Source organism: Miscanthus floridulus, chromosome 3 (genome assembly GCF_019320115.1).
Source record: "Miscanthus floridulus cultivar M001 chromosome 3, ASM1932011v1, whole genome shotgun sequence".
In the NCBI taxonomy this organism is placed as follows: Eukaryota; Viridiplantae; Streptophyta; class Magnoliopsida; order Poales; family Poaceae; genus Miscanthus; species Miscanthus floridulus.
This window is the reverse complement of record NC_089582.1, coordinates 96913114-97057292: the sequence shown is the minus strand read 5'-3', so window position 1 is coordinate 97057292 and position 144179 is coordinate 96913114. Positions and strand designations below refer to the sequence as shown.

General features: G+C 45.1%; 5 protein-coding genes and 2 pseudogenes across 6 annotated transcripts; 3 read left to right on the top strand and 4 right to left on the bottom strand.

The window, feature by feature from the left end:
• LOC136544089 (uncharacterized) overlaps positions 1-5011 on the top strand; it is a 14571-nt pseudogene extending 9560 nt beyond the window's left edge.
• Positions 5012-10105: 5094 nt separating this feature from the next.
• LOC136546207 (transcription factor TB1-like) lies at positions 10106-11205 on the bottom strand. The gene has a single exon (XM_066538171.1). The coding sequence runs from the start codon at positions 10899-10901 to the stop codon at positions 10119-10121; it is 783 nt and encodes a 260-aa protein (XP_066394268.1). The 5' UTR covers positions 10902-11205; the 3' UTR covers positions 10106-10118.
• A 29952-nt stretch (positions 11206-41157) lies between these two features.
• On the bottom strand, positions 41158-65131 carry LOC136546206 (uncharacterized). 2 transcript variants are annotated; one of them, XM_066538168.1, is made up of 4 exons: positions 64894-65131; positions 63464-63533; positions 42544-42623; positions 41158-42439 (listed from the first exon to the last, which is right to left on the bottom strand). In XM_066538168.1, exons 1-4 carry the CDS (start codon positions 65091-65093, stop codon positions 42328-42330), a joined length of 462 nt encoding a protein of 153 aa, XP_066394265.1. In that variant the 5' UTR covers positions 65094-65131; the 3' UTR covers positions 41158-42327. The 2 variants fall into 2 exon arrangements, with proteins under 2 accessions (XP_066394265.1, XP_066394267.1); XM_066538170.1 differs by lacking the exon at positions 63464-63533.
• A 3581-nt stretch (positions 65132-68712) lies between these two features.
• On the bottom strand, positions 68713-90410 carry LOC136541941 (transcription initiation factor TFIID subunit 2-like). The gene is made up of 25 exons (XM_066534130.1): positions 89979-90410; positions 87855-88371; positions 87608-87759; positions 87442-87508; positions 87016-87215; positions 86752-86905; positions 80705-80789; positions 80523-80614; positions 77745-77870; positions 77616-77669; positions 77038-77094; positions 76467-76564; positions 76034-76369; positions 75873-75960; positions 74569-74694; positions 74434-74490; positions 73606-73685; positions 73447-73489; positions 72573-72659; positions 71904-71993; positions 71356-71414; positions 71176-71266; positions 70905-71070; positions 70651-70834; positions 68713-69955 (listed from the first exon to the last, which is right to left on the bottom strand). Exons 1-25 carry the CDS (start codon positions 90095-90097, stop codon positions 68917-68919), a joined length of 4167 nt encoding a protein of 1388 aa, XP_066390227.1. The 5' UTR covers positions 90098-90410; the 3' UTR covers positions 68713-68916.
• Positions 90411-90565: 155 nt separating this feature from the next.
• LOC136546205 (pentatricopeptide repeat-containing protein At2g37320-like) lies at positions 90566-93677 on the top strand (annotated as a pseudogene).
• Positions 93678-95753: 2076 nt separating this feature from the next.
• Positions 95754-96544, bottom strand: LOC136544088 (zinc finger BED domain-containing protein RICESLEEPER 2-like). Its single transcript, XM_066536358.1, has 2 exons — positions 95941-96544; positions 95754-95854 (listed from the first exon to the last, which is right to left on the bottom strand). The coding sequence occupies exons 1-2, from the start codon at positions 96542-96544 to the stop codon at positions 95754-95756; spliced, it is 705 nt and encodes a 234-aa protein (XP_066392455.1).
• Positions 96545-117185: 20641 nt separating this feature from the next.
• Positions 117186-129264, top strand: LOC136546204 (protein CHLORORESPIRATORY REDUCTION 6, chloroplastic-like). The gene is made up of 4 exons (XM_066538167.1): positions 117186-117532; positions 128131-128265; positions 128357-128565; positions 128651-129264. Exons 1-4 carry the CDS (start codon positions 117292-117294, stop codon positions 128855-128857), a joined length of 792 nt encoding a protein of 263 aa, XP_066394264.1. The 5' UTR covers positions 117186-117291; the 3' UTR covers positions 128858-129264.
• The last annotated feature ends 14915 nt before the right edge of the window (positions 129265-144179 follow it).

Genomic DNA, 144179 nt, shown 5'->3' with positions numbered 1-144179 from the left:
GTCTTCAAATTTGCATCTTCGGAGGTGAAGTCCACTAGATATAAGTTATTGTATCTAAATACATTGAATATCACTTGATTGTTATCTATCTTGGATACAACAACCTCCTTCTCGGTGAACAAGCATTGAAAGCCAAGATCACACAATTGTCCAACGGATAGCAAGTTGAAGCTCAATGAAGCAACACATAGCACATTGGAGATGGAATGGTCATTTGATATTGCCACTTTGCTCAATCCTTTAACCTTGCCCTTTGAATTATCTCCAAATGTTATTTTCTCTTGTCCATCTACCTCTTCATCTAGTGAGGTGAACATACGGGATCACTGGTCATATGTTGAGTGCAACCACTATCAATAACCCAATGACTTCCACCGGTCTTGTAGTTCACCTACACATATGAGATTCAAACTTTAGGAATCCAAACTTGTTGAGGGCCCTTCACCTTCTCAACAAGTGACTTAGCCACCCAAATCTTCTTAGGCCTATTCTTGTTAGGGGGACCTAAGAACATGACTTTCATCTTTCTACTAGAATCTTTTTTAAGCATGTAGTGAGCATTGAAAGCAAAGGGTCTAGCATGCTTGGACAAGGGTTGTGGCGGTGGAGTTTGACACTCATGAGCAAAGTGGCCTTCTTGTCCACACTCAAAACATCTTTTTGGCTTTGGCTTTGGCTTTGATTGTTGTTGTTGAGCTTGAGCCTTCTTCTTCTCTACACTTGCTACATATCCAATGCCACTTCTATCCATCTTCATGACGGTGTTCATAAGTAGCTCACTTTGGAGGTGCTTGCCTCTAGCAAACTTGCTCAACCCAATCTTGAGATGCTCTTTCTCCAACTTGAGCTTCTTATTTTCTTCTTTTAGAGTATCATCTTTCTTCTCTTCCTTGAGCTTCTTGTTTTCTTCTTTGAGCTTCTCATTCTCAAGGATCAACTCTTTGTCGTGATCAAGAGTTTCTAGCACAATGATGTTGTGGCTTTTCATCTCTTCAAGATCTTTCATGAGCTTCTCATTATCACTCTTGAGCTTGACATACTTATCAAAGTCATTGCACTCAACCACTTGCTTGCATTTGCTACTAGATCCATGCTCAATGCTCTCAACAATTAAATCATCACATGAAGTAGCTATATCAATCTTGACAACATGGTTAGTAGCATCATGTGGCTCATTTGATAAAAATTCTTGAGCAATGACAAGAGCATCATGATTAATCTTAAGAGTAGTGTATTCATCTTTTAGCTTGTTGTGACTAGTGATGAGCTCATTGTGCACCCACTCAAGTTTATCATGTTTATCCTTAAGCTCTTTCTTAGAAGATTTGAGCTCCTTGAGTTTGGATGATATAGCATCATTAGTTTCTCTAAGCTCATCATTAGCCTTTTCCAATGTATCACACTTAGCTAAGAGTGAATCATTTTTAGCATCAAGCTTTTCATTTGTAGCTCTACTCTTTCTAATGATCTTAGTGTATTTTCTTAGTATTTTGACAAGATCATCATAGGTAGGTGAATCATCATCATCGCTATCGCTATCATCATCACTAGCTTGCTCATCATCACTACTATCATCACTCTTAGTTACCTTGCGTTCACCCTTGGCCATAAGGCAAAGGTGTGTAGAGGATGATGGCGATGGTGGCGGTGAAGATGCAAGATCAATAGCAATGGCGGCCACCTTCTCATTGTCACTATCATCATCGGATGATCCACTTGATGAATCAATGTCTGTGAGCCAATCACCGACAATATAGGCCTTTCCACTCTTCTTCTTCTTGTGGAAGTCCCTCTTCTTGCCATCTCTCTTCTTGTATGGCTTGTTCTTTTTCTTCTCATCTTCATCTTCATTGCTTGAGTCATCTTTCTTGCCCTTGTTCTTGTTCTTGAACTTGTCTTTCTTGGGCTTCATGCATTGATGAGCCAGATGGCCAAGTTCGCCACAATTATAGCAATCCATCTCGGAGATTAGCTTTCTTCTTGAGCAAGTGAAGAACTTCTTCTTGCCGTCAAACTTGATGCCACTCTTGTTTAGCTTCTTTAGCATCTTGGCGGTCTTCTTCACCATGAGAGCAAGACTTTCTTCATCATCTTTTTCATCACTTGAGCTCTCATACTCAAGTATTGCTTTGCCCTTATCTTGGCTAGCTTTGAATGCTAAGTCTTTCTCTTTCTTCTTTGTAGAGGATGAGCCATCTTGTGGGGTGATGTGCATGTACATCTCATGAGCATTGATCTTTCCTAAGATTTGTATCGGTGTAGCGGCGGAAAGATCACTTTGATGTAGCACGGTCACGATGTGCCCATATTTATCAATGGAGAGGACACTCAAGATCTTTCTCACAACGTCGGATGGTGACATTTGAGTAAGTCCAAGCCCATTGACTTCCTCTACAAGAACATTTAAACGAGAATACATCTCATTAGCACTTTCTTTGGGAAGCATCTCAAAAGAATTTAGCTTTTTAATTACAAGATGATAGCGTTCCTCATGCTCACTCTTGGTTCCCTCATGGAGCGCACAAACGTCCGACCATAGTGTATGGGCGTCTTTGTGGTTCCTTACACGGTTAAACACATCTTTGCAAAGGCCTCTAAAGATGGTGTTTCGAGCCTTTGCATTCCATTTTTCATAGTTAACCTCATCGCCTTGTAGGTTAGTAGCATCCCAAGGTTTTGGAAAGCCTTGTGAGGCGGCTCTAAAAATACCAACATCTAGAGCTTCTAAGTACGCCTCCATGCGGATTTTCCAATATGGAAAGTCATCTCTCTCAAAGATAGAAGGAGGTCCATCCCCGTGAGACATCTTGCTCTAAGCGGTTAAGCTTAAAAACATGAGCACGAGGCTCCGATACCAATTGAAAGGATCAAGATGCCCAACAGGAGGGTGAATTGGGCTAATTCTAAATTTACTTGCAATAATCAAATCCTACGGATAGCCCAATTAACCCCTTGTGCCTAGGAAAGTGTTTCTATCAAACTAACGCACAAAGGACTTACAACCTATGTTCCAAACTTACTCTAGCATGGCAATTCTATGAATGTAAAGACAAGTATTGAATTGCTCAAAGTAAATACTCAAAGTAAATGCTCAAAGTAAAGAGAGAGAGGAACACGGCGATGTTTTGCCGAGGTATCGGAGAGTCGCCACTCCCCACTAGTCCTCGTTGGAGCACCCGCGCAAGGGTGTAGCTCCCCCTTAATCCGTGCAAGGATCAAGTGCTCTCTACGGGTTGATTCTTCGACACTCCGTCGCGGCGAATCACGCAAAGCCGCTCACAACTTGAGTTGGGTCACCCACAAGCTCTGCCGGGTGATCACCAAGCTCTCAATCACCACCAAGTCGTCTAGGTGATGGCGATCACTAAGGTAACAAGCACGAACTCTCACTTGACCACGCGAAGCCTAATGAGAAGATGGATGTACACTTGACTACTCTTGATTCACTAATGAGGCTACTCTCTTGGATTCTCAAATCTCAATCACCTCACTAGGACCTTGCTCTTCTTGGCACTCACAAACGTGTTTCTTAGCTGCTGGAATGAGCAAAAGTAACTCCACACATGAGTGGAGCTTCTATTTATAAGGCAGCCTAAAAATGAACCGTTATGAGCTTCTATGGGGTGACCGGACGCTCCGGTCATATTGACCGGACACTCCGGTCAGTTCAACCCATGAACCAGTGAAAATGAGTTGACCGGATGCTGGCAGGGTCCGGTCAGCACTGACCAGACGCGTCCGGTCGCATTAAACCCTTACTGGAACCTTACTGGACTTGACCGGACGCTGAACCCTCAGGGTCCGGTCAGTACTGACCAGACGCGTCCGGTCGCAGATTTCCTTCTCTGGAACCTTACTAGAGTCGACCGGACGCTGCCTTTCAACGCCCGGTCACTTGACCTCTCTAGCGTCCGGTCGCACCGAACGCAGTCTGTTGATCAAATGAACTGTCCGGACCCTGTGGCCAGCGTCCGGTCGCACCGGGGCCAGCGTCCGGTCAACATTTGACCCTCCATTCACTTCCAACTCTCGAACATATGTGAATGAAGTTTGCTCCAAAGGATCTTAGGCATTCATAGGAGCTACCTAGAGCTAGTTTTAACAAGTGTGCACCACACCTAACTCACTAGACTCACCTAGGTCAAGCTACCCGTCCATACCCCCTTAATAGTACGGCCAAAGAAAAAATAAAGTCCTAAACTACTCTAAGTGTCACTCCAACTCCAATCGACACTTAGAACTAGTCATCCTTAACCTTGTCGTTCATCCTTTGAAAACCAAAACGATTTTCATCGTAGGGGCTTGACAACCTTGATTGCTCAATTGATCTCCATTACCATGACCTAACTTACTTGTCTCTACAAAACACTCATTAGTCATAGTAATCTTGTATTGTCATTAATCACCGAAACCCAACTAGGGGCCTAGATGCTTTCAGCAACATCCATATAAAACAATTGCAATATAACTCTGAAACTTATTAAACAATTGAAACATACTCTTGCAACATAGAGTTTTAGTGCAACATCTTCTTGCTGCTTGCCGTATGGAGGGAGCGCAGCTACGTGCACCCCGGCTGTGCCAAGCCACCATGCCGATGTCGTCCAAGATCATCCACGAGCAGGCTGGCCATCAGCACGGGCGACGCGAAGGACGTCTACGCGAGGAGGGGGCCGGAGGCACATCAAGGCAGCTAGCACAACACCATGCCATAACAAACAGCAGTGCCGCGCGACTACATATGGCTGTGGCAGAGGAGTTCATCTACTATGCGCCGTCGGCCGGAGAGCTGTGCCATGGGGTGGAGGAGGAAGCAGCTGAAGAGGCATCCACATCAGGCACCAGAACAAGGCGAGGATGACACAAAGGCCAGGAGGAAGACGTGCGGCCGCGCCAGGTAGGAGGCGCGATGGAGAGGGAGGAAGGCAGATGGCTGCGTTCGGACGCGGTGGAGATGCAGACCGACGAGCGCCCGGACGCCAAGGCGGCACGAGAAGGAGCATGGTCATGACACTGTGGTGATTTTTTTGAGAAATTACGTGACCGGAGAGCCTTCTCAAGAGGGGGTCGTTGGGCTAGCGTTACGGCCACTAACATGCGCGTCCGGATGGACGGACACCTTACAAGAAGTATTACCGATGAATGGTATATTCATGGGAAGTGGGAAGTGCAAAACCTTCTTAGTTTGGTATGTGCGGCACCAACCAAGACCATACTATTTCTGATAAAAAGATATCCGTTAATGGGAAGTGTAAAACCTTGTTCACATGGCATGTGCGCCACAACCAAGAGTCCAAGACTATACTAATTCTGATAAAAGATGTCCATTGACTGGTCCGTTTGTTTCAAAGTACTCCTAGGGTGTTTTTTTTAATGCTTCAAAACCTCTGATCAGGCTCCCTGCTCCTGATGTTCCCTGGCGACCTTCCAGCCATGTGCTGCGAGAGGACAGCATGTTAGTGGCAAGGTAGCCTAGTTACCGCTGCGGACAGATAGCCATAGATAGGCTGGGTGAGCGAGCGAGCTCTCGATCAGGCGGTCTCAGCGACACGGCGGCGCGTGATGCCTGTGGAGGACCATCGGCGCACTGGCCTCCCTAGACCGTACGCCTGTGACCGGCCTCGCAGCACAGTCTACTGTGGGCGATACAGGTGGAGGTGCTGCAACAGTTTTCCGGTTGCATGTATGAACATGCGCATGTGAATGTAAACGGTCAAAAAGAGGTTAAAAAGTGTCACGTCACGCAAGCACCGTCAAGGAATATATATATATATATATATATATATATATATATATATATATATATATATATATATATATATTTATCTTATTACGTCCATGGGTGGTAGTTGCAGTCGAGCTTGAAGGAACGAGCGCTGGTGCGCCGCCGTTCAACGACAGGTAATCGCACCGCACGATAGCACGGGGGGATGAGATGATGCAGGGAAAAGGACGGGCGAATCAGCAGAGGCCGGTGGAGTGGATTTCCTCCCCTCCCATACGTGCGTGCGTGTCAAGATGGTTTCACGTCAGGGCATCCCGCTTTGCAGCGGCGCTGGATCCGGTGGGGCCCGTCGCCGGAGAATGTTTTGCTTGCTGCCTGCCGTGTGCCGTGACAAGGAAAGGTCACGCTCGGCTCGGCGTTCGCGGCCAGGTTGCGCGAGATTGAGGAGAAGTGATGTCCGGCCCATTGGGCGAGGGAGGGAAACCCCCGGCCTGGCTGCCCGCCGGCCACACCACACGCCCATCGCCACCATGGCCCAAGGCCCGCCTGGAGCTGGAGGAGTCAGAAGGCCAGGCAGGAGAGGACAACACGGGCCGCGCGCATTGCGGGCTTGCGGCAAGCCGTGGCCCGCGTGAGGCAGGACAGATTGGGCCTGTGAAAGGTGGGTCTCAGATTTTGTGACACTTGTTCGAAAAATGCTGACAGATTATGTGTCTTGCTTGTCGGGGACGGGGTCAACACACTTTGACCGCTCGCGATCGTCAGCTGCAGGAGAAGGGCAGAGACCGGTAGCTGGGTAGCTAGCTAGCTGCTGAAGACACGGGGCCGAGCCTACGCACGTCGCCATGTTGGATCGTCAGAGTGCCCTAGCTATGCTACGGTCGTTGCTCGATCCATCCCGCGGCTGTTATATAGCAAGGGCGTTCACACGATCCCTACCTAGCAGCGCGTCGTCGGCTGGAGACCGGGCTTTTTCCCTTACCCAAACCACGCACGCACTGCGCATCACGCGGCTCGATCACACGCCCAGGCCACAGCTGCCTAGCACTGCCCCCTCGCTCGCCACGAATCAAGCAAACTGCTAGCTGCTTTTCTCTAGCTCAGTGGTGATGATGTGCAAACAATATGCAACGACAGTTCAATTTCCCCGGCCGGTCGAGATCGCGATGGATATATCCAACTGTATCTGTATGCAGTATGCGGTATGCGTGCGTGTGCTATACGGGAAGAGCGCACTGCAACAGTACTTTGGCCGCAAACCGATCAAATCAATATCATGTAGAGCTAGCCGCCTCTACACCTATTGGGCTAGCTACCTGCTGCACACACCGGCCTACTAGGTGTCTAGTAGTGACCACATACAAAATCTCTTAGCTTGTTGTCGTACGTACGTACGTCGTAGTAATAGTAACAGGCTATATATATATATATATATTATATTATATGTTATATGGATAGCTGCTGCTGCGCGAGTGTCACTACTGTTGGCCGTTGTGTGACGTGCGTGCATCAATTTGGTGTGCTATACAACGTGCTGCCCGCGTGAGCCACCAAATTCATGTAAACTACTAATAATAAGGTGATCCTTTCGATGCCACAACCATCATATTACAAGTACCTATAGCTAGCTAGCTAGTAGCATTGACAGATTCTTATGTGGTGAATCAGACGATCGATGATGCATTGCTCTCCTCTCTCTCTCTCTCTCTCTCTCTCTCTACTATATATAGTACCATTCACCACTCACGGTAGCTATGTTTGATGCGCCCACTGAGATCAGTCACAATGTCACATATATATATATATTGTAAATAAATGAAAATCTGTGCTAGTTCATAAAAAAGTGCTACATGCATCATCTCTGTTACACTACATGAATTAATGACGGGAGAAAGTAGAACAAAACACTACATGCGTGCTGCACTCCTTTTACAGAAAATGCATATATATGCGGCTTCATTGCTTCAACAATATGCAGTATAGTAGTGTAGTTGATACTAATTTATTTACAACTGGTATACGAAAACATAAAAAAGGCAAAAACAAATACCAAGTGAAAATCATGCATGCATGCACGCGTGCCATAGATTCTTAATGAAAAGGGCACACACATCTTTACAGGTGTGCCTTTTGATTATTAGTGTATGTTCTTTTATCCAGATACTTGCATGATTGTGAATGAAACAAGTGTAAAATCTAAAGCTTTGTTTTCAAGAATTCAGAACAATTTAGACCTAGGGCAATAGTTCTTTTTGCCAAATTATATTTTACAGTTAACCAAGAGGTTGTCATGCAGATATATGAATTGTTCATTTGTGTGACTTTGATACTTTGCATATTTATATAAAAGTGAAAAAAATCTTTAGGAAAAAAAATGAGAATCAATTTATACCTAAAAAGATTAAAATCACAATCATTCTGTCTCATACTTGGAAAAATAGATCAGAAATCAACTACAGGGTAATTCTTTGAACCTTTAGTTTTATCAAGTGCATTGGACTTGTTAACAGAATCTGATGGACATTAGCCTAGTAGAGGTTAAATTTTTTCCCTAGGACTGATAGAATATCATTATTACTTGGCTAATTTCACATATTGCATACATAATACATGCATCTGCTAGAGATGCTCTTCATTGTCATCGATTGCATTACCCCCTAAACCCATATGAATATTCACTGTTTTTTTTTTACAATGATGTATAAAGAGCAGTATTGTTTTGTCACCAAGACTATCTCCAAAATGTAACTGAACCTGCTTCTTATGTCATATATTTATAATTTATTAAACCTACTAATAAACTTGTATAATATGCGACCCGATGGTATAAAAAAACCACTGTGATGTTTCGGCTTTTTGCATAATGGAAATGTTTCGGCTTTTTGCATCTTTCAGCGCAAAATATTTATATACAAGTACAAATATATGTATTATGAGAACTAGTCATCGAATCTAACTTCCCTTTTGCTATTCAACTAGTTTCTCATGCCATTAATTTGTATGGGTAATGTTGGAAAGGTTATATGTTACCATGTTATGCAACTTTCGATAATATAAATTTAATTACATCTATTATGAATCAAGAGCCTTTTACAAAAATTATAGTTTTTGATGACATAAAAGCCATCGTTAGCTAACTAAAGACCAGCTATATTTCATGAACTTTCAACCTCAAAACAACTTCAAACAAAGATGTTGCTCCAAAATAAAGATGAAATAACTAAGAAAATAAATTTTAGAATTTTTGTTATTTCACTTTTCAATAACAGCTAGTATTTTGAACAGGTATAGTGTGCATGGTTCAGGTGAAATACCTACAAAACAAAACCAAATTATTCCACCAACATCCTGAGCCTTTGGTTAAAGTTTGATCTATTTACGGAATCTTGATTCTAAATTGGAGAAGTAATTTGCTGGCTGCAATTTTGTTGCCATTGGTTTTTTAATTGTATTTAGGATGGAGCCTATAAGCATACATGACATTCTTTGGTGCCATGTTATGTAGCTGAAGTTTGATGTACTCCTCATTGCCTTTTCACCTAAGAATTGCCGTGTCAACCAATGAAATTAAAACCCAACAAGCTAGACCAGAACAGAAGTATTTTAATAATAACTTTATGAAATTAGAATTACTAAAAAAGATTGTAACATATTTTTCTTATCCGTTGAATTATCATGTGTTTTTATTTCAAAAATCTTATGGCCTTGCTTAACATTTTCTTTGAACCCATCATCCAAATCAACAAATGCACCCTGCTAACTATCGCAACTATACTAGAAAGATACATGAGATGAGTAAGTCAATGTTATCACTAATATAAGAAGGATACGAGATTTTATTTTTACACAAACAAATTAGGAAATGTTTTTGACACGCAACAGGGAAACACAATCTAAGTTAAGAAACTTTTAGTTTTCAAAATTTCCCTAATAACACCCATATGTTTGACCGTGAATGGCATCTTTCAACATCACCAATGGAGAAAGACATTTGGGTACGTAAGACCTTAAATAATTTAGAGTGTCTATATATGCATTGACACAACTCATGAAATTATCTAGTCAAACAAGCAACCTTCTTTCCTATCTAGTGTATCTTGACCCCCATAAAAAAAGCCCAAAAGAATGCCCAAGTTAAAAATCGAAAGCAAGCGGAGCACATTTATAATAACAGATAGCTAGTAACATCAAATTAAAGCACAAGAGTAACATCTGACACAGCATTTGCCAGTAGCATTAACTTAAAGGAGTTCACATGAATACTAGGAAGTAGGAACTAACGATAGTGAAGAAGTGCTTGCCAGATAAAGAAAGATCGCTAGCTAGCTAGGTAAGCTGCCAGCAGCTACTAGTACTACATACGTAGAAACCATGCAAGCTGCTAGTACATATACTAATATTGCATACCGTCCAGGAAATCACCACCGTCTTCCTCGTACTCACCATCGTCGTCGCCATCTCCTCCGTTGTCGTTGCTCATCACCTCGCTGAGGCCGTAGTAGTACTCACCAAGCACTGGTGCGGCCGACACGAGGCGGTCCATCTCCATGGACGCTGATCCCCCACTCCTGGAGCCCAACTTCTCGACAACTCCTCCCCTCTTACCTGATCCATCAGCCGCCCCTGACGTCGGGGATGACAAAGCTGCGTCGTCGCTGCCGCCCACGCTTCGCTGGGAGGGCTCGGTGGCGGCGAGCCGTTCGATGGCCGGCTTGGACTGGGTGAGCAGCCAGTCCACCGTCTTGCTGGCCTTATCGAAGCCGAGCTGGTCCTGCAGCGCGAAGAAGTCGCGCGCGACGTCGAGGGACAGCCGCATCCGGCGGTCGCGCACCCCCTGCGCCGTCCGGATCTTGCTGTGCCTGTCCGTCCGGAACGGCCGCTTCCGCGCCGGGGCGTGGCCCTGGCCCTGGCCGGCGGCGGCAGCAGGCACACCGTTTCTTCTTCCACCCTGCGCCGCCGCCACTACGGCCTGGCACTCTGGAGCAGCGCGCGTCGGCCTCAGCACCGCCTCCAGTGTCTCGGAGTTGAAGTGGCCGTGGCCGGGGAAGAAGTGATGGTCCACGTAGTGCTGCTGCTCCAGATGCGCGCCCGGCGGAAGCATGGGGAAGCCGGTAGGGTTTGGGTGTGGGGGTTCTTGGGAGACGCCGAAATGGTGAGGGTTAGAGTAAGGTAACATCTGTGGTGCACTGTTTGTACAAGCTTGTAGCTAGTAAGAGAGGAGATCTAGCTAGTTCTAGCGGTACTGCCACTGCTACTGCTTCTTGATCATCATCCTCTTCAATTCGCTTGCTCGATCCGTTCCTCTCACATGTGAGACTACACTGGAAATGAAACAGATCTTCACATCAACAGGTGGAGTGTGTCGATCTATTTCGACTGGCCGGTGTGGTGTGTGCATCAAAGCTTTAAAAAGGGGAAGGAAAGCCAAGGTCGAAAAAACAGATCGATGAAAAAGCTAGAGATGGTGAAAGGGGCCGGTGTGTCTGTGTGTGGACAGGAAGCAGAAAGATGTGAGAGTGAAGCTTTTAGGTGTTGTGTTTGCTAGGACATATCGTGTGTGTGTTGGTTTGTTTGTTTATGGCAGTGACTTCGCAGGGAGAGAGGCCGGGTGAGGGCATGAGCCACACAGCAGTCAGAGCAATGGCGTCGCTGACGACCGGCCACTGTTGCGTCACTGCAGAAGCTTTGGGCTAGGAGAGAGCCCTAGAGGTAGCTGCGTGGCGTTGGTGTGCGCGGTACGGAGAGGAGTTAGGAAGGGAATGATGAAGGCATTATTGGGGTCGATCGATGCAGATAGCTAGGGCGGCTACTGGGGGGTGCACTGTAGGGACACGTGGTCAGCCAGGCAATGCGTGTTGAAAAACATATGTATATCTGGGTGGTCTCCTGCATCGCGGAGCAGTACCTACGATGGTACGCGCGATTTCGTATGGCTCATCACGGACATGCCCGCTCAACTTCTCTACTGTGTACTTATATATGTGGTACTCTCCTGTCCCAAGGTTAAAAGGTGTCTGGCGGAAGGCAAACACCAGTATTTTGGTTAGGTACAAATAATCTAGCTAGGTGAATCCTTAATCTCGTGCGTAGAATTAAGCTGTGCAGGAATGCATGGACATAAAAAGAGGACAAAAAGGACGGAGACCTCACCTGCCGCTACCATCAGAAACGAAGGAGCTCGTGGGCATTAGGGTTTGGATTTTTTGGGCGGAGTTCCATGCTCCCCTGGCTTAGAACAAAGAGGTCACTAACCGGACTCACGGCGGTGGCAGTCGCCGCCCGCCGGACGGTGGGAGGTTGGGTGGCGCCGGCGTCGGAGACATTGACCAGAGAAGAAGAGGAGCCTAGAATTGGCATGGCGACGATGAAGGCGGTTATCATAGGATTTGCTGTCCAACTAGTAAATCAATATTTTGTGTGCAGAGAATCAGAAGAGTAGCACATAAGACATAAATAATATATACTGGTTTAGGGTTCCCTACATCTAGTGGAGAATGCTTCTCTTGCGTCGTATGCTCGGGTTTGTCAACGTGAAAATCTGACCGTGCAAGACACACGACAAGCCTGAGAGATTTGCTTTGGCTCCTGCAGGATAAGCTGGTTTTGAGTTAATTGGCATGCCAGTCAATTTGATCCTACAATTGACAAGGATAAAAATCATTAGTTATTTAAGGTGGAACATGTCGTTTTTGTTCCGGATAGTTCCAATGTTTGGCTAAAGAGCTGATGAGATGGGCTCCCCCTTATGCATAGTGCTGATGCTAGGGAGGAGTATTCTTTGCCAAGTCTAGTGATAATGTATTCCACCAGTTCTTCATCGTCCAAAGGCTTCCCTGCCACCATCATCTCGTCGCCAAGTGATTTTATCTTGGCAAAGTACTTGAAAGGATCAAGATGCCCAAGAGAGGGGTGAATTGGACTAATCTAAATGTTCTTGAAACAAACAAGTCCTACCGCTTAGCCCATTTCGCCCCTTATGCCTAAAGTGATTTCTATTCTACCACACAAAGAGTTTTGCACCCTAGGTTCCAATCCTACTCTATCATGGTAATTCTAGTAATGTAAATACATGAAAGTAATTGCACAAAAGTAATTGCTTAAAGTAAAGAGAGGAGAGGAAGCAAGCCAATTTTCCCGATGTATCGTAGCGTCAGCACTCCCCACTAGTCCTCGTTGGAGCACCCGCGCAAGGGTGTACCTTCCCCTCGATCCGCTCAAGGACCGAGTGCTCTCTACGAGCCGATTCTTCATCACTCCGACATGGTGAATCGCCCACAACCACTCACAAGATGAGTTGGGTCATCCACAAGCTCCACCAGATGATCACCATGCTCCCAATCACCACCAAGCCGTCTAGGTGATGCCGATCTCCAAGAGTAACAAGCACAAACTCTCGCTTAACTATGACAAGCCTAATGAGAAAGTTGGATGCATACTTGCCACTCCCTATGCACTATGAGGTCCTTTATCTTGGATTATCAAATCTCAATCACTCCACTAGGCACTTGCTCTCCCTTGCACTCCAAGTGGTTCCTTAGGCTAAACAAATGAGCAAGAGAGACTCCTTAGACGAGATGGAGAATTATAAATACCCGCCCCACTCAAGCAACTAGCCATTGGAGCCTTTTCTCAGCCGAAATGTGGCCATCGGACGATAATTCACAGAGGCATCAGACGATAAACCAGCGTTCGATGTGACTGTAACGGCTACGATGACGTCACCTGTCAGATAGCCGTTACCTTCAAATTAGCATCCAAGATGCCTACCCGTCGGACACTTCCAATGTGAAAAATACCTCTCTAGAACCTCTCTGGATGACATCGGACTATAACAGCACAACATCCAATGTGCCACAGTTCAGCGTCCGATGCATTCTAAGCAACGAACCCTCACGTGAACTATGTTCCTATTGCGTCCGATATATGTAGGAGTGCGCTAGCGTCCGATGGTTCTTCAAACCCTAGCTGCGCACCTCTGAGTCACATCGGATGATAAGCCATATCGTTCGATGTTGCATCAACAACGTCCGATGTACTCTACAACACTCTATTCACTTCCAATTCGAAATTCTTTGTGAATGAGCTTGACTTCAATTGATCTTTGGGCTAACTCTGAGCTACCTAGATCTAAGTTTGACAAGCACCACACCTAACACATTAGACTCACTTAGGTCAAGCTACTAGTTCATACCCTATTTATAGTACGACCAAAGGAAAAACAAAGTCCTAAACTACTATAAATGTCTCTCAATGCCAAATGATACTTAGAACTAGTCCATCCTTAACCTTGTCGTACATCCTTTGAAAACCGAAATGATTTCCATTGATAGGGGCATGAAAACCATTTATTGCCCAAACAATCACCATTGTTGTGACCTAACTCAAATTGCCTCTGTAAAACACACGTTAGTCACAATAATCTTGTGTGGTAATTAATCAACAAAACCCACTAGGGGCCTAGATGCTTTCAGTACTTAGCACAACTCCTTGTGTCGTTCTGGGTGGTAGAGAGAGCCAGACGAAGATTCACAGCCCTTGCATGGGTCTGTGAGGCGTACATCTCCTCGATTTCATGCCATGCATCTGCGCTGTAGTGCTGGTCGACTTAGATCAACAATTCCTTGGAAAGCGATGAGAGGATGTAGCTGAGGACCTACTGATCTATAGCTTCCCATGCTTCACATGTCGGGTTCGGCACCAACGATTCCTTGTCGTCTTTGCCATTAGGTTTGATAGTAATCTCATGTGGTGGTGCCTTAGCGTCACCGTTGAGGTGTCCCTGGAGACGAGCACCCACTACCTCAGATCTAGACATCACTGTCGGTTCAAAAAACCCCTTCACTGCCAGATTTTGAACCGACAGTGGCATACCGGCAGTGATGAGGGGTTGACATCACAATCGGTTCGTAAAAACCGACACTAATCTACAGGAAACAATGTTGGTTTCTGGCTTCACCCAATAGTGTCTAGTTGAACAACACTGCCGGTTTGTAGTCCCAACTGACAGTGATGGTTGCTTCAAGAGTGTCGGTTCTTGGCTCAAGCCAACAGTGTTGAGCAAGCCTACACTATCGGTTCATGGCTCAAGCCGGCAGTGTTGATCTAGACAACACTGTCGGTTGATGGCTCAAGCCAGCAGTGTTGAACAAGACAACACTGTCGGTTTATGACTCAAGCCGGCAGTGTTTTGCAAGACAACACTGTCGATTTGTTGATAACCGGTAGTGTTTTGCAAGACAACATTATCGGTTCATGGCTAACCGGCAGTGATGGCCTATTCGCATTTTATTGTTTTATAATTGATTTTAATTTATATTTTTTTGTAGAATCGGGTTTCGCTTTATATACGCTACGTAGATGACAGGTCCATCAATATTAAACATTACAAATGTTACGGTTACAGTTCAAATGTTCTTATCCAGATCTCGATCCCTCAAAAAAATTATTCTCGGACTTCACAGATTATGCAATGCTTCTCGGACTTCTTACAATAATCTGGTGAGCCGCTCTAGGCCATACTAGTCCTTGTACCTCATGGATTGTGCAATGGAAAATACTCCATCTTTTTCTAATACCTCGGCTAAGATGAATTTTGCGAGCTCCGATTACAGTGCGACGATCTCCATGTCTAACAACCTTTGGTGGTTATATTTCTTGCGCTGTCATTCAAAAAAGATGATATCCAAAGAGGAACATTAAATCATTTTGTTGAATTATTAACAGACATAAATGAAATGGGGATTATACACACCAACTTATCAGTTCTTCTGATTTCTTGCCGATGTAGCGAAGCATTGCCCACATTACATAAAACCCGCATTCATTATTTCCCGCCGGCTGTGACAGGTACTTCCCCTCCATTTCGACAACCTTGAATGGGACCGGCGTCCCACCGATATGTCTTCTTCGAACACTGAGCACCATTAAAGGGAGAAACATTAGAAAGCGGTATGTGTGATTAGAAAATAATATGTTATTAGGATCGCTTACTAATTCAGCACTGCCACCAGTGCATCCAGATGATGAAATGGTTTTTTCTTCGAGTCCCACACCTCGATTAGATTTTTGGCAAGATTGACACAAATGAAGATGAAATGGTTGCTACAATCACATAATCCTAATTATCAAATAATCTTAACGAAAAAAGAAGCATAAAATTAAAAGCCTAGAACACATACTCGCAGTTGTAGGCTAGAAGTATGTGGGTTTTCTTCTTCATTGTGAATTCGTCGAAAACAACAATCAATCTCTATTTTAGGTCTTCCACGTCACATCCATAGAGGCCTAGACATGTCCTCTCATTGACTCACAAGGGGTCCAAGAAGCCTATGTAATCCCATTTGCTTTTTAGAATGCAAAATTTTGCTATACACCTACATAAAATCATGGGAAGTGCTCAAAAGTTAACAATTTGTCTTGAGAGAGTAGTTAATTGTAATATCGTGCGTGTAGGGTACTTACATAGTCTACAACGTCAACATTTGAACATCGAGAGAGCGTTTCTGGTATAGCTGAAACAAGCACTCCCACTCGCCATCGAACTTCTCTTCTTCAGGATAATGGAAAACATGTGGCGAACGGATAATAACCTCAAAACCAAAGTCGTTCGTCTTTGTTGCTTGAGCCATATAATATTCATGCAACCGGCGCATATATGTTGTCAGTTTTTTATACTCCTCATCGGGAACCAAAAGATTGCCCCTTTCATACTTTATTGCCGGTGTTGCCGTCCCTTGTACATCATAATAGATGGTCGCGGCCTCTTCCATGGTTAATCCTAGGTTGTCTTTGATGTACTTATGTATGTTCCTTAAATCTTTATTTTGTATTTCTTTGTCTCTTGTTGTAGCATATTTATTCTGTGTTTGCCTTTCGAATTCAGACTTCAACAAATACGAAGGTAGTGAGGCACAGAGATTGAAGAATCTAACACAATCTTCCTTCGAGATGTGTGCTGTAAATTTTTCTTTCATCAAGGTGGTAACGCTGCCACTAAACGACCTTTTTCTTTTCTGTTGGTCCACTTTGGGAGCATTAGCGACCGAATCCAATGACCTTTTCTGTGACTGCGAGGATGTCCTTGATCTTGTTTTGGGCTGAGGTGGAGGAGGAGGAGGATGACGACGAGAATTCTATTTTCCCGGCGCCGATGAAGATGGAGGAGGAGGGGGAGGAGGAGGAGGAGGAGTCTCTTTTTCTCGGGGCTGATGAAGATGGAGTCAGACGAGGAGGAATAGGAGACCTCTGTCTTCTCAGGGGTGATGGCTTAGGATGAGGAGGTGAGTGATCTCTGTTGGGAGATGGTGAGTGATCATCACGGGTGGGCAAAGACTCGTAGTCGTCCTCATCATCAGAGGACAATTGATGGTCAAGCTTAATAAAGCGCTTGCACCAGGCCACTTGAGAGCTCTTGTTTTGACCAAGTTTCGGTATGTCTTTCGCTACGGGGTACTCAATGGGTATCTTGTTAAACTTCTTATCAAGTATTCCATCAATGGTGATGCGAGCGTACCCCAGTGAAATTGGGCGGCCATTAATTGTCCCGTCACCCATAGGTCAGGCCTGGCCGAGCGTCACCTTGTCCTTTGTCCATTCCTGATGGATGTACAACCTAACATTGACGGGTTCAGTGATGTCATCCATCGGATGAGGCACATTCGCCTCTTCTTTGTCGAGTGGGGTCAATCCGCAACTGCTGCGACCCCTAAACTGTGGGCTAAAGGCAGTAGGAGTAGGGTTTTGTGGTACTACTGACCCCTTAGACAACAAAATTTGCTCGACTCGTGCTTCAACGGTCGCCTCAATCCGTGCTTCCATTCTGTCTTCCATCTCTTTTAGTCTTCTCAAATACTCTGCCTCTTGTTCCGCTCTACCCCTCGAGCGGCTCCGGTAAGTGTTAGATTCTTGGGGGAATGCTAGTTTCCAAGGAACAACACCGGTTCCTCTAGTGTGACCAGGGTGCTCCTTGGTTCTGAGTGCTTGGGTGAGCATGTCTTTCTCCCTATTAGAAGTGTGAGTCCCTTGCCTCACCTCCTTAGTTACCTAGGTGATCCTCTGGATGAGTTCGCTCATGGGTTGATTTGAGGAGCTAAAGCTCCCATCCTTGGCGTGCCGTACATTTCTCCCCATACAGTATAATACCGATCTAGGCTCCTAATCGGCGGTCTCAACCTCAACGCCTTCCTCAGCAAGGCGATCCATCTTTTGAAGTTCTGCTTCAAATTCTAGCATCTTACGAGAGCCGAGATGATGAGGATTTGTCGCTTTCTGTGAATTCTCCTTATTCTTCCTGCTTAGTTCTAAGTACTCCTTGAATAACCTGTATTCCTTGAAATCCTGCCAGAAGTCCTCCTGCTTGCTAAACTGTCCACCATCAAAATCTGGTTCTTTATTTTGGAGGACAAAATTCTTGTACAATGTCCCCTTGAAATTCTTGAAGCATGTCCCCATGATTTCTTTTGTTTGACTAACTCTCTATCATACTCAGCTAGGAAAGTGAAATACTCTAGGATCTTGACATCCCATATGTAATCCTTCTCACTTTCGGGAACCCTCCACCGGTCATCATCTTTCCCAATCCACTTCCTGTACTTAATCGGGATGAAGTCCCTAACAAGTAACCCGAGGATAGTCTTGTATTTGGTCAAAGCTATAGGCGGTGAGAGTGGATCCCTGAATTCATCGAACTCAGTAATGTGCCAGTGTGCATTCCTACCAATAGGAATCTTTAACACGTCTCACTTGGATCTGGCCTTCCTGCTACCCGAACCCTCTGGCTCCTCGGCCGGCGAAGGCTCCTGCTAGAGACACCAAGTAAGCTATGATCCTCTCAATTGATTAGCGTGTGTGGCTACATAGTCACATGATACCAAAGTTACCTGGCCATCTTGGTCATTTTGACCTAGATCAAGCAGGCCAGACAGGGTCCATGGCTGCTCATTCTCACCGGCCTGATTGACACCGTCACCATTTGTCGGATCATGCGGCTCTCCCATCCCAGCGATATCAGTCGCTTCTTGTTGCCGATCTGTTCTTCGGTGATGGGGTAACAGACGACGATGAGTCATGGCTGTGACACGATCGTGGTTAGTTTTGGCCACGGACAACTACTAATAGCATATGTTCATATATATATATATAATATGTTTAATGCAAAGCCTAATAATAAGTCCACATACAACAAAGTCAAATAATGGCATATGTTCACCTAGAACAAATTCATTGTTTGATTGACCACATACAACAAAGTCCACCTACTGTTCTATGAAACTAAGCCTACATCAACTTCCAAATAAGAAAAGCAATGACCATAGCCATAAATAAAAGCATGACATCTTTCTAAGACCAAGGAGCAATTTTCCTAATCTTCACATCTCCGGCGGGTGGATTCTCTTCGATCTCTAGTGCCAGCGGATGGCCATGGTTTGCATTCATTGGACCATAGTAGGCCGGTTGCCCATGATTTGTAAGGTAGGCCGGATGACTATAGTAGGCCCTCAAAGCTTTAGCTTCTGTGTTGTATTTTTTGTGTAAATTACCAGGGTAGCGATTGACTTGAGCATAGCAATCTTCCCAGGTTCGATAAATCCCAGGCATGTGACCAACATGCACTACATACCATGCCATGGTTGCCTATACATTTAAGTAAATTAGGCATGTGGTAAGTGGTAATGGTAACTCACTGAACAAGAGTTATTATTCAAGTTATATGGCCAAACCAAATCTATTTAATGTTCTTTATCCTTGATATGATAAAAAATTACCTCAATAATTGGACTGTTTATTATTCAGAGATCAATGTGGTTTAGTAATCATACTTGCTGCTGCTGCCGAGCCAATTTTAAAAGTTGTTTTTAACTTTTTTTCTAGAACAAACATCTATAGATGCCTTTTTTTAAGCATGCTATACATTCCATCAAAATCAATTGACACTCTACCTATAGCGATTATACCTATACACATTTGACAAGAATCCATCATTGCTTAAGCAAGAGCAGAAATTCTTATCTAACTCTTACACAAACAGAACACTCCCTACCGTCACAAATAAGACATCCACAGTCATTAACGTGTACCTTTGACTGCTAGTTTCCATTGTTTGCAATAATTACAAAGTACAGAGATATCATAACATTATGCAACTACTATTCGAGACAGATATGCTCATATCATTGTCACATATTCAATCTAACTATGTCAAGAGGTGTTGATGATCAATGTTTAAATACTTCGACTCCACACAGAGCAAAAGGTCACTTAGCTGTGACTCGAGGAAATAACTTGTTGCGACAACATGCAAATAACACCAATGATTCTTAAACAGTTTAGGGCCATGATTACTAGGTCCTCAATAAATCATTAGGTAGCATAATCTATTCAGGAAAAAAACTAACTGGTTTATGTAACAGCATGTACATACAAGGATAGCTAAACCAAGGAATAACAGCATGTAACTCAATTGAATAGGAATCGGCTGCTATTGGCAAGACAACAACCGTAGGGTATTTCATCAAACACTTAGCTGGCAGTGAGCCATGCACTCACCGTGGGGGTGGGAAAGCAGCTGTCCGCGCGCTCCTGAAGGCCTCAGCGGTGCTCCAGCATGGGGCAGTGGACGGCATGGGGAGTGCTCCAGCGTGGGGCGGTGCACGGGCGTTGGTGTCGAAGAAGAGGAGCGTGGGGCTGGAAACGGTGGCGCGGGGGGCGGTGGATGGGTGCTCCGACATGGGGCAGTGCACGGGCATCGACGTCGAAAAAGAGGAGCGTAGGGCTAGGAACGGCGGCACGGGGGGCGGTGGACGGGTGCTCCGGCATGGGGCGGTGCACAGGCGTCGGCGTCGAAGAAGAGGAGCGCGGGGCTAGGAACTATTGGCGCGGGGTTGAAATTTGGATAATTTCAACCCGCGCCGGGCTTTTATACCAGACCTCATCACTGCCGGTTCTAATTATAAACCAACAATGATGGGGGTACATCACTGTCGGTTGTAAGTCTAAACCGACAGTGATGTAGAAATATCACTGTCGGGCCATTCTTTAAACCGGCAATGATTGCCGTGTAGCGGTTCCAGCATAAGTAAGTTATCTTTTCCACTTCTTTCGAATACCTCCTACTGGCTCAACGGTTAAGACCCCGCAACTTAGCCCCCGATACCCGTGTTCGAATCCCGGGCGACCCAATTTTTTTGGTTTAATTTTATAATTTATTAAGCGATCTAAAGGTCAAAAAGAAAAAATAAATAAACCTTGGCACACATCCTATACTAATGCAGTGATTAAGTCTTCGAACTCTACAGCCTAAGACCTGAGCTCAAACCCGAGGGTTGGCACAAATTTTTTAATTTTTTATATATCACTGCCGGTTTTCAAAATAAACCGATAGTGATAACCAGCATCACTGTCGGTTTCTTCTCATCACTGCCGGTTTTCTGAAACCGACAGTGACGTTTATATATATTAAAAAAAATCTTTTATATACTGAATAAATAGAAGCATATGTATTCCTATGTCGAAATGGCTTGAAATTTTTTGGCAAGCTTATACGCCCAAATTAAGATCTCACACAGGATCTTAGGTTTTTCTAATCATTTTTTATTTATTATATTTTTCTATGTGCTGAATGAGACAGAAGAGGGTGAATTTTATCTTGGACCCTATAGATTTTTTCATCCACTTCCACAAAATTCTTTTCCCTAGGGCACATTAGAGCCTATGTAAAAGTTTGGCATCATTGCGAATCTTTTCGTGGGTAGACTTAGTTCAACCTATAATTAATCGGTGTCGTCACGCGGAAATTCAATTAAACCTCATAAAGTAGCAAACCATCTATGAAAAATCCCAAACTAGGTGTTTCCTTCGCACATGGCACGTGCAAGCCTAAGAAAAAGTTTGAGACCAATACGACACCGGAATGCGTATGAACCACAAAAACCTTGATAACCTATGTGTATAGTCATGGTTCGATGAAAGGATAAATGTACCTCTGTGAAGCATGTATACTCCGCCTATTTCAAAATGGCTTGAATTTTTTTGATAAGCATGTACACCCAAATTAAGACCCCACACATGATCTGAGGTTTTTCTGATCATTTTTTTATTTATTATATTTTTCTCTGTGTCGAATGAGACAAAAGAGGGTGAATTTCATCTTGGACCCAATAGATTTTTTCATCCACCTCTATAAAATTCTTATCCCTAGGGCACATTAGAGCTTGTGTAAAAGTTTGGCACCATTCTGGATTTTTTTGTGGGTAGACTCAGTTCAACCTATAATTAAACGGTGTCGTCGCGAGAAAATTCAATTAAACCTCAGAAAGTAGCAAACCATCTCTGAAAATCCCAAACTTGGTGTTTCCTTCACACGTGGCACGTGCAAGCCTGAGAATAATTTTGAGACCAATACAACATCGGAATGCCTATGAACCACAAAAATCTTGATAACCTATGTGTATTGTCATGGTTCGATGAAAAGGCAAATGTACCTCTGTGAAGCATGTATACTCCGCCTATGTCGACATGGCTTGAAATTTTTTTGGCAAGCATGTACACCCAAATTAAGACCCCACATAGGATCTTAGGTTTTTCTGATTATTTTTTTATTTATTATATTTTTCTCTGTGCCAAATGAGACAAAAGAGGGTGAATTTCATCTTGGACCCATTAGATTTTTTCATCCACCTCCACAAAATTATTATCCCTAGGGCACATTAGAGCATATGTAAAAGTTTGGCATCATTCTGAATCTTTTTGTGGGTAGACTCAGTTTAACCTATAATTAATAGGTGTCGTCGCGCGAAAATTCAATTAAACCTCAGAAAGTAGCAAACCATCTCTGGAAAATCCCAAACTTGGTGTTTCCTTCACACGTGGCACATGCAAGCCTGAGAATAATTTTGAGACCAATATGACATCGGAATATATATTTCTAGTTGCCCAACAAATGTTACACGAATTACATGCATGACAATAATTAAACACACAAAGCCATACATATAAAATTAGAACCCAATTAAACTACGACCTTGAAAACCTAGCTAAATAAATATTAATTACTATCGGAATCACTGCCGGGATCGATCGAGCACGCACACTAACATGCCTCTATAGACATATATGGTAATTGATGTCACGGATTATGTAGCCGCTTGTATCGATGAAGTCCAATGCCCGTATGAGTGCACTCTCTCGTGTCTCATAATACTGAAAGAATGGTCGGCCATAGATGTAACCTAGTGAACGACCACTGCCCCTGTTAGTAATCCTTATGTAGTACTGGCGTCCTTTTATAGTGAGCTGGCCGAGGTTTCCATTGTAGAAGTCTCAATCATACCCGAGTTGCTCCGTAGCTTGGTCTAGAATGGCCCACAAGCCACATGCAGCATAGGTAAGGTCCTGTAGCGCAATCTACATGCAAGAAAAAGAAAAAAAATAGAGAATGTTATTACAATAATAAACAACAAATAACCATGACTCAGGTATATAAGTGACCATGTTACCACATCCGCATGGTTGTAGCTCGCAAACCATTCGCTTGCTTGCGGGACGGGGATATCACCATCATTCAAAGCAAGTGCCTTGAAGTGCGAGAAATCAGGCATATCATAGCAAATACGTCAAAGTGCCTCTAAACAGATGCGCACGGCACTTAATTGGGCGCTTATCACGTCTAGGCTCTGTATTCCCGTCTCGTGGATATGGTTCTGATGATTTGAACCCCTCACAGAGATGAAAAAACTGAGTTCACACGTCCATAGCCGACCACTTGCAGTAGATGCCATGTTCTTGATGATGTCCGAGATAAAGAACCAGCTAAGTGATGTTCACAGCCAATCTATTGGGGATATAGTCTGTGACATATATGCATGCAACAATGATATTAAACTAATTACACTTATTTGTTAGCATAAAAAACAAAAGATGTTGGAAAATATTTTATACAATAGCTGGAATAGGGAACCGTGGAATGGCCACATTAGGAGCGAATGGCTCATCGCCAGGGTGGAAACCTGGTTCTTGTGGTGGGGGAGGTCAGTTGTTCATACCACCAGATCGATAAAATGCAAAAAAATGAACATAAAATATATGCACAAAAAAATTATTCCAAGTAAAATGTGGCAACATAATTAAATATAGATCGAATGCAAGGAATAAGAATATATATAAATGTAGAATGCAAAGAAACATGAATATAAATATAGATCAAATGAATATAGATAGAATATTGGAGAAGACAACATATCAATACCATTGAAAAATGCAGGAGCCATGACCAAATCACATAGAGAGAGAGTGGATGTCTTGAGAAGTGAGAGTGAAACGTGAGAAATGAGACTGAGAGAGTTCGTGGGTGGGTGGGATCGATGTATGTGGCTGGCAGTTTGTTTTATATAGGGGGGCATGGACATCACTGCCGGTTTTTAAATAGAACTAACAGTGAAGGTGGCTATCACTGTCGGTTTCTAAATAGAATCGACAGTGAAGGTGCATATATGTAAAGGATATATTTATTTAGATACTACAGTGGGAATGTTTTAACAAGAATGATATATTTATTTAGATAGTAATGAAATACATCAAAAAATTACAAAAAAATAGAAATAAGTTGCATATACAATAACGATATATTTATTTAGACAGTGAAGGCGGCTATCACTGCTGTGTGAACCTCGTGGCATCTCCAATCTTCGGTGTTGCTCTATCTTCAGTAGCATTCTTCTAGTACCTCATGTGTGCACCATTTTGGTGGACTACGATGCATAACGATATCTGTGGTTTGTTGTGAGAGGAAAACATTGTATCATAGCTGATAGGGCCTAGCTGAAACCAACATGCATGGAGAGGCTAGCTCCTCGCCGAGGACCATTTTATAGGGGCTAGCGGTCGTGGTACATTTTTATTTCTGAACTAAAGTTATCAGGGTAGGTGGGAGCAGTGTTCCAACTGTTGTGGTCATAGGAGCACTATTGGCATGTGAGGAGCATCTACACATCACTGTCGGTTTTAGTTTAAAACCGACAGTGAATTGGGTCTTCTGTGTTAGTTTGAGCTACCGACTGTGATAGAAGCTATCACTGCCGGTTTTAAAACCAAAACCGACAGTAAAGGGCCCTGCCGTCAACTTTTAGTAAAAAAATATAAAAAAACACTGTCCGTTTGGAGTCTGCCATCGTAGCCTTTTTGTAAAAAATATTAAAAAGTTTGGCCCGCCTGAGATTTGAGCGCAGGTGGCGGGGTCGAGAGTGCGCGGCCTTAACCGCTGAGTTAGGATAGGGAGTTCGGTTAGAATGGTTTTATTTTTTTTCTTTTATTCCATCGTAATGCACTACTAAATAATAAATGCAAAATCAAAAAAGTTTGGCCTGCATGGGATTCGAGCGCGGGTCTCAGAGTACAGAGTGCGCGGCCTTAACCGCAAATCTAGGGTAGGGAATTCGCTTAGTTTGCTTTTCTTTATTTATTTATTAATAGAAATAATGCAATTAGTTTATATTCTAAAATAACACTAAAATTTGCATGTTGATTATTTAATTCTATGATAATTAATTAATGGTCTATAATTATCAAATAATAGTGTTTGTGAACATCATCTTAATATTTGATTACATAGTCAATAATTAAATTGCAGAGATGCGCATAAAATATAAATTAAATATTCAGTGCGAATTGCTGAAACAATGTCTGCATAATGATTACATAGTTAACAATAATATAACTATCTTTAGGTGCATCAACAATGAGGGCCTCATTGTGATCAATTCGTACGTGAGCAGGTTCGTCACCCTCTTGAAGGATAGGTAGGGGTACGTTCGTCCCGAATGGAGGCATTTTCCTGATAGCCCCTGTAGTCTTCTTCGTCCATCACTCCATCGACACCGATAATCTTTCTTTTCCCTCTAGGACTACTTTTAGCCTTCCTTCTGTCTTGTTGTCCCTTGCATAGAAGACTTGCATAACATCTCTTGCAAGGACGAAGGGGTCATCTCTGTATGCGGTCTTAGTGAGATCAACGGTAGTGAACCCTTCACTGTCAGTGTTGATTTCCTCGAGCCGGACGCACTGGCAGTGAAAAAGAGCTACCTTCAATGGACCGTAGGCTAGCTCCCATATCTCCTCTATGAAACCATAGTATGTCGCCTGCACATTACTGTTTTCGTCGTGAGCATCAAAACGAACACCACAATTTTGGTATGTGCTATTTCCATCTTGCTTTTTTGTGTAAAATATGAATCCATTGATCTCATACCCTTGGTACTTAAGATATGTACTCGAAGGTCCCTTGGCTAAGGCATCCGGTTGATTACTCAACTTTATTCCAAGCAAACGACATCACAACCAGCTGACAAATTCCTCCTTATGTTTTTTATCCAACCAAGCCTGTGACCTGCTCGGATACAGAGTTTGTAGCGATTGCCTGTGCTCATCAATGTATGGCATCACACCCTCGGCTTGCTAGAGAACAATGAACTATGCCTGTCTAAAAGAAATAGGGTAGTCTACTGTAACATATTTCTCCCCGATCGTTCCTTTGCCATGTAGTCTTCCCTCGTGATGAGATTCTGGAACTCTGACCCTTTTGATGTCCAGATAATATGTGCAGAACTCAATGGCCTCCTCCGGTGACCATCTTTCAACCATGCCCCCTTCTAGCCTGAATCTGTTCCTAACGTACCTCCTGAAAACTTTCATCAATCTTTCAAAAGGGAACATCTGATGCAGGTATATTGGGCCAAGGGCTCTAATTTGGTCAACAAGATGAATGCGCAGATGCAATGAGATATCAAAGTAAGTCGGTGGGAAATGCATCTCAAGCCTAACGAGAGTTTCAGCTATGTCCCGCTACAGCTGCTCTAGCGTGGACACATCAATGACCTTTTTTGAGATCGCGTTGAAGAACGAGCAAAGCTTTATGATTAGGGCGTAGACCTTTGGGGGGAGGATACCATGCAGGGCAATAGGGAGCAGCTGAGTCATAATGACATGACAGTCATGGGCCTTCATAGGGCCATAGTTGAACTTGAGTTCTCTCATGTTCACTAGCCTCTTTGGGTTCGCACACTAGTCCGTCGGGACTTTGAGTTTATTGAAGAAAGAAATAAGCGCACACTTTTCTTCCTTCTTCAATGTCCATGACGCAACCGGAAGTTCAAACTGGCCATTCTCTAACTCCACGGGATGCAGCTCCTTCCTGATTCCCAAGTGTTGCATGTCCAGGCGTGTAGCTAGTGAATCCTTCGATGTCCCCCCGTGTCCATCAAGGTGTTAAGAGTGTTAGCGCACATGTTTTTAGTGATGTGCATGGGATCAAGACAGTAGCGTACACTCAGAAATGGCTAGCAAGGTAGTTTCCAGAAAACCAATTTTTTCTTCCAAACGCTCCCATCAGGCGCTGCTACTGCATTGTCCCCCTTCCCAAGGACAACCTCTAGTTTGTTGAGTTCTCGAAGTATCATAGGCCCGTCTCAATATTTTGGAGCTAAGCGTTTCTCAATAGTATCGTTAAAATCTTTTTTGTTCCTACGGTAAGGCTGATCCTTAGGTAGGAACCTATGGTGTCCCATATAAACTATCTTTGAGTTATTTGGCAGATTTACCGCATCGGTGTCGTCTAAGCACTTGACACATCCAATATAGCCTTTTGTCTTCTCTCTGAACAACGAACCTCGACCTAGTAGGTCAGTGATTGTAGCGATAAGTACTCCCTTGATAGTGACATGTTCCTTTTTGTACTCGTCCCAAACATTGGCACACCCTTTTCAAACATCTCCACTAGTTCATCATCACTGGTTCTAGAAACACATCGATGTCATTCCCAGGTTGTCTTGGCCCTTGGATCAGTAGTGGCATCTGGATGTACGATCGCTTCATACAGACCCAAGGTGGAAGGTTGTATATACAGAGCGTCACTGGCCAGGTGCTATGATTGCTTCTAACCTGGTTGAAAGGATTCATCCCATCTGTGCTCAAAGCAAACCAAAGGTGCCTTACCTCTCCACCGATGTCCTTATAGAACATAGTATTGACAGTCCTCCAGTCATGCCCATCGACGGGGTGCCTCATCATTGTATCTTTCTTACGCTCTTTGCCATGCTAGCACAACAGCTTGGCTGACTTTGCACATGCAAACAACATATGCACCCGGAGAGCTATAGGAAAATACCAAACGACCTTTATGGGACCTCCTCTGGTCTTGGTACCCTCATCTGACGGCCCTTTCTTGTACCGTGGAGCTTCACACTTGGGGCACTTGTCCAAGTCTTTGTATTTTTCTCCATGGTACAATATGCAATCATTGAAACACGCGTGGATTTTTTCAACCTCGAGGCCGATGGGGAAGATCATTTGCTTGGCCAAGTATGTCTTTTCTGGCAACTCTTTTTTTCTGGAAGCTTTTTCCTTATTATACCTAACAACTGATCGAAGCCTTTATCACTCAATCCGTTTGTCGATTTGAACTCTAACAGCATGATGTTGGCTTCTAGTTTGCTCATTGGACAATTCCTATACAATGGTGTTTTGCCATCTTGTCTCATTTTCTCTAGCTTTCTCAGTTGTCTTTCACTAAGACATCCGGTCTCTACATTACGTAGCAGCTGAGAAATGCCATCATTATCCTTGGTGTCGTCAGCTAGCGTGTTCCTAAACACATTATTAACTATGGCCATAGGTTCCGTGTTGACACCGGGTTTCTCGTCAGCATCGTGGATGGCTACATCAGGCATGTCCACATCATCATTGTTTCCCTGTAGAATATTCACACCAACCTCGCCATGCATATTCCATATCATATAGTTTGGCATGAACCCCCTGGTAATCAAGTGCGATCGTATAGACTCAATTTGACGAAAGTTCCTATGATTCTTGCAATCTTTGCATGGACAGAAGACAGGGTTCCCATTCCCAGCATGGGCTTTTGCATTGGTGATAAATTGACTGACACCATGCATGTATCGCTTGTCCATTTGGGACAAATGCATCCACTCTCGATCCATCTCTGCACAAAAAAATACTGAGACAGTAATTACAAAGAATTAATAAGAAATCGAGCTTCATGAACAACAATTGTAGCTCGAAAGTACCCTTTTTGGAAAACATTATTGTACACTAATTATTGAAAAATTGAAATTGGTAGCCCCGGCCCTATAAATTGAAAATCATAGTAAAAACAATTATTACACAATATTGAAGAACAACTATTCTACTCTACTTCTAAGAACTAATTATAGCATCACATACTAACAATGATGATCTTGACCACCATGGAATAATTAGCTAGGAATTTAAATGTGTTCATATACACCAACCTTTTGGATGATGGATTCACCACAATTTGAGCCTTGCACAAATGTCCAATTGGAAAAGTGCTCTCTAGAATGGAGAAAGAACTAGAATGAGAATCAAGCAATGTAGCCATCAAAATGAAGCTAATTAAGCAACAAAATCAAAGGAGTGGGTGTTTGTTACTAACCTTAAAGCAAAAAGATCAAGCCATTCTTCAAAATCTAAGCACTAGCTTCATGGTGAAGAGCAGCCACAACAATGGAGGGAAGGGTCCAAACGCGTGCCTCTGTTCTTGGGATGGAAGAGAGGAGGAAGGAGAGGACGGTTGCAGCCTTTTTGTGTTGTAGGCTTATCACCGTCGATTCTTGGCTAGAACCGACAGTGATAGTGCCCAATCAATGTCAACTCTTGGCTTAAACCAGCAGTGATGAGTGCCCACCAAAACATTGCCGGTTCAAGCCAAAAACCGACAATGATTTGGTCCTTCACTGCCAATTTTAGCCCAGCACCAATCATTTTTCCATTTTCAAGCTCATAACCGGCAGTGAAGGTACATCACTGCCGGTTCTCACAAATCTGGCAGTGATGTGCAAATCTGGCGTAGTGACCGCAAACAACAACCTTCACTTGCACCTTCCAAACGACATGATTGGCCATGGTCAATTTATCAGAGACAACATGACTGATGAGGGGACTAGCCATATTGAGGGATGAACTAGCCATAAAGGAAAGCTCTAATGAGATGCAATCCTTGGAGAGGCTTTGAATACCATGAAAGAACTCAGAGGCATTTGGGGAGCATCGAGCCCTAGCTTGGGTTTGCAGTGTTGTACATGTTACTTGTGTGGAAGAGCCGCACACTTGGCCTTTGCACATATACTGACGCTCTACCTCTAGATCAGATCAGCCAAGGATGTTTATTACAAGAGATATACTCCATCCGTTCCAAAATAAATAACTTTCTAAGGTTTAAAATTTGTACCAAAACAAATACGCTCTACATAAACATGAAACATATCGTCTCCTAATGCGGAAGCTAATTATGGGTGCTTGCAAATGATAACTACCAAATTCAAGAGATGTCTTCCGGGAAAAGAAATGATATGAAGGTAATGTGCCTTTTTGCCAACATCATTAATCTATCTAAAAATTTTCAAAAACTTATTTATTATGGGACCGAGGGAGTAGATCTCTAAACAACGTCGTACAAGATTATAACAAGAACTATCTAGTTTACATCCTTGGCCGATACTCAACTACGGTGCCTATCCGGTTGTTACAACAGAAGATCACGTACACAACTATGTTTAACATCACCAAGCCATCTTAATGAGCTTTTTTCTAGCTCACAACCAAACACGGGCAGACAAACAGACATGAACCTTATTTGCTCCTATTTCAAAATGAAAAGATGATCATTGAGCTATTGATGATACTTAGTACTAGCTACTACTCATGTTCAAGTTTTTCTACTTGCTAGTATGTGGGCGTAGGCATGTGAATCTCTTGATTTCTTTCAGTGTCGCGCTACATATGCACCCAAGCTGCTTGTGGTTCATATAGCTACCGGCCGGTGGTTCCGCTGTTGAATGCGAGAAGGTTGGAAAGAGCAGTGGATATGGTCATGCATGTTTCTTCTAATCTTGGAGCACTCTAATTAACACGATTAGTAGTGTTAGGTAATGTGAATACATAGTGCAAGATCAAGCAAAGCTAATACGAGGGCGCTCGTACTACGTAAAAAATGATTTTTAGCAACGGTTCCATTTTTTTGTAGGGACGACTAGTGATGGAGCCGTCCCTATAGTGGCGTGCTCGGGTGCCCAGACACCAGCTGCCCCTACAAATGGAACAGTAGGGGCGGCTGGTGAAACGAGCCACCCCTACAAATGTGGTCTGATTTGTAGGGGCGGCTCAATTACCAGCCACCCCTGGAGTTGCTATTTGTAGGGGCGGCTGGTGATTGAGCCACCCCTACAAATGCCCCCATATATATAGCTCTGATTTGTAGGGGCAGGTCAATCACCAGCTGCCCCTACAAATGACCCACATATAAAATAGCTGCAGCACATTCTTTCTCCTTGGGTCACTCACTCCAACCCGTGAAAGAAAGGTGGGGAGGCCTTGGGCACCTCCCAAAAATTGCTCTAGTAAGGGGGAAGGTTTTGGTCTCAAATTCTTTGGTGGAGAGGGTGTAGAAGGTAAGAAAATACTATTCCACACTTTTTTTTGAAGTTTTAATGGTTGGTTAGTGAGTAATTAGAGTTTTGTTTTTCTCTCTCTTCTATGGTGCATGAGCTACTTATGAAGCAAATTAGACCCAAGTTTTAAATGTACTAGGATAAATTAGGGAGGGGAACAAGATCATACCCTTATTTGGTCCATGTTTCTTGATTTTAGTGAATAATTAGTTAGTTTTATGGATGTTTCATGTGCATGTGGATCTAGATCTAGGGTTTGGTTTTTTATTAATTTAGTTTTTGTAAATTTATGTTTGATGAAATTGGACTAGGGTTTGTATGAAAGATATTGGGTAAAGTATAATTGTTGCTAATTATTGTCTTTGAAATTGTTTATTGTAATCAATAAATATGTATTTTAATTATTTATGGATAAATGGGTCATTAATTAATTTTCCTTTACCATGGTGTGTTTGTATGCTTCATGTAATTATATTAGATTTATATTCATATATATCTGAAGTATATACAATTATTCTCAAGTAATTATTAATTTGTTTTATTTTATATATATCTAAATAAGTAGTCCTTTAATGTTTGTTTTGTTGTTGTTGTAAAAGATGGAGTACAAGAACTCTTGGATGTATGGTTCGTTAAGGTTCAAGGCAGGTTTCCGTGAAGAGGTGGATAAATTTATTGAAGCCGCAAAGAAGCATGCAACGATATTGAAAGAGAATAAGGATACAATTATTTGCCCATGTAAAGATTGCAAGACCCGTATGGCATGGACAGATGTGACTATCATCAGATCACATTTGATTATGCGAGGATTTGTTGAGGACTACAAAGTGTGGATTCATCATGGTGAAACGGTTATTGTTAACGACGAGGATGAGGACGAATACGACGACGAAACCATAGAATCCCTGTTCCAATATTCAGCACAGCTTGATGCACGAATGGATTTCGAGTTTGGCAATGAACAAGGTGGCGATGCTGGTGGTTGGGATGGTAACGACGAAGGTGGTGCCAATAATGATGGTGGAGCACGTATCGGGGATGAAGATGATTTGGAGGACATGATTCGAGCCCTTAGACCAGAGATTTTACTAAATAGCCCGAAAGGTCTAGAAAATTTGGAAAGGGTGACAAAAGCATCGAAGGAGACTGTGTATGGTGTTGAAAAGGGTTGTCCGACACATTGGACATTGCTACGTTTTGTGCTTGAGCTTATCATCCTAAAGCTAAGTATGGCTGGTCAGACTGTAGTTTCAATGATCTATTGCATCTCCTGTCATGGGTGCTGCCACAACCAAACTCAGTTCCCACCAACACATACCAAGCGAAGAAGGTCATAAGTCCATTGACAATGGGGGTTGAAAAAATCCATGCATGCCCCAACCACTGTATACTTTTTTGTGGTGAAACGTTCAAGTCACTGGATAAATGTCCCCGGTGTGGGGCCAGCCGATACAAGAACAATGATCTTTACGGTGGGGATGAAGCCTCCATAAGGAAAAAGAGGAATAAGAAGGGTACAAAAAAGATGGTACAAGAATCTCAGTCCCTAGAGGACACTCCATTAGGCAACGATGCAAAGCAGAGAAGAATTCCTGCCTTGGTAATGTGGTACCTGCCAGTGACTGACTGCTTGAGACGTATCTTCCTAAACCCTAAAGAAGTCACACTCATGACATGGTGGGATGATGAGCGCAAGGTGGATGATGATAAGATTGCACACCCGGCTGATTGTAGTCAGTGGTAAAGGTTTGATGAGAAGCACAAAGAATTTAGCGATGACCCAAGGAATGTATGGTTTGGCTTGAGCACCGATGGAATGAATCCCTTCAATGAGAGGATGAGCGACCACAGCATATGGCCAGTGATCTTGACCATGTACAACATCCCAACATGGTTGTGTCAGAAGAGAAAGTACCTTCTCCTCACTATTCTTATTTCTAGCCCTAAACAACCAGGCATTGATATAGATGTATTCCTCAAGCCTTTGATGCAAGAAATGGAGAGGCTATGGAAGCATGGGGAGCAGATGTACGATGCATTCCGAAAGGAGGACTTTATATGTAGAGCAATAATATTTGTTACTACCAATGATTATCCCACACTGTTTGCTTTGTCTGGATAGATCAAAGGAAAGATGGGATGCTTGGTTTGCTTGGATGATACTACATGGGTGTACCTGGATGCATCCAAGAAGATAGTTTACCTAAGGAATCGACGCTTCTTAAAGACAAGTCACAAGTACCACAGCAAATTGTTCTTTAGATTTTATGACAACGCCCCGGAGATTGAACCCTCTCCGGAGAGACGTCATAACAGAGAACACGTGTACAGAATGGTGAAAAACATATGCGTCGTCTATGGAAAAAAGAATCCGAATGGGACGAATAGAGATAGAAGCACACCTCCTGTCGAAGGAGTACCTTTCAAGAAATAATCAATCTTCTTTCAGTATCTGCCTTATTGGCCAGACTTGGAGGTCCCCCATGCCATTGATGCTATGCACGTGCAGAAGAATGTCTTTGAGAGTCTCATTGCTACCTTGATGGACACAGGCAAGTCAAAGGATGGTCTGAAAGCATAGAAAGACATGGTGTAGCTAAACGTGATGCCATAGCTTCACCCGGTACCTGAGGCTAATAGAAAATACACTCTACCCGCGGCATGCTTCAACCTAACACCGGACGAGAAGAGAGCTATATGCACTTTCCTGAGGGGGATCAAAGTCCCGACTGGGTTTTCAGCAAATGTGAAGAAGCTAGTGTCGATGAAGGACTTGTCAATAACACACTACAAGGCTCACGATTGCCATGTGATGCTGACAGTATTTCTACCTATTGCAATCAGGGCTATAAAGCCAGAGTTCTTGAAAATGGCCATCACCCGCATGTGCAAGTGGTTTTCCCATGACCAGTTCAAGCCTGAGAACAAAGTTAAAAAAGTCCCATCACGGGGTTCTGAGGAGGCCGTCACTAGCAAACTCCACCAAATTGCAAAGCAGTATCCAAATGTTGATGCCATCAAATGGTCAAAGGATTGCCCAAAAACATATGAAAGAGGCAAGGCCTTCCTACCAAACCAGGACATCCAACGCCTACCACTTGGAATGAGAAGGTTCCATGATTGGTACTTGCGTGTTCTCCCAACGAGCATAGATCTCATACAAGCATGCTTCCCCACCGGCACATTTGGAAGCCCAGCCGGAAAAATTGTCTTTGACTTCAATGACATGCACACATGCTTTCACCTAGGAGAAATGGAGATGAATCTAATTCGCACGTGGTGCCTGTAAGTCCTTGTCCTCCCGATATGATATGAATGTAATCTTTGAATTTTGTTGTAACTAACCCACGTCGTGATTTGTAGAATGCAAGTGCACATTGTCAAACAAATGTCAAGTGTGAAAGCCGGGTATCTAGACCCTCAAGCTATAGCCCAAACAAATTTTAATTACCCTAAACGGTGGACACTGGATGCCAAAGAGCTAGCTGCTGCAAAGACTCTTCGGGAGAAAGAGCACATCCGTATGGCGAAACTAAGGGAAAAGTCCTTTAAGGTTGCGGCATACATTGCCCTGGCTTTCAAAACTCTCCAACAACACTCTACTATATGGCTACCATACAACTTCGAGTAAGTTCAACTCTATACTTAAAGATTTGTTCGATATATTTTATTCGATGCAAAAGGGCTTATCTAGTTCTATGATTAAATCCATGCAGCAACCACTGGATTTGTATAGCCGTCGATGTCGGGAGGAGCATAGCATGGGTCTTTGATTCAATAGATAGGGACCCGGTGACATACAAAGACTTCATATCGATTCTCAAGACGTATACATATCGACAATCCTCATTAGCTTATATGTTTGTATACGTACTTGTAACGTTCACTTTTGGATTCTAACAAGTTGTATTTGCTAAAATAATCCGAACAGGGTATTTAGGTTCTATGTCACTAATCATCACGGAAGGCATGATCTAGCAAGGGAGGAAAAGCTGGCTATAAAAACACTATGTGCGGTAAGTGTAACTTCTTCAGTACTTTGTTACATGGCTGTTAAAAGCATTACTTAACATTTTCATATGCAAAACATACAGTGCCCCCAAGCAGAAGCCTGGGAGTGTACATTGTGGATACTATATATATTCGATGATGAGTAACACCGGTGCTTACAGGAGACACCCCTTAAGGGTAAGTTTGAACATCTTCACCCGTAGTATAAAAATTTCGTACATGGTATGAAATACTAAACCGAAACTTGTTCTCTTGTAGTGGAGAGAAGGGAAAGGAATGAAAAGAGACCCATACAAGGATGACCAACTCTTAGAGCTCGTCGGCGACCTTTGCAACTTCATATTGGACCAGATTATACACGTCAAAGGCGCCTACCATGACCGAGAGTCTGACTTAGGTACAAATCCTCAGTACCAACACCTTCGTAAAACTGAAAGGCTAGCTCTAGGACGTTGATAACAATATGTATGGAATTTGTATATTTAATGATGGGTTGTATATATTCTTTTGAATTGGACTTGTAATTGTAGTTTATATAATACTCTTATGCTTGTAGTCGGGGTCGCGGGGCGTTCGGCAACGCGAACGCGGTTCGGAACGTTGGTCGCGGGGCGTTCAGCAACGTAAACGCGGTTCGGAACGTTGGTCGCGGGGCGTTCGGCAACGTGATTTTGAATTGTAAATTTGAATTTTTTTACGGGAAAACGTACTGTAGGGGCGGTTCTAGATTGAACCGCCCCTACAAACAGGTATTTGTAGGGACGGCTGGTACTACATCCGCCCCTACAAATCGATTTGTAGGGGCGGCTAGTACTATAGCCGCCCCTACAAATTGATTTGTAGGTGTGGCCTGGGAACCGCCCCTACAAATACATGATTTGTAGAGACGGTTCGGTAGGAATGGCTGACCAAACCGCCCCTACAAAGAGTTACCAGCCGCCCCTGCAAATACTTTTTTTTAAGTAGTGTCGCACGTAGCATATAAGATTATGGCCGGCCGGGTTCTCGACCTCATCAGATCAGGTTCTTCGTAAATAAATAATTATAAAGTGAAGTCCTTGAAAGCAACAAGGCGCGTCAGGTTTGCAGGGCGCAGAGGTAGCCCGGCCGGCGAGACCGCCGCCGCCGCCGGTCCTGCACGCTGCTACGATGTAGGGGGCCACGCGCGCGCAGCCCCTGCAGGAGCTAGCAGGCGAGCACACACACACACTGATATCGATCGATCGATGGAGCCCTTCAGCCCTAGAGTTGCATGCATGCCTGCAGGCTGCTGTCACGCTGTGCAGCGGACGAGCGAGACTGCGAGAGAATGCATGGCAGCCGTACCCTGGCGATCTTGGTCATATCTCGACATGGCCCGTACCCTGAGGCCTGAGTCATTTGACGGCCGGGGCCGCCCCCGGAGAATCTCACCCCGTGTTCGTCTCTATGCGCAAGCATGCGGCCGGCTTACAACTCTCTGCTACCATCCCACCAGTTCGCCAGCCTTTGGAAAATATAATGTGTTTGTTTTTGCCCCTGCTGTCTCTCGTACTCATACGTTATGTTCTGCTCCATCCATGCATGCATGTCATCTCGTGCATGTATGCTTGCACTTTAAATGTCCAGGCTCCAAACCCAGAAAAGCCCAGCCCCCCTCTCTGTCTCTCAGCACGTAAGCTATCTAGTGTACCGTGTAGTCGTGTACTCTGTCATACTAACTACGTAGGAGCAGTGGCGGAGCCAGGAATTATCCCTAGGAGGCCGACCGTTAGGAATTATACTTAGGGGGGCTGACCAAAAGAGCCAACATGTAAAAACTAAGTGCAACTCAACTCGTTAGGTTCCTTGTGATGACTGTCGGAATTAATTCATTGACTTGAACGGGTGCTCGCAATTTCTTATATGTATTCTAGGATCTAAGACGCTATTTTTTCAGTGGTAAGTGACATGCCCGTTAACAGCAAGACGTATAGGGTGACTTTGTAAATCTTGAGTACCGACTCGGTCTTTTTCATTGCGATAATTTTATTATCTAGTTGTGTTTTGTATGATTATATTATCTAGAAGATATTAATAGGTATATATGATAAGAATTTTATATAATCTTCCTTTTAATATAAATAAAAAATATTAAGTCATACTACTATTTTTTTTTTGTGAAATATTGGGGGGAGCCATGGCCCCTGCCAGCGCCCCCTTGGCTCCGCCACTGCGTAGGAGTACATGGTACACGTACACATCACGCTAATAAAGTATAGGTACGACCTACGATGTGCAGTGCATCCATTCGGGCATTCCAGGCCATGGAATAATGGCGCGTACGTATATGTCGCACATGCAGTCCTGCACGATCGAACGACAGTGAAATAAAGCAACAAGGATGTGATAAGGTCGTCGTCCATACCATATAGGAGTAGTAGCTAGCTTCATTTGGTTGCTTCTCGCCGTTGCCCTTTCCATTTCTGCATGCCGCCATTGTTGGGTCCTCCACCCCCGGCCCCAGCTAGCCAAGTGCATGCCAACCAACAAGGCAAGAACCGGGACTAGACGTGCATGCGCAGTGGCGGATGCACGATGCGTGATAAGGGGGCTAAAACAATGGAGATTTTGATTTGCATGAAGATTTAATGGTGAAATCAAGCTTTTGCTACAGTGATTAGGCTTGAAATCAAGAAATTAGGGGGGACTGGAGCCCCCAGCCCCCCCTGTGGATCTGCCGCTGTGCATGCATAAATAAAAGCCTAGCCTACCAATATATATCAGGGTGTGTTTAGTTCGCGAAATTTGGAAATTTGGTTACTGTAATACTTTCATTTTTATTTGACAATTAGTGTTTAATCATAGACTAATTAGGCTCAAACGTTCGTCTCGCGATTTCCAACCAAACTGTGCAATTAGTTTTTTTTCGTCTACATTTAATGCTCCATGCACGTATCGCAAGATTCGATGTGATAGCTACTGTAGCACTTTTTGGAAAACTTTTTGGAAACTAAACACAGTGTCAGCATGCATTCAATTCAACAGTACAGTGTACCCACGTGGATTGGATCAGCCGATACGATAGAAAGAAAGGGCTATACCACCTACTAGCAGTCGTGCGCAGATGCACGCATACATGGTCGGACGGTCAAGCGGTGGCTGCAAGCCTGCTCGAACGCGCTTTGGCTAGCTCCTCGGCGGACCACACACCGGCGTACTAGCTAGTACTACGGCAGGTCCATCCATCGCCCGGGGATGATGACCGGCCGCGGTGCATGCATGCCGTACGTGCACGATGCTCCACACAGTTGTGTGGTGGCTGCTGGAGTGTCGTATATACGTGTCCCGGGACGAGCATGCGTACTCGGTCTCGTCGATCTCTTCCTTTGCCCCTGGCCCTTGTGGTCCCCAGATATAAGAATAAGTTGAAGCTAGAAAAAGATCACCCACAGCTGAGTGTGTGTGACTCTCTCCGTCTCTTTTCAATGTCGTTCTCACTTCTCAAAAAATCAAACGTACTCAACTCGGACTAAATATATATAAGAAATATTGATATTTATAGTACATAATTACTATAATCAGATAGATCGTTCAATCTATTTTCACAACACTACTAAAAAATGGTGGTTTTCAGAAATGGGAGGTCTTTTTGAGTAGGGGCCGCCTCTGCAGTGCACTATGAGCCAATAGCCACCCTCTATAGAGACATTTGTAGAGGTGGCAACTGATTCTTCAGAGACGGCTGACGCCACTGGCCATCTCATTTTCAGAGGCGGCTGGTGGCGTCAGCTGTCTCTGCAGAACCATTTGTAGAGGCGGCTAAATTTGGAGCCGTCTCTGGTAGAAATAAACGTATAACGACTGCCCCCTCATCGCTCACTCCACCCCTCCTCTCCCAAACCACATTACCTCTCCATCCCATCACCTCCATAGCACGCGCGGCCAATACCTAACCACGCAACGAGCGCGACCAGTTCACCTGCTCGGGCGGCGACGGAGGGGGCTGGATCCCGGTGCGAGGCAACCTCATTTACCTGAACGACTCTGATGAAGAGGTGAAGCCTCCGTCACGCGCCTCACATTGCAAAGCGCCGGGACCGCTGTGGGGCAGGGCAAAGGCGAGGCGTTGCCGACCACCTCCAATCACGATAAAGACACGGCGGGGTTGGCAAAGACGCCAACACAAAGGATTTGTTGTCGTCCATCAAGGAGACGGGTCCTTTGAGCTTCGTCGCGAAGGGTCAAAAGGCTACCAGCGGCGACACCGACAACGAAAGGCGGTGGACGGTGCTCGGGCAAGAAGAAGGTAAGCTTATTCCCCGCTTGTGGTAGGGTTAGGGTTGTTTTAGGGTTCATCAGATGTACATGTTCGCTTCGCTACTCTTAGTTTGTTAGGGTTTTAGGGTTAGGCTTATGCATCTGTGTTCGCTTCACTTCTCGTAGTTGTGTAGGACCTAAGTTGTGTGCTGCATAGCCTGAATTTGTCGGTAATTTGCTATAACTTAACTAAAATTTGTTGATAACTTAGCTGAAATTTGTTGATAACTTCACTGAAATTTATTGATAACTTGCTACAACTTAACTAAAATTTGTTGATAACCTGCTATAACTTAATTGATATTCTTTGATAACTTAATTCGCTAAGAGGGAAGAGAGCCCAGAGGCTGGCTAGGGCATGGGGGCAGAGGCTGGCGTTGGGGCCTCGGCCACATGCGGGTGGGGGGAGGGGGCGTAGGGGAGAGAAAGAGAGTGGGGGCTATGATAGAGAAGGGGGAAGAGTCTAGGGGATCCTTAGGGTTTTTTTTTTACTTGCTGCCATTTTCACCATCGATTCGTAATACAAACCAGTGGTAACCCTCTCCCTCGCTCCCCCCCTGGGCGATTATCACCACTAGTTCGTGGTACGATGATACTATCACAAACGTTTTCTTTAGCAAACTACTGGTGAAAATAATGTTGCAAAAATATATTATGTTGTACTTTTATTGAGCAACAATAGCATTGTATCTTGAGTGTCTCTAACAGGGCCCCATAAAAATTATAGATCGTTTTGGCTTTTCAAGACGAACTATAAATTGGAACGGTGGGAGTACACGTTTATATTTGTATTCCTCCTATATGATCTATTGGGTTCTATTGATGATTTTATACATAATCTATATAAGGATTAAAGTCTAATAATTCCAACAATAGGTGGGGACTAGAGCCGAACCCTTTATGGATGGCCAGCAAACTGAAACCAGCAATAAACATTCCGCCAATCGAAAATGGCTGCATCTCGTTTATTCCCTATCTACCCAAACAAGCCCTAGCAAAGACATGGACAACGATAACACTGTGCGTGGGACGACATTTCCCAACTGTGTGGACAAGCAATTCCTGAGAAGACATCATCACCTCCTGGCGACTCACATCACATGCGTTGTAGTGCAAGCCAATCCCATGCGGTGCACCTGAACCATTCCGCGACGCCGGCCGAAGCAAAAGTACTGCGCGCACGATCTCGTCTGGATCCTCCTCTCTGCATCTGCCACTGCCACGTACGGGTGCGTCCCATCTGACAAGCCCGTGCTCGATCATGGCCGCCGGTGTGGGCAAAAGAGGCAACAGCGACGCACGGCATGCGCGCCTGCAGCTCGCCATGCACTGCCCGGCTTTGCGTAGATAGAAACAGGGAAGAGGTGCCTGAACGTGACTTGATCTCCTGATCAAAGGATGCCTAGAGATCATCAACTTTAAAGTCGACACTAGTATCTACTGATTGTAGTGTACACACGCATGTGTATGTTTGCGTGCATGGTTGGTCATCTGAGTGTTAAGTGTCATGTCTTCAGTATTACACTCAGAAAAAAACCATCGCAGATTTCAGCTATGAAGCATATAGAATCAGCTACAATTACCCGGCCCATCTATCTTAAACCAGTTGCAAAAGAAAAAAGAAAGCCTTCAAAATAACCATTTATAATCAACATACAGTCAGTAGCAACCAGTACCAAACTTCTTGAAACATAGCTGAGACACCCTAGATACATCAAGGTGCAATATGACAGGATTGTATTAACCTACTGTGTCCCCAAATACATGATTCTCAGTTGACAATGAAAACATGTGCTTATCAGAATTGTCACCAGCATGTCCTCACATTCTGGATACATATATGTATCATCACATAGATGTAGCAAAAGCAGGACTATTTCAACAAAGGTGGCCTACACATGAAGCTATAACATGGATAAGGATGACAAAACTGGAATGACAAGTCCTCGCGAATCATGTGGAGCATGCACCTAGCAAGTTCTTGGCAAATACTGGCACTAGCACACAATCTTGGATGCCTTCCACGCTAGGCAGAGATCTCCAATCGAGTACCAGAGGATTGCAGGCCGCAAGATATGCGAAATCATAGCAATGTGACAAAAGTGCAAGGTTGTGGCTGGCCACAAATATTGACTTAGAGAGCCAATTCTCGTACTGCAAAGTGATGTTCTGGTATGTGGTGGAGACAAGGCACATGAGGTCGACAAGCGCATACAATAGATGCTCATGCTATCTCATAATTTGACATGACTAGGAGAAAGCTCAATGCTCTTATACCTTGGAGATAAAATTGATAGACATTATTGTCGAAACTGTACAGATGGTAAGCCGTTTACAGGTAGAGAACTCCACTGGAAAAGGTGGTGCCACTGTTGTGTGAATTCATGGATTCATCATAGTTGAACAGTGGGATATTGCCGCTTTGCTGAACTCCAAAGAACATCTAAAACAATCTGAAGCTCCAGTTACACATGTTTGCAAGGTTTCCCATCCAGCTGTTAACCAGAACTCGCTTCGGAACTAATCGAAACTGGCCAGATGTCATATATGGCTAGAGATCAAACTCAGTTATTTAAGTGGTTATTCGCGCTGGCCATATATATGAGCAAGAATCCATATACTTCATCTTCCTCTGTGTCATATCACTGCAGACGGATGTGCAACGTGGCTTTTGTTTTTCTTGTGCTGCAATCTGACAATAGGAGACTTTCCTAGCTTCCTTCCAAATTTCATACCAAGAATTTCACAACCGGCCCGTCACTGCCAGGAATCAGGTGTGGGCCATCTTTGCCAACACCAGAAGTAGGTACCCTACAACTACTGTCAACATGTGAACTTTTAAACTGCGTCACATAATGGATTGGGTGACATCACTGCATCATAAACAGATAACCTGCTCTCAACGGTCAATCGGCAAATTGGGCATGACTGACACTTGTTAGAGCAGGGCCTGCAAGGGAAACAAATGGAGAACTTTAGAATTATCGTGCATATATAGATGACAAGAATGTATCCAGAATGTACCAAAATATCAGGATGAACATTCAAGCTTACTCGCAGAGAACATGATGGCGGCAGGGAAGCATAACAATGCATATGTCTCTTTCAAAGCAAATTCGACACAAGATCCTTTCCTGCATTGATGCAAATATTCTGGTAGGATTAGTTCAGGCAAAGTTTGTAGTAAAAATTAGTCGGAAACATTTAGTGTGTATTAACCCTTTGATGATAATAGATGAACAATCTCTGTATGCTGTATGACAATGGTACAGCCTTTTGAATAAACTGTCGAAAACTCTAAAAGGCAAATAATGGCATACAGATGGAGATAGCTGTTTGGAGATCTGTAAGTGAATACATGAAAATTGTGAAGAATGTTTTGGTGTGATGAAAAAGGGGATAGCAGGTGACAGCTATAAGTCTTGTCCTTATCTACTTAGGATACTTATCTAGAGTAGTTGGTGGCTGTGTCAGCCCTTATCTTTATCCCTAGCATATACTTTAACATCTCTAGAATATGCTCTAGCTTTCTTAAGGCTCAAGCAAGCTATCTTATATGTATCCCCAACCTGCCATAGTTGTGGTATGGCTAATGAAATCTGAAATTCAGCCCCAAACCTGTGTTTGGGTTCTAACAAATGGTATCAGAGCCTAAGTTCATCTGGGTTCTACCCTTACCACATCCCAATCCGTCGCCAAGTCGCTCCACTCCTCATCCTCTTCCTCCAACCGTTCCACCACCTCCAGCATACGTGCTGCAGCGGCTACAGCAGCCAGGCGCGAGGAGGCGGCGGCTGAGCGTGTAGCAGCAGCGAAGCGGGCGGCTCGCATCGCCTAGGCGGACCTTGCTGCGGCGCGTGCGGCTGAAGCCGCCCACCAGGCAGCAGCGGCTGTGCTCCGTGCGGAGGTGGACGAGCAGGAGGACTACGGCGCCCGGGCGAGCGCGTCGGATGCAGGAGCGGCGGCGGCTGCGGCGGCGGCTTTGCGCCGCGGAGCGGACGCCGAGCGGGCCTGGCCCGACGCGGGCGGCCTGGGCGGACGTGGTGGACGAGAGGCTGGCGACCGCTTCGACGACCGACGCAGACGCGACGTGGGTTGCTTCGACGGACGATGCCACGACTTCGATCGGGACGAGGGGGCGGCATGCGACGCCAACGCCTGGCTAGAGCGGGAGGAGCGGCGCGAGGCGCGGGAACTGGGCAGACGGGAGGCTAGCACGCGGAGCCCTCACATGCAGCGCGCGGCCCGGCTCCCCTCCCGTCGTGCAGACCGTCGTCAAGGACGCTGGCGACGGATGGCCCATGCTCGCCAAGACCAACTACGCCGAGTGGTCCATGGTGATGAAGGTGAAGATGCAGGCGCGGGGCATGTGGGATGTGGTACGGTACGGCGACGCCGACTTCGACGAGGATCGACGGGCACTGGAGGCGCTTCTTGCTGCTGTTCCGACGGAGATGCACTCCTCCCCCGCGAACAAGCGGACCGCCAAGGACGCCTGGGACGGCATCGCCGCAGCATGCATCGACAGCACCCACGGCCGCAGGTCCACGCTTCAGAAGCTGCGTCAGGAGTGGGAGAACCTGGCTTTCAAGCCGGGTGAGGACGTCGACGACTTCGCTCTCCGCCTCAACACCCTGATGCAACAGTTGGCGTGGTACGGCGACAACAACATCAACATCGACGAGGAGAGAGCCGTCGAGAAGTTCCTCCGCGTCGTCCCCAAGAAGTACTCGCAAGTCGCCATCGCGATCGAGATATTGCTGGACTTCTCCGAGCTATCGATCGAGGAGGTGACGGGTCACCTCAAGGCCGTCGACAACCACGAGCAGCTACCTCCCGCAGAGCCGGTCACCATCGGTGGCAAGCTTCTCTTCACCGAGGAGCAGTGGCTCGCCCGCCGGTGGGAGCAGAAGAAGGGGGAGGCCTCGGGTTCTTCAGCTTCGGGTTCATCAAGCAGGCGCAAGCGTCGGCTGCTCAAGCGGGACAAGGCGCGTGGTGGCGCCGACGGCGAGCGCAAGGCTACCCGCGACAACACCTGCAACAACTGCGGGAGGTCCGGCCACTGGGCCAAGGACTGCCGGCAGGCGAAGCGCGGCGATCAGGCGCACGTCGCGCAAGCGCAAGAGGGTGACGAGTCGGCTCTGTTCTTCATACATGGGGGCATCGAGCCGCACTCCTCTCCCGCACCGGCCGCTGCCGCGCTCCTCCACCTCGACGAGCCGCGGGCTCACGTCTTCCTCGGCAACGGGTCCAGCGGCGACAAGATCGACGGGTGGTACCTCGACACCGGCGCCACCCACCACATGACTGGGCGGCGGGAGTTCTTCTCTGAGCTCGACTCTGGCGTTCGAGGCTCCGTCAAGTTCGGGGACGCCTCCACCGTGGAGATCAAGGGCGTCGGCTCCGTCGTCCTCACCGCCAAGACCGGCGAGCACCGACTGCTCACCGGTGTCTACTACGTCCCCGCGCTGAGGAACTCCATCAGCCTGGGATAACTGGATGAGAACGGCTCGCGCGTGGAGATCGAGAACGGGGTCTTACGTATCTAGGATCGCCATCGTCGTCTTCTCGTCAAGGTGAACAGAGGCCCCAACCGCCTTTACGTCCTCCACGTGCAGGTGGCGTAGCCTGTGTGTCTTGCAGCCCGTCGTGACGACAACTCCTGGCAGTGGCACGAGTGCTTTGGGCACCTCAACTTCGAGGCCCTGAAGCAGCTCGGCAACAAGGAGATGGTGCAGGGCATGCCGCGAGTCGAGCACGTGGAGCAGTTCTGTGACACCTGCGTCCTCACCAAGCAGCGGAGGCTCCCCTTTCCCCGCTAGGCGAGCTTCCGCGCTAAGGAGAAGCTAGAGCTCGTGCACGGTGACCTCTGCGGCCCCGTAACACCGGCCACACCTGGAGGCCGACGCTTCTTCTTGCTCCTCGTCGACGATGTGTCCCGCTTCATATGGGCGGCCCTACTCGACACCAAGGCGGCGGCTGCGGACACCATCAAGCGCCATCAAGCTGCTGCGGAGAAGGAGTACGGCCGTAAGCTTCGGGTGCTACGCACCGACAACGGCGGCTGAGTTCGCGGCGTACTGCGCCGACGAGGGGATACAGCGCCACTTCTCCGCGACGTACACCCCGTAGTAGAACGGCGTCGTTGAGCGCCGCAACCAAACGGTGTTGGCCACCGCCCGCGCCCTCCTCAAGCAGAGAGGGATGTCGGCAATCTACTAGGGGGAGGCGGTTGTAACACCCCGGTGTTATGCCTGCATTTAGGCATTGCTAATCATACATATTGTGCATCATCAAGCATCCTATTCATACATGCGCAATCTTGCATATAACAACTGAAACATTACTTCGAAACATACGAAACATGTTTGTGAAAAGTAAATGATGCATACACTTATTAGAGTTGTTTTGCCCTGATTCTTGCTTGCTAGTTGAGTAGAAACTGTTGGTTATGCTTGTAAATCATCTAGAATTGTTTAGCAAAATTTTTGGAGCAAGGTTTGTATTCAAATTAATTCAAAACTTTGCTTCCAAAGTAAATTCCCAAAATTAGGGTTTTTGAGTTAAAATTTAACTTTGATTCTATAATTTAAAAAATCTAGATAGAATTGGACTTTGGTCATAAAAGCAAAGTTGTAGGGAATTAAATTGTAAGCAACTTTCATTTTTGGTACATTTTCAAAAGAGGTCATTTTCTTGCTCAAAATAATGATTGAAAGATGGCATTTAAAAATTTCTTGAAAATATATTGAAAAATTCCATTTCTATTTGTCTGGGCCGCCGCCTCGCTTCTGGCCCGCCAGCCGAAGCCGGCCCAGCGAGCCCCCGCACGCCGCGCGCCTCGCCTCGGCCCAGCCCAGCGCCGTGCCAGCCCGGCCTGCCTCCGCGCGCCGCGCCTTCTTCTCCCGCGCGCCGTGCCCGTCGCCGCGCCACGTCCTGACCGCGTCAGGCGACGCCCGCCGCGTGTCCGCCACGCGCCCGGCTAGCTCTGACCACGCAGCGCGCTGGCGAGCTTGAAGAGGAGCGCGCCCTGCTGCCAGCCGCACGCGCTCTGCCTTCACTCCTCCCGCGCTGCCTTTCCTTCCGCCAGAGCCCCGAGCTCCGCCCTCGCCGCGCCCGAGCTCCGCCGGCGTCAAACTCCCGCACCACCGCGCCATTCTCCAATTACTCGCGCCCGCAGCTCCGCCTCGCCTTCCTTCAAGTCGCGCTCAAGCTTGCTCCGCCTTCCGAGCACAGGTTGGGCCTCCCCGCGTCTCGCCGCCGACAGCCATGGCGCCGCCGTGCTCGGCCGCCATGGAATCCGTCTTCCTTCTCCCCTCCAGCCTCGCCTAGCTACCCTACCGAGCTCGCCTTCTCCTCGCACGTCTCCTGCGCTCGCTCGCTTGCGCTGCCGAGGCCGGAGATGGCCGCCGGCCGCTGGCCGAGCTGCGCCGCCGCGCCAGCGCGCGCCCCGGCAAAGCACCTTGCCTCGGCTGGCCAGGCCGAGCCAGGCCGAGGGCTGACGCCCTGTTGGGCCGTCCCCCTCCCTCGCGCTCGGGCCGCGCAGGCCGGCTGTGGCCGTGGGCCAGTTCATTTCCGCAGGCCGGCCCAGTAGCATTTAAATGATTTGTTTTCAATTTATTCATTATTATTTGAAAACAGAAATGGTTTGCAAAATATTTGGATACTCAAAGTTGCTCCAAATTTGTTGAAACAAATTTTTCTAGGTTCCTTATCACCAGATCTACTTGGGAAAATTATTGCATGTCATTTTTAAGATACTTTTCTATAGGATTTTATTTAATCATGTAAATTGCTGATAACTTGAAAAATGTGTATAAAAATATATAGGCTTCAGAAAAATATGATTTCAAGTTTGTTCATCTTCTTGTGTTATGTACTTCCTAAGGAAAATATGTTTCATGCATGTGCTGTGGAAAACTTTGGAGGTGTAGTTCAAGTGTCTTTAATGGCTGATTTTTGTTATTTTTGATAGAGAGCAAACTTTGTATAAAACATGCATGTGGTAATTTTTGTACAGTCATTATATGCTATGAAGAACCTAGGAAAAATATTAATTCTGTTGTTTGACACTTTTCATAGTACAAAGTAATTTCATGCTCATCTTCATGCTATAGCTTGTCATTTTTGTGTAGGATAGTTTACTTATCCAAATGCCATGAAATTTTTATGGTAGTCTGTTTAGGGTAGTATTGTGCTACTGTAATTTTCTCAGATTTTTAGGAGCATCAGAAATATATGTTGCTATTCAAACCTATTATTAATTAGGGTTTAAACAAGTGTTGCTTTAAGTGTGATTAAGAAAGTAGTAAAGCTTTGGTGTATCTTTGAAGCATTTCATAAGATAGGTTAACTTAACATATTAGTAGTAGAAGAGAATGCAGTAGATGACATGTGCTTGTAGTGTAGTTCTTAGATGATGTTGACTACCTTGCATTTCAACATATCCATTGCATTCATCTCCTTCGATGCACCGTTTGCATAATCACTTACGCGCATTGCATCATACAGGATCGCAAACCGAGAACCCAGTCGTCATACCCGAGGAGCCCGAGGTGCAGCAGCAGGAAGTGCCAGAAGTCGACGAGGAGGACGTTGAGGAACTTCCGGAGTGCCCCGATCACCGTCCGAGCTCCTTCGAGAGAGGCAAGCCCCAGAGCATTTTTCTCCCGGTTTGCAATTAATTAATTAAATGCTTTACTTTAATTGATGCATTACGTTCAGGAGTTGTTTGCAACCGTTGCTGCATTATACCTTGTTTACCTTTGTTATACTATATCCTTGTTACCCTGGTATCCGCAGTCAAGTCAATGCTTAGCTGGCTTAGACCGGTAGAAGTCGGGTGATTTCCTGTCACCTGCGAGCTATAGGTGGTTACCTGGATCTGCTTGGATGACTATGAAGTCATGGTATAACTAAGTGTTAAATGAAGTTGAGACCGGACGGAGACTTGCAGAGTTTTGGACTGTAGTGTTTCCGTCTGTGTCGATTAAGGACCGACCGTTGTTGGGCCTCGAGTCATGTTGAACGCATGCCTTACATTTAGCTGGCCGGATAAAGTACCTTCCGACCGCGAAGCTGGGAGATTTTTCGGGCCGAGTAGATTGCCCGCAACGCACTGTACCGGAGCAGGTGTGGTAGGACACGGGGGCGAGATGATAAGACCAAAGTGCAGTCGGTCGGCCCCCAGGTACATGTGGTTCCTGGCAAACTCGAGATACCTGGAAAGTTGGCTCGGTGATCAATATCTCACTTTAGCGGGTGAGTGAGGTTTGTGTAAGGAATAAATCACCAGCTGGTTAGGAATCGATTCGAATCGCCATCGCTCCTGGATAGTGAGCACTTGACTTGAGTTACTTCATCGTAGTAAATGTTATGGAACACTTGGACAGTTATAGTGAATATGACAGTATGGAAATTGTTTAATGATCATTGGTTATCATTATCTGCTTATTCACATGATTACTCTAGCATAGGTGCAAATCTAGTTGACAGGTTAATAATAATTCACTTGGCAATAATGCTTTTAGAAAGGTTCTTGAAATGCTAAAAATGCTTCTTTTTGCAAATGAGTCAGCTACCCTACTATAAAGCCCTTCATAATCCTTGGTGTCATTTATTTTCGGTTATGTCGGGTAAGTCTAGCTGAGTACCTTCTCGTACTCAGGGTTTTATTCCCACTTGTTGCAGATGGGCAGATGTATTATGGCTACTGTATCAACTGCCTTTATCCTGCAATGGGTGATGCTTAGGACCATGGGCATGGTCACTCCTTACGTCTCATCTGATGCTTTTGTTGGAGACGATCATCCGCTGGCACTATATTTAAACTCCGCGTGAGTGTGTGTGTGGTTTGAACAAATGACTTCCGCTAGTTTCATTCGAACTGGTTTGTAATAACTATGTTGAAACTCTGATGTATTTAAGATTGCGAACTTTTATGTAATATGTGGTGGTGACCGCTAAACTTATTACGATCATGGCTGGGACACGAGTTGGTTTGAAATCCTTCGTGATTTCACGGACTACCGGGTTATACGGGCTTAAGTTTGCTCAATCGTCTGCTCTGGTGGATGATTTTCTTACTTAATTTCGTATAATTGGTCGGTTCTGTCACAGCTGGTATCAGAGCATGGTTTAGTGTGTCACTGTTCACAAGTGTATTTAAAACAAAAAGACATTTGGAAAACGTAATTTTAAAACTATAAAGTGTGCCAGTGATCATATCCTTTATGCCCAGTTAAGGACTTTAGGTGGCTTAATTAAGTACTGACTGGGGTTCTTGCATCATATTTCTCTTTCATCGCTCATACGGCGTGCTATTGTATGAGTGCCACTTGTTTGAGTGGTAATGAATGGATCATTTGCCTCTACGCCTCGGTAAGTGTGAGTTGTGAGAGCATGATCGGATACACCGCCGATCTAGGGTGAATGCTTATATGATGCTGGAGTAATTACATGTTCTACGCATGTTTTACAAAGGTATCTCATGTATGGGTCTTCCGTCTGTGGAGGCGATGCCGTCAATAGGACGATGGTTTGGGTAGTTACTACCGTTGTACACGTATCTGGGGATTCGTGTAGAGCGTGTAGATAAAACTTTACTGCTTTTATGCATTCATTGGGAATTGGGCTGAAATGAATTTTCTGCAGGTACATAACAACGCTATCGTGTAGAACGTATTAGCTACGTATTGAGAGATCGTTGTATGCCACCGAATTAGTCGTTAGAAATTATTTATTTCCTAAGTTTGTGAGAACGTACGACCCGTACAGACATCATGTTACTTGTGCATCTCATTCATCCCATGCATACCTCCCCTTATAAATTGATTATCTCATTTTGATAAAAGTGTATCACCTAAAATATGTTTCCCCGAAGTAATAAGAGAACTTTTGCTACAGATGGCCCGCACGAAGCAGACCGCCCGTAAGTCCACCGGAGGAAGAGCACCCCGACGTCCGTTGGCCCTGAGGGAGCACCGCACCTCGGACACCTTCTTGAGCGAGTTTGGCATGCCGACCTTGCTTTGGAGAGTGCTCCATGATGTGGGGTACCCAGAGGGTCAAGAGCCGGTGTACTCTTGGAATGAGAGCCAGTTAGCAGATGATGGACTTGCAGTGGTGGAGATCACAGTTCCTGCTCTCGGTGATGCTCCAGATTGGGATGGTTGGCATTTTGAGTTTGAGGGTGCAGAGGGAGCAGCCTTCCGTGTCATCAGGGACATTATGAGCAGATTTCCCAGTGAGCTTGCTGCAGCTTTAGCTGGTACTTTTCCTAGGGATGATCCTCGTGATGCCATTTGGGTTCAGCCTCCGGGAAGTGCATTGGTCAGAGGTCCAGCTGAGGGACAGGCTAGCGACAACCAGGCAATGAGTGCTATGTTCGCCGCCATCAGAGCGTATGAGGGTCTCGAGAGTACCTACTGGACTTTGACTGGCTTGCGTAGTGAGGATAAGCTCAAAGGGAAGAAGCAGAAGAAGAGACAGGCACGAGCTATAGCTAGCTTGCAGGAGCAGTTGGCTGATATGAACTTACAGCGAGACCAAGCGGTTGAGAGAGGTGATAGAGCTATGCAGCGAGTGCATACGTTGACTCAAGCCAACAACAATGCAGACCGCATGATTGGACAGTTGGTTCAAGAAAGGAATAAAGCCTGGAACGCAAGAAACCTTCTGCTGCAGAGGGTCGGTGAGCTAGAGGAATACAACGGCTACTTGCACGAGGAGTTTCACGCGCTCTACAACGGGGTTGGCCCATATGCTCCACCGAACGTCGCTGGTATGGACGTTGACAACGACAACGAGGACGAGCCTGCAGTTTCACCTGGGGGCGATGGTGACGTCTCCGATCCCGACGATGGCCCCGAGGAGTAGGCTAGTTGCTTTGTGCTAGTATCTAGGTCTTGTCGCGATGACCTTTCTTTTGTTGGCATGTAATTTATCGTATGTTGCTTCGAATGTATGAGACTTGGCATATGGATGGAACTTGATTTTAGAATGCGATATCTGAACGCATAAAAAGTCCAGTATATGTATGCTGGCAATGTGATTATATGGACGCAATGTTTGCCGTTGAAGTAATTCGATTAAGTGCTGTTGTTTTAATTGGAATGCGATTGTTGTGCCTCTGTTTTTATTGTATGAATTTATTCTCTCCAGTAAATTCAGTATGGCATAATTTTTTCCTTCACTCGCAATTATTTCAGCGTCACTCAATCGTACTTGTTGCTGAAATATGCAGATGACAAACACTCGCCGAACCATGTATGAGGCCGCTGAGCCCGGTGCCAACGGTGCGGGGACCGGTGGTGGTGGTGGTGATGGAAACCACGGCAACAACAATGAACCCCCCCATGAACCGCATTTGCCACCTCCTCCCCCGTTTACCCCTGAGATGTTCCTCGCACAGCTACTCGGGAGTCAGCGCAACACAGAACAATCTCAGAAAAACATGGAGGATCTTCTCAAAACCATCGCCAACAACGTTCAACGTGGTAACAATCAAGGTGGTGGCATGGGAGTGAACCAATATAGCAGCTTCAAAGATTTCATGGACACCAGGCCACCAGTCTTCAAGGAAGCAACAGAGCCACTCGATGCTGAGGAATGGATCAACACGATGGAAGATAAATTTCGTGTGTTGAGAATGACTGAGGTGCTGAAAACGGAATATGCTGCACTTCAATTGCAAGGACCGGCGGGAATGTGGTGGAAGCACCATCGCACCACTTTCCCTCCAAATGCTTAAATTTCTTGGAGAGAGTTTGCTGAGGCCTTCCGTGGAGTCTATATTCCACCCGGACTGACCGAGATGAAGTTAGGAGAGTTTCTGGCATTGAACCAGGGCACCAAAACCATGACGCAATACCTGCATGCCTTCAACAACTTGTGTCGCTATGCTCCCGACATGGTTGACACAAATGCTAAAAGGATAGCCAGTTTTAAGAGGGGTCTTAATCCAAAAATGATGAAGCATGTTGGTATCAACAACCGCGTCAGATTCAACGACTTCATCAGCGACTGTCTGAAGCAGGAGAAGAATAACAACGCCAGCACCGCAGCCAAGACACGCAAGAGAGCCTTTGAAGGTGGGCCATCTCAAGCTAGAGCACCTATGGGAGGTCGTCCTCATTATCGCCCATCGACACCTGGCGCTAGATTCAGGCCACCTTAGCCAAGAAGCCAAAATTTCCGTGGACCTCAAAAGCCGTACAAGATGGCAGTACAGCCCAACAAAGCGGCCGCAACTGCGGTACAAGGCAGTTCCAAGGGAGCTGTGGGATCTGCCGGGACAGTAAGAGGACCCTGCTATAACTGTGATCAACCCGGTCATTTCTCGAGGTTTTGTCCGTACCCGCCTAAGAAGAAGCAGCAGACTTATAATGCTAGAGTGCATAGTACAACAGTGGATGAAATTCCAGAGGGAGAGCCCGTCACTGCTGGTAAGTTTCCTGTCAACGAAAACCCTGCAGTTGTTCTATTTGATTCTGGATCATCACATTCTTTTATGAGTCAAGCATTTGCACAGAAACATGGACAACTATGCACAGAATTAGGTTATGGGTACCGTATAAGTTCAGCAGGGGCTGATGTTTTGACCAACCAGATGGTTCGAGGGGCAACCCTTGAATTAGGTAGCAGGAAGTTCCGAGTGAACTTGATAGTTATGCCTGGGTTAGTCTTGGATGTCATTATAGGGATGAATTGGATTAAGGATTGGGGAGCAGTCATAGATACTGAAGGTCGAGTACTTACCCTTAAGGATCCCCTGGGTAAGGGTACTTTCCAAGTACCATTGCCTCGAAGGACAGACCTTATAAGTGTTACATGTGCTACGGCAGTCACACCTATTCATCAAATTCCGGTAGTGTGTGAATTTCCGGATGTATTTCCGGATGAGCTACCTGGTCTTCCGCCAGATAGGGAGATTGAGTTTGGAATCGAGCTAGTCCCCGGAACAGCTCCGATTTCAAGGAGACCTTATCGGATGCCTCCAGATGAGTTAGCTGAGCTGAAGAAGCAATTAGAAGATTTGTCGAAAAAGGGGTTTATTCGACCAAGCAAGTCTGAATGGGGATGTCCCGCTTTGTTTGTGAAAAAGAAGAAAGAGAGCACGTTGAGAATGTGCGTAGACTATAGGCCACTCAATGCTGTGACCATCAAGAATAAATATTCCTTGCCACACATTGATGTTCTGTTTGACCAATTATCCAAGGCCAAGGTATTCTCAAAAATAGATTTGAGATCCGGTTATCATCAGATTAAGATTAGGCCACAGGATATACCGAAAACTGCATTTTCCACCAGATACGGGTTGTATGAGTATCTTGTCATGTCTTTTGGCTTGACAAATGCTCCTGCATACTTTATGTTCTTGATGAATACAGTTTTCATGCCAGAATTGGATAAGTTTGTGGTAGTATTCATCGATGACATTCTGGTGTACTCTGAGAACGAAAAAGATCATGAAGAGCATCTGAGAACTGTCTTGACCAGACTTAGAGATCATCAATTGTATGCTAAGTTTAGCAAATGCGAATTCTGGTTGAAGGAAGTTCCTTTCCTTGGTCACATTCTGTCAGAGAATGGAGTTTCAGTCGATCCAAGTAAGGTGCAAGAAGTTATGAATTGGAAAGCACCGACCACAGTTCCTGAGGTTAGAAGTTTCTTAGGATTAGCAGGTTATTACCGTCGCTTTATACCAGATTTCTCGAAGATCGCCAAACCAATGAGAAGCCTCCTTCAGAAGGACCATAAATTTGTGTGGACAGAAGAGTGTGAAGCAGCTTTCCACACTTTGCGGAAACTGTTGACCACTGCTCCAGTTCTAGCACAACCAGATATCGAGAAACCATTTGATGTGTTTTGCGACGCATCAAAAACTGGATTGGGTTGTGTCCTTATGCAAGAAAGGAGAGTCATTGCTTATGCATCACGACAGTTGATAAAGCACGAGGTCAACTATCCAACACATGATCTTGAACTTGCTGCGGTTGTGCACGCCCTAAAAATTTGGAGACATTACCTACTTGGTAATGTGTGTAATATTTTCACGGATCACAAGAGTCTTAAGTATATCTTTACCCAACCAGAGCTAAACATGAGACAACGTAGATGGTTGGAATTGATCAAGGATTACAACTTGAATGTGCAATATCATCCTGGTAAAGCCAATGTAGTGGCAGATGCTTTGAGCAGAAAGTCACATTACTTGAATGTGCAGCCATTACTTGAAGATGTATTCGATCTAATGCATCCTGCTGTGTTGCATAGTATTCAGATTAGTTGCTCTTTGGAGAGTAAGATAATAGAAGGTCAGAAAACTGACAAGGGGATATTCCACATCAAAGAGAAAATAAAAGAAAAGCCGTCTCAACACTTTAAAGTGGATGAACAGGGCGTGTTGTGGTTTGACAACCATCTTGTGGTTCCCAAGGATCGAGAGCTTAGGAATAAACTCATGGATGAAGCTCACCTTTCTAAGCTATCTATCCATCCCGGAAGTAGTAAGATGTATCAAGAACTAAGATTTCGTTATTGGTGGACCAAAATGAAGAAAGAAATTACAGCATATGTTGTCAGATGTGACACATGTTGTCGAGTGAAAGCCATTCACATGAAACCTGCCGGTATGTTGCAACCCTTATCAGTCCCTAGTTGGAAGTGGGACGACATCAGCATGGATTTTATCACGGGTTTGCCCACTACTCAAAAAGGACATGATTCGATATGGGTAATTGTGGATCGTCTTACCAAGACCGCTCATTTTTTGCTGGTAAAAACAGATTATCGACCACCTCAATATGCCGAGAAGTATATCGCAGAAATTGTGAGGTTGCATGGTATACCAATGACCATAGTATCTGATAGAGGCTCACAGTTCACGGCTCATTTTTGGGAACATTTACACAAAGGCTTAGGAACTAGTTTGATACGCAGTACCGCTTATCATCCTCAGACAGATGGTCAGACTGAACGAGTAAATGCTGTTTTGGAGGATATGTTGAGAGCCTGTGTATTGTCTTCTAAGGGATCATGAGAGTCATGGTTACCATTAGCTGAGTTTTCTTATAATAATAGCTATCAAGAAAGCATCAAGATGGCCCCATTCGAAGCTTTATATGGCAGAAAATGTAGAACACCATTGAATTGGATCGAGCCTGGTGATAGAAGGTATTATGGCATTGACTTTGTAGAAGAAGCCGAGAAGAAAGTTCATATTATTCAGCAGAATATGAAAGCTGCCCAATCACGTCAGAAAAGCTATGCAGACAAAAGAAGGAGACCCCTTGTGTTTGAAGTTGGTGACTATGTTTATCTGAAAGTCACGCCAATGAAGAAGAAAAGGTTTGGAATTCGAAGAAAGCTTGCCGCGAGATTCGTAGGACCATACAAGATCTTGGAACGAAGAGGTCCGGTAGCCTACAAGTTAGAGTTACCTGAGACAATGAGTACCGTTTTCCCAGTTTTTCATGTATCACATCTCAAGAAATGTTTGCGTGTTCCGGAAGAAAGAATAGAACCTCGAGGTATCCAACTCAAATCAGATTTGGTGTATCGTGAACAACCAGTACGGGTGTTAGACACTAAGGAACGTGCTACTCGGAATAGTGTGGTAAAAATATACAAGATACAGTGGGATCATCATGATGAGGGAGATGCAACTTGGGAAACAGGAGAGTATCTACAAAAAGCTTATGAAGAATTTTATAACAAATGGTTCGTAACCCAAATCTCGGGACGAGATTTTTATAAGGGGGGAGGGCTGTAACACCCCGGTGTTATGCCTGCATTTAGGCATTGCTAATCATACATATTGTGCATCATCAAGCATCCTATTCATACATGCGCAATCTTGCATATAACAACTGAAACATTACTTCGAAACATACGAAACATGTTTGTGAAAAGTAAATGATGCATACACTTATTAGAGTTGTTTTGCCCTGATTCTTGCTTGCTAGTTGAGTAGAAACTGTTGGTTATGCTTGTAAATCATCTAGAATTGTTTAGCAAAATTTTTGGAGCAAGGTTTGTATTCAAATTAATTCAAAACTTTGCTTCCAAAGTAAATTCCCAAAATTAGGGTTTTTGAGTTAAAATTTAACTTTGATTCTATAATTTAAAAAATCTAGATAGAATTGGACTTTGGTCATAAAAGCAAAGTTGTAGGGAATTAAATTGTAAGCAACTTTCATTTTTGGTACATTTTCAAAAGAGGTCATTTTCTTGCTCAAAATAATGATTGAAAGATGGCATTTAAAAATTTCTTGAAAATATATTGAAAAATTCCATTTCTATTTGTCTGGGCCGCCGCCTCGCTTCTGGCCCGCCAGCCGAAGCCGGCCCAGCGAGCCCCCGCACGCCGCGCGCCTCGCCTCGGCCCAGCCCAGCGCCGTGCCAGCCCGGCCTGCCTCCGCGCGCCGCGCCTTCTTCTCCCGCGCGCCGTGCCCGTCGCCGCGCCACGTCCTGACCGCGTCAGGCGACGCCCGCCGCGTGTCCGCCACGCGCCCGGCTAGCTCTGACCACGCAGCGCGCTGGCGAGCTTGAAGAGGAGCGCGCCCTGCTGCCAGCCGCACGCGCTCTGCCTTCACTCCTCCCGCGCTGCCTTTCCTTCCGCCAGAGCCCCGAGCTCCGCCCTCGCCGCGCCCGAGCTCCGCCGGCGTCAAACTCCCGCACCACCGCGCCATTCTCCAATTACTCGCGCCCGCAGCTCCGCCTCGCCTTCCTTCAAGTCGCGCTCAAGCTTGCTCCGCCTTCCGAGCACAGGTTGGGCCTCCCCGCGTCTCGCCGCCGACAGCCATGGCGCCGCCGTGCTCGGCCGCCATGGAATCCGTCTTCCTTCTCCCCTCCAGCCTCGCCTAGCTACCCTACCGAGCTCGCCTTCTCCTCGCACGTCTCCTGCGCTCGCTCGCTTGCGCTGCCGAGGCCGGAGATGGCCGCCGGCCGCTGGCCGAGCTGCGCCGCCGCGCCAGCGCGCGCCCCGGCAAAGCACCTTGCCTCGGCTGGCCAGGCCGAGCCAGGCCGAGGGCTGACGCCCTGTTGGGCCGTCCCCCTCCCTCGCGCTCGGGCCGCGCAGGCCGGCTGTGGCCGTGGGCCAGTTCATTTCCGCAGGCCGGCCCAGTAGCATTTAAATGATTTGTTTTCAATTTATTCATTATTATTTGAAAACAGAAATGGTTTGCAAAATATTTGGATACTCAAAGTTGCTCCAAATTTGTTGAAACAAATTTTTCTAGGTTCCTTATCACCAGATCTACTTGGGAAAATTATTGCATGTCATTTTTAAGATACTTTTCTATAGGATTTTATTTAATCATGTAAATTGCTGATAACTTGAAAAATGTGTATAAAAATATATAGGCTTCAGAAAAATATGATTTCAAGTTTGTTCATCTTCTTATGTTATGTACTTCCTAAGGAAAATATGTTTCATGCATGTGCTGTGGAAAACTTTGGAGGTGTAGTTCAAGTGTCTTTAATGGCTGATTTTTGTTATTTTTGATAGAGAGCAAACTTTGTATAAAACATGCATGTGGTAATTTTTGTATAGTCATTATATGCTATGAAGAACCTAGGAAAAATATTAATTCTGTTGTTTGACACTTTTCATAGTACAAAGTAATTTCATGCTCATCTTCATGCTATAGCTTGTCATTTTTGTGTAGGATAGTTTACTTATCCAAATGCCATGAAATTTTTATGGTAGTCTGTTTAGGGTAGTATTGTGCTATTGTAATTTTCTCGGATTTTTAGGAGCATCAGAAATATATGTTGCTATTCAAACCTATTATTAATTAGGGTTTAAACAAGTGTTGCTTTAAGTGTGATTAAGAAAGTAGTAAAGCTTTGGTGTATCTTTGAAGCATTTCATAAGATAGGTTAACTTAACATATTAGTAGTAGAAGAGAATGCAGTAGATGACATGTGCTTGTAGTGTAGTTCTTAGATGATGTTGACTACCTTGCATTTCAACATATCCATTGCATTCATCTCCTTCGATGCACCGTTTGCATAATCACTTACGCGCATTGCATCATACAGGATCGCAAACCGAGAACCCAGTCGTCATACCCGAGGAGCCCGAGGAGCAGCCCGAGGTGCAGCAGCAGGAAGTGCCAGAAGTCGACGAGGAGGACGTTGAGGAACTTCCGGAGTGCCCCGATCACCGTCCGAGCTCCTTCGAGAGAGGCAAGCCCCGGAGCATTTTTCTCCCGGTTTGCAATTAATTAATTAAATGCTTTACTTTAATTGATGCATTACGTTCAGGAGTTGTTTGCAACCGTTGCTGCATTATACCTTGTTTACCTTTGTTATACTATATCCTTGTTACCCTGGTATCCGCAGTCAAGTCAATGCTTAGCTGGCTTAGACCGGTAGAAGTCGGGTGATTTCCTGTCACCTGCGAGCTATAGGTGGTTACCTGGATCTGCTTGGATGACTATGAAGTCATGGTATAACTAAGTGTTAAATGAAGTTGAGACCGGACGGAGACTTGTAGAGTTTTGGACTGTAGTGTTTCCGTCTGTGTCGATTAAGGACCGACCGTTGTTGGGCCTCGAGTCATGTTGAACGCATGCCTTACATTTAGCTGGCCGGATAAAGTACCTTCCGACCGCGAAGCTGGGAGATTTTTCGGGCCGAGTAGATTGCCCGCAACGCACTGTACCGGAGCAGGTGTGGTAGGACACGGGGGCGAGATGATAAGACCAAAGTGCAGTCGGTCGGCCCCCGGGTACATGTGGTTCCTGGCAAACTCGAGATACCTGGAAAGTTGGCTCGGTGATCAATATCTCACTTTAGCGGGTGAGTGAGGTTTGTGTAAGGAATAAATCACCAGCTGGTTAGGAATCGATTCGAATCGCCATCGCTCCTGGATAGTGAGCACTTGACTTGAGTTACTTCATCGTAGTAAATGTTATGGAACACTTGGACAGTTATAGTGAATATGACAGTATGGAAATTGTTTAATGATCATTGGTTATCATTATCTGCTTATTCACATGATTACTCTAGCATAGGTGCAAATCTAGTTGACAGGTTAATAATAATTCACTTGGCAATAATGCTTTTAGAAAGGTTCTTGAAATGCTAAAAATGCTTCTTTTTGCAAATGAGTCAGCTACCCTACTATAAAGCCCTTCATAATCCTTGGTGTCATTTATTTTCGGTTATGTCGGGTAAGTCTAGCTGAGTACCTTCTCGTACTCAGGGTTTTATTCCCACTTGTTGCAGATGGGCAGATGTATTATGGCTACTGTATCAACTGCCTTTATCCTGCAATGGGTGATGCTTAGGACCATGGGCATGGTCACTCCTTACGTCTCATCTGATGCTTTTGTTGGAGACGATCATTCGCTGGCACTATATTTAAACTCCGCGTGAGTGTGTGTGTGGTTTGAACAAATGACTTCCGCTAGTTTCATTCGAACTGGTTTGTAATAACTATGTTGAAACTCTGATGTATTTAAGATTGCGAACTTTTATGTAATATGTGGTGGTGACCGCTAAACTTATTACGATCATGGCTGGGACACGAGTTGGTTTGAAATCCTTCGTGATTTCACGGACTACCGGGTTATACGGGCTTAAGTTTGCTCAATCGTCTGCTCTGGTGGATGATTTTCTTACTTAATTTCGTATAATTGGTCGGTTCTGTCACAGCGGTGATGACTGCAGTCCATCTCCTCAACCGCTCGCCCACCAAGGCTCTTGACGGCAAGACGCCGTACGAGGCCTGGCACGAACGTAAGCCGGTGGTGAGCCACCTCCGTGTCTTCGGTTGTCTCGTCTTCGCTAAGGAGCTCAACCACGTCTGCAAGCTCGACGACCGGAGCACGCCAGGGGTCTTCATCGGCTATGCGGAAGGCGTCAAGGCCTACCGCATCCTCGACCCTACAATACAGCGCGTCTGCATCTCCCGAGACGTCGTGTTCGACGAAGGGCGAGGCTGGGTCTGGGACAAGGCGGCGGCTCGACTTCGACTCTCAGAGACTTCGTCGTCGACTACATCCACTTCGAGGGAGCCGGGGGAGCTAGCAACTCATCTTCACCGAGCTCGTCTACCTCAGCACCCGGCTCGCCATCAGCTCCAGCGAGTACTCCACCGCCTACACCCCCAGCAAGTCATCCACCACCTGTACCACTGGCTACGCCCCGCTCTCCTACACCGGCTCCCCAATCTCCTACATTGGCGCCCACACCTCCGAGATTGGCATCAGCAGCCTTGGTCCGTGACGAGCAGCGCACGATGGAGTTCGCCACTCCCCTATCCGACGACGAGGATCGCGTCGATGCCTACCACGACGACGAGCCTCTGCGCTACCACACCTTGGACAACATCTTCGGTGATCAGCCTGTCCCTAGCGGTGCACGACTTCGAGGCGGAGCTGCACCTAGCGCACGAGGATGGCGAGCCCCGCTCCTTCGCTGAGGCGGAGGGAGACGCGGCAAGGCGCGCCGTGATGTAGCAGGAGATGGACGCGGTCAAGCGGAACTGGACGTGGGAGCTGGCGGATCTTCCTGCCGGCCACCGCGCCATCACCCTTAAGTGGGTATACAAGCTCAAGAAGGATGAGGCCGGGGCGGTGATCAAGCACAAGGCACGTCTGGTGGCGCGCGGGTTCGTCCAGCAGGAGGGAGTCGACTTCGACGACGCCTTCGCGCCCGTTGCGCGAATGGAGTCCGTCCGTCTCCTCCTCGCACTGGCGGCCCAGGAGGGTTGGCGTGTGCACCACATGGACGTCAAGTCCGCCTTCCTCAACGATGACCTGAAAGAGGAGGTCTACGTCCACTAGCCGCCGGGATTCGTCATCCCCGGCAAGGAGAACAAGGTTCTTCGCCTACGCAAGGCCCTCAACGGCTTGTGGCAGGCACCCCGAGCTTGGAACGCTAAGCTGGACTCCACTCTCAAGCAAATGGGGTTCCAGCAAAGTCCTCACGAGGCTGCAGTCTACCGGCGGGGCAAGGGAGGCAATGCCCTATTGGTAGGCGTCTACGTCGACGACTTGGTGATCACCAACACCAAGGAGGCAGAGGTGGAGTCATTCAAGGAGGAGATGAAGGCGACCTTTCAGATGAGCGACTTAGGCCTTCTCTCCTTCTACCTGGGGATTGAGGTCCACCAGGACAGCTCCGGCATCTCCCTTCGCCAGACCGTCTACACCAAGCGCATTGTCGAGTTGGGCGGGCTCACCAGCTGCAACCCAGCACACACTCCCATGGAGGAGAGGCTGAAGCTGAGCCGTGACAGCACGGCGAAGGAGGTCAACGCCATGCGGTATCGGCGCATTGTGGGCAGCCTTCGCTACCTCATCCACACACGGCCGGACCTGACGTTCGTTGTTGGCTACGTTAGTCGGTTCATGCAGCGACCGACGACGGAGCACGAGCAGGCCGTCAAGAGGATCCTCCGCTACGTCGCGGGCATTTCCGACTACAGCTTGCACTATCGGAGGTGTCCCGGTGCGGAGCACTTCATCGGGTACAGCGACAGCGACCTCACCGGCGACAGCGACACAATCAAGAGCACCAGCGGGACGCTATTCTTCCTCGGCAAGTGTTTAATTAGCTAGCAGACGGTCAAGCAGCAAGTGGTGGCTTTGTCCAGTTGCGAGGCGGAGTACATCGCTGCCACAACCGCTTCGACTCAAGCTCTCTGGTTGGCTCGACTGCTAGGCGATCTCGTGGGCAGGGACGCAGAAGCAGTGGAGCTCAGGGTGGACAGCAAGTCCGTCTTGGCTTTGGCAAAGAATCCCGTCTTCCATGAGCGCAACAAGCATATCCGCATCAAATACCACTTCATCAGGAGCTGTTTGGATGAGGGGAGCATCAAGGCCGGCTACATCAACACCCAGGATCAGCTCGCCGATCTTCTCACCAAGTTCCTTGGGCGGGTCAAGTTCCAGGAGCTTCGCGCCAGGATTGGGATGGTTCAAATTCCCCAGAAGGCGCCACACAAGACTTAGGGAGAGAATGACAGCTATAAGTCTTGTCCTTATCTACTTAGGATACTTATCTAGAGTAGTTGGTGGCTGTGTCAGCCCTTACCTTTATCCCTAGCATATACTTTAGCATCTCTAGAATATGTTGTAGCTTTCTTAAGGCTCAAACAAGCTATTCGGTGCAGAGAGCTCTCGCTCTGTGCGTAAAGATTCACATAACTAACTAGATTCAAGAAAAAAAAGGGCGTACCCAGTGCAGAGAGCTCCCGCTCTGTGCGGGGTTTGGGGAAGGGTGTCAGTGGCAAGCCTTACCCTCGTCTGTGCAATGCAAGGAAACCGCGACTCGAACCCGGGACCTTCCGGTCACAGGCGGTAAGACTCTACCGCTTATACCAGGCCCGCCCTTCTGACTAGATTCAAGAAAGTCAAAACAAAATAGGACACAAACTGGTCCTTAATATAAAACATCAATCAAAATAATGCTAATATAAAATGAATGGTTGATTCGAGCTCCATATTCCAATACCACTAAGAGAAACAATCGCAATTATTAGATATTAGTATTTCATAAATTTGGTTGCTAGAACTAAAACGGAAAAAAAACTGGAGATAGCAACTTCTGTCATAAAGACTCCTGGATAAGACTTAACTGAATGGTTTTAGCATTAATTGAAGAAAAGCTTGTCCAGGACTAGTCAAATGGTTTGAACATGTTCAATGAAGACCTCCAAAGGCACTGATGCATAGTGGAATCCTAAGGTGTGGCAATAATGTAAGAAGAGGTAAAGAAGCTATTCACATGCCTGATCATGAAGAGCCTTTAGATCCCCTATAATAATATTACTATATTATTTTCTTCTATCTTTCTTTTCCCTTTTTGTTGGTGACTCATGTTGGGTTTCAACTCTAGCCTATCCTAACTTGTTTGGGATTAAAAGGCTTTGTTCTTATTCTTGTTCTTGTTGGAAGAACAGATTACCACAAACTGAACGTTCAGGGGCTACAGGTGCAAGTCTTAAAAGTCTTACAGGAAGCCTCTCCCAAATTGCTTCGTCGGTTATAGTTTCTCCATGTCCAGGCATTAAAGCACCACACATCCTAATGAGAACAAAAAAGAGTAAGGAATAGTAAAGAAATTGTGCAAATAAGCATGAACTAATAGGTATATCTTTTACATTATTCTTTGCACGACCTGTCAAATGACAAACAATAAATTTTCACCTCAAATGCCTGGTTCATTGTTCACACCATAGCAAAATTTTCTGGTAATTACTCTTGTATACAAAAATCCTAGCAACAAATTTGAACTTACTAGTGAAAAATGGTCGCTGACTATTACCATGATCCTTATATATTACGAAAAGGCTATATTTCCAGAATATGAAGAATTTCTTACAGATTGGGATGACACTGTATAGGTTAGATTATTGATGTAGAAAAAGTAGAAGGCGAACTATAAAATGATTATATGACAAAAAGTTGTCATGTAGTGCTTATTATTGGTATAAGCAATTTGCACTTTTCCACTTGTTTTATGTGATTACCTGAAGTTGTCAACCAGTGTAATGATTTCTAAAGCCAAGAGGGGAAGAAACACAAGCTTTAAATCTATGAAAGGTTCCACATGACATACCCTGCAACATTCATGTCTGCAGATTCTTCATCAAGTTGCACGCACAAGACTAATGGGGTGTTTGGTTTGAGAGATGGGGTGATCCATAACCTTCACATCCCTCACGTTTTCTTTTGGTTTGAGGAAAGTAATGAAACTGTGTCTGCCGAAGTTACTGTCACCTAAAATCTCAGCACCTTAATCGTTAAACCAAATGTACAAAGCAATTCTTGGCTGGTAAACAACTAAAAGATTGTTTGGTTTGAGGAATCAATCCATCCTAGATGAGGTGGTGCATCATGAGTCCATTCTTCAAATTTGGTGGAATGACTCCATTCCCCGTACTAATACTAATTATTAGCTTGTGAAGAATAAGGTGATGATGCATCAACCCATTCCATTTCACAGACCAAACACAAAAAAAGTCAGGAATGAGTAACTCATTCCTCAAACCAAACAGCCTATAAATTTCCAATCATGGAAGGTCTTTTCATACCCTGACTCAGGACAGGATGCAAGAGCCAATTTCCAATTCATTTACCCAGAAGGAATTTCAGAATCCCCTCATTCAGTGACTCAGTTGCAGGTGCAATTTGTCAAATCACCAACGCATCATTTCCTATGTCGCAAATGAAAAGGCTGCGTGATAAATTAGGATGCCCGCACCATCCACCTCCCGTGCCCTCTCTAAGTTTCACAACCTCCATGGCTACATGAGACTAGATACCCCAAACGATACACATTTTCTCCGAGCGAACCGGTACGGCCCTCGGCCCAGCGAAACGCGGGTCGCCGCTAACATTTTCGCTAGCAAAGTGCCACATATGGATTGGATTGCTGGCTTACCACCAGGAGAGCGAGACGACGCCGTCGAGCTTGAGCGCGAGGAGCGCGGTGAAGCAGAGTAGCAGCGCGTGCGCCGCCGCCCCCTGCCCGGCCCTCCGCACCCACTGCCACGTTGCAGACTGCGGTGGCGCGGCTGCCCCCCTCCCCCGCTCGGCGGCGGCGCTACTTCCCGCGGCGTCGCCGGTTACTCCCCGTGCCATGAACGTGCGATGTGCGCGTGTGAGGAGTGCGTGTGATATGACGGTGGGCCGTTGCCTCTTCTCCCCGCTCGTTTCGGCTTTTCGGGTGATGTGGTGTCCGTTGGGCTCTCTATCTTGTAACTGTCAGACTGGGCCCACGGCTACAAGATCCTACTGCCCTTCTGTAGGCTGTTTGGAACGACTCAAAAACTCTTCTGCCTGTCCTTACGAGTCTTACAGGCTACAGTCAGAGCTTACGAGTTAGTCTACCGTGTTTTTCTCTCATAATAAATCAGTACTAGTCGGGTTTATCAGTCCAGAAATCAACCAACGAACAGGCTCTTAGTCTTATATTTGGCATGGCTTCTCTATCGGCTTTAGAAGCTGTTTGGATCCGTTTTGTGCTAACTGAGATAAAATAAAACGATTTTACCTAGAAAGCTCCATAAATCATGCTCTCGCAGAGGTTTCAGGTGGGATGGAGCAAAAAACAATAGCTTTACCTAACTTCACCTCATCCTGCATAGGGTACTGTAAGAGCTTTTTCAAATAACTCTATTTTTAGAGTTGTTTTGCCCTATTTTCGGTAAGAGCATGGGGTGCAGAAGAGACCAAGATGTGAGTAGAAATAAAAAAGAATAAAAGCTATGTAGCTGACCGGTGGCTCCTAGAAAACAGGTGCGCTGATTTGGGCTAAAAATAGGGCTCTTAAAAGTAGTGGAAGCTCTCAAATCCTAAACCGGACCCTATTTTCTGAAGTTGATCTAAGATCGTCATTTTCCCTGCCCGTTCTCTCGGTTTTTTTATGATAAAGATAGCATGCTTCGAATGCTAGGTGCTTAGAGTATGTCCAAAAGCTATTTAAAAATCACTTGATAAACAAATGATTATTTGAATAAAATAAAATTATGGAACTATATTCTTGCCTGCTTCAATACTACATTCGTTCTATTTTATCTGGCGCACACACATATTAAGATTCAAACTTTAAAACTTTGACCAGTAATTAGGCTAACAATTTTAACCATTATAATACAAACTTTATATGATTAGATTTATAAGAAATTATACTATCCAAAGATTATAAGTTTATAAGCATAAATAATATAATATAACGTAAATGAATGGTTAAAGTGTAATCTAGGAGACCGTGTTATTCTAACTTATGCCAGATAAAATGGAACGGATGGAGTAGCTTTTAATAGTTAGCTTGCTAAAACTTGAAAATTGGAAGGGATAAGCTTCCTAAAACTTGAAAACCGAGTGGAGGAAAGAAAAACATGTAAAAACCACACGAGAGGTGGTGCTTGAACGAATAGCAAGTCCATATCTAGAAATAGATAGAGAGATTTAACTTATTTAAAAATTTGTTGGAGGACTCCTTTCTTGTTTTTGCAAAAAAAAAGTGAATTAGAGAGTTGTTTTAAGAAACTTTTGGAGATTCTCTTAGATGTTGATGACCCATCTGTATTCTTCATTTTCTTCTCTCACATCTCAAGGAGCTCCATAAAATAGACTTGTCAAATCATGGATTATACAAGTGCAGAGGTTGATAGGGAGTTTTTTTTTCTTTATATGATAGCCTGCATTATTTGGTTACAAGCAAAAGGAATCAAACCCACCGCCTAGCTTAGCTTGGAGAGGATTTTGTCAATTAATGATCTTTAAAGAGTTGAAAAACAAAACTATTGGATGGTTATCTTTTTACTAGAAAAAATTTAAAGAGTTATTCTAATTCTAATAAGCTCTTGGAGATGCTCTACCTTTTCACGGCATTGCTCTAAATGAAGAAGCCCTCTCGGTTCGAGAGTTTGAGAGCGTCTCCAACAATTTGGTAAACACACTCCTAATCTTGTTTTTTTGCATGATTACAAGAAATCCACTACAACAATTACTTATCCTAACTCAATTTTTTTAGCATGATCCTAACTAAAAATGAAGACATCCACACACAAGATACATAGACAACCAATACTATTTATTGGTGTTGGTGCCCTTGCACTCCTGTTCGTTTCGCTGAAATTTGGTTTATGCTGATGCTTATGCTGATTTGTTGTGAGAGAAAAATACTGTTGGTTCGCTGAAATGTATTATTGAAGTAGTTCAAGCGAACAGGGCAACATCGTCTCCAGGTCCCACCACTATCGCCGCTTGGAAGTTCGCTGGAGTTAGATCTTAAACCACCGTTTTCATATATGATAATACTGAGAGATACTCCCTCCGTCCAGAAAACAATGCAATTATGGAATCCATGCCAGTCAAAGTAGCTCAAGTTTGACCAAGTTTATAGCAAATAGTATTAATATTTATATCTCTAAATAAATTTATTATGAAAATATATTCTATGACTAATCTAATGATACTAATTTTGCATTATGAATGTTCGTATTTTTTAATATAATTTTGGTCAAAGTTCAGACTGGTTGACTCATCGGGAAGCGAGAATTGCATTCTTTTATGGACGGAGGGAGCAAAACACATTCCGGGGATTCTAGTTTGGAGATTCATGGTGGGTGTGAGTTACGGTAATGGGGATGATTTTAGTTTCCACGGTCACCGCAGAGGGCAGCCTTCACGATGAGCAATTGCTGTTCGCTCAGCAGCGCCCTCTTCCGCATTTCAAGAATGCGGATTTTGTTCTAAACATAAAGTCTAATTTTCTATCCAAACTACTGGATTGTGTATCCAAACTACTGGATCGACGAAAGAGAGAAACATAGGGCCATGCCCTGATGGTCGCCATTGCCTGGAAGGTGTGCCAAAATTGCAGCCACTATTTTCAGATTAAAAATACATAATACTCAAAAGATAGAGCTGGTAATAAAGATTTTGTTTTGAAGGTTTTATGTGCGAGATAGGGTGCCAAAGATGGCCAACCTCAGTTGCAAGTTGTGACGGCTCAACATGTACGGAGAAAAGGGTCCAAATTCAGGTTTTTAGTACTCAATTTTTTAATATGGTAAGATGTTATAACACCGAAGAGCCTAAAGAAATGACATGGAATCCTATTGGCATTTGGCAAAGCGGGACAACGACTATTGCAACTTTGTGTGTCGCATTATAGAAGAACAAATGCTCGGTGGATCGAAGAATTCAACGAGTCCACATATCTTGTTCTCAGAATATGCAAAGGATTGTACCTTAATCCTCCGATTATAGGGGCAAACAAGGAGCAAGGCTGGCGCGGCCAGCGTCATCAGACAATTAAGTTTTTTTGCAGCTGAAAAGAATGAGGATCAGTTCCAACGAGGTTTCCAAATCTTACAGATCAATGTTATATCGTGATGTGGACGCTGCAACCAGCATAGATCACCTGTTGCAATGCAAAGCAAAGAGAACATAACAGCTGATCAGCACGCACTCAGTAGTGACCTCATCAGCAAAATCTGCGGAAACGACAAAGAACCAGTGTAACAAGCTTAAACATTAGCACTTGCTATGGTATAGAGCACAGCAAAGAGAGAGAGAATGTTGGCGCAAACTCAGCAGTTAATTCCATCAAGCCTTCTCAAATCTGAAATGAACACATCAACAGCTACAAATTGAGCACAGCGATCCTTCACTTTTAGTTTTAGACGCAGCAAATCGAACAAACACTACAAACCTGTGAGATAACAAGTGCTGAGATGATAAAGCAACAGAAGCACAGAACATGGACTACCCTAGAACTCAGATTTCAATTACCCCAGAAATTACTAGGGCAGAGCAATGTATTTTTTACAGGATACATCAGCCATTCATGAAAAAAACTGGCTACTCATGGTACAACATACCCACATTTTTTTCCTGCTGTACAGTAATCCTTACAAATGGTGGCAGCCTGGCCACAATTCTACAATCTTTTTTAGTTCCCTTCAGGTTTTCTTATCAAGGGCTTGACTCTGATCTTTATCCTTGGTTTGGCTGCTGTACGTGCAGTATCTACAGTTGTTTCCTTGCTTGATACCTGAGGTTCAGAGCTCCGAGCAGGAGCTGGTTCAGCACTTAGCACTGGAGCTGGTGGCCTTGCAGGCAAAACTTCCTGTGAACCTGAAGGTTTCACTGTTTTCCGCTGTTCAGGGGTAGCTCTTCCTTCACCTTCTAGCTGCTTTCTGGCCAACTCTTTCTCCATTTTCTTCTTCTCCTTCTTAAGTCGCTTTTTCTCTAGATACTCTGGGTCATCTTTCTTATCTCGTTTTTCATCACGTTTCCGCTTTTTATCTTTCTTGTCTTTTTTCTTTCTCTCTTTCGTTTCCACTCCATTCACAGATTCTGGAGCTTGGTTTCCATCATAGCTGGTGGAGACACCTTCAAGCTGACTGCCAGGCTTGTCTAAAACTTCTGGCGGATTAATGGCAGGAGAGAACTGATCCTTGGGAAGAGCATCCAGCCTTGAATCAGCAGTACACTGTAGCTCCTTGGAAATCTCATGCCTGTCCATTAGCTTAGCATTGCTAACGTTTGCCGACATCCTTGATTCACGGTCATGACATGAGTTCTGTTCCTCAATGTTATGATTGCTTACATTTAATGGTTCATTTGCTGCCCCAACCATGGGGGCATCCACTGACATTGAGCTACATGGACCCAGTTCATTTTCATTTCTTCCACCATGAGAATGGCCTCTGTGGTCAGCATCAGATGCTTTACTGGAAGACGCAGTAAGCTTCACCCTAAGTTTGACCACATTCCTTCTTTCGCTGCAGTTAGATATATTATCAGCATCTTTAGTGGGTCCAGAGGTAGGTAAGACCTCCCGGACACTAGGAGTGCTAGTGGAAGGTTCCTGAGGCTTTGATGGTTGAGGAATCGAGGAATCAGCTTTAGTGTGCTGATCACTACATATGTCCTTGACCACCGGAGGGGGTGTGACGACCTTTGGAACACCAAATAATGTTGGGGACCTGAATGAAAATGTCAATATGAGAGCAAAATTAGCACAAAGTACCCACATGGACTCATGCTTGGCATGGTGGAAGTGAAAAATGGAGAACATTTATTTTAGTTGGGTCATACGTAACCCAAAATTGAGACTACCTCCGTCTCAAAAAGAATGTAATTCAAGGTGCATTCTTTATTGAAGTATCTAAAGTTTAACCAAATTAGTCAAACTCAAGGTACTTTAACTTGGTAGTGTGCTAGAATTGCATTATTTTCTGGGCAGAGAGAATACTACTGAAATATGTGATTTTCTATCTCCCAAGTACTTTGAATACATGTGTGTTGAGGTGGTGGACATTGTCCTTACAGGGTGTATGCTGGAACTGATAAAATCAGTACTAATGTCAAGGATTCAGTTAGCAGAATGATTCCAATCAGGGGGAATGGTTAGCTCAATGGTGGAATACATGTGCTTAAAAATCTTGAGTAGAAAAGCAAGCAAGTTCATGTCCCCGTTTTCAAACTGTATCGTTTTTCATTTTGATGTTTGAAATATTTTAATAAAAAGATCGTTAATCATAACAGTACAATAGTTGAATTAGAAAGAAAGCCTTGTGCGTGTGTGTGTGTGTGTGTGTTGATATGCAAAGGTCAATGCAATAACAAGTGATTGATGAAAGAAAATAATGAATACATGTGCAATAACAAATTCGCTAACCTTCCAGCGGCAACTTGCATTATACAGAACACATGATGACGAAGAAATACGTTATTGTATGCCTTTGTGCCAGCAAGCAGATGAAGAAGACTGATTAGAGTTGTCAAATTTATTTGATCATTGGCATAAGGAACAATACTTGCTTGACATATACGCAAGACATGAACAGCCAACTTTGTTGCTCCTGCAACAGCTTCCATGTCAAAAGATAGCAAAGCATACAAAACAAGCTAAAAGTATTCTAGCAATCCAACCTCGCAAAGACTTTTCTTCATCTACATATTTCAAGAACAACAAAAGAGCTGCATCAAGTCCTTTATGGTGTAACTCAAGATCAATAAGAACCCTGCTAGCTTCAATTCGAACTTTCCATGGTTTGTCCATGTCGCGGAAAGGGGCAATCAATTCACAAATGCGGTCCTGCAGTAATGAGAAGTTATGCATGAATGTGATATGCACAATGCAGAGCACAACAGCTTATGGACAAGATGTGGAGAAGAGTGATGGGCACGTGAACTTTCTTACAAGACAAACAGAAGATGACACCCTCCTTGCTATTCGTGCAAGGGTACGAATGCAGCTGACAGTCAAGACCCCATTATAACCAGGCATAAAGCTGCACAAAGGTTTTCAGGCCAATTATTACCAACTTTCAGAACAGGATGACATCTAAATAAATAACACTTGTTGGGAAGCTCCACAGACTTGTCAAATTGCAAGAGCCGATCAATTCGCTTGAGAAGGGAGGATAGGAAGCCCATGCCCTGCAGAAAAGCTCGATCTCATTTCGTGTACAATCATAAATGCCAGGCAGCATAATATCTAAAAGGCATGGGCAGTAAGAACCCAAAAAAAATATATGGTTTTATTTCACTTTCTGTACGTGAAAAAAGCAAGTCTTAAAATTCACTCCACTTTGACAAGAAGCATTGGGTCAGGACAGGATCCACTCTTATCAGACCAATTTCCTTAACATCATGCAGACAAGTCACCACTGTAAATTTCCACATTTTGAATGCATAATAAAGCACTAGCTTTAGACCAGCAAATAGGTGTACAAAACAATTCAGTCTAGTTAACCCCGGAAACTCTATCTTCCACAGACTAGCTTAATTCCATGAAGGCGACCATGTATGTTCATAACTAATCAAATCAAATCATTTTGTTCCCACCAAGCATAAACTGATTTGTTGGAATGCATCTAACAATAAATATAGGTCATATTTTACGAGATAATATGCATCCATACAGACCTGCTGGCCAAATTCCAGTTCGCCTATTGCCTGGACCATTGCAGATAGCCAGTACACATCAGAGTAAATATTCCCGTTGTTATCATTGTACTGAAAAAATGGGACACAAAATATGCAAAACATATTAGCATAAACATTGTAATTTCTGCCTAGGGAATTAGTAAAGCAATGAGCATATACACTAAATGATCATGAATAAAGAACAATAATTACTCCATAGTCTATAAAAATAAGTAATATGGTTACAGGACCACAATGATATACGTGATCGCCTAGAGGTAGCACCAATTAAAGAAAAGCTTGTCCAACATTGGTTGAGGTGGTTTGGCCATATCCAAAGGAGACCTCTAGAGGCACCAGTGCATTGTGGAGTCCTAAGCCAAGCTAATAATATGAGGAGAGGTAGAGGAAGACCAAAATTGACATGGGGGGAGGCAACAAAAACAGATTTGAAAGCTTGGGATATACCTAGAGATCTATGATTGAATAGGAGTACTTGGAAAGCAGCTATTGAAGTGCCTGAACCGTGACTTGGGGCTCTTAGTGGGTTTCAACTCTAGCCTACCCCAACTTGCTTGGGACTGAAAGGCTATGTTGTTGTTGTTGTTGTATGGTTACAGTACCACAGATGACAAGTAAATAAAATGTAAAACACAGAGCAGCAGCAACCTTCAGTAGCTGAAGAATAAACTCAATGGCTCCTTTTGGGCTATTCTTGTCTGATGATCTAACAAGAGCTACCGCATGGGGGATTGCCTAACAAAAGGAACATACAAAAAAAACTATATCTCATTAGTGCTTGTATGCTACAAACCATAATGGCTTCAGTAACTGAATTACTAGCTCGATCAACTGCAAGCAAATCCAAATTGCTCAAAGTTTACTTTTGCAAACAATGAAATGCTCGAACACAAGGTTGAGGAAACAAAAAAGAAAGTACAAATGTCCTTGTGTATCAGATTGAGACACTCTCATGTTGAACATCTCCATTTGCCAGCTCAGTTCCTAATTACATTAAAGATAAATAGTAAAGATTTAACGGAATGTCACATAAAAGATTATAAGGCCACTAGGTGAGCTGGTATGTACACTCAAGGCAAATAAATGCCTTGTACATTCGGCCATATATAGTATAGTTTGACTGAGTGATGATATGAGCACTGATTTCAAGAACTACTGCATTAATTATTTCAAGTATTTCATATCTTATTCAGAAAATAAAGAACTGAATGGTATTGCAAGTTGAAAGTACAGGTACTTGTAACAATCTGGATATGTAAAGGGCTAGTGGTGGCTTGCTAGAATGTGTAATAACAGCCATTTTATATTTGAATGCCACAGCATTCTATAATTGATTATAGAAATGCATTGTAACATTTCCCACCATTCTTGTATTACCCAAAAGAGTTGTACATTGTTTTATTCAAATGTGCAAATCACAAACTGAGACAAACGATTCCTAATACATGAAATGTTGTAATAGTGCTCTATAGATTATTTGGCCATGCGTACTCACATAACAATTCCTACCTCAAAGCATTACCTCAAGAACAAAGTACTCTGGGACATCATGAAAGTCGTTTGGCCTATAAGTAAAACAGAAGGATACTTGAATTAACCTTATTAAGAACAAAAAAAAGGAGCAATGATACACAACAGCTTGCAACAAGGAAAACAAGTTATGCACAGTGCAGATCTTGACCTGGGCATTCCAATATCTGCATCAAAGCGGCGGCTTTTATAGAACTTAACCAGATGAAGCAACCCAGCTAAATCAGTTGCCTGAATGAAGCAAAATAAACTCATGTAAGATACTTGTGTAAAATAGAATGTATCCAAGCAAGCTAGAAAAGCGGTAAGAAGTAAGATCTGCCAAATATCCTACTTTTGTTGTTGAACGGAGTGAAACAAATGCATACAGCACAACATAAAATTTACAAGGCAATGCATGTTAATATGCTTCAGTAATGTCAATCAATGACTTGCTGGAGCAGCAAAAAAAAGGTAACAAAATACAAGAGAAAGGAGACTTTCCTGACACATTCTTTTCAATTTTATTTATATTGTTATTTTTTTTATTATTTCATTTATTCTGTACCACTTCAGATAGAGCTTTTATGTGAAATACTTTCGCATCTGCTTTGTTTCCCTTTGATTTCCATCACAATACTAAGAATCCACTAGGAAATGAAAAAATTCTTCAAATGAAGGAGAAGCTACTTTGTTGGACAACTCATACCATGAATCTCCTTAAGTAAAACTCAAAAAGAGCCTATATTACAGCCCTTTCATTCACAAATACAGCAGAAGAAAAAAAACATTTGTCCCAAGCAAGTTCGGTAGGCCCTTTCCGCAAAAGAATAATTCGATACAGAAGATAGTTAACTACTAACAATGCATAAAGTTTTTTTTTCTCAAACTAACAGTGTAAAGTATTGGTTATTCAGATATCTCGAAACCGAAATCTCTCTGAATACGTAAAGCAATAAAATATGGCTGACAAAGAGTAGCAAACATTAAAGAAACATACCTCAGATGATGTAACAGCTAGTGCATATGCTGCTTCAATTCTAACTCTCCAGAAGGCCTGATTTAACTAATCAGTTACTGAATAACCTTGAATTATAAGATTTCAATAAGCATTATTTTTGAAAACTTAAAATACCTTTGTGTCATTTAGGAAATTATTGAGGGCATTAATCACAGCAAAAGACAGCTGAGGTAATTTCTCCAGGACAGATATTGCCTGCGATTGAGATATAACATCTTTGTCTTTCTCCAACTGATTGATCTGGCACAAAACATATAAAAAAAATGAATGAATCAGACAGGGGGGACAAAATGAAGCTGCATTGAGCCCTGTCACCCCAAACACCACTGCAGCCCCGCCAACCATTAACCCCCACCCCGAATCCAATTTGAGGTCTGCCACCGACCCCTTCCAGTGTGAGGGAGAGATGTGCCAATGACTGTCGCTCAGTCAATTTCTTCTCCTTGGTCAGAAAACATATATAAAAATGAATGAATCAGACAGGGGGGGCAAAATGAAGCTGCATTGAGCCCTGTCACCCCAAACACCACTGCAGCCCCGCCAACCATTAACCCACACCCCGAATCCAATTTGAGGTCTGCCACCGACCCCTTCCAGTGTGAGGAGGGAGAGATGTGCCAATGACTGTCCCTCAGTCAATTTCTTCTCCTTGGTGGCTTGGTCCCTCCCCTCCCTTTGGCTAGGCTTCAGGGAAGCCTTGCCCCCGCGAGTGTGCCTCATCACCTAGATGATGACTAGGTAACACCTTAAGAACACTGGATGTGATACGAATCAGAGGCTGTACAAGTGACGCATCAACTCTGAATCTATAATAGTAGTCATGAGACAAGCTCAGGAATGTATCACAATACTTTCCAGAAGTAGGTATTAAGATTAAGATTCAAGTCTCAAAGAGACTGAGTTAGAGGGTGTTTGGTTTGAGTTACCATGGCATCCTAGATGAGGTGGTGCATCATGAGTTCGTTCCAGGAATTTTGGTGGATTTCTCCATTCCTCGTGCTTATACTAATAATAACTGCTTATGAGGGTGAGGTCGGTTGTGGATCAACCCATGCTATTCTACAAACCAAACCAAAAGGTGAAGAGTGGCAAGATGGATTAACCTATTCCTTAAACCAAACACCCCATCAGTGTTCCTGACGTCTAGAAAATTATTTATATACAAGAACATCTTATAGCTGGATCTTCATTACCAAAATTTGGTACATTATCAAAGTAAGTAGAGTAGGGGAGAACTTTTCTCCTGGTTAAACGTCCTAAACCACCAGACTGACTTAGCAGAAATTATTCAGCATCAACTTACTCCATGTGTCCAACACCATCTTCAGTAATAAGTATCAATTTCATGCAGATGATAACACAGGACTGTTGCCAATCAATAAAAAATTAGGTTTATATGGTAAGTTGGTAACACCCACCCACATCTGAACTGGCTGGTGAAAATGGATCTCAGCAAGATATTCCATCTCCGGGTCTACTCTAATCCACAACAAAGGTGAATCCACGCTGCACATGTCAGCAATGTAAGTGAGATATAAAATAAATGGTAAAAATGAATAAAAGGCAAGTGGAAATATACCTTGTGCGGTTCTCTTGAGTAGAGGCATCTATGTTGTCATCAGAACCATCAAGTTTTGTGTTCTTTTTTGATTTCCAAACGCGCTTTGCTGCTAGTCTGGAATGACACTGTATTTCCACCACCTGTAAAGCTTCACCAGCCATTGGCAGAACTGGATTATCATACGCCCCATCAGTCTCATGAACACGTACACTCATCATTCCTGGCCATCCAGCATCGCCTTCTCTAGGGTCACCGTTGGTGTGAGTATAAGGATCTGGTGTAGCTTTTGCTGTGCAACCCCTTGAAACGGCTAATTCAATCATATTCCGTTTTTTGCTATATGAGATTCCCAATCTTCCAAGCAGAATGATTATGATATTAAGTACAAGGAGATAATGAATAAAAGAATGTCAAAACTGGATACATGCAAACAACAAATAATTTCTTTTACCTCATAATTGGACATCCACAAGATTCAACCCACCGTGGAAAGAATTCTTTCAGGAATGGGCGTTCGAGGTTACCAACCTTATTTGCAAGGTGCCTGAACTGAATAAGAGGAAGTAAAACAATAAACTCAATTCTGCGTCAATTTTACAGCTAATCATATTACATTTGTTTTGTTCAACAGTATAAATAGTTAATGTAACAAAGTGCATAAACACCACATTAGTACACAACAATGTAACTGAAGGAAATAAAGGACCCTATATTTCTTAATTGAAGATTATCTATATATAGATTAACACTGTCATAAGTAACACCACATACCACATCCATCAGCATAGGCTAATACCATGCTAGTGCTCAGTACAACTTAAAAGCAGCTCTAGCCCACGATACAAATTCTACCTCGATTACAAATGAAAGTTACTTTATCCCTACAAACGTTTTAGGGAAATAGGGAATATAATTGTGGGGCACTCATATCATCCTATTCTACCCTTATACTAAATTAATATTCATATAGACTCAAGGCTAACAAAAGGTGGAGGGATGGGAAAGCTGGCAATTTGTTATACCTCTTTTGTACTAAGTGTTCTAGAGGCACGATTTGGAGCCACTATCACCTGCAAAATCTGAAATTGGGAACAATTGAAGTCTATCAGAAGCAATCTATATATATAGATAATCTTCAATTAAGAAATAACCAGGTACAAAAAACAGCCAATAGGTAGTTTGCTCCTACCTAGATATTATCTAGAATTTTCAACTATGGATATAGATGAAAACAAGGGATGATTAGTATCTGAAACACAGTAACTCCTTTTTTTTCCTCGAATACGCAGGAGAGCTGCGTACCTTTGTAAGTTTGTATTAAGAGAGGAAAAAACGGCCCCGTACAAAGATCACCACCTCACTCCAGGCCAAGCCGTGAGGGGTGAAAAAAAACAAGTTAGGGAACTAACTAGAAGAGAAAAAAAAATACTCAATAGCCTAGACCAAAAAGGACAAGCAAGAAACACACACACACATAGTAACTCCTATCATGAATAGTCCTGTACTTCTCCACATCGATTCAGTTGCTTAGTCAAAGTGTTGCAATTATGTAGATAAAAGTTATCTATAGAACAAATAGCTGTATCAAAGATGAAAATACCTTCCGAAAGGAGTCTGGCCCCATCTGCTTCTCCAACATTTGAAGAACAGCTACCTGTTCAAAATTCAAGAGAAAAAATTGAGAGAAGAATATATATAGATCAGAGTACTTGAAATGCTCAAAACTTACAGCTTTCAACGATCGAACTTTCCCATATAAACCGATTGTTTGAGTTCCATATAAATCACTTGAAGCAGCAGTAGAGCTCAAAGCAGTTGCACCACTGACATCAGACTCACATACTGTGCAGTTAGCCTATTACAAATACAAAAGAATAGTGATATTCAATTCTTATAAAAATAATAATGATATTCAATGATCTAGTTAATGAATGTATATATGCATGGCAGAAGGAATTGTTGCTACATGAAAACCAAAAATTGATACGCAATCCTCAATAAACCTATGATAAGGTGGTGTTTGGATTCACCATTGGAATGGGATATGGTAGAGTTCTAGCATATGGACTACTCGAATTGTGATAAGGATATGTATTTGTCGTCCATTCCTTTTGTGTGGATGATCAGTAAGGGATTGGGATGAGTATCTAAAAGACAAAAATACCCCTTTTGGTAAGCAATAAGAAGTAAACCCCCATCAAGATCTCAACTACTCACATCCAAGTTCGCTATCCACAAATTAAAACTCACTATCCACCCACAGAAGCAGCACTGGGCCTATGCAGCCTTGAGCGTGACTTAATGCAGGCATAAGCGCAGGAGCCAGCAGGCCGTGCTGCACGAGCTGCAGCAAGGTCAACTGTGGGAGCGGTGGCAGACAGCATGTGATCAACGGAACCAGACAGTAGCTGCAGCAGGCATTGAAGGAGGGCGATGCTCAATGATACCCAAACCTGGCAGCGGTGGGATCCAATGAAGCAGTGTGTCCAATGAAAACCAAACCTAATGGAGATGGGCAGTGTGCTACTTCCCGCACAAGACAAAGTGGACGGGTTCTACAACAAGCACAGGAGCACATCAAGTGGTGGTGTGCGGTGGGTGTCATCATGAGCTCGGGAAGAGGGGTAAGTTCACACCCAGCTCCCATAACCCACCTCTACAACTGATTTTAGATAGGTGGGATAAGAGTCTTATTACCCTATGCTACAGTATATCTCGTTCCCAGTTGCAAAACATGGGTTTAGATCATTTGTCATTTAACCCACCCCCTTGTATCCTGTCCCCACCCACCATTTCCCACTATCCAAATGACACCTGAATGTTTTTCCCTTCTGACCAATATGTAATTGAGGAGCACGCATGAAACCTACCTCAAGAACTATCTGGTCCAAATGCTACTTAAATATCAATTCTTAACGTAGCAATGGCATCACAAAGATCATTACCTTCATAGCACCTTTTGCATTATTAAAATATACCCCTCCGTCCCAAAATATAAGGCATGATTTGACTTGGTGTGATCTTAAAGATCACACTTTGACTATTAGTTTTTCTAATTTGTGGCAACAAAAGTATGACCATTAGAAAGTATTTCTAAATACAAATCCAATGTAACCATTTTTGTATTATAAAGTTTTTATGTGATTAGACTAATTGTTGGAAGCGATTATGCAAAACCTAGGCTCCAATCAAATGCAAGGTGTTCTTATGGCTAGCAGTCCGGAACAAATGCTGGACTGCAGGTTGCCTAGCGCAAGTGTTGAAATATAAAATGAATTGCCCACATTCCCCATAAACTTAAGCTTTTGGGTTAAACTGGTCAGTGCATGAGCCAGAAGTCTCGAGTTCAAATCTTAATTAAATTAAATGAAATAATTGCTTCCTACTCATATTCCACATAGGGAGCCTCAACGTGAGGGGGCATCTTGAAATATAAAGTGAATTGCCCACCTTCCCCATCAACTTAAGCTTTTGGTTTGAACTTGTAACTGCATGCAACTCAATAAAAAGAAAACTCAACCTACGGGGGATAAGACAGCCTCCAAATATTGCATTAACAAGAAAACCTTCTCACACAGTGACACCCTAGCCCATGTGAGAACGACCGCGACCAGGGCCAGGCCTTAGACCTGCGCTTTGGCGTGGGACAGACGAGGGCATTTTTTTTAACCCCAGCCTAAAATTTGCTCCCAGGAGGAGTTGAACCCACGACCTGAGAAGTGCTACTCAAGCCACCTACTAGAGGTCCTTTCGCTGCAATTCAATAAATGGGGACTCCCACATCTAGAGAAGTGTGTTGTCTGATCAAGAAGAGGAAACGTTGCAGCACATCCTAAATGTTTGTGTATTTGCTTGGCAGCTTTGGTCGAATCTGCTTGCCCTGCTGGGACGCTCCGTGCCAAGATGCAATGAATGGAGCTTTAGGGAATGGTGAAAAAAAGGAAGCCAAAAGATGGAGAAGGCTAAAAAAGAAAAAAGTTTAATTCTGTTGTGATCCTAGGTGCACGGACTTCCATAGGAATAGACGTATTTTTATGTGTCTCGTTCCTGGCCCAATGCCCAAAATTTCTTCACAGAGGATATCATACTTTGGTGGCTGGAGCTAGAAAGCTCCAGAAATTATTTGCTAGTCATGTACAGGGTTCTAGGGTGAGGCCTTATTATGATTTAACGAGCGATTATTCCCAAACTGTATTTTTTTCTTGAATGGCGCAGGAGAGCTGCGTGTCATCTCATGCTTATCAACCTCGTTTTACCTCTACATGAGGTTGGGAGGTTGCTTTGTACAGGGCTCTTTCCCCATTCTCTCTCTATAGGGCAAAGACAACTCTCATGCGTGAAAAAAACTAAAATGATAAACAAATCTAAATGATCCCATTGAATCTCATGCCAAATCGTTATGGTAAATCCAAATAGCCATAGAATAAGTTATTCAAAATATCCGTATAATTGATCATTCAGCGATAACAAGAATCAGAGTAACATATGCTTTTGGTAAAAGACGAACCTTGAAACGCCTATAATGCGCCTCATTATTCCCAAGGTAACGCTTGATAAATAACTCAGTTAGAAAACCAGCCAAACCATCCAACAGCCATTCTGTTAATGCAGGAAATTGTTTGGCAACAGTGTTTTACCTATGTAATAATAAGTAATAGCTACATGAATGAACAGCTAGAGATGAATTACCGTCATTGGGCTCCTCTGCACTTGTGTATATTCCAAACCATTGCTTTGCAAGGGCATAAGCCAGTTTGATTCTTGTGCCAATTATCTGAACTATTTTACAAGTTAGCCAGTGCAAGTTATGAAGAAAAACATAATTCCTGACTACAATGGAATACAGATGTAAGACATAATCTGCTGCTGATCTCTCTTTCTCTCGCTGCAGCAGAGTTGGCATTTGGTCAGCTCGGCTGTCCAGTCTCTACTGCTGTAGCAGTATGACAATAGGCCACCTTTAGTACATTAGTTGGTAGCTATTACATCAGCCATGTCTTGGTAGTGGGCTGATCTAAGCTTTGTACTGCTAGTACTAGGAGTAGTTAGTGTACCTTACCTGATAGAGGTACTAGTACTTGTACATATATCACACCTAAGGCAATGCAAAAGAGTAGTTCAGTTTGCCACATCCAGAAGCAGAGCTTTCGGCCAGCGCTAGACTTGTGCTGTGTGTGTGAGTTGTTCTCAATATCTTCTTCTACCTCTAGCCACAGTGAGTGAGTGTGCTGGTAAGCTTACTGCTTACCTATGCAGGGCAGCCGAGGGACCAACAAGTCGTATCAGAGCCGTACAAGCGTCATCGCCGGACTAACCACTGGCGATGACGGACGGTTCAGAGATGGGCGACAGCAGCGGCGCTGTTGTGGCTGCCCAGCCACGACAGGAGGTTGTCATGCGCACGGTGCGGGAGGTCAGCAGCATGAGTTGGCCAACGCTGACTCGCACCAACTATGACGAGTGGGCGGTGACCAGGTAGGTCAAGCTCAGAGCCCGACGGCTCTGGAATGCCATTGACAAGGGCACCGACAACGAAGAAGACGACATGTCAGCGTTGGAGGCTATCCTCGCTGCTGTGCCAGCCGAGTACAGGGAGTCGTTGGGGGTGAAGAACTCTGCTAAGGAGGCATGGGAGGCCATTGCAGCGATGCGTGTCGGCTCCTACCGCGCAAAGAAGGCGACGGCCCAGCTGTTGAAGTAGGAGTACGCCAACCTCAAGTTCAAGGATGGTGAGTCGGTGGACGACTTCTCCCTCCGCCTGCAGTCGCTCATCAGCAAGCTGAGGAGCCACGGCGTCACCATCGACGAAGAAGAGGCGGTCTCCAAGTACCTCCACTTCGTGCCGGTGAAGTACATCTAGATCGCTCTCTCCATAGAGACGTTGCTGGACTTGTCCACCCTCACCATTGAGGATGTGACATGCCGTCTGCGAGCGGTGGACGAGCGCATGGAGCAGGCCACAGCAACAACGAACAGCGGCAAGCTGCTGCTGACAGAGGAGGAGTTGGCTGCCCGAATGAAGAAGAAGTCCGGGAAAGCCTCCAGTTGCGGTGGCGATGGCAAGCGCCGCGGCAAGGCTTCTTCGGAGAAGAAGGTCGACACAACGCCTACCGACGCTGCGGGAAGACGGGCCATTGGGCAAAGGAGTGCCCAAATCGCAAGCAGAAGAAGGCTGAGGCTCATTTAGCGTAGGCTGATGAGGATGATGAGGCCACTCTCCTAATGGCGAAGTTCTGTGCACTGCACGACGTTGAGACCAAAGAGAAGGGAGATGTGATGGTGGTGAAAGGGCAAGGCAAGGCTCTGAAGGCTGTCAACCTCGACGAACCGCGCATCCAAGTCCACCTCAGACGTGTGGGCGGCGAGCAGGAGCAGCGGTAGTACCTGGACTCCGGCGCCAGCAACCACATGATGGGCTCCAAGGAAGCCTTCTCTGAGCTCGACGGCAATGTGACCGGCACGGTGAAGTTCAGTGACGACTCAAGGGTCGCGATCCGAGGGCATGGCACCATCATCTTCAGGTGTCAGAACGGCGAGCACCACGCACTGACGGATGTATATTACATCCCGCAGTTGCGTTCAAGCATCATCAGCATTGGCCAGCTGGATGAGCGCGGCAGCGAGGTACTGATCAGGAACGGCGTCCTTAGGATCAAGGACCGGGAGCAGCGGCTTCTTACCAAGGTGAAGCGGTGCCGGAACCGGCTGTACCTACTCGACTAGAAGGTGGAGCAGCCCATCTGCTTGGCTGCACGGCACACGGAGGAGCTGTGGCTGTGGCATGCCCGGTATGGCCATTTCAGCTTTGACGCTCTTGGTCGGCTGGAGAAGATGGTGACTGGGCTACCTCATATCGAGCACGCAGCCGAGCTGTGTGACAGCTGCCTGGTCGGGAAGCAAAGAAGGTTGTCGTTCCCGAAGACGGCGAAGTACCGCGCGGCAGAGGCCATCGAGCTGGTCCATGGTGACCTCTGCGGGCTGATCACGCCGGCGACGCACTGCAGGCGCAAGTACTTCCTTTTGCTAGTGGATGACTGCAGCCGGTTCATGTGGCTGCAGCTTCTGACCAGCAAGACCGAGGCAGCGGAAGCGGTCAAGAAGTTCAAGGCGCGCGCGGAGGCAGAGAGCGGCAAGAAGTTGCGCGTGCTGTGGACTGATCGCGGCGGCGAATTCACTTCGGTGGAGTTCGCTGCGTACTGCGCGGATCAGGATGTGGTGCGACACCACACCGCGCCGTACTCGCCACAGCAGAATGGCGTGGTGAAGCGGCGGAACCAGACGGTGGTCGGCATGGCTCGATCCATGATGAAGGCCAACAACATGCCGGCAAAGTTCTAGGGAGAGGCGATGACCACGGTTGTGTTCATCCTGAACCGCGCGCCCACCAAGGCCCTGAAGGGCAAGACACCGTTCGAGGCTTGGCATGGACCCAAGCCGAATGTGTCCTTCCTCGGGACATTTGGCTGAGTCGGCCATGTGAAGAACACCAAGCCTCACCTCGACAAGCTGGAAGACAGGAGCATGCCGATGGTGCTCCTGGGCTACGAGGAGGGCACCAAGGCGTATCGGATCTATGATCCTAAGAGAGGCAAGGTGGTGATCTCTAGGGATGTGGTGTTCGATGAGATGGCGGTCTGGGACTAGGAGGGTTCGGGCATGGGGGAAGCTAGCAGCTTGAGCAGCACCTTCGTCGTCGAACACTTAGCCATCCACGGTGGTGGAGACACTGGAGAAGAGGTGCCGACCACCGCAGGAGTGGTGCCGAGCGCTCCAGCAGTGGAGCCGACCACTCCGGCAGTGGTGTTGAGCGGTCCAGCAACGATGCCGACCACTCCGGCAATGGTGTCGAGCGGTCCAGCAGTGATGACGACCACTCCGGCAGAACAGGGAGGCCATGGACCACCGATCGAGTTCACCTCTCCACCGACCGTACGTGGACGCTTTCCACGACGGCAAGGAGGTTCGGTTCAGGCGGGTGGACAACATCATCGGCGAAGGGGGGGGGCTCCTAGGTTGGCCAGTCGTTTTTTCGACGACCCAGAGCTGCTCCTTGTTAGTGCAGAGAAGCCACCGACGTTTGCAGTGGCTGAGGGCGACGACAATTGGCGCCGAGCGATGTTGGAAGAGATGAAGGCCATCGAGGACAATGGGACATGGGAGTTGGTGGATCCACCGGTGAGCTGCAGGACGATCGGGTTGAAGTAGGTCTACAAGGTGAAGCGGGATGAGCGCGGCGCCATTGTCAAGTACAAGGCTCGGCTCGTCGCCCACGCCTTCGTGCAGCGAGGACATCGACTTCGAGGAAGTCTTTGCTCCGGTGGCGCGAATGGAGTCCGTTCGCTTGCTGTTGGCCATGGCAGCAGCGAAGGATTGGCGTGTCCACCACCTTGACGTCAAGCCTGCGTTCCTCAACGGCGAGCTCGCGGAGACGGTCTTCGTCAAGCAAGCTCTAGGTTTCGCCGTCAAGGGCGCTGAGCACAAGGTGCTCAAGCTGCGTAAGGCGCTCTACGGGCTGCACCAGGCCCCTCGGGCGTAGAACGCCAAGCTCGACGCCACCTTGGGCGAGCTTGGGTTCACTCGCTGCGCCACAGAGCACGCGTTGTACACACGGCGACAGGGGAAGAAGGAGCTCGTCGTCGGCGTGTATGTGGACGACCTGATCATCACTGGAGCGCGGGCGGAGGACATTAACGGCTTCAAGCGCGAGATGGCTGCTCGTTTCAAAATGAGCGATCTTGGCGCACTCTCCTACTACCTCGGCACTGAGGTGAGGCAGAGGAAGGAGCACATCTCCCTGGGCCAGCGCGCCTATGCGGAGAAGCTGCTGGAGCGCAGTGGCATGGCGGAGTGCACAGTCGTACGCAACTCCAATGAAGGAGCGGTTGAAGCTGTCCAAGCACAGCATGGCGGCGAAGGTGGACGCGACGCGCTACCGAATCATCATCGGATGGGCTGCGCTACCTCACGCATACTCGGCCGGACATCACGTTCATGTTTGGGTATGTCAATCGCTTCATGGAGGACCCGCGCGAGGATCACTGGACGACGGTGAAGAGACTGCTGCGCTACGTCAAGGGGACGCTCGATCAGGCGATCATCTTCCCCAAGAGTGGCGGCAAGGGTGGGTTGCGGCTCACGGTCTTCAGTAAGGCACCCCCAAGGCAAAGGAAGGTGAGTCGGAGCTCACTATTTTCAATGACGCAGACATGGCGGGCGACATCGACGAGCGACGGAGCACCTCCGGCGCGCTCGTCTTCCTTGGAGCGGCCCCCCATTGCTTGGCAGTCGCTGAAGCAAAAGATCGTGGCGATGTCAACGTGCGAGGCGGAGTACGTCACAGCAGCCATGGCGACATGCCAAGCTGTCTGGCTGCGCCGGCTGCTGGGCGAGCTGCCCGACGAGGAAGCTCACCCGCCAGCTCTGATGGTGGACAACCAGCCCGCCATCGCCCTCGCCAAGAACCCTGTCCTCCACGACCGGAGCAAGCACATTGATATAAAGTTCCACTTCCTCCGGGACTGCATCGATGGAGGACAGATCGTCATTGAGTTCGTCGAGACCGGCAGACAGCTCACTGACATCCTCACCAAGTCACTCGAGCGCCTGCGGTTCATGGAGCTAAGAAAGATGATTGGCATGGATGAGGTCAAGGCATCGGGTTAGCAGCAGGATTTGGGGAAGAATTGTAAGACATAATCTGTTGTTGATCTCTCTCTCACTGCAACAGAGTTGGCATTTGGTCAGCTCGGCTGTCCAGTCTCTACTGCTGTAGCAGTATGGCAATAGGCCACATTTAGTACATTAGTTGGTAGCTATTACATCAGCCATATCTTGGTAGTGGGCTGATCTAAGCTTTGTACTGCTAGTATTAGGAGTAGTTGGTGTACCTTAGGAGTAGGTAGTTGGTGTACTCACCAACAACTATGCACCTGGTAGAGGTACTAGCACTTGTATATATATCACACCTAAGACAATGCAAAAGAGCAGTTCAGTTTGCCACATCCAGGAGCAGAGCTTTCGGCCAGCGCTAGGCTTGTGCTGTGTGTGTGAGATGTTCTCAATATCTTCTTCTACCTCTAGCCATAGTGAGTGAGTGTGCTGGTAAGCTTAGTGCTTACCTGTGCAAGGCAGTCGAGGGACCAACAACAGGTACACAAAGCATTACCAAGAGCCACTAATTAAGGGGATACAAAGAAGCAAGGTTAATGCCTAGTAGAAAGCGTTACCAAGTCACTAGTTAAGGGGATACAGAGAAGCAAGGTTAATGCCTAGTAAGAAAAAGTAAAAGTAATAGCAGATCATGATTCAGGCACATGGATTGCGGATTTTCATGCACTCCTATCCAAAGCATGACAGCAAAAATACAAAATATAAGGCATGCAAACATGCAGAAGTATTTGACATGTTCCAAACATATTTACAGTATCTGCTGGAGGTACCAAAGTAATTGATCAAGTCAACAAGCATGTAGTGTCATACAGGCATCTACAGCAGGATCTAACTTAGTTAAAACAAAAATACTGGAGTAGAATTACTGATGCTAAATGCTCTCAGTGGGCAAAAGGGGAGCTAAAAAACAATAGCTAATAAGAAAAATAGCTAAATAGAGAATTACCACAATTGATAAGCACATGCTATAGCAGCCACACATTCGCATCTCGTGAAAAAGTATGGTGTCAAATTTTTTGGTCAACCTCAAAGGGGACGGGGGAGTAAAGTACGAGAAACACACGCACCTGATCTATAACCTTCTCATCATGCAAGATATCAGAACTGAAGATACACGTGGAGGCTCCTAAGCTTGCTGGTAATACAGTCATTTCAGATGGAAGAAAAATCTGCTTGTATAAACCTAAGGGAAACGGTGCAGCAAGGTAGTCTTCATAACACCTGCAAACAAAACGCAAATTTCACAAATCAATAAAAAAAAGCTTATTCAGATACTAATAAAACCAACACAAACTAAGCACTTTTCACAAAAAAAAATGATTGATCAGCACCTGTATGCATCGTGGAAACATGCAATAGTGTTCTGAAGCTTTGCCAAAGCAGGGGATAAACAGATGTGTGAGACATTTATGTCATTTTGGTCAGGGAGAACTTCAAGCGGACCAACAACCAAGGATATCCACTGTGCACTAACTGGAGTGTTCAATTTATACACATAAGTTTTTTTTGAAGGATCTTCCTTACTTAAGACCTGCATGATGTAGCACGAGCAGAATGTGAAAGAGAAAGACCTTCCAAGATCAGTAAACAGTACAAAAAAAGAGCATCATGTAACATTTACACACAGAAAAATGAACTGTAATACCAAGTGCATTAAAGCTAAAAGAGCCTCTTGTTACTTCACAAAAGTCAGTTCTTCCAAAACAAGGAATTTAATATTCTCTCTCTAGACCTCTTGATCAAGATTGAACACATACCTGGTAAAGCAAGTCACCATTGCTGACAGCGATGAAATCTGTGCTAACTGTAAATTCTAGGTCAAATCTGGGCATAACATGGTATAAAGAGAAGAGAATTATAAACATGCAAAGGTAAATATTATACCAGGATTTACAAAAGCAGGAAAGAATAAATTTAACTTACGGACAGCGTTGTGTGGAACTATCAACACAAGGAAACCAACAGTGTGCCCGCCTTATCTGACTACTGCTATGCATGACATTGCCAACGAAGTGAATGCCAGTTTCAGCCTTCTCCAAAATATAATCTATGTGAACCATTTTTATGTTCTTCACCTATAATATGTTAACGAAAGTATCATGTCTGCGCATGTCTAATAATACATAAATAGCTGATAAATAATGTGTATTAGTGTACACATTCATTCTACCTTTTCATTTTCAGACTCATTTCCATTTTCCTTGCTCTTCTCATTTCCATTTTCCTCTTCCTTTTCCTTTTCCTTTTCTTTTCCTTCTTCCACTGCAGAATTTTCTATTCCCTCTTCCACTGCAGAACCATTGCAGCCATTAACAATTTGATCATAGGAAGTTTGAACGGGCTTTCCACCATGTTCTTCAAGCCTTCCACTATTTTCTTCATGCTTTTCACTGTTTTCATCTAACTGCTGCTCAGTCATTGACTTGACTGATCTCTCAGATGACACAATAAGATTTGGTGTAGCTTCTCGATTTAGAGACAAAGTATACGTTGAACATGCAGCATCAGCAGCAGTCTTCAAACATGATATTGAAGACCAATTAGGTTGATCACTTTCATTTTTCCAATGAGGGGAATAGTCAAACTCAACAGTTTCACCATCCACCAGAATGCTCCTGATCGTCATATTGTCAGCATGTAGAGCAAATGTGTCGTTTTCAGCTAGAAGAACTTTTATCTCAGTGTACCTTAATGAATGGACCAAAAACAAGTTGTCAGCCTCCCACAGTCATATTGTCAGCACATAGAGTAAAGTTCATCCAGACTGGTCTCTAATAATTATTTGAGTGGTCCTATACCCTTTGTATTGTTAAAAAAACAGACATCAATGAGTAACACAACAAAAAGTAACCATATCATCGAATGAAATGCAGAAGGCATGTATATGTTCTCATATGTTGTTACTTTGTACATAGCTTAAATGCAATTCACCAAAAGAACAGGTTGCTTCCAATCCAATTTGTGTAGTTGGCATCCTTTGCCCCATTAACCAAAGAGCATAATGCAATGGAAAAGTGGAAAGTGCATTCAAATGTTGAATCTAGCAGAATAACTTAATCTGCAACTTGCCTGGGAGAATAATGACAACCATAATGACTTGCCAACGGTGTCAAGCTAATATGATACACATAGGCCAACACTTGAAGTTATCAAAGGCTGCAACCGTGAACAAAGGTTGCAATTTCCACCAGCTCCTTTACTAAATTCACTAATATTGTCTTAACAAGAACTACAAGGAATTATACTCACTTTTCTGACAAGTGGCAAATAATAAATACAAATATGTATATATTTTCAAAAAATTCTACATTAGTTTACAGATAATGCAATCCCTGTACTTAGATTACTCAAATCAAATGAACTAATTTCAAATGGAGAAAGCTAAAGATACCTTCTGTTTTTTTTTTTGGTGAGGAAAAACTACCTTCTGTTAACACAGTGAAAACAAAGCACTACTACTTCAAAAAAAAATCTAGCATTTACAAAAAGGCCTGAATTCACAGGGATATAGCATACTACAGTGTCTATCAAATGTAGCACAGCAGCAAATAGTCAAATGCATCCCAGTCAGGTTTCAAAAAATAACTTAAGGTTCGATTTACAAAAAATGCAGCTCATTGTTTAGCACGATGGCAACAGAGACAGCTCATGGTTTACACAATGATAAATTGGCTCTTTCAGCACAGCATCCCAGTAATTTGCACCTTCTATTACAGGAATCCAGTAAACATTACTAAGGCAGAACCATCATAACACAAAGCATCATAATGTGCATGGTTAAATCAGCTTACAACGAACTTTCACATAAATTCAGACCTCGCAGGCAACTAATTGTTCCACAGGTACGAACAGTTACTAATGCAATTGATAGAATTTGACATTACGATACAGCCCAAAATGAGTAGCCAAGCACAAGTAGACGAGGAAAGCTTCACCAGACATTATTAAGTAATCACATTGTACAGCTCACTACTCAGACAGTAGCATCAACTTCAGTCAGTACCCAGCAATGACATTGCACTATCAAATCCGATAACTGATTAACAGCAAACAAATTGAGTCATATGTCTTACAAATCAGACAAAGCATTTTAACTCCAACACACAAAGCGCAAACGCTCGCAGCATAAACGCCCTGCTCCACCTCGAGCTCCAAACCCTAATCCTCGCGCCTCAACCCATCACCCGCTAAACAGCGCAGAAGAACTGCTAAACCCGCACAAAAGGTCATGGCGCGCGCACCAGGGAGAGGATCGCAGCTATTTCGGCACAGTTAAAGCTGCGGCACGGCTCACCCGTAGATCAGCTGGTTCTCCATGTCGATGGAGAGGCAGAGCTTCTGGTGGAGCACGGTGGCGCCTCCGCCTCCGCCTGCACCGCCACCGTCACCCTTCTGCTTCCTCGCCTTCGCCATCCCTGGAGCTCCTCCACGCTCCTCTTCCTCCTGCACTAGGGTTTGGAAGCTTCTAGAAGGGGTTGGTCGGAGACCTGTGGGGCTGAGTGAGGTGTGGTGGAGTCGCGGTACGCCACGTCATCCCGAGGCTGGGTTCTGCGACGCGAGAGGAGGAGCCGTGGCCAGTTTATAGGCCCGGGTGGACGAGCGCTCGCCGGCGCTCTAGCCCGTCGCGGCTGAGGGCCGCCCCGGTGAAGGGGGGCAGCGTGGACCCGGTGCACGGGTTGCGGTGGGGGACGGGAGCCTCGGCGCGCGTGAATACCTGACTGGTGGGGCTATGTCTTCGCGGTCTATGGGACTGGGTTTATCGAGGTTGCCGTAGGCGGCTATATCCTCCTTTTCCTTTGTCCTTTCATACAGCAGTGCAATTGTTTGGAGAGCTGGGCCCCTTTCATACAATTGTTTGGAGAGCTGGGCTTTTGGCCCAGCAAAGGATGGTTATGGGCTTCGAAGTTTGACCCATACTCTTCTTCTTCTTCTGATCTTCTCTCCCTGCTCCTCCGCCCGACCGCTATCCTTCGCGCCGTCGCTCTTGCTCCGCCTCCGCGCCGCCCCGCCCCTTCTCTTCCTCTCCCTGCTCCTCCGTCCCACCGCCCCTCCACCACGCGCCACCGTCGGGTCGTCCTCTGCCGTCGCCGATCTCCTCCCCACGGTCCTCCGCCGCCGCCTCCCTCCGCCCCCATCGCTCCTTCACCGCACTAGCTGCTGTGGTAGAAAGCCAACTTTGATTTAACGAGTCCCAGACAGGCCAATGCTGCCAGACGAGACGATGCCGCCCCGTCTTTCCTGATCCCAGCGCCCTCTGAGCGCTGCCAGACGAGACGATGCCCTCTGAGCGCCGTCGTCTTTCCTGATCCCAGCGCCCTCTGAGCGCTGACGTCGCGCTGCGATGCCGCCGGAGCTGGACTCCGCTGGGCGGTTGCACCGCACGTCTCCATCCTCCACGGCGGCTCCGCAGCCGCAGCGTGGTCGGGCTGTCAGCGCCCCTGCCCAGTGACCAGTGCCTTCTGGCCGCCGCTGCCGCTGCTGCTCTAGTGCTCTGCCTCTTCTCCTGCTGGTATGCCTCTGCTAAGTGCTACTGCTGCGCTGCATCTCTGGTGAGTAATCGGTGATGGGAAGTATGAATTTGTGATTCAGCGTATGAATGCCACGTAGAAGTCTCTGGTATCCTACAGGAACCTGCGCTAGTGTGTTCAGAGAAAAAAAAAACAGATCTATTTCCTCCACCCTGTCTTTTGCAATTAACTATTCTGTGATTGTAGTAGAGACATAGTATTGTAAAGCTATTTGTATTCAGATCTTATCCAAAGCATTTTGAAATTACATGAAACAATATTGTGCAATGCTCTAATTTTTCGTAGAATACTTGTAATTTTCTAGCCATGGAAGACTGTTTGATACTTTTGCTTTAAACAATTATAGCCTAGCACAATTAGCCTAATCTTTGACAGTTTGACTTAACTATACTGAATTTGTGATGCAGTTATACTATAAAATCAAACTTGTTTGCACCTGTGGAATGTGCACACCCATGGGAATTTTTCTTGATGGTCCACTGCTAACATGCACAGACATCTCTTCTACCACTGTCATCTCAAATGCCATGCTGTTATGCCAGCGTTGGCTGCAACTATTCATCTAGTTGTGGCAAATTTTGGCACATCCCCAACACTTGAGAGATCAAGAAAGCAAAGGCACGCCAACCTTCAAAATGCATTGAGAGTTTTGGACCTTGTACCATCCAAGCACCATCATGACCAAGAGGAAGTTCCGTCGCATCACCGCCTTATCAATGGCTGTATGGGTGACATCTTGGGAGTACAATCAAAACTGCATGCTATGCGTAAGGGTAAAGAGAGCTTTGCTAACTCAAGCTCAAATCAAGCACAGCCTGAATGCAGTAACATTGTCTCAAATAATACCTCAGTTCGCCCCTCCATAACTAGACTCACAAAGGAGGGCATGTTTATGCAAATTGTGGAGTTGCATAGGAGGGGACAAATCAGTTCAGATGCATCTATTTTGGCATCTGCACTGAGTTACTGTGCTGATAGGAAAACTCTTACCGCAGGTGTACAGTTCCATGCTCTACTAGTGAAAGTAGGATATGTCTCATCTATCCCCATTGGCAGCTCGCTGATCAGTTTTTATTCAAGATGCAGCCAATTGGAAATTGCTCATCGGGTTTTCCAAAATATGACAGCAAAAAATACTGTGACATGGACAGCATTAATTTCTGGCTATGCCCAGGATAATCAGGTTGAACCATGTCTCCATTTATTTGCACTGATGAGGCGGTCTGTGTGCAAGCCAAATGACATCACATTTACAACTATCTTCAGTATCTGCACTAATCATGCATTTCTTGTACTTGGTAAAAGTGTGCAAGCCCTACAGATGAGAATGGGTTTTGATTCGTATGTGCATGTGTCCAATGCACTAATATCAATGTATGCAAAGTGCGGGAGTATTGGTGAAGCACGAGCTGTATTTGAGAGCATTATATGCAAAGACCTCGTCTCTTGGAACTCCTTGATCTTGATATTCACAGCATGGCCTTGCTGAGCATTGCCTAGGCTTGCTTAAAGAAATGGAAGGGCACATAATACCGGATGCAATCTCCTTCCTTGGCGTGCTCTCATCATGCCGGCATGCATGCCTTGTGGCGGAGGGCCGACGCTGCTTCAGGGCAATGATTGAACATGGAGTAGTACCAGAGATAGATCACTACTCATGTATGGTCGATCTTTTTGGCCGTGCAGGGCTGCTTGATGAAGCATGGGATCTGATCCAGACAATGCCCATGCCTCCAAATGGTGTCATATGGGGCTCCCTGCTAGCTTCCTGTAGGGTGCATGGAAGCATTTCGATCGGCATACAAGCTGCAGAGCACCGTCTAAAGCTGGAACCAAGTTGTGCTGCAACTCATGTCCAGCTAGTGAATTTGTATGGGAGCATTGGCTGCTGGGATGATGTGGCAAGAGTGAGGAAGGTGATGAAGGAGAGAGGGCTGAAAACAAACATCGGGTGCAGTTGGATAGAAGTTGGCAATAAAGTTTATACTTTCACAGCAGAAAACAGATCAAAGAGCCAGGTAAACAATGTCCTGGTTGTTCTTGATTGCTTGCAGTCACATATGGATCACAAGTATGATGTACTGATTGATGGTCTGGATTGGGATGATCCTGAGCATATAAGTTAAGTTTAAACACTATATAAATTTAAAGATCATTGCTTGTCATGTTCAACTTCATTTGAAGAGGAGACACTCAATAGAAATTGTCATGTGTCACTCACACCTCAAATATCTGCAACCTCGTTGTAACATGTAAGTATAACACCTGTGCTTGAGCATTTGAAAAGATTTGATTTGCTCAGTTTACTTTCTTCTGAACTACTGCTGATATCCATTTCATTTTGTATTAAATATATTTTCACAATTGAAACCTCTGTATACAAGAATGCATGTTCAATCTTATGTGGCGTTTGGATAGTCATGTGGGTATGGGATAGGGAGATGGAGATGGATGGCATTAGGTGGGTTATATTCAAGTCAGTCCAACTCCACATGGTTATAGTGTGAAGAAGTCCCAATAGATGTTAATTTCTTAATTTTCACTACATATTTAACGGAAGGACACTATTGTTCTTTTTTGGCCAGCAAACTTCAGTTATACTATATGCGTTTGGTACAGTTCTACAAATTTGTAGAGCTAGAGCTAGTCATCTCTGGCTCTAGAAATCTGTAGAGCTGGAGTTGTGGGCTCATCGAGGGTCTTTTGTTTAGTCACCTTGTTCTTTTTTCAGATTAAAATTAGAAGTTTAAGATATTTTATTTTATTAAACAAACACCAGATTCTGCATAGAGTTGTGAGCTAGAGCTCTGCCAAACAGACCCTATACCACTAATCTGACTGTTTGACATCCAAATGAATCCACTCTGTCTCCATTTATTGTTTACTAGCAAACATACTCGTGTGTTGCAATTGGATGTACACCTTATTTTAGGACAACATGGTAGATTTGCTGCTTGAAGATTTATTCAACAATAGCGTCATACATTATCTTGAATTTGAATTATGTAACGTGCATGGACACGCACTACTCTAGCTCGAATAGGCACGAGAGACTTGCATATTCTATCCAATAATAGTGTCAGTCATTCGAATTTGTCCTAGGATCAGGCTGCCTGCCATATTTGGATACTCTCCTCTAACTTGCACGATCATAGGGAGACGAGACAGACAAATTTTGAACATGTCCTCTAATCGTGTGTGCTTTTCTTTTACTCACCTTGTATGAGTCGACTAACTCTATTTATTCTCCATGCTGTAATAATCGGTGGAGATCGCATGACACATAATTGGCGAAAAAACATTGGCATCGGTTGGTAAAGGGTTATAATGGCTTATAGCGATTGCTGGTAAAATAAATGCATGTTAGTAGATGATGTGGCACGCTGACATAGATAGCTTGTATGAATAGATAGGTGCCAAAGTGCCATAGTTGCATGCGCTAGTGGATTGTTAGATGTAGATACTATGTATATGGAGATAGAATTCAGTGAGGTTTAGGATTATAAGATAGACTAGCAGATGCCTATGCGATTCAAAACTTTCAAATGCAATAAGAGTACGAAGAAAATAGTGGGTCGGGGGCTTCAAAATTTTCCATGTAATAAGAGTACAGAAAAAATAGTGGATCAAAATGAACATCCAACAAAAAAAAGTCAGCTTCATAACAGACTATTTTGGGCCACATTCAAATAAACAATCAGCAATTTTAATAACATTGTCAAAACAACCACAATTAGAATATTTGATTTTTGCAATAATCATAGAGAAGTATACTTACAAATCTACAACATGAGGCATCATATTTCATAGATAATTGATTTGCAACTAGTTACAGCTAGCTATATACCACTCTCATTCAAAAGTGGCTATATACCACTCATTCAAAAGTGCAAATCGATCGTTCTCAGAAGTCAGAACACATCACCTAGCTACTTGCACAACAAAATTATTATAGCTTAGGTAACACTGCAATCTACAGCTTCCTCGAGGGCTAGTCTCTGCAATGGAACAAAATTGAAATTTAGAACCACAACGTTGAATAGAATCAGGTAAAGAAAACAGCATAAACAAAAGACTATATGGATGCGTCTTTTTAATATGTTGGCATATCTGAGACCAATTTTACTTAAAAATGGCAACGGGTAAAATCCGCGTGGGTATAGGAATCACAACCCCGCACCCGCGACAATATATCTGTGCTCGCGCCCGCCACCCGCCACGGGCAGCACTATGCGCCCGCGACCGCTATTGGCGAGCATGCCCGCATACCCGCCAGAAGTATAAATAGATGACATTTAACATAAGCATGTGACAGCTAACACAGAATGACAAAAAGTATACATAGATCACAACGTTCAATTATTCATCACACGTTCATAATCTCAATTCATCACAATCACAAATCAACACAGTTCAATAGTTCACCACAGTCCACACATTCAACAATACAGTACAGGCCTACCATACAAGAATTACAAGTAAACATTGTTCAACTGCAAAGTCTTCCAAGTGATGCAAATAAACAAGACATGAACAAGTAATTAGTCGGAATCTGCTCTAGTGATGCAAGATTCATCTTTCAGATCTTCTTCATTGTCTTCAAGGCATGACCAAAAGCTATTGAACCTTCCATCACCCTCATCTACATTCAAGTTCAAGCATTAGTAGCTGCAGTATACAGTCCATGTATTAATGAAAAGAATTTATTGTAAATGCACATTTTTATACCTTTGAGATTGTGACGAAGCCAACTTTGGTTGCACATCAAAGCTTCCAACATTTTAGGAGTAAGACGACTGCGATGCTCACTTAAAATCCTCTCACTAGTACTGAAAGCCAATTCAGAAGCAATTGTGGTGATTGGAATAGCCAAAATGTCATGAGCAATTAGCCTCAAAGTAGGATAACGAGCTCCCTCCAACTTCCACCAGCCAAGGATATCAAAATAATCATTCTCATCATGAGGAAGAGTTTCCTCTTCCAAGTAGCGATCAAGCTCATTCTTACTTCTAACAAAGCTTGTAGTCTTCTTATTTGCAGCAAGGGTTTTAAATATGGACAACACAGCAGCTGCACTAACTGTAGAAGGGGCACCACCAGAGGATGTAGCCATAGAGTCTTGGTCTTTCACATGATAATGTTTCATTAAAACAGTAAGCAATTCCTGGGCCTCTGTAACATATTTTCCAGCAGCCTCTTCTCCAAAAAGGGCAATATAGCAAGCATGTAACATTGTCATCTTAAGACGTGGATCAAGAATAACAGCAACAGCCATAAGACCATGGATGTCAGCCCAATACTTATCATACTTTTCTATCATGGCAGCAGACATGTTCCTAATAGTTTCATTTTCATCATGACCCCAAGAGTTGAGTTTAAGTTTAATCTCACATACAGTATGTATTAAATTATCACTTGATTTGTTACTGCAGTAGACATGGATTTAGGGAAGTTACTTGCCTTCTTTCTTTTCCCCCAAAAATCACCTGTACGCTAGGAGCTACTGCAAAAACACCAACGATTCATAAGACATTAGCATCTAGTACAGTACCAAACCGAGAGAGATTCGAAGTGATTAGCGAGATCTGTAGCCTGGACTAAATCAAATACCGTGATTGCAGGAAAAGGAGAGATTTGAAGGACAGAGGACAGGGGTAGAACTCACCGGTATGGCTATGCCCTTGCACGCACCGAGCTGAAAGAGTAGCGCGGCTGCTCTGGCACAGCGCGCGGAACGCGCAGCCAAGAGCTTTGCGGCGTGGCTGCTCGGGTCCAGCATGCCGAACGCGCACCCAGGAGCTTGACGACGGTGGCGCCGCACCAGTCGACCTGGCAGTGAAGGCCTGGAACACAACTAGAACGGGAGGCCGGCCGACGTGGGGAACTAGGGGAGCCGCGAGTGGGGACTAGGGAACTGGGGGCTGGGGATCTGACCGTCTGAGGGAGGCCGGAGTGGAGGAGCGACGGTGCTGGGGAGGCTGGAGCCCGGAGGTGCGATGCCTGCCGCCTGCCGCTGGGTCTGGGGAGGCACGACGCCGATGGGGAGGCCAGACTCCGGAGGCGTGACTTGGGATGGGATTGGGAATTTGGGATCACGGATGAGTGAACTGAAGCACTAGAATCTGAAGGTTATATAGCTCTTACGCAGTGGCCCCACATGTCAGTGCGGGTTTCGCGGGTTTTATGGATGCGGGCATGCTCTTTTTTTACCCATTTACCTTTGCCCGCTGGGCACAACTCTATACCCGCGCCCGTGCCCGCGGGCACAGGTTCGCGCCCGTATTCACGCCCACCGGATCGAGTGTCTGCAGGTTCGTGGATTTTTTTTTTTTTTTTTTTTTTTGCCCGTTGGCGTCTTTAGTTTTACTGAACCTGACCCTGACCTGCAGCTACCAGATGGTCTTTTAATGTGTCAGTCCTATGCTCCTATTTATGGATGCAAATGGATCAAATACGCATAGAATCTGATGCGGGTGTCCCCTTTTACCACATTTTAATTTGGATGCGTATGCGAATACAAATACAAATACAAAATGAATGGTTCGAATAAAAAATGATAGGAGATCATAAGAATTGACACAGATTAGATACTGAATTCACGTGCACAAAAAATATTCTAGGTCGCACAGATTAGATATTATACAACAGATTGACACAATTATTTTTTCCATTTACCATTTCAATTTTAACTATCTGAAATTCTGAATAATAACCATAATTGTGTTGCAACATTTGAAAACACACAGGGTCATAAATTGAAAAAATACAGAAGGCATAGGGAGTAACCTGAAGCAAATGTAATCCTAACTGTCTTCCTCTTCTAGGTCCATAGTGTTGTCACCATCATCACGATCCATAATGCTGTCATTGCCATCTTCATGATTACTATTGTCATCCGCCTTTTCTTCAACAAGCAATTCAGTGAAATGATTCCAAATCGGTGAAGTCTTCTTTTTCTTCTTTGGAGCCCTGACTTTGGTGGCCGGACTTCATCTTGCTGGGACCCAGTCCCAATCTCAGCACCATCTGCGCCAGTAGCCCCTTATATGAGGTTTTGTCTCCCTCTCGCTTGCATTCACATTGGCAATGGCACCTGGCGCTCTTCCATTTCCAGATGGCGCCACAGCCTGCAAGAAGCAATTTGATACTTTCATCAATTCAGGTTTAATATGTGTGCTGCAGCTAATTTAGGATATGGACTGCATGTAAAAAGTATTGACAGAAACTATATCCTGGTAAAAAACTATATCTCCCTCATAAATGTTATATATATTCAGTTAAAAAAACATGTCAGGTTTGCTTGTTGCCTGGTTGATAATGAAATACCATCATTTATGATACAGTCACAAAGGGATTCACAAACACAACAGTAGGATGCAGGTGTCATATTCATCAGAATTTTTTTACCTTACATCTAAGACTGCTTTTCTCAACAACAGAACTTAATAAATCATTCACGTATGTGTATGAACGCACCTTCTTTTTTGATAATCTTGCCCTTGAAACCATGGCTATTAATCACCTTCACTACAACACCTTTTGCTCCCAAATCTATAGCTAGAAAATGAGCAAATGTAGCAAGATGCTGGTAATCCTAGAAGGCTAGAAGCAACCATCGTCAAGAAGCAAGAATGAAGCGAGTCACCTTTACGGAGCAGGGGCAGATCTGCAGGGGCAGCAGGAGCAGTAGCACCCGCTAACGCTCGTCAGGCCTGTCATGGGCTCAACCTCGAGTCGAATTGGGGTTGTGCTCATTGCAGCAGGAAGTGAAGCCCCCGCCCACCGCCGTGGCCCCTGGGAACGGAAACTTGGGAGCACGCTGTTAGAACTGTTGAATCACTAGGATCATAGATCTAGCCGGAGTGCTCGATGAAACAAAGACCATCATAGATCTAGCCGGAGTGCTCGATGAAACAAAGACCATCATAGATCTAGCCAGAGTGCTCGATGAAACAAAGACTTATAATACGTTCTAGTGCAATGATAGAGAGACAGAGAGAGGTGGATGAGGTCTGAAGAATCTGACACCGCGGAAGAGGTAGATCCAGATGCCTCTATCGGATTCGTTGGTGAAGTCTGCGCACGGGCAGTGACGGTCGGGGAAGACGTGTCGGAGATGCGGTACCGGCGGTGAAGATCGATGATGGCGCAGTGCTGTGGTGGAGGTACTTCCCGTCACTGGTTGCGCCCCTCACTTAGATCGGGTTTAGGGTTTGTCGGTGGGGAGCTCGGCTTAGGCGAACGTCGTGATTAGAGCTGTCGGTCCCCACCTCTTTTTATAGCGCAGGGTGACAAGGGTCCTCCAGCCATGGTGGGTTGGGCGCCTCCGATCAGGGCACGAATCAAAGGCTTAACTGGGCCGTTGGGTCCAGTTAGGTTAGAGATCAATTTAACAATCTCTTCCTTAATCTCTTTCCATCTTTCACTTTCATATTATTTATTTTTGTTCATTCCATTACAGATTAGTGTATAGAGCATATCTCATCGACACGGTCAAATGCCGATAAATTTAATAGCTACAACGTACTACTCTGTTCTAAAATAGATACTTATCTTTGGGCCTTCTTTTGTCCAGGAATTATAGGCTTTTCCTTAAACCCATGTCGGCTATATGTTCTCTGAACACGTTGGGTGGTAAGCCTTTTGTAAGCGGATCCGCGAGCATCTTTACTGTACTTATATGCTCAAGACTTATGACTTGATCCCGGACTTTATCTTTTATAACATAATACTTTATGTCAATGTGTTTGGCAGCACCACTTGACTTATTGTTGTGAGCATACTGTACTGTCGGATTATTATCGTAGTATAACTTTAGTGGTCTATAGATATCGTAAACCACCTTCAAACCGGGTATGAACTTCTTTAGCCAGTTCACCTACCTCGTTGCCTCATAACACGCTACCAACTCGGCATACATTGTGGATGATGTAGTGACGTTTGCTTTGAGCTTTTCCATGAAATAGCTCCCCCTGCTAGAGTGAATACATATCTAGACGTGGATTTTCTATCATCTCCCGCATAATCAGAATCTGAATACCCCACTATATGGAGTGAATCAGATCTTCTATACGTCATCATGAGGCATTTCGTTCCTTGCAAATAACGCAAGACTTTCTTTACTAATTTCCAGTGTTCTATTCCAGGATTGCTCTGAAATCTGCCAAGTAATCCGGTAACAAATGCCAAGTCAGGGCGCGTGCATACTTGAGCATATTGCAAGCTTCCGACAGCTAAAGCATATGGAATCGCTTTCATTTGATCGATCTCATATTGGTTCCTGGGGCATTAAAAATCTCCATATATGTCGCCCTTGACTATAGGAGCAGGTGAGGGACTACATTTGTGCATACTGAATTTTTTTAAGATTTTCTCTATGTATGCCTTTTGTGACAGTCCTAATACCCCTTTACTTCTATCTCGGTGAATCTCGATCCCTAGAACAAACGAAGCTTCACTAAGATCTTTTATATCAAATTTTGAGGACAAAAACTTCTTTGTCTCCAGTAGTAGACTGACATCACTACTAGCAAGTAAGATATCATCCATATATAGGACAAGGAAGATGAACTTCCATTCTTAAACTTTGTATAGACACAATTGTCCTCTATATTCTCTTTAAACCCAAAATTTCTTATTGTCTGATCAAACTTCAAGTACCACTATCTTGAAGCTTGTTTTAATCCATAAATAGATTTCTTTAGGCGGTATCCTATTTGTTCTTTTTCTTCCATGACAAAACCTTTCGGTTGTGCCATGTAAACATTTCCCTCTAAGTCCCCGTTGAGAAATGTCGTCTTTATATCCATCTGATGTAATTCTAAATCGTAATGTGTCACTAATGTTATTATGATTCTGAAGGAATCCTTACATGAGACTGGAGAAAAGATCTCATTGTAATCAATCTCTTCTCTTTACGTAAAGTCTTTTGCCACAAGTCGGGCTTTATATCTCTCTATATTCCCTTGAGAGTCAAGCTTTGTTTTGTAGACCTATTTACAGCCTACTGTTTTGGCTCATTTAGGAATTATCTCTAAATCCCAAACTTTATTGGTATTCATAGATTTCATTTCATTTTCCATGGCCTAAAGCCACTTTGATGAATGATCACTTCTCATGGCTTCTTCAAATAAGGTGGGATTATCCTCCATTTGAAATTCCTCAGTGTTGTACACTTTATAATCAGTAGGAATAGCTAATTTTCTAACTCTTTGAGACCTTTTAGGGGCCTCCACATTTGGCACATCTTCTGTTTGAGGCTGTTGTTGTTCTCCCTCATATGTGGCAATTGGTTCTATAGGATCCTAAAGAATAGGTTCCTCATCATCATTTATTATTGCCACAGGCGGAATAACAACAGGTGCTGACACCATAGTATCTTGTATTGTCGGTGCAGCGACAGCAGGTAGTGAGAAAATGGCTCATGAATCATCGGAGTGGGCGCATACACCCGCTTCTCTTCAAGGTCAATTTCTCGATCTACCATGCTCCCCCTCATCAATTCATCCTCTAGGAAGACAACGTGTCTCATTTCTACAAACTTTGTATGTCTATCTAGACAGTAGAAACGAAAACCTTTTGACTTTTCTAGGTAGCCAATGAAATGACAACTTACTGTTTTGGGATCTAGCTTTCCAATATTTGGGTTAATACTTTAACCTCAGTAGGACTCTCCCACACACGTAAGTGGTTTAGTGAGGATACTCTTCCTGTCCACAACTCATACGGTGTTTTGGACACCGACTTACTTGGTACTCTATTGAGAATATGAATGGCGAGTTTTAATGCCTCCATCCATAGGCTTATCGGTAAGGTGGAGTAACTTATCAAACTGTGCACCATATCCATCAGGGTACGATTGCGCCTTTCAGCTACTCTATTCTACTGAGGTTCGCTTGGTGTAGAATACTAGGCTACTAAGCCATTCTCCTGTAAGAACCTTACAAAAGGTCCAGGAACTTGGCCATATGGGGTATGCCGATCATAGTACTCCCCCCCATGGTCGGACCTAACTATCTTAATCTTTAAATTGTGTTGGTTTTCAACTTCTGCCTTAAATATCTTAAATTTATTCAATGCTTCTGTTCTTTCTTTGATTGGATAAATATAGCCATAACGGGAGTAATCATCTGTGAATGTTATGAACGAATCATAATCATCCACACTCTTTACAGGAAAGAGACCACAGATGTCTGTGTGAATAATCTATAGAATTCCTACGCTTCGTTTGGCATCTTTCTTAATTTTCTTTACATACTTTATTTTTATGCAATCTCTGCATTGTTCTAAATCTGAGAGCTCTAATAGAGAGAATATCATTCTTAACTAGTCTTTCTATTATCTCCCTCGAAATATAGCCTAAATGACAGTGCCATAATTTCGACAACGCATCGTGAGCTCTCTTTCGTTCTGTTTACATCCGCAGACAAGGATACATTCACATTGTCGCATGCAACATTCCTATCATTGCATACAACATTCTCATCATCACATAGTGATAACAAATAAAGCTCATTTTGTAAGATAGCAAGACCAACACATGCATCATTAAATATTATCTTACATTTGCCATTTCCAAAATGGCAATCATATCCATCGTTGTCCAAACATGAAACACTAATCAAGTTCCTCTGTAACAAGGGAACATAAAGAACATCTCTAAGTATAAGTTTGAAACCATCAACAAGCTCTAGAGAAAGATCGCCAACGGCTTCAACTTCTGCTCGAACTCCATTTACGACTTTAACGTGTCTTTAGCTTCTTTGCGTAGTCCTCATCGAACGGAATCCCTATAAAGAATTAGCAATATGAACAGTTGTATCTGAGTCAATCCACCAAGTAGATTTCGAATACTATATATACAGGGATTTATTTATGAACGTAATAATGTTCTCACCTTTCTTTGCCATGATCATCTTTAGGTAATTGGGACAATCTTTCTTATAATGTCCTGTCTTCTTGTAATAGAGACATTGATCTTTCTCTACTGTGAACTTGTTTTGCTAAGGCTGATGCAGCATGGGACCCTTTCCCTTTGACTTTGAGGAGGAGTTAGCATTATTATTCTTTTTCTTATTGTCTTTCAAATAATTGATAGAGCCACAATTGGCATCTTTCATTCTCTCCTCCTCTTGCACACACATAGCCATGAGCCTCTCCATGTCCCACTTCTCGGGTTGTATGTTGTAGTTGACAACAAAAGTGTCAAACTTTTTTGGCAAGGAAGCAAAAATCAGATGGATAAGGAACTCATCCTTAGAGCCAGATCCATTGGTTTTAGCTTGGATGCCAAATTGCTCATCCTTAGTATGTGCTCTCTTATGCTACCATTACCTGAGTACCTCTCTATCACCAGCTGCTTTATTAGCTGGGTAGCATATGTCTTTGAAGAGCCAATGAACTGACTCTTTATTCTTTTAAGATACTGCAAAACATCATAATAGTGAACTGACTCTTTATCAGCTGGGTCGATCTTTTTCTTTCACTCAATGTAGTTATCACCTTTGAGAGTAGGGATTTCTTTGATACAACTCATCAAGTTGTATCCGTCTGAAAAACACAATTCAAATAGTGTGAGAACATAAATAATAACAATAACAATTGCATGCCTTAGTTTCAACGTTGGTCAAAATTAAAACATACAATTGTTTTCTACACTAATTCTACATCATCGTTGGACAGAAATAGAATTAATGCATGACAAAGCATCATAATATTGCCATTAATCAACGTTGGTCAGAATAATAACAATATTATGATCAATTAAAACATATCTATTTTTCAAAATTAAATTCTCCCGTTGGTTCGAATTTAATAATGAAAATAACATTTTTAAATACACAGCGGAATAAATGAACTCATTTTCTTGAATTTTACCCATAGGGAAAAATACTTTTTCTATTTTCTTTTGAGCCAATTTCCATTTTTCAATTTTTTGTAAAAAGAAAAATGCGAAACCGAGCTCATTCTTTACTGTTTCGGCCCAAAACCGACAAAAAGCCGACTTGGCCCATCGCCTCCGTGCGCGCGAGCTGCCACCTAGGCCGCAACGTGGGCCTGGGCCGGCAAAGCTCCGCGGTCCGTTCGATTTGAGCCGTCCGCCTGCATTGGATGGCTGAACGGCGTCTTCGGGCGAACAAAACCGCCCCCTGCCGTGTCCCCGAACCGAATCCTAGCGGCCATTCGGCCTTCACCTCTCTCTTTCTTCACTGCTCTCTCTTCTCTCCTCACCATAGTGAGGCGAGCGGCGACCGAGCGGATGTAGCGAGCAAGCGGGCAGCCATGGCGCCATCGCCGGCCCCCTCGCCGACGTGCGCGCTCCCCAGCGACTGAGCGCGCCGCTATCGAGCGGCCTGGCCATGGCGCCCCTTTGGACAAGCCCGGTGAGCAGCGCCCTAGCTCGGCATTCTTTTCCTCGCGTGCCGGCAAGACAGTATCGCTGCACAACGACGAGGTAGGCCACCCTTTCCCCTTCTTCCCCTTCGGATTTGGTTCTCTTTTGGTGCTCGGATTGAACCGATTTGGGATGGGAATCGAAGTTAGGGTTAGGGTTTTACTGTTTCTTTTTCTTGAATTGGTTGCGGGTTTTAGAGTTTGGTTTAGACGTGAAACCGAGCCCTCCTTCTTCTTTCTTTAACCCAGTTAGGGTTAGGGTTCATCCGAACCCTCCTTTCTTTAACCTAGTTAGGGTTAGGATTCAGCTTTCTTTCGAGACCCCTTCTTTTCTTAGATCTAAAAGGATCTAGACTGATAAGCTAGATCTGTACCTAAACCTAGCTCTAGTACCAATGTTAGATCTATTGAATCGCTAGGACCATAGATCTAGCCAGGGTGCTTGATGAAACAAAGACCTAGAACATGTTCTAGTGCAACGATAGAGAGACAGAGAGAGGTGGATGAGGTCTGACGAACCTAACACCGTGGAGGGGGTAGATCTAAAGGCTTCCATCGGGTTCGTTGGTGAAGTCTGCGCATGGGCAGCAATGGTCAAGGAAGATGTGTCGGAGATGCGGTGCCGACGGTGAAGATCGATGATGGCACAGTGCTATGGTGGAGGTACTTCGCGTCACTAGTTGTGCCCCTCACTTAGATCAGATTTAATGTTTGTCGGTGGGGAGCTCGGCATAGGGAAACCTTATGATTGGAGCCGCTGGCCCCCACCTCTTTTATAGCATAGGGTGACAGGGGCCCTCTAGCCATGGTGGGCTGGGCGCCCCCAATCAGGGCACGAATCAAAGGTCCAACTGGGCCATTAGGTCCAGTTAGGTTAGAGATCAATCTAACACACACGAGCACAGAGCTGGCGCGAAGCACGCACGGAGCTGTGCGTGCACGGAGCTGCGGTGAGGAAACTCCCACACGACATGATACCTTGATATTCCCTGCAGCTCACGCTGTCATTCCCTAGCCATCCGACTGATGACACCCGACCGCGTCTGCCAGCCTCATAGCCGAGGCTCCCCTTGCCTGTCCCTATCGATGCCGACAGCAACTTCGTCCCTGCGCGTGCCCACACATTAGTCGCGCGGCTGGCTGGCCATCTGCACCAACTCCCTTACAAGAGTGACCTCTGCCTCTCCGTCTCACCAAGCCACTACTCAGTGGTGGCAGTGGCGGCGATGGTTGGATCTGGCGCACGCGCTTGCGGTCACGGTCGGTGTTGTCCGAGGAGGGCTCGTGGTCGAAGGGGTAGGCAGCGTTGGCATGGCGATGCTTGAGCTCCCACCACATCTGCAGGAGCGAGGACAACACGGTGGGAGAGGGCGCCTACGGGCACGGCGGTGGTGGCACGATGGGCGAGGAGAGGAGGATGCAGGAGGGGTCAAGGGTGGAGACCTGGTGGAGGCACGCAAGCACGAGGAGCTTGGCTGTCACAGAACCGACCAATTTATAAGAACACAAGTACAAAAACAATCGCCGAAATGATCAAATTCTTGCACTTGAGCCCATATAAACCCGGTAGTCAACTGAAATCATGAAGGATTTCAAACCAACTTGCATACAACCAAGATCACAGTAATTCAACATAACACATCATACGTTACAATATTTCACAGACAGTTTACAAATAGATTACAACACCTCATAGTCATTGTTATTACAAAACAAGTCTTGTAAAGTAGCGGAAGCAAATAGTTTAACTTACACACCCGAGTTCAAATACAAGTATCGATTTGTTGATCACAACCCACAAAAGCATCTGGATAAGATAACAGAGATCATGCCCGTGATCTAGTCTTCGTCACCCACCGGGTGGAGATAATACTTACAAAAGCCCTGATATAGAAGGTCATCTGCAACAAGAGGGAATAAACCCTGAGTACTAGATTGTACTCAGCTAGACTTATCCATCAGAAACCAAAACAAAAGACACCAAGGATCATGCATAACTTAATTTAGTGGATCTGGCTGACGCTTTCTTTTTGTGGAAAAGCATAAGTAATAATGAGCAACTCTTACCCTGAGCTAGCAGTGACTTTTAGCCATTAACCTGTCATCTATATTAGCACCTGTACTAAGCAATCATTTGATTAAGATGCAAACATTAATAACCATAGCAGGTATAAATCATGGCAACATTATCATCATCATCCATTTAACCATATCATTAAATTAATTGAATCTACGTTGCCGCTGCTAGTCAAGTTCTCACTATCTGGGAGAGATGGTGATTCGAATCGATTCCTATCCAGCTGGTGGGTTATTCCTAACACAAACCTTGCTTCCCCTGTCAGGGTTACAAACAAGTCACCTTTAGGATAATTCATGAGTCGCGAGTCCGATCAGTGCCACAAAATCAGAGAATCACTCTGCCATGAGTGCTCGGTGACTTAACCTACCCTTGGGCTTACGTCAATGGCTCTCCACACATCCTTACTGCCATCTAGATTGCGACCACTGCTCGAGTCCCCGGCCTAAATCGAGCTACTAGGCTTTATGGTCGGAACGAGTTATCCGGCCAGCTAAATGTTAGGCTGCGTTCAACATGACATAAGGACGTATAGCGCATCGGTCCTTAAATGACACAGACGAAGTCACTATGCCCAAACCTACACAAGACTCCGCCCGGTCTTAATTCATTATTACCATTGCTCTTTTCCATGATAGCAAATATAGCCAACCATGATCCACCTCATCCTAAAGCTCGCAGGTGACAGGAATCACCTGACTTCTACCGTATTAAGCATGGCTAAGCATTTAGTCCGTTCCTAAACTTAATTAGGATTCAAGTGCGATATCTGGACAAGGATAGATATATAATGCAACAATTGGTTCCAACCAATTCCTATACTTAATGCATCATCAACGAATAAAAGGTACTCAAGATATTTGTAAAAACATGGGAGACTTAATATGCTTTGGGGCTTGCCTTTCAGGAAAGAGGACGGTTGGTGGTCAGGGCTCTCGGGCAACTCCTCCTCGGCGGCTGCTTCGTCGATCGCCTAAACCTCGGGCTCCTCCTCTAGGCTCGCTTCCTCGAACTCCAGAAGCGTCACTCCCTCCGGCACACCTATTGCATGTATGCGCAAGATAAATATTATGGATGCACATGAACGAAGTTAGGAATGCTCGGGGAATGCACATGCTCACTGCAGTCCTCATTTTCCAACTTAAGCTCTATTCAAAGCACTTTAACTTACCAAGTTTATACAATCTAATGTACAATTGCTCATCTTCAGTTAAGGATCTAGCACCTGCACCTAAGCATGTTCTCAAGTTAGGCTAGCACCTAAACAATCAACAAGAACATCACAACTAAGCACACACACAATCATTCAAAATTCAGCGAAACAGGAACTTATATAGTGGTATAGTAAACTAATCATAACCGGAGATCTACAAATCAAAATGACAGGCAATAAGACAATTTGGAAAGCTTATGAAATTGCCTACAATTCATTTTCAAACATCAAGGCATGATTCCAACCTTTATCAGGTCAAATTTATAGAACTACATAATCAGGTCCAAACAAGACAGAGAGCATGTAAAACTGTGATCTAACTTTGAATGGTTGTAGCTCCTAAACTACTAAGCCAAATGCCACCAAATTTTGACAGGAGCTTGATACATAATTTATCTACAACTTTTGTATTCACCACTTTCCAGCAAACCAAAATATCATGGGGAACTTTGTAAAGTCCCGAGAACTGTCCAGAAAGACATAATGCAAGGAAATATTTATTAACTTATGTTGTAAACAAATAATTGAACAAAACCAACTTTACTCACTTATCACACATATCACAAGAACACCAAAAAGTAAAGTGTTCACCACCAATTCATTTCTTTTAATGCCTTTCTTAATTTATTTAATTAATTAAGAGAAATGATAAACATATATGAAAACTATACCATTTAATCTACAAAAATTATAGTAGGTACTACATGCTCTAAGTAGACTACTATAAAAATTTCACATCATTTGAGCAAGTATAACATCCTACACAAAAATGACAAGGCATAAAGGCTTAAAATGACATAATTAGGAAACCCTAGTGAAAAGTGTCAAGCAACAGATTTTATATTTTTCCTAGCATCCTTAAGGTACTAGGACATCCTCCAATAAATTTCATGGTCATTGGATTCATAGATAAATTCCAAAAATTCACACAAGATCATTCAATGATAAAAGGAAAATCTATAACTCAAAAACCATACATGCAATGACTCTCAAATTTTTACCAGAGCTTCTACTCAGCAAGAAGAGCTTACCAACAAAATTTCATAATTTTTGGAGCACAAGAACTCAAGATATAATTTAAACAAGTTTACATTCATATAAAAACACATTTCAAGTTTCAATTTAATTCATCCAAAAATTCTACTACAAGTATTCATGTCATATTTTTCCTCAACACTACACTTCACCCTGATCTTAACAAAATTGGAACCACCCAATTTGGATTTACAAAACTGGAGATACAATTTTTACAAAATAGCAATCAAATCTGAGCTAATTGAACTATCTTTTGAATACTTAGTCACTGTCAGGCGGGGTCCACATGTCAGCTGGCCCACGCGTCAGCGACACGAAAAACAGGGGACACGGCTCGCTCGACGGGAACCTGACGGAGCTCACCGACGGCGGCGTCTCTGGCGACGATGATGGCACCAGCGTGACCGCCTCGACCTCCCGCGTTGATTGGTACCCTAGCCTCACACTCTACCGACCCCTAAGTACCTCGGCCACGGAGCTCGGCGGCTCGGCCATGGCGCATGGCGGCGCACGGCCGCGTTCCGGCCTGACTGGACCGGCGAGGACGATGACATCTTCACCCGAGCATCAGTGTGTGACAGAGAAGACAAGATAGGAGCTAGGGAAGGAAGAGAGGAGCAGTGCAGTGCTGGCCACGGAGAGCACAACTCCGGCGAGGTTCGGACGGCGGCGGGAATCGAAATGTGGCCACTACCTTGGTTCACCGGCTCAATGGCGTGATGGACGAGCTAGAGGAGGCTATGGCGGAGCTATGGGTCAGCTAGAGGCGGTGATTTTGTAGTGGCGAGTGAGATAGGCGATGGCGCTTGCTCGGCGTCGATGGCGGAGGCGGTGCTGTCGCGGCGGACGCTGTGCTGAGGCGAAGGAGGAGGCAGGGCATGTACGGGTGAGTGGAGAGGCAGCAGGACGTCCTCCACTTCATGCCGGCCAGCGTGCAGCGCGGTCAGGGCAAGCTGGGCGCATGGCATCCATGCGGCGACCACCCTCTGGCCTCGGCGGCCATGACCAGCCTGATCAGAATGGCCATCAGGCCTGATGGAGACGACTGACAGGCGATCTTCGACGGTGCTTATCTCCTAATCGGCTCGGCCAAATGCTAATCCAGTTGAACTATGTGATAGAGCTAGGTGAGTACTCCAATTAACTCAACACGAGCTCGAGCTAATTCACCATGGATTTCAATCTATAAGGCTCCAAAGTCCCCTTCATGAAACTAGAAAACAGCCCCAACACTTAGAAAATTTCTAAGTGTTGGAACAACACTGATTTCTGGCTTGTGGGCCCTATTTGAGCATGTCCTGCACATTTTCATGACTTGGCTCCTAAACAAAGTTTGTTCCTTATAAAATTTGCTACAACTTTGCTTTAGGTTGCTCAGACATGCAAACACTCTAAGCTATACTTTTTAAACAGTCAAACCAAGGAGTTCTAGGGGTCCACAATAGTCAAACCATGACTTGGAAACTTAATTAGGCAAAATGGTCAACATGAACATTATTCCTAATGACATTCTAAGTATAACTAAGTTGCTTAAGAGGATAATTAGCCACACCACACATTGGTCACACCAAAATCAAGCATCACATGTATTGAAACAAGGAAAAATAAGTGACTTTGTTACTTCTATTTCAAAACCATGTTTCATGTGTTTCATGAGTTTGTGGCATTGTACTAGCTAACCATGTTTCACTAAAGTGAGTTGCATATGTTGCACTTGAGTGTTACACACTATTCATTTCCTAAAACAATCACACATAGAATGTAACAATATGTTGCAATGTTTCAAAAGCATGTTTCATACAATTCTAAACTCATGAATGGATGAATGATGCTCATGTTTATGAAATGCAAGTGCAAGTGCAAATGTGGAAGCCAAACACCTGAGGTGTTACATTGGCCTCGCGGTTGTGGCGCTCGACCGCGCGCTCCATGGAGAGAGTGGGGGGAGGGAGGGCGACGGCTGGGGCCAGACCACGAGGGTGAGGGGCAGAGGCAGCGAGAGGTGAGCGGGAGCGCTGAGAGGTAGAGCGGTCCTGTTGGCCCACCTGTCGGCGCGTACAGGAAGAGAGACGGAGCGGGGAGCACACTGAAGTGGAGAGGCACATTGAAGTCGGTATTGACGTCACCTGTTTCCTCTTTTTTAGGAGTAGAGGTGTAGATGTGGCCTCGTTTAAATCCAAGGGTAAAGTTTTAGAGTGTCACGTCGAGTGTTATATGGAGGTATTGTATGGGGTGTTTGGATACTAATTAAAAAACAAATTACAGAATCCGTCAGTAAACCACGAGACGAATTTATTAAGCCTAATTAATCCATCATTAGTACATGTGTTAATGTAGCAGCACATTGTCAAATCATGGACTAATTAGGCTTAAAAGATTCGTCTCGCAAAGTAGTCGCAATCTGTGCAATTAGTTATCTTTTTAGTCTATATTTAATACTCTATGTATGTATCCAAATATTCGATTAGATAGGGTATAAAGTTTTATAAAATGAACTAAACAAGGTCATAGATTAAAACTCAAGATATATCAATATATGCAATCCTTTCTATCTTATCTAATGGAGGCAGGGGTGACGTTTACGCTGATTCCACATTGATAGCCTTCGTATGGACTCGCTCAACTATCGACTATTGCGGGCTGACTCAACATAACTATAAACACACTCTCGTCTGTCAAGCATGCTACTAAGGCGCCATTCGGTTGGTAAGAAAAACCAGCCAAAATTCACTATTTACGGCTGGTTTTCACTGTTCATGCTTTTACAAATTCCTCCAGATTTATTCAGATTCCTCTAAATTCCTCCTAGCGAACAGGGCCTAAGCCTGCCCTGCCTGTTCAAAAAAAGGCTACCTCACATGCAACTCTGCACAAAAAGAAATTATCCCGCATGAAACTTTGAGCCTGCACGTCCCGCATGTAGCTGTTGTGGCTGCACATCTACCCTTACATGCATGCTAGTGCGCATACGCATACAGTTGTGTGTCTCGTGGTGCGTCTACACATGCAGTTGTGTAGGTGGGGACCGCTATGCTCGTGGAGACCGTAGCTGCATGCGGCACATCCTATGCCTGCTAATATTGCAACAGGAAAGCACTTCTGCATCATACGTCTGAAATAGGTAAAATATTTATAAACATACATTTGCAACATATGTATAGCAACTACAGTTTCAACATACGTCTTAAACAGATGAATTATTTTGAATAAACGCTTGTAACATATGTCTGAAACATATGCAACATAGGTTTGAAACAGGTGAATATTTGGAACATACACTTGCAACATATATGCATAGCCACTGCAACATATACAATATCTAGATAAAAGCACTTGCAATATACGTTTAAAACTGCTAAAACATTTAAAACATACACTTGCAACATACTCCCTCTGTCCCTAAATGTTTATCGCCATGATTTGCGTGCCGATAACTTTGACTCGATTTATAGGAAATACATGCAACATTTTTATCTTTAAATAAATTTATTAAAAAAACTAGATTCAAATATCTATCTAATGATATTAATTATGTATCATAAATATTAATATTTTTTAATATATATTTACTCAAAGTTGTTTATCGGGAAACGAAAACGACAGACATTTAGGGATGGTGGGAGTACGTGCATAGCCATTGCAACATATGCAACATCAAATCTACTTATGCAACATTCAGATAAAACATATGCAACATACATCTAAAACACATAAAACTTACATTTGGAACATATGCTTATCTACATCCTATCGCCTAATGAAGGCTAGTTGACACGACATGGGAGAGCACAGCATAGACGTCGTGAGGCACGGGGTAGGGTGCGTGGCACGAGGCGCGAGGCTGGTCTGGCATGACTATGGCAGAACCACCCAAAATAGCACACTTACGGAGGCGCTCGTCTTTCACCAGACACTAAGCACCCCGAAAGTAAGCTACAGCGGGCGGTGTCCATCGGGCACACCCCAAGGGAGAACCCGAAAGATCCACATTTTTCCCAAGGATCCAATAATGGGAACGAGTAACAATACAAGTCGATTTCATACATCAGAGTTTCTTAAAAAGTATATTATTACAATACCAAATACTAGAGTGCGGAATGATAAACAACGGAATTTAAAAATAACATCTAGCAGTAAGGGGCGAGGATTCCATCTGAGCCCACTAAAAGGATCCTCCACACAAAGGTACTTTTCAAGCATCACCTGCAATAGGGGTAAATAAACCCTGAGTACACAATATACTCGCAAGACTTATCCGACTAGTGAGAAATAATTTCCTGACTCCAAGGAATATGATAGGCTTTATGGTTTGCTGGTTTTCTTTAGCGGAAAGCAACACTATTAGTGAGTCCTTATTCATGTCTTATTATTATTAGCCGTATTAAGTTATCATCTAGCTAGTCTATATAAGCACCTGTTCTACTTTCAAGCAAGAGTTAAGCAATCGGTTCCATTTCTTCTCATTTCAACTTTCAGTTCTTACTACAGTGCTAAACCGCAGACAAGCCATACCGAAATTTCCGGTGATTCACGAATCAATGTGCCTTGCTGGGTGCCCCGAAAACACACGCCCCGCTTATACCCCAGGCACAAGCAGGACTAACCCATCACTCTCCTGTCCCGGGTGTTCAGGCCTCGTCCAAACTTGGACTCTAAGCCCCCACTTCTGAGTCCCGGACTCAGTGTGGTGTAAGGACCTCCACCATCTTCGCCTCCAATCAGTCGGTTCGGAAAGAGCCGGATCCGCGACAAGAGAGCAACAAGTCTTCCCTACACCCATACCCAAGTATGCGCTCGGGACAATAAATCGGTGACTTGCCTAGAGTCATATGCAACGACCGGTCCTTAATCGACACATATAGGGAAAAAATGTAACCGAGCTATGCCCTATTGGCCACAGGACACAACCCCTTACACCCACCAATACCCAAACCATATCCCTACCTGGTCACCAGTTACCTTTACCATTTTAACATGAGTGATCATATTTTATTACCTATTTGCGAGTAACAACAGGTTACTCAAGCTACCGATATCCTAAGCATAGCAGCTACTCGACCTGCACTAGCAGGACTCATGGGTAGATATATTTATGCATGTAGTTTTTATAAAATGCCTGTAACTTAAATGCACATCATAGATATATATATTCAGTGCTCATTTAAAATAGGGGTTATGCATCGGGGCTTGCCTTGGACAGGCGACGGGTCAGTAAGGTCAGCACCAATAGGCTCATGGGCTCCCTCCTACACGAGGATCTCCTCCTCGTACTCCTCGATCACCTCGTCGTACTCCGGCTCGCCGACGGACACGAAGTCTACCAGCTCGTGATCTACATGCATGAAATGACGATGCAATGCTTAGGAATATAACAATAACTCTTAAAATAATAGTACATTGATTTACCTACTAAGCTAGTGCTACCGACCACGGTGCTAAGCTATCTGATAACAAGTTTGAAATATAACATTCATTATTATTATAGCAACTACAGATATTCTTACTCCTAATGTTGATTTATGATATATACGATAAAGCAAGGGTAATCACTACTTTATTTAGCAACTCGTTCTAAGGCTACAAAATCTACAGTAAATACATAACAATCTAGTGAGTCTACTGTAAATTTTTCATAACTATATCCAATACCAATTTACCATAAAAATTCCTACAAATATTAATCTATATAATACTAAACCATTTAGTTTGGATTTATGAACCTACCATCGTCATGGCTAACTGTAATCTAACTGCACTAAAAAGTAGATGATAATTTTGTGAACCTAACAAACTTGGTTTTACTATTTTTGGACATCTACAAGATTTACCATAATTTATCAAAGTTTAGCTTGAAAACTAAATTGAATAAGCATTTACACTCTAGTGGAATTTAAAAAACTCAATTCCCAGCGTGGCCCAACCCACACGCGGCTCGGCCTAGCAAGCGGCGGCGCAGACGCGACGCGAGCGCGGCCCAGCAGGCGGGCGGGGGCACAAGCGCGGGCGTGGCCCGGCGTGGCAACACGACCCAGCAGCGGGCGCGGGCGCGAGCACGGGGAGCTAGCCCAGGCGGCTGCGGCGCGGCTTGGCCCAGCAACGGTAGGCGTGCGCGAGCGCGGCGTGAGCAGGCCGGCTCACGGCAAGGTCCGGGCGCTAGCGCGAGCTGGCCCAGGCGCGACGCAGACACCCAGCGCGGCTGCGGCGCGGACACAAGCGCAGCGGACCGAGCTGGCCCACGGTGAGGGCACGACGCGAGCGCAAGCGGCTCAGGCAGGAGCGCAGACCATGGTGCGAGCTGGCCCAGCGAACAGAGCAGGCCACGGTGTATTCCAGTGTATTCACCAATTTGTTTTTTCTACAAGAAAACGGCCATAAAACGGTGTAACGTAGAGATGCCGCAGAACTGACGTCAACAAGCTAAGATAAACAGTGCGCACCGTCGGCTGCTCGGTTCGTCGGCCGCGGAGAAGATGCTATACGGCGGTGGAGCTTCAAATGAGGTGGACAGGGCGATAAACAACTGGAGGAGAGGCTAGCAGTGCAATGAATTGAAATGGCAAGCTCTGGTTCCGTGGCTGGACGACGGCGCAGACCACCCCGGTCTTATGGACCCGGCGGAGCTGCACTTCCAAAATTGAGGCACAGTGAGGCGCTACAAGCGGCGAGGTGGGGTCGGTTGAGCTGCTGGCTATCTAGCGGAGCTGAGAACATGATTAATTGGGTCACGGCGCTGCCACGATGGCAAACCGAAGGACACGGTCACGCCGACCAAAACGACAGCGGAGACAGGGGAGTCTTGGCATCGCTTGGCTTGGCACAGCCACGGTCGTCAATGTAAAAATACCAGCGCACACAAACGACAGGGACAGCGAGGTGTGCCTAGGGGGCTGTCCACACGGCCGAGCCCGCAAGTCGACGAAGCTCGGACCTGCGTCACCACGGACGGTGTCGGACAAGGAAAGCCAAAACGCAACATGACGCCGAAGTGACGGTGGAGCAGGCGGTCGTCTCATGCGTGCAGCTGTGGCTGGTCAACGGGAGCAGTACCGCAAGGTGGCGATGGACGACGCGCAACGCGACCAAGGTACCACGCGACGCGACGGCGAGGCAGAGCTGACAGGACCCGTGCACAGTGCGCATGCGTGCGGTGGCAGGCAGCCGAGGCAGCAGTAGTGACCGCGGCCAGCGTAGCTCTGTTCGAAATAGGTGACGTGCACAGTTTTTAAAGCAGGCGCGAAATCCTACCGAATGGTCCAAACGCCAAACTACTTCTTCCATACTCCAGTGGGTACGTAGAGCTATCGACCTAAGCCGCGACACCACGCCACTTCTTAAGCCTATCTCTCTACAAAAATGACCAAAAGTGGCTTCGTCGACCCATTCTTAAACTTACGCGGAATGACGTAACTCCGAACGGTTTCGCGTCGAATTCCAATTCCAACCTACTGGATGTATTAGCTAGCTATCCTCGTCCTCAACCGCACCATCGTCGACTACGAAGCACGTACTACAAACTTTATTAAAGCTCGCATAAACGTTCTACAACATTTTTATCCGATAAAAATTTGCTTAGAATACTAAACAAGATTAAACGGCATGAAATGTAATATTTGTTTCTTGTTTCAGATAAACGCGTCAAGAGTGACGTATATTGATTTATACTCCAAATTACATACTGGTACAAACAAGTATGATGCTCATGCAGTGTTTTAACAAAACAGTACAATGTAACATCGAGGGTGTTACAGTGACCGTGCTGTAGGGGCATACGGCGCAAGGCGGGCGGCGCAGGGGCATGAGGCGCGGGGCGCACAAGGTGCGAGGTGGGTTTGGTGCGACCGTATGAGGCGTGATGGTTTTTTTTAAGGAAATTGGGAGGCGCGAGGTGCAGGGCGCGATGCAGAAGGCGAGGGGCAAGCGGCGCGAGGCGGGTCCGTCCCATCGGCACGCACGGAGCATTACCTTTTTATTTAACAACACACGTATTGGTTGCTGATTTTTACGTTCCACGTGTAATATTGTGCCAACGTGTTGAGTTGGTTTGTTGGGCTGGACGCGCCAACGAGTTGAGTTGGTTTCTAGGCCGTAATATTGTGCTGCCCATTGACACGAATGTAAAAGAAATTAGGCCACTCTAGTATTAATTGCGCCCAGCTATTACTTTCTGGGCCATCTGAGGAATACCTCCAACAATCATGGCCCATCTCGCCTCACAGAACCGGCCGCTGCTCTGCTAAAACCAACAGGATAATAAAAAGAGAGAGAAACGGATAGGACAAGCGTGGACCGCGCTACCCCGCAGTTCTCGACCGTTGCGCCGCCGCAGCAACTCGCCTCGCCGGCGGCCGCGCGCCCACCGACAATGGCAGCAGCCGCCGCCGCCCACCACCTGCCCGTTGTGCCGTACCGCCTTTCTCCGATGCGGCAAATCAGCAGCAGCCCGCCGCCGCCGCATCCGGCCTCCCGCTGCTCCGCCACGGGGAAGCTGCCCGTCCAGCTCCATGCGGCGCCGGCGAGGGCAGAGCGGGCGTATGGGTTCGCCACACGCGTCGCGTTCAACCCCTCCGGCAACTACGACCTCTCCCTCTCCATGGGCCAAGACGGTGATTTTTTTTCCTTTTCCACTCCCACTAATCAATCAACGGCCAACTGATCCTCTCTGAATGTACTACTAGTACTGAACAAAGTGATGCCGTCAGGTAAAAAAAATCCAACTAATCGATCGTCTGAAGTGAACTGAGAACAGAAGTAGATGATGCTTTCTCCTGATTCACCCGTTTCAGTGCATCTGAAATCGACTGAATGCTGAAAGGGCTAACTAGTAGGAGTAGCGATTTTCTTCAGATTTCCGTGTTCAGTTACGTTTATGTAGGTCATGTTCGTACCCGTCTGACAGCCATTCTGCCCAGAAGCAAGAGCAGCCATTCTTGAACTTCTTAATTGGCGTGTGGGTTTACCGGTGTCTCTCTCTCTCCTCTGCCTTACAATTGGCTGCTTCGGACTAAGTACTAACTAGAAAGACTGGCTGTGGAGGACAAGCAGCCAGCTCACGAAATACAAATATACCAAGGATGCCCGTCGAGATGGGGTCACGGGAGCCATCAAGGCCCTGGAAACCTGCAAGCTACTGTTGCTAAATTGCTAGAACCGGTTGCGGCTGCTGAAATTGTAGGTGTGATAGTGATTTGTATAACTTAAATCTTTAGCACAATAAGAAGTTTTATTGTACTATCATAACATAGGAGATCTGGGGGTACAATACATGTGCGTCTTTACATTCAAAGGAAGGGAAGGTTCGTTTCAGAAGCTAAATTTGCAATTGATATTCTTTTTTAAAGAATATTCAGTTGCAGACCAAACGTACTATATTAGAACAGATCACATATAGCATTGCTGGAGCAGAAGCTCAATTTCCTATCACAAAACAGATCACCTTGACTGTAACTAATAATGTCTGCCCAAGGTCTGTACTGCAAATTTTAATAAATAGAATTTCAGAACAACTTCACTTCTGACTTTTGTTAAAAAAAGATAGTAGTATTTGTCTTTTTTTTCGATCATAGTATTATTTCTCTCTAGAGCTCAGGGAGATCAAAGACACCAGGCACATCAATATGCATTATAATTAAACTTTCCGGAATATCTCCAACTAGGACTGCAGACTCATCAAGAGTTTTGCTGTTCTCTAGTATCCTTCCATGATTCCATCATAGATGAGTTTCACGTCATTATTAGTTTTTGGGCCTATTTCTTTATCTATCAACATAGATGAAAAATACTAGTGGTATCAACACAGATACATAATGTAGGATTGAAATACGGCAGTAGCTAGACAAAACAATAGTATTCATAGGATGTTGAAATCCCCCTGAAATATAGTTAATTATGTTGGTTTGACTTAGCTTAGAAAGCATGCTCCGATGCTGTTGCATTAAAGAGTCATTCTTCCCTTTTAGTACTCTTCAGCTAATACAATCTAGAGCTTGTTGTCACCTCTGAATTCTTTTCCCGATTCCAACCTACTACAGTTTATCATCACTGAAAGTAGAAAAGGGCTCATTTGCACAAAATCAATCTCATAATATTTGCTTGTCGAATTGCCAGACAAATATGGTAGAAAATGTAGTTAATAAGCCCTGCTTCCTAAGCACTTCCTAGATAACTATGCTAGTTAATTATAGTCATTAAAGACCTTGGGCAGCCCAAGAGGTGTGTACGGCTGCCAAGGCACCTATCTAATTAGCTATGCTCTAGTGAGCTGTTTGTAATCAATGCAATGTCTATCTCTATATATAATCAAGGAGACGGCCTAGGGTGTGTGGCTGTTCAGGCTAATCAAGTCTGTGTTACCTCCAACATTTGGTATCAGAGCTAGGTTAGACGCCAGAGAGCCACGAGGCCAACTCCTCACCTTCTCCACCCCATGTCGACCTCTGCTGAGCGCGCTGCCAGGCTCAAGGCCAAGGGAACCGGCGATGGAGAGCTGGGCGACTCCTCCGGCCGTGCCGCACGCTTGAAGGCTGCAGAGGAAGCAGCAGCGCTGGCAGTCCAGGCAGCAAAGCAGGCGGCGGCTGCTGCAGAGGCGGCAGCAAGGACGGCGCAGGAGCTGCGGGCCGAAATTGCTGCTGAGAAGGGAGAAGAAGAGGATGCAGAGGAGGAGGAAGAGGAGGCGGAGAGCAGGAATCGGGGGCTGCGGACTCCGTCGCGAGACAGGAGGCGCTCGCAGTCACCACTGCGGGACCGGAGGCGCGGCCGCGGCGGCGGTCGCTACGAATCACCGCACGGCAGAGTGGTGTACCGCGACTCCGGTAGCAGCACATCGTGGCCGATGCTGGACAAGTCGAACTACTACGAGTGGAGTCAGACCATGAAGCTGAGGATGCAGGCGCGCGATCTCTGGGACGCCATCGAGGGCGGCCCTGTCCAGTTTCGCGATGACAGGCGTGCACTGGAGGTGATTGTCGGGGCCGTGCCCAAGGAGATGGGCATCCCACTCCTCGACAAGGCTACGGCGAAGGAGGCGTGGGACGCCATCGCTGCGACTCGCATCGGCGTGGACCGGGTCTGTCGAGCAACGCTGCAGCGCCTACGCCGCGATTGGGAGAACATCGGCGTCAACCCCGGCGAGCAAGTGGAGGATTTCGCCCTGCGTTTGTCAACTCTGCACCAGCAGCTTGTCATTCATGGTGACAAGGACATCACTGAGGAGCGTGTGGTGGAGAAGTTTCTGCGCACGGTGCCAGCCAAGTACGCGCAGATTGTTGTCGCCATTGAGCAGTTCCTCGACTTTGAGGCGCTCACTCTTGAGGAGGTGACTGGAAGGCTCAAGGTGGTGGATAATCGCGAGGAACAAGTGCTGACCGAGCCGGTGGCCATCAACGGCAAGCTGCTGTACACCGAGGAGCAGTGGAGAGCGCGCTGGAGGAAGGAGAAGAAGGGAGATGATGCCGGTGGTTCTGGATTCAGGAACCAGCGCGGTGGCGGTGGACGTAGCCGCGGTGGTGGACGAGGACGAGACAGAGGCGGTGGACGTGGTGGCGGACGAGGAGATGGCAATGTTGCTGGCCGCGTCGGCCCCAACACCTGCCTCAACTGCAACCAGGAGGGCCACTGGGCACGTGAGTGTCCCCAGCCGCGCCGTGAAGATGCAGAGCTGAAGGGTCGAGATGGCGACTAGAGGGGGGGTGAATAGTCTTTTCTAAAACTTAATCGCGTAGGCTAACCGATATAAATGCGGAATTAAAACAATCGGTCTAGCCAAGACTATATCCCACTATATATGTTCACTAGCACCTTGCAAAGATAACAATTATGCAACAAAGGTGCCGGGCTAGTTAGAGCTCTCCTAAACAATTCTAGGAGCAAGGTTACATAAACCTAGGCCACTAGTACTTTAAGCGACAAGGGAGCTTCTACACATGCTAGTAAGCAAAAGCACAAAGCTAACGATGCTCACTAGCAATGCTCAATAACAAGGCAACCAATGCCTAATTAGAGAGCGCAAATACTTAGCTACACAAACTAAGCAATGTGACTAACAAGGTTACTAAAACCAAATTAGCCACGCAAAGGAGCTACTTCTATGCTACACAAGCAAGAAGGTAATTAGCAAGCTACACAAACTATCTAATTACAAGAGCAACTACACAAGCTTAATATGTATAAAAGTAATTGCAAGCTTGTGTAACGGGGATGCAAACCAACGGGAAGAATAAGGTTGACACGATGATTTTTCTCCCGAGGTTCACGTGTTTGCCAACACGCTAGTCCCCGTTGTGTCGACCGCTCACTTGGTGGTTCGGTGGCTAATTAGCATCACCCGCTAAGCCCGCACGTCGGGCGCCGCAAGAACCTACCCCTTGAGTGAGGGTAGCTCAATGACACGCTTTACTAGAGTTGCTCTTCGCGACTCCCGCGGGGCGAGCACAATGCCCCTCACAAGCACTTCTCCGGAGCGCCGCACAAGCTTCTTGCGCGCTTTGACGGAGACCACCACCAAGCCGTCTAGGAGGTGGCAACCTCCAAGAGTAACAAGCACCACCGGCTTGCAACTCGATCACCTAGTGCCACTCGATGCAACCTCACGATGCAATCGCACTAGAATCGCTCACTCACACAATCGAATGATCACTATCAAGTATATGTGTGATGGAGGGCTCCCAAGCACTCACAAGCATGGACACTAAGTCCCTTGAGGTGCTCCACACCAGCCATGGCCGAAGGCCACTTCTATTTATAGCTCCAAGGGCTAAACTAGCCGTTACCCCTTCACTGGGCAACGGTCGGGACGACCGGACGCTCCGGTCGTGTTGACCAGACGCTGGACCTCAGCGTCCGGTCGCTCGCAGACGACCACGTGTCCCGGTTCCAACGGTCATTTGACTTGACCGGACGCAGCAGCACTCAACTGACCGGACGCTGAACCCCCAGCGTCCGGTCGTTTCCAGTAAGCTCCCGAGCATGACCGGACGCGTCCGGTCGAACGCGATCGGACGCAGCCAGCGTCCGGTCACTCTCCAGCTACTGCGTCACCATACGTCAGCCTGACCGGACGCAGCCTTCCAGCGTCCGGTGCATTCAGATCCAGCGTCCGGTCAGTTGACCGACGCCGGCATCTTCACGACCAACTCGTTTTCACTTCTAACTTCTTCACCCTTGCACCAATGTGCTAACCACTAAGAATTTGCATCCGGCGCAATAGAAAATAGGCATTCCATTTTCCCGAAAGCACCGAATCCCGCCTCGCAAGCTCGGCGGGAGGGAGAGAGGGACCCAAACCCATCTCACCCCTACAAACACCACCTCCTTTGTAAATGTGCCAACACCACCAAGTGTACATCACCATGTGTATGTGTGTTAGCATTTTCACAATCATTTCCCAAAGGATGTTAGCCACTCAACTTGCCACGCCACTCGATCCTAGCGACAATGCAAAGTTAGATCACTCGAGTGGCATTAGATGACCGATATGCAAACAAGTTTGCCCCTCTTGATAGAACGGCCATCTATCCTAAATCCGGTCATAAACTTCTCTACACACCTATGATCGGTGAAATGAAATGCCCTAGGTTATACCTTTGCCTTGCGCATTCCATTCCATCTCCTTCAATGTCGATGCAACACATGCACCAACACGATCAACAATGATATGATCCACTTCATATCATCACATGATCATATTGGTTCATCGATCTTGACTCTACTTGCTCTTCACCGTTGCCATCGTCCATCGGCGCCAAGTCTTGCTCAAGCTTCACCGCCACGCGGTCCATCACTCCAAAGCTTCGACTTGCCCTTCACGCTTGCAACCGGTCCATAGCCAAGTCTTGTCTTGATCTTCTCCACCTTGATCACATGACTCAATGTCATGTCTCATGTGCATTTAAGCTCCTTCATCATCACATGTGTGAGCTTTGCAACATCTACAAGCCATTTTCACCTTCATGGCATATGTTGCTCACACACATGTACCTGTGGACTAATCACCTGTGTATCTCACATAAACACAATTAGTCCACCTAAGTTGTCACTCAATTAACAAAACCAAACAAGGACCTTTCAAGAGCGCGGCGGTGGAGGTGGAAACCGTGCTGGCCGCGGCGGTGGCAATCGTGGTGGAGGTCGTGGCGGCGGAAATCAGGCTGGGCAGCATGGCGGGAACCAAGAAAGGCATGAGGCGCGCGCCCAGTACGCCGAGTGCGATGAAGATGGCGCTCTGTTTCTGGCACATGGCTTCATTAGCCTGGAACAGAGCACGCTGGCGCACAGCTACACGGCGCAGCACGTCGAGTTCTCCGAGCCATGTGCTCGCGCCTATCTTGGCGTGGACGAAGAAGAGGTGGACAGCGGCTGGTACCTGGACTCCGGCGCGACGCATCACATGACCGGGCGCCAAGAGTTCTTTGCTGATCTGAATACTGGCGTTCGAGGAACGGTCCGGTTCGGGGACGCGTCGAAGGTAGAGATCAAGGGCGTCGGGTCTATTGTTTTCCAAGCCAAGACCGGTGAGCAGAGGGTTCTTCATGGCGTCTACTTCATTCCGGCGCTGAATAACTCTATCCTAAGTCTGGGACAGCTTGATGAAGGAGGGTCCAAGGTTGTGATTGATGATGGCGTGCTTCGCATTTGGGACAAGAGCCGCCGTCTGCTCGCCAAGGTACACAGAGGGAAGAATAGGTTGTATATTCTGCATCTTGAGGCTGCACAACCTCTCTGTCTCGCGGCACGCAAGGATGAAGAGGCGTGGCAGTGGCACGAGCGTTTCGGCCATCTGCACTTCGATGCACTCCGTCGACTTAGCAAGGAGGAGATGGCGCGCGGGATGCCGGTGGTTGACCATGTTGAGCAGGTGTGTGACACCTGCGTTACCACCAAGCAGAGGCGGCGTTCTTTTCCGGCTGCAGCAGCATACCGTACCCAGAATCAGCTTGAGCTGGTGCACGGTGACCTGTGCGGTCCGGTCACGCCAGCGACACCGGCGGGCAACCGTTATATCTTGCTGCTCGTCGATGACGCCACCCGCTTTATGTGGGCTGTGTTGCTGCCATCCAAGGACGCAGCAGCAGAAGCAATTAAGAAGGTCAAGGTGGCAGCAGAGGTGGAAAGCGGGCGCAAGTTGAAGGTCCTGCGCACCGACAATGGCGGCGAATTCACTGTCGCGGAGTTTACTGCATACTGCGCTGATGAAGGTATTAAACGGCATTTCAGTGCCCCTTATTCACTGCAACAGAACGGTGTTGTTGAGCGCAGGAACCAAACAGTGGTGGCCATGGCACGAGCTTTGCTCAAGCAACGCCAGATGCCCTCTCGGTTTTGGGGGGAGGCTGTGATGACGGCTGTGCACATTCTGAATCGATCCCCGACGAAGGCGCTGAAGAATGCCACTCCTTATGAGGTGTGGCACGGCCGGGCACCAACAGTCGGCCACCTCAAGGTCTTTGGCTGTGTGGCTTATACCCGGCGGCTTACTCAGCTTCGCAAGCTCGATGACCGCGGCGAGGCTGGCGTGTTTATCGGCTATGCGGAAGGGGCCAAGGCATACCGTATCTATGATCCAGTGTCCCAGCGCGTGCGTGTCAGCCGCGATGTGGTGTTCGACGAAGGCCGCGGCTGGGACTGGGCATCACCGGCAGCAGGCACACCAGAAGCAGCGAGCAGTGAGTTTACTGTTGAATTCCCATGGGCGGAGGAACTCCCTGAAGCAGGAAGTTTAGCGTCGCCTTCACTATCTCCTCCGCCACATCCTGCATCGCCTGGTTTCTCTCCGGTGAATGCAAGAGAGCCTGCAGCGGAAGCAGAGGAGCCCGCAGCGGAGGCAGAGGCGCCTGCGTCGCCTAGAACACCTACACCAGCTCCAGCAAGTCCTCAGGTTGAGCATGTGACCCCCCTGGAGGATGATGATGAAAGGGTGGATGCCTGCCACGACGATGAAGAACTCCGCTATCAGAAGATTCATGACATTATTGGTGATCAGCCAACCCCTCCGCCGGCGCAGCGGCTGTTTGCAGAACTGAATCTCACCCATTCTGGTGAGCCTACAAGCTATGAAGAAGCCAAAGATGATCCAGATTGGCAAGCAGCGATGAAGGAGGAGCTGAGATCAGTAGAGCGGAATGGGACTTGGGAACTTGTTTCTCCCCGTCCTGGTCACCGTCCAATTTCACTGAAATGGGTGTTTAAGCTGAAGAAGGATGAACATGGAGCTGTAATTAGGCACAAGGCAAGACTTGTGGCCCGTGGTTTTGTGCAGCAGGAAGGAGTTGATTATGAAGATGCTTTTGCACCGGTTGCAAGGCTGGAATCAGTGCGTGTTTTGCTTGCCCTAGCAGCACAAGAGGGATGGGCAGTACATCACATGGATGTGAAGTCTGCATTTTTGAATGGAGAACTCTAGGAGGAGGTTTATGTTACACAGCCTCCAGGTTTTGTAGTACCAGGAGAGGAGAAGAAAGTGTACAGGCTGCATAAGGCTCTGTATGGCCTAAGACAGGCTCCTCGGGCATGGAATGCCAAGCTTGACTTGACTCTCAAGCAGATGGGTTTTGAGCAGAATGTGTATGAAGCTGCTATGTACAGGAAGGGATCAGGTGACTCACTACTGGTAATTGGAGTCTATGTTGATGATTTGATCATCACAGGAGTCAACCAGCAGAAGATTGAAGCTTTCAAGGCAAAGATGAAGCAAACCTTTGAAATGAGTGATTTGGGTCTTCTGTCTTTCTATCTGGGAGTTGAGGTGAGACAATCAGAGGGGAGCATCACTCTGAAGCAAACCCATTATGCTAAGAAGATACTTGAGCTTGGTGGTATGGCAGGTTGTAATCCAGCCACCACACCCATGGAAGAAAGGTTGAAATTGAGCAAGGAAAGCACAGCAAAGGAAGTAAATCCAACTCAGTACAGAAGACTGGTTGGCAGCTTGAGATACCTAGTGCACACAAGACCAGATTTGGCTTTTGCTGTAGGGTATGTTAGCAGATTTCTGGAGAAGCCAACAACTGAACATCTTTAGGCTGTGAAGAGGATCTTGAGATACCTGGCTGGTACTCTAGATCATGGGCTCTGCTACACCAGAACAATAGGCAAAGCAAGGTTTGTGGGTTACAGTGATTCAGATTTGGCTGGAGATGTTGATTCAAGCAAAAGCACAACTGGATGTTTGTTCTTCCTTGGAACCAGCCTGGTCAGCTGGCAGTCTGTCAAACAGAGAGTTGTTGCTCTGTCTAGCTGTGAGGCTGAATATGTGGCGATGACAACAGCTGCAACCCAAGCTTTGTGGTTGTCAAGACTGTTTGCAGATTTGTTGGGAAGAAAAGTTGAGGTGGTGGAACTCAGAGTAGACAATAAGTCTGCTCTGGCTTTGGCAAAGAATCCTGTTTTCCATGACAGGAGCAAGCATATTAGAATCAAGCATCATTTCATCAGAGATTGTGTGGAAGAAGGTAGCATCAAGACAGAGTTCATTCCCACTGCAGATCAGCTCGCTGATATACTAACTAAAGCCTTGGGCAAAACCAAGCTGGAAGAGATGAGGAGCAGGATTGGGATCAAGGAGATCAAGATTAGTTGAAGCAGGTCTTAGGGGGAGAAATGTAGTTAATAAGCCCTGCTTCCTAAGCACTTCCTAGATAACTATGCTAGTTAATTATAGTCATTAAAGACCTTGGGCAGCCCAAGAGGTGTGTACGGCTGCCAAGGCACCTATCTGATTAGCTATGCTCTAGTGAGCTGTTTGTAATCAATGCAATGTCTATCTCTATATATAATCAAGGAGACGGCCTAGGGTGTGTGGCTGTTCAGGCTAATCAAGTCTGTGTTACCTCCAACAGAAAATGGTTATGCAGCCAAACAGATGTGTCTTTTCTATTGCTGGTACTTTGATGTGAGTACGTGTTGTGATCACTGGTCAAGCACAAAACTTTTGGTCTTTCTAGCATGAGAGATACTAAAACATTGTGCAAACTTGACATAAGAGTAATAGGATCATGCATTAGCTTAGCAGAACTGAGCAGTTGCTCCAAACATACAACTATGATCCTCATAAATATGAAAGCAACATAAGTCTCACTCCATTCATTAGAGTTTGGTCTGATGCGTTTTCAATAATACTTAATGATGGACTAAGCTTGTCAAGTGGTTTCTTGATTACATGTCTTTTAAGCAAGCAGCTAGTAGGAGTATCTCAACTTCTGATTTTTCACTTGCGTCAGACTGCTGGAGCATTACTAAAATGGCTTTGTCAGCCTTTAATTTTCTTCCACAGGATTAAGATCACCTTGGATATTTGTCAAAAAAAAAAAATATCACCTGGACTTTGGCAATCTCCGTGTAGTAATTTACTATCAAATGAATTGTGATACATAAATTTATGTAGTAAAGCAATATATTTTTGTGTATACCTGCGTAATACCTATGAGCGATAGGTTACTACATAAACTATATTTTGAGTAAAAACGATACTTGATAGAAGTAGACTTGGTCCACTGTTCTATAGGCTATTATTAGTACGCAGTGTTGCAGCGGGACGTTCACCATTTTGCTCTGAAACCAATTGTTTTATGTTTCAACTATGGCAGGAATTTCAATTTACTTGTAGGTCTAGGTGATAGGTCTCGCTTGTTAGTGATAATCTTTAGCATTGTGTTTGTGGAATTGTGGCCAGCCATAGCACCACAGCGTCAAGCCTGACATGTGCGGCAGTGCTAGACTCTGAAACTCAAAGGATAAAGGATGACAGCAATTTGCACCACGGATTTGGTGTGAAAAGATTTTCTCCAAGAATTGCTCCATTGATGCTATGAGCACCAGTATCGTACACTACAAAGATAGGCAATCAGATATTGAGCACTGAAACTTTTGTAATCCCCTACCTATTTGCTATCGGTGTGACACTGACACATAGGGCTCACCTGTAGCAAAGACAGGATTTAGGCAATTTGCAATGGATGACGATAATTTTCCCTGAGGACCTTTGAACTGTGTTTTCATGGATTTAGGCAATTTCCAATGGATCCCTAACCCTGTGTTTCATTTGTGAACAATAAGAACTTTCTCATGGAGCCAAGTGGTTATGCATTTTCAGCCATGCCTGGTCACTATTTCTAAGTTTCATTTGAGTGTCTCCAATGTCCAAATCATGGCACCATAGTAGTTTTGAGCCTTGGCATTTGCACTTGTAACCATTTGGTTGTGTTTTCTGCAGAGACCCCACAGGTCCAACCTCCGCCACCACCTACCGAAGGGCGTTTTGAGATCATTATCAACAATGACACCATCCGAACACTCGACCTATCGCCGGTTCAAGAAGCACTTGGTGACTTGAGTTCCTTAACAGCAGGTTCACAATCATATCTAGCGCACCATACCATTAGATTCAACTGGCATTCACGAGTTTGTGATCTGACAAGAACTTTATGTGTATTGCTCAGCTGATTCAAGAACCCTGTTGGATCGAACCGTTGGGTTTACCATTAACTACGAGAGAGAGGATGAGTACGACACGCGTGAGCTGTCAGAGTTCCCTGACATCCGGCTGTGGTTCGTGAGGCTTGACGCCACTTACCCTTGGTTCCCGGTTGTACTTGACTGGAGAGCTGGCGAGCTTGCCAGATACACTGCAATGATTGTCCCTCACCAGGTAATTTCAGAGAAAAAAGTAGTTTTATGCACCCTTTAAAAAAATTACAGTGTACAAAAATGTTTTGTGGATGGATGATCTGCAGATGAGCATGCGAATGGGTGTGGTCTTCAACCCGGAGGCGCTGGAGCTGTTCGTGATGAAGAAAGTGTTTGCTGTGGAGACTTGGCTGAAGCAGCAAAACCATCCGAAGCCGAGGTTGAAGACGGCAGACATGGCCAGGATGCTCGGTTTCGGTGTTGGAGACGAGCTGTTCCACTTGATCGAGAAGTACCCTGTCCATCGTTCGTGATGAAATATACAAAGCTGAAAATGGGGATCCGATCCCATACAGAATTGTACAGAAAGGCACGTTTGCTTTCTTCCAGGAGCTTGATGCCGTCGTGTTGCTCGTGGCCTTTTCCCTCTGTTGTACTCAGTTGCAGCAAACGAGAGCCGGTGCCCCTGCTCATGCGACCTAGCTTGTCTCTGCTTTAGAAAATAACAACAGTGTCGTCTACAGAGGGACGATTGTTACAAGTCTGGATGGTAAAACGAAATTGGGTATAATGGTCTACCCGGCGAACGAATTACTTTGTCATCTTTTGGTGTAGAATGAATTTGCTTTTGCAGAAATAAAACATACGATTCTGAAAGGAAATCGTTTATATACTGGACAAAAAAATAAAGAAAATCGTTCCCAGGCGGACGACTTTGAAATGTGGTTCCTCCAGTGCACGATTTCTGGATTGTCTTTCTTCAGGGATAGGGAGGACGACTTTATGCTGTCCAGCGTGACTTTTCAATTTTGTTTGACCAAAAAGCGAAATTTGTGTTTAAGACAAAAAAAAAGAGAGAAGAAATTTAATATATATCTGTCAACATATTTTCTTCCTTTCTATATGTGAGATTCTGGGCCGTTCATTTTGTTTGAAGATTCGTGCTTTCCTCTGGGCGGACTGTTTGACAGATTTGTTCTGCAGATTTTGACCAATAAAAAGATGACAACTCAGCAAAAAAAAACGAACTTTGTCTGCTAGATTTAAAAACTTTGAACTATTACATTATAAGCTTTGTACTGCCAGGTTCAAAACTTTACACTCAGGATTTATAAACTTTCAACTATGACATTACAAACTTTTTACCGCTAGGTTAAAAACTTTGAATTATAACATTATAAACTTTGTGTTGCTAGATTCAAAATTTTACACTCAGGGTTCATAAATTTTGAACTATAACATTACAAACTTTATACTTAAACTATGCTGCTGGATTCAAAACTTTACACTCGGGATTCATAAACTTTTAACTATGACATTACGAACTTTACACTGCTAGGTTCAAAACTTTAAACTATAGCATTATAAACTTTGTATTGCAATATTCAAAACTCAAACAAGCAGGTTTCCAAACCCGTTAGCTGTCGGTCCAAATTCAATAGATGTAAAACCAACAAAACTGTCAACAGATTTATATGTGTATTATCTGTCAAATTTTATTTTGGTGAGCTGTCTTCTTTTTTATTGGCCAAAAAAACAGATTATTGTGTGGACCTTCCCCACAGTTTTTGCCATAAAAAAATCTGACAGATTTTGGCAAAAGAAACCTGTCACTAGATTGCTATACAGACCCAAAAGAGAAATGTATTTCATTGTTTTTCAAAATTGTTTAGGCCTTACCTCTACGTTCCAAATTATAAGTCATTTTGGTTTTTTCTAGATATATAATGTTTATTATGCACCTAGATATACTCTGGCTCGGTACACAGATAGTTTTGTTGCCGGTCCTCTACCGCTGAAAGAATAACGTCGTTAAAATCTAGACTAAATCTAGAAAAACACAAGCACCCATGTTAAGTCGAGAATGTAAGAACCTTGATGCCTACGAGAGGGTGGATTGAATTAGGCTTTCTAAAAAGTACTTGGCCTATATTTCTACTTAGTAAAATCTATGCAAGATTTCTATCTAAACATGGACTACAATTTTGTTAGGTGTTGTAATCTCTGTCGCAAAAACGTTTTGCACCACATACTTATAACTAATTAACCTAGCAAGCTAGATTAGGAATATAAAGCACGCAACCTAGTAAGCAATGTAACTGTGGAAGCTTAGCAGGTAGAGAATGTAAACTTTCTAAAAGCATCTAGGCTCCTAGTTGGGTTTCGGTGATTAATGACAATACGTAATTACTATGACTAACGTGTGTTTTGCAGAGGCAATTAAGTTAGGTCATGGTAATGGAGATCGATTGGGCTATTATGGTGGTCATGCCCCTATGATGAAAATCGTTTCGGTTTTCAAAGGATGGACGACAAGGTTAAGGATGGACTAGTTCTAAGTGTCGTTTGGTGTTGAAGAGACACTTAGAGTAGTTTAGGACTTTGTTTTTCCTTTGGCCGTACTATTAAGGGGGGTATGGACGGGTAGCTTGACCTAGGTGAGTCTAGTGGGTTATGTGTGTGTGCACACTTGCTAAACCTAGTACTAGGTAGCTCCTAAAAAGCCCTTAGATCCATTGGAGCGAACTTCATTCACGTACGATCGAAACTTAGAAGTGAATGGAGGGTCAAATACTGACCGGACGCTGGCTTCGGTGTGACCGGACGCTGGTCAGTTCATTTGATCAAGGTGAAGTCGTCTGGAAGTGAACGGACGCTGAGAGGTGAAGTGACTGGACGCTGAGGGCCAGCGTCCGATCGACTCTAGTAAGGTTCCAGAGAGGGAAAATCACGATCGGACGCTGTCCAGCGTCCGGTCACTATTTGATCACTGCAATTTAGGGTGAACTGACCGCCGCGTCTGGTCAACATGACCGGAGCGTCCGGTCACCCCGCAGAGGCACATAACGTTTAGTTTTTAGCCCATGTTATAAATACTTCATCCATTCGTGTGTGGGGGCACTTTTTCTCATTTCAACAGCTGAGAAACATCTTTGAGAGTGCCAAGAAGAGCAAGGTCCTAGTGAGGTGATTGAGATTTGAGAATCCCAAAGAGAACCCTCATTAGTGAGATCAAGAGTAGCAAAATGTGCATCAACCCTTCTCATTAGGCTTGTTGTGGTCAAGTGAGAGTTCGTGCTTGTTACTCTTGGTGATCGCCGTCACATAGATGGCTTGGTGGTGATTGGGAGCTTGGTGATCATCCAGCAGAGCTTGTGGATGACCTAACTCAAGTTGTGAGCGGTTGTTGGTGATCCACAGCGACGGAGTGTCAAAGAATCAACCTGTAGAGAGCACTTAATCCTTGCATGGATCAAGGGGGAGCTATACCCTTGCGCGGGTGCTCCAGCGAGAACTAGTGGGGAGTGGCGACTCTCCGATACCCCGGCAAAACATCGCCGTGTTCCTCCTTCTCTCTTTACTTTGAGCATTTACTTTGAGCAATTCAATACTTGTCTTTACATTCATAGAATTGTCATGCTAGAGTAGGATTGGAACTTAGGTTGTAATACTTTTTGTGCGGTAGAATATTAGAAACACTTTCTAGGCAAAAGGGGTTAATTAGGCTAACTGTTTGATTTAATTATTGCAAAGAAATTTAGAATTAGCCCAATTCACCCCCCTCTTGGGCATCTTGATCCTTTCAATTGGTATCAGAGCCTCGTGCTCACGTATTTAGGCTTAACCGCCTAGAGAAAGATGTCTCACGGGGATGGACCTCCTCCTATCTTTGAGGGGGATGATTTTCCATATTGAAAAATTTGCATGGAGGCGTACTTAGAAGCTCTAGATGTTGGAATACTTAGAGCCGCCTTACAAGGCTTCCCAAAACCTCGGGATGCTACTAACCTACAAGGCGATGAGGTGAATTACGAGAAATGGAATGCAAAGGCTCAAAACACCATCTTTAGAGGCCTTTGCAAAGATTTGTTTAACCGGGTGAGGAACCACAAAGACACCCATGCACCGTGGTCGGACGTTTGTGCGCTCCATGAGGGAACAAAGAGTGAGCGTGAGGAATACTATCATCTTGTCATGAAAAAGCTTAACTCCTTTGAGATGCTTCCTAAAGAATGTGCTAATGAAATGTATTCACGCTTGAATGTTCTTGTAGAGGAAGTCAATGGGCTTGGACTCACTCAAATGCAACCATCCGATGTTGTAAGAAAGATCTTGAGTGTCCTCCCCATTGACAAATATAGGTATATTGTGACCGTGCTTCATCAAGGTGATCTTTCCACCGCTACATCGACACAAATCTTGGAAAAGATCAATGCTCATGAGATATACATGCACATCACACCTCAAGATGGCTCATCCTCTACAAAGAAGAAAGAAAAGGACTTAGCATTCAAAGCTAGTCAAGAGAAGGGCAAAGTAAGACTTGAGTATGAGAGCTCAAGTGATGATGAAGTTGATGATGCAAGTCTTGCTCTCATGGTGAGAAAAACCACCAAGATGCTAAAGAAGCTCAACAAGAGTGGCATCAAGTTCGATGGCAAGAAGAAGAAGTTCTTCACTAGCTCTAGAAGGAAGCCAATCTCCGAGATGGATTGCTACAATTGTGGAGAACTTAGTCATCTAGCACACCAATGCACCAAGCCCAAAAAAGACAAGTTCAAGAACAAGTACAAGGGCAAGAAAGATGACTCAAGTAATGAAGAAGAAGATGAGAAGAAGAAAAACAAGCCATACAAGAAGAGAGATGGCAAAAAGAAAGACTTCCATAAGAAGAAGAAGAGTGGAAAGGCATACATCGTCGGTGATTGGCTCATGGACATTGATTCATCTAGTGGCTCATCCGATGATGATAGTGACAACGAGAAGGTGGCCGTAATTGTTATTGACTCTTCATCATCTTCACCGCCACCACCGCCATCATCCTCTACACACCTATGCCTCATGGCCAAGGGTGAACGCAAGGTATCAAATGATGATGATAGTAGTGGTGATGAACATGCTAGTAATGATGATAGCGATAGTGATGATGATGAATATGAATCACCTTCTTATGATGATCTTGCTAGATTGCTAAAACAATACACTAAGATCATTATAAAGACTAGAGCTAAGAATGAAAAGCTAGAAGCTAAGAATGATTCACTTTTAGCAAAATGTGATATGGCGAAAAAGGCTAGTATTGAGCTTAGAGAAGCAAATGATGCTATATCATCCAAACTCAAGGAGCTCAAATCTTCTAAGAAAGTGCTTAGAGATAAACATGATAAACTTGAGAGGATACACAATGAGCTCATCACTAGCCATAACAAGCTAAAAGAAGAATATACAACTATAAAGATCAATCATGATAATCTTGTTATTGCTCAAGAATTCTTATCCAATGAGCCATATGATGCTACTAACGATGTTGTTAAGATTGATATAGCTACATCATGTGATGATTTCATCATTGAGAGTATTGAACAAAGTTCTAGTAGCAAGGGCAAGCAAGTGGTTGAGGCCGATGATTATGATGAGTTTGTCAAGCTCAAGAATGACAATGAAAAGCTCAAGAAAGATCTTGAAGAGATCAAAAGCCACAACACTATTGTGTAAGAAACTCTTGATCATGATGGTGACTTAATCCTTGAGAATGAGAAGCTCAAAGAAGAGAACAAGAAGCTCAAGGACGAGAAAAACAATGATGCTCTCAAGGAAGAAAATAAGAAGCTCAAATTGGAGAAAGAGCATCTCAAGATTGGATTGAGCAAGTTCACAAGAGGCAAGTATCTATAAAGTGAGCTACTTATGAACACCGTCATGAAGATGGATAGAAGTGGCATTGGGCATTTAGCAAACCAAGAGAAGAAGGCTCAAGCTCAACAACAACACAAGTCAAAGCCAAAGCCAAAGAGATGTTTTGAGTGTGGACAAGAAGGTCACTTTGCCCATGAGTGCCAAACTCCATCACCACAACCCTTGCCCAAGCATGCTAGACCTTTTGCCTTCAATGCTCACTACATGCTTAGAAAGGATTCTAGTGGGAAAATGAAAGTCATGTTCTTAGGACCACCCAATAAGAATAGGCCTAAGAAAATTTGGGTTGCAAAGTCACTTGTTGAGAAGGTGAAGGGCCCTCAACAAGTTTGGGTTCCTAAAGCTTGATCTCTTGTGTGTAGGTGAACTACAAGACCTGTGGAAGTCATTGGGTTATTGATAATGGTTGCACACAACATATGACCGGTGATCTTCGTATGTTCACCTTACTAGATGAAGAAGTAGATGGACAAGAAAGAATCACATTTGGAGATTGAAAGGATCAAGATGCCCAAGAGGAGGGGGTGAATTGGGCTAATTCTAAATTTTCTTGCAATAAGTAAATCCTACGGTTAGCCCAATTAACCCCTTGTGCCTAGAAAAGTGTTTCTATCAATCTAACGCATAAAGGACTTGCAACCTATGTTCCAAACTTACTCTAGCATGACAATTCTATGAATGTAAAAACAAATATTGAATTGCTCAAAGTAAATGCTTAAAGTAAATACTCAAAGTAAATAGAGAGAGAGAGAGGAACACGATGATGTTTTGTCGAGGTATCAAAGAGTTGCCACTCCCCACTAGTCCTCATTGGAGCACCCGCACAAGGGTGTAGCTCCCTCTTGATCCGTGCAAGGATCAAGTGCTCTCTACGGGTTGATTCTTTGACACTCCGTCATGGTGAATCATCCAAAACCACTCACAACTTGAGTTGGGTCACCCACAAGCTCCGCTGGGTGATCACCAAGCTCCCAATCACCACCAAGCCGTCTAGGTGATGGCGATCACCAAGAGTAACAAGCACGAACTCTCACTTGACCATGCGAAGCCTAATGAGAACGGTGGATGCACACTTTGCTACTCTTGATCCACTAATGAGGCTACTCTCTTGGATTCTCAAACCTCAATCACCTCACTAGGACCTTGCTCTTCTTGGCACTTACAAAGGTGTTTCTCAGCTATTGGAATAAGCAAAAGTGACTCCACACATGAGTGGGGCTTCTATTTATAAGGCAGCCTAAAAAATAAACCGTTATGTGCCTCTACGGGGTGACCGGACACTCCAGTCATATTGACCGGACGCTCCGGTCAGTTCAACCCGCACACCAGTGATTAAGTGTTGACTAGACGCTGGCAGGGTCCGATCACTACTGACCGGACGTGTCCGGTCGCATTAAACCCTCACTAGAACCTTACTGTACTCGACCGAACGCTGAACCCCCAGGGTTCGGTCAGTACTGATCGGTCACATCCGGTCACAGAAATCCTTCTCTAGAACCTTACTGGAGTTGATCGAACACTGGCCCTCAGCGTTCGGTCACTCAACCACTCAGCGTTCGGTCACATCAAACGCAATCACCTTGGTTAAATAGACTGACCGGACCCTGCAGCCAGCGTCTGGTCCAACCGGAGCCAGTGTCCGGTCAGCATTTGACCCTCCATTCACTTCCAACTCTCGAACATATGTGAATGAAGTTTGCTCCATAGGATCATAGGGCTATTGTGGAGCTACCTAGTGCTAGATTTAACAAGTGTGCACCACACCTAACTCACTAGACTCATCTAGGTCAAGCTACCTATCCATACCCCCCTTAATAGTACGGCCAAAGGAAAAACCAAGTCCTAAACTACTCTAAGTGTCTCTCTAACTCCAATTGACACTTAGAACTAGTTATCCTTAACCTTGTCGTCCATCCTTTAAAAACCGAAATGATTTCCATCGTAGGGGCATGACCACCTTAATTGCCCAATTGATCTCCATTACCATGACCTAACATAATTGCCTCTACAAAACACACGTTAGTCATAGTAATCTTGTATTGCCATTAATCTCTGAAACCCAATTAGGGGCCTAGATGCTTTCAATCTCCCCCTTTTTTGTGATTGATGATAATACCACCTCGAGTATGTGAAAGAGTGAGGTTTTTGACATGCTTGGTTCATATAAGCTTTTGTCAATAAGAACAAGGTAGATAGGCAAGCTTATATGACCCAAGCCAACACGATGTACTTAAAAGATAAGAAATAAGCATGAGTACAAGTGGTGAATCTCATTTGCATTGGAGTAAAGCGCGGAAGCAAAAGCAAATGAGCATAACACAAGTGATATGACATATAAAGGAATTCAAAGTAGAGAGCACACATGTCATATATCACAATCATGTAGATATCACTGTCACATAGATATAATAGTATGCATGAAAGTAAACACACGAATGCATAATAGTAATAGTGTATCACACAAATAAAACTCCAAATGTATATAATAGACTAATAGCTGACTAAGCTCCCCCTAAAAGTCGCTCCCCCTGAGTCTACATACTCAAACCCTCTCCCCCTTTGGCATCAAACACCAAAACCTAAGGGTTGGTTGGTAGGGCTACAGCGGACGAGCCGGGCGCTGAGGTACGAGGGGTAAGCTGGAACTGGGCACCATCATCATCTGACCCTAAGCTCTATACTGACTGACCCTCTATGGCTAAAAGCGTCGCTAAAGAGGTCTGGGTCTGAGCTGGAGCAGATGCTGCATGTGATGCTGCTGGTATGTCTGTCGTAGGATCTGAAGATGCGACAGAAGAAGGGAGCCTCTAAGTAGTCATGGCGATGGGAGCTGCTGTAGAAGGACCTGGGGCATACATATGTGGTGGTGTAGGCATCCCTATCAACTCGCTAAAAGATGCTCCAAGACTCCTAGAGATTGACGTGTCAGGCACAAATAGCGAGGGTGACTGATCCGGTGTGAAGCCCATCTGAAGTGGTGTGAACTGTGGGGCTACCACTGGCGAGGATAACCACTAGGACACCTATACTATGGGGGAAGCAAACGGAGCTAGAGGCTGTCCCTAACTCTGAAGCCCACTAGGCTGTACTGCTAGAGTCATCATAGTGGTAGTAGGCTGACCAATCTAGGGCGAAGGCTGTGGCTGTGGGGCCCCAATGGCTGTCACTACATGCTGCATGAATCCCAAAAGCTACTGCTGCATGAGTAACTACTACTGATGCATCTGCTGCTACTGTCGCTGGAACTCGTCCTAATGAGCCTAAAACTGTGCAAAGTTGGCAGCGGTCTCCTAAGCCTATCTAGCCTGATCCTACTGCATTCGCTCAAGGATAGCAATCAAAGCAGGGTCCATCTGTGGTGCAGGTGGAGCAGAGCTGGAACTACTAGCCTCTACATCATGTCTGCGTGGAGGCATCTGAGGAATAGGCAGATAGTCGTCATCCGAACTGTCACTAGACTCGCTCCTCTCCTCCTAAGCCTCAAGCTGCTCCTCCTCAGTAGCGGCTATGCCTCTGATAATCTTGTCCTGCTAAGCTATGGACTCTGGTACATCTAGACGACGGTGAGGCTGAGTGGGTGCCAGTGGAGTGCTATGCCTAATCCTCTATGCCATGTTATAAGCTGGAAACTCTGTGGTGGGACCTCTGTACTCTACAACCATCTCTAGTGTCCTAACTTGCACAGCCTTGAGAATAAGGAATGTTATCCAATGTGCATATGGAAGCTGCCTATGACCCTTGAAGCCCTAAGCTATTGTATCCTCCATCTCTAATAGAAGGAGGTCCCAAATATCAAACACAGTCTGCTACATCAGGGCGTTGAGAAGCCAAAGCTGGAGGCGAGTCAAACCCTCTCGGTATCCCATCCTAGGAAGTAGTGTCCTCCTAATGATAGCCTCTAGCACTCTAGCTATAGGAGTAAGGTCACTAGGGTTCCTCCTCGACCCCTCACCAAAGGGCTCCTTAAAGCAATGGCGCACAAGATCTGTAGGGGCACCATACCACCATGAGGGCACCTAGGAGGCTCCTGCTATCGATAACAAACCTCATGTAACCTGATAGGCTGCTCCTGTAACCTCAGTATCTCCCTGGCCCTCTAACTCATCATCCTGTAGTCTCTGCCTTTGAATGCAAAGTGTATAAAGTTATGATGCGGGTCAATGTAGAGCGAGGCATAGAACTGCCGAACCCAAGATGGTACATACAATCCTATCCAGCCGATCAGATCTATCAGCCCCGATAGATATGCAAGGTAGGGGCGTATGTGCTCTCCAGCTGCTACGACTATAGCCTCTATGCTGTAGACCCTCTGAGATCTAAAGACTGCTTCACTGTTCAGATAGGCATTATAGAAATCCTTCTACAGTGGTGTGTAGAAACCCTCTCCTGCTCTCTCATCCCTCCTAGGTGAAAACCACACATCAAACTCCATGAAGCGAAGCTACCGAACCTGCTTGGCCATGGCGGCCCTCAAGTCAAGGTGGGTCACTAGAGGCGGACCTTGTGGTCTAGGCGGTGGACGTGATCCCCTCTGCTATGTCGGCGGCCTCAGTGAGACTAGAACATGGGTACGACCAGAGCGGTGTAGCTATGGCTGGGGTGCTTGCTCAGTCTCCTCAACCTCCTTAGCCTACTAGCCCTCCTGAGTCTGCTGTGACGACTGTCCCTCATGTGTCTCCTGAGCTAGCTGAGGCTCTGCTAGTGGGGGCTGCTGCTGTGACTCCTGCTATGACTCCCCCTGAGGCTGAGGATCCACAATGGGAAGACATCGTCCTGCCATCATGACAGTCCTAGGTGGACTACCATGAAGACGCTCAATCTGCTCAAGTCTGCCCTACGCATCTGGTGACAAATGATCTGCAATGACAACTCTAGTATGGGAACCTCCTCTCTCGGCACGCTCTATGGCCTCTGCAACTGCTGCTGCTCTCGCTGTCTCTACATTAGGGTACTTTCGCTTCTTTGATGCAACCTTCTTCGTTGCCTTGCCTTTAGTACCTACGGGCAAGCAAGGCGAAGGCCTCCAATCATCATCTCCTAGACCACCACCAACATTCTTAGTGCGAGCCATCTGATCTGCTGACAAGATCAACTATCCATTGACACTTATGAGGCTTGGCCTCGATCTATACTCGCGAGCTTGGCTCTGAGTTGACTGTTAACTGCCACTAACACCTCAACGACACCGACTCACTGCATGATGGAATAGAGGGATATACAAGTAAATACGATATATCTAATAGATGTGAAACCCTATGAGAGCAAGCAAGAAATAGAAGCGAATGGCTTGCTACCTGATGAACCAGCGATTCGAGAAGAAGAGAAGCGACCCACGGGGAACCACCAACTTGGCAAGGGTTAGGGTTCCAACTCGACAAAGATTGGAGACGCAAGCGGTGAATCGATGGCCGAGAGGATGAAGGACACGAGCTCGGCGATTAGGGCAAGTGTAATGGCAATGCTGCTATAGTGGAGCTTGGCTGCACGGTGGGAGCTAGGACTGGGGTGCTTGCTAGAGAGCACCAGGAACGGCGGCGGTTCTGGACAGGGCGCTGTGCGGGAGCACAGCGTGGCAGCGTGAGGAGCGGCGGCGTGAGGGCATGCTGGCATGGGCGAGTGTGGTGGTGTCGTGGCTGCGGTGGCTAGAGCAGAGGCGAACACGGCGGCGTGACAGAGAGGTCGAGCATTGATGTCGGCACGAGCAAAAACTAATTTGGTCAGACCACCAGCGATTAAGATTAAATAGGGTGGCCCCACGAGTTAGAAAAGGAAATGGGGAAAGAAATCTGAGTCGTGCATGATTTCTACTAACCGGACGCTCCGGTGGTAGCGACTGGACGCTACCACCCAGCGTCTGGTCAATTCCAGAGAGGTCCAATTCCTCTAGAATCGTGACCAGACACGTCCGGTGGACACCGACCGGACATAGCCAGAGTCCGGTCAACTTAGCCTTCGTCTTCTTCACACGACCGGACGCTGAGACGTCATCTGACCGGACGCTAAAAGACAGAGTCTGGTGATAAGGACATGGCACCTTCGGATACGAACAATGATTATAAGGTGCGCTCGTTCCTACATTTGCATAGTGGCTTTGGTTATAATTCACTTGGTTCCACATGTACATGTCACTATTTGGTTGTAGGTTCAAATGTGTTTCATAATGGAAGTTCATCAAAGTTGAACTTTTGGTTTGTCGGCAGCCCAACAGTGCCTCATTGGGAAGGTCATAACTCATCCATCCGTAGTGCGATCAAGGTCAATGAGCACTTGATGGAAAGCTTGTTTGATAAGCTTTCAAATAGATCTGGTTCCATCTCAATATCACATCGGCAAGGCCTCCAAATCACCAATATATTCTGTCGCTATTTCTGGCGGGAGCTACACTATCGTCATGGGCTTGTTAGACATCCTTGGGACCCAGGCCCAAGTTGGAGCATGCCACAAGAATATGGAGAACACCTAAGAGATGGCCTTGGACGTCCTCCTCCTTGGCCACCACCTTAGGAGGCCAGCAAGGACGTCCAAGCCAAGCCAGAGGCCCAGTCTAATCCGAGTTCGAGTCTGCCTCGGCCGTCAGGACCAGTCTGCAATAAAATGGACACCCAGGACGCATCTGGACTCCGTTTTTTATGATCCACATATGGATGGAAAGATAATTTGATAAGGAAACCAATCCAAGTAGTTTCACATCAAAAGCTCATCGGAATCAACAGGAATCATCAAAATAAATCAGCATCCAGAATCTACCAGGGTGCTGCGACACCTTCTTTTGGGCTATTGGGCCTTGTAACGTGTTGGGACACCTTTAGGATGTGAAGAGGGATCCTTGGACGTCCCTTAGGCTATATAATCAGTAGCCACCACCTACTTTAGGTTTTGGGTTTTGTTTTAGATCAATCTGTCATTGAACAGTCGCCGTTATCGGTTTGCAAGACCCCAACTTCGAGTGCTTAATCATTCATCTGTAATTGTCACTTCAATTGAGTTGCGTTTTATCTTGTTCTTGCTTGTGTTCTTCGATTCGTAGTAGGGATTAGCCTTCTTGGCGAGGTCAACCAGATTGTGACACGGTTGATAACCAGAGGAGACGTGGTGCTAAGGTTGCAGGGTTTGGGTCTTTGTGATCTGAAGCCGGATCGGTGTGTCGCTCTCTGAACAAATCATTGTTTATCTCGAACCTAACGGAAGATCAGGACCCCCGTCTACATTATCTGGTCACTCCTTTGCAGTGAGTTCACCTCCTATGAACTAACCGGACGCTGGACTGCAGAGTCCGGTGCAGCGTCCGGTCACTCTTTTCCAGCAAATCTTTAAAGTTCCTTCGCGCCGCCTGTTCCCAACCAAGTCCCAACTAGAATAAGATCCAAATAAACACCAATTGGGATGATGTGAGTGACCTCTCTCAAACCCTCAAGATTTTCAAAATATTTTGCCTTAGGCTATAATTCTTTTTATGAAAATAGGCAATAAAAGGGCAACTGGAACAAAACGACAAAACAACATTCATGCATATGCAATACTTGTAAGTAAATCTAGTTGCTTGTCAAGTTTGATCCAAGGTTAAGCTTCTTCACATGCTTTTTGGCAGTTATCTTAACCATGTTAGACAAGCCCTATATGCATTACCAAAAATTAAACATGTTGTATATTACAATGAATGCAAGGGACAACACAAGCTCATCTTTTAGTGAAGTTACTAAAATCAAGTACATTGAGCTTATTCTGCAATCTACAAAATGTAGCCTCATCTAGCGGTTTAGTGAAGATATCCGCTAATTGATCTTTGGTTCTTACACCTTCTAGTGATATATCATTTTTTAGTAACATGATCTCTTAGAAAGTGATGGCGGATATCTATGTGCTTGGTGCGAGAGTGTTGAACCAGATTATTTGCAAGTTTTACCGCACTTTCATTGTCGCACAAAAGAGGTACCTTTTCTAGAACTACATCATAGTCTAGCAAAGTTTGTTTCATGTATAGTATTTGTGCACAACAAGCACCCGCAGCAATGTATTCCGCTTCGGCGGTGGACAAAGCCACACTTTTTTGCTTCTTGGAGGACCAAGACACAAGTGATCTACCAAGCAAATGACACCCTCCGGATGTGCTTTTTCTATCAACTTTGCAACCGACATAATCTGAATCGAAATAGCCAACTAATTCAAATATAGCTCCTTTGGGATACCAAAGGCCAATGCTTGGTGTGTGCTTAAGATACCTAAGGATTATTTTTATGGCAATTAAATGTGTTTCCTTAGGATTAGCTTGAAATCTAGCACACATACACACACTAAACATGATGTCGGGCCTCGATGCGGTTAAATATAACAAGTTACCAATCATGGAACGGTAGAGAGTTTGATCAACCGGGTTACCTCCCTCTTCTAGGTCGAGATGTCCATTGGTAGGCATTGGTGTCTTGATTGGCTTACATTCATCCATCTTGAATCTCTTGAGAAGATCTTTTGTGTATTTCTCTTGAGAGATGAAGATGTCTTCTTTCATTTGCTTGACTTGAAAACCAAGAAAGAATGTAAGCTCTCCAATCATTGACATCTCGAACTCCTTTGACATCAATTCACCAAACTCTTTGCATGAGTCTTCATTTGATGATTCAAAGATGATATCATCAACATATACTTGACAAATGAAGATATGCCCATCAAGCTTCTTGGTGAATAGTGTGGTGTCGACCTTCCCAATGGTGAAGCCCTTCTCAATGAGGAAGTCCTGAAGGCGCTCATACCAAGCTCTTGGGGCTTGCTTAAGCCCATATAGTGCCTTGGACAGCCTATAAACATGATTAGGATATCTAGGGTCTTTAAACCCGGGAGGTTGATCAACATAGACTAGTTCATTAATAAAGCCATTTAAAAATGCACTTTTCACATTCATTTGATATAGTTTCATTTCATGATGTGATGCATATGCAAGTAGGATACGGATGGCTTCTAATCTTGCAACCGGTGCAAAGGTTTCTCCAAAATCTAAACCTTCAACTTGGGAGAACCCCTTTGCAACTAGTCTTGCCTTGTTCCTCACAACAACACCTTGATCATCTTACTTGTTGTGGAACACCCACTTTGTTCCAATGACTCTTGCACCTTTTGGTCGCTCTTCAAGAGTCCAAACTTCATTGCGAGTGAAGTTGTTTAACTCTTCATGCATGGCATTGATCCAATCCGGATCTTTAAGAGCTTCTTCTATCTTGGTAGGCTCATAGCAAGAGACAAAAGAGTGATGAGCAATAAATGAAGCAAGTTTTTGAGATTGAGTCATTACACCCTTTGATGGACTCCCTATGATGAGATCTTGTGGATGATCTTGTAGGAGAGGTGTATTTCTTCTATTGACCACTTGAGGGGGAGGTTGTGGAGCATCAACATCTTGTGCTTGTATCACCATTTGCTCATGGGAGATATGAGTATCTTCATTTTCTACTCTCCCATCTTTTTCACCATCTTGTGGCACACTTGATGAAGAAGGTTGATCAATGACTTATACATCATTTTCATCATCTTTTAGCTTGATGTCTCCCACTGAAATATTCTTCATAGCCTCCCTCAATGGTTCATCACCTACATCATCAAGATTCTCATGTGCTCCTTGAGAGCCGTTAGATTCATCAAATTCCACATCATATGTTTCTTCAACCAAGCCAGTGGCATGATTAAATACTCTATATGCTTTGGACTTTGATAAGTAACCAACAAGAAAACCAATATCACAACGTCTTTGGAACTTCCTTAGGTGTTGCCTCTTTTTTAGATGTAGCATTTGTAACCAAACACCCTAAAGAAGGAGACGTCCAGCTTCATCCCATTAAGCAACTCATAAGGTGTCTTACCAAGGAACTTTTGAAGGAACAGGCGGTTGGATGCATAACATGTGATGTTGATTGCTTCCGCCCATAGAGCTTTGGGGGTGTTGTACTCATC

What these genes read in the sequence shown, in the direction of transcription:
- LOC136546207 (XM_066538171.1), bottom strand. Translation starts at nt 10,901, where the DNA reads ATGTTACCTTACTCTAACCCTCACCATTTCGGCGTCTCCCAAGAACCC.
- LOC136546204 (XM_066538167.1), top strand. Translation starts at nt 117,292, where the DNA reads ATGGCAGCAGCCGCCGCCGCCCACCACCTGCCCGTTGTGCCGTACCGC. An exon ending in CCTCTCCATGGGCCAAGACG is followed by an intron (nt 117,533 to 128,130) that starts GTGATTTTTTTT and finishes TGTTTTCTGCAG; the next exon opens with AGACCCCACAGGTCCAACCT. An exon ending in CAATGATTGTCCCTCACCAG is followed by an intron (nt 128,566 to 128,650) that starts GTAATTTCAGAG and finishes GATGATCTGCAG; the next exon opens with ATGAGCATGCGAATGGGTGT.
- LOC136546206 (XM_066538168.1), bottom strand. Translation starts at nt 65,093, where the DNA reads ATGGCACGGGGAGTAACCGGCGACGCCGCGGGAAGTAGCGCCGCCGCC. An exon ending in CAATTTGGGAGAGGCTTCCT is followed by an intron (nt 42,624 to 63,463) that starts GTAAGACTTTTA and finishes GCATCAATGCAG; the next exon opens with GAAAGGATCTTGTGTCGAAT. An exon ending in CGCCATCATGTTCTCTGCGA is followed by an intron (nt 42,440 to 42,543) that starts GTAAGCTTGAAT and finishes TTTCCCTTGCAG; the next exon opens with GCCCTGCTCTAACAAGTGTC.
- LOC136544088 (XM_066536358.1), bottom strand. Translation starts at nt 96,544, where the DNA reads ATGTCTGCTGCCATGATAGAAAAGTATGATAAGTATTGGGCTGACATC. An exon ending in GCTTCGTCACAATCTCAAAG is followed by an intron (nt 95,855 to 95,940) that starts GTATAAAAATGT and finishes ACTTGAATGTAG; the next exon opens with ATGAGGGTGATGGAAGGTTC.
- LOC136541941 (XM_066534130.1), bottom strand. Translation starts at nt 90,097, where the DNA reads ATGGCGAAGGCGAGGAAGCAGAAGGGTGACGGTGGCGGTGCAGGCGGA. An exon ending in AGTTCCACACAACGCTGTCC is followed by an intron (nt 87,509 to 87,607) that starts GTAAGTTAAATT and finishes TGTTATGCCCAG; the next exon opens with ATTTGACCTAGAATTTACAG. An exon ending in TAGCTGTTACATCATCTGAG is followed by an intron (nt 73,686 to 74,433) that starts GTATGTTTCTTT and finishes TGCTTCATTCAG; the next exon opens with GCAACTGATTTAGCTGGGTT.